Below are 144,179 nucleotides of genomic sequence, written 5' to 3' on the forward strand. Positions count from 1 at the left end.
AGGGGCAGGAATGTGGCCTTGAATCCCCTGGTCTCTTGGAACGTGGCTGAAAGGAACGGGAGGGCCTAGGATGTGCTGGAGAATCTGCTTCCGGGGTTTGTAGAACACACGGCACCACCTCTCCGGGCTCTTCTCCAGCACAGAGGCTTCCTAAGGCTGTATCTCCTGGCTCAGGAGGCTGCCAGAGAGGCCCCCCGTCTTCTCACGGAAGCCCTGTCCACAAAGGCCAGCCTACCCAGAACAAAGGAGGGTCTGCGCCTTGTGGAGAGGGGTGGCTTGTCTCCTTTCCCAGCCATCAGGTGAGGAGGAAGGGTCCACGCCCTAACTCTAAGCCTCAAGGGAATACCGGATGTCCCAACGCATTCTGCAGAATGACTTAGTAATTTTCCAGTTACTAATTTGCCTTGCCTGTTCTGTTCAAACAGGCCACTTGTTTCCTCAAAAAGAATCAGGTATAGTGGGATGAGGTCACTAGAGACGTGCCTAAACAACTACAAACACTGGCCATACGTAGTTCGTGCGCAAAGACACAACCAGCCACTCGGACTGTCATCTGATTTTTATCTTTTCTAGACAAATTCGGTGAGGGCGCGCCCCCTGCTGGCAACATGAGATTATACCAGGCAGAAACCTATGCTAGAATAATTAATTGGGCGTCAGTTCAGTTCAGTTCAGTCGCTCAGTCGTGTCCACTCTTTGAGACCCCATGGACTGCAGCACGCCAGACTTCCCTGTCCATCACCAACTCTAAGAGCTTACTCAAACTCATGTCCATCGAGTCGGTGATGCCATCCAACTATCTCATCCTCTGTTTTCCCCTTCTTCTCCCGCCTTCAATCTTTCCCAGCATCAAGGTCTTTTCAAATGAGTCAGTTCTTTGCATCAGGTGGCCAAAGTATTGGAGTTTCAGCTTCAGCATCAGTCCTTCCAATGAATATTCAGGACTGATTTCCTTTAAGATTGACTGGTTGGATTTCCTTGCAGTCCAAGGGACTGTCAAGAGTCTTCTCCAACACCACAGTTCAAAAGCATCATTTCTTCAGCGCTCAGCTTTCTTTATAGTCTAACTCTCACATCCATACATGACTACTGGAAAAACCAAAGCTTTGACTAGATGGACCTTTGCTGGCAAAGTAATGTCTCTGCTTTTTACTATGCTGTCTAGGTCGGTCATAGCTTTTCTTCCAAGGAGCATGCGTCTTTTAATTTCATGGCTGCAGTCACCATCTGTAGTGATTTTGAAGCCCCCCAAAATAAAGTCTTTCACTGTTTCCATTGTTTCCCCATCTATTTGCCCTGAAGTGATGGGATCGGATGCCATGATCTTAGATTTGCTGTGGTATACAGATGGGACAGGATGCCATGATCTTAGATTCTCTGTGCTATAAATTTTTATTGCTTATCTATTTTATGTATAGTAGTTTGTATCTGTTAATTCCATACCCGTGATTTCTCCCTCCACCTTTCCCTCTCCTTATTGGTAACCATAAATTTGTTTTCTATATCTGTTACTCTGCTTCTATTTTGTATGTGTATTCATTTGTATTAGTTTTTAGATTTCACATATGAGTGATATCGCTTATATTTGTCTTTCACTAACATATATCACTAAGCAGAATATTATTTAGGTCTATCCACATTACTGAAAAAGGTAGGATTTCATTCTGTTTTTATGGATGCGTTATAGTTTTATATATACTGACCTAAGAAAATATTGCCATGATTTATGTTAGACTGTTTCAGTTATGTTCTCTTCTAGGAGTTTCATGGTGTCATGTCTTACATTTAGATCTTTAAACCATTTTAATTTATTTTTATGTATGGTATGAGGGAATGTTCTAATTTCATTTTACATGTAGCTGTTCAGCTTTCTCAGCTCCAATTGTTAGAAACTTTTTAAAAGGCTAAGGCAAGAAAAGCTCTTATAATTAAGTACTATTCAAAATGCAAATGTAAGAATTTGCTCACCTGGCTTTAAGAAAACATGTCCCTAATATAGAAGAACATTGATGTATCAGTGGACTTGGATAGATTGTGAGCTAAAAGTAACACCATCCGTTGGATTTTCCAGGCAAGAATACTGGAGTGGGTTGCCATTTCCTTGTCCAGGAGCTCTTCCAGACCCAGGGATTAAACCCGGGTCTCCTGCATTGTAGGCATACGCTTTACTGTCTGAGCCACCAGGGAAGTCTCTTGCTTAATAATAGTAGCTACTAACATTGTAATGATAGTAGCTATTAATGTTTATGAAACATTTCCTATTGATTTAAGTTATCTAACAATGATAATCTATTAATTATGGAAAAATAAGAGTGCTAGTTATTCTGAGCATGGGCTTCAATAGTTGTAGCGTGCGGGACTTGTTGCTCTGTGGCATATAGGATCTTAGTTTCCTGAACCCACGTCCCCTGCATTGCAAGGCAGATTCTTAACTGCTGGACCACCAGGGAAGTCCCCAGGAGTCTTTTCTTGAGTGCTCACTGCATTAGGAAAATAAAGATGAATTAGACCCAGACTCTGTGAGACCTCAGCAGCCTAACAGTTGAGTTTTCCTTCAGTAGTTCCTGGGTCTTGCCTCACACAGATGTTTACAGTCTTTGTTGTGAAAAATAAAAAGAGCACCCCGAAGCTGTAGGGAACACTCCAAAGTTAGGTATCCTCTGTCCTATACACAGGTGGCAAATTGTAACCAACTGTGGAGTGGAGGGAGCCCCTATTTGTAGCATCTGCCTATTTCCACAGTGTAAATCCTCCATCATGGCCAGTTTCAAGCTACCAACATGATGTCACTGAATGCAGAGTTGCAAAGATAGGCATAGCACATCACTGTATAGTATTGTATAGATACAGTAAAAGTAAATACTTCCAAGAGCTTAGATAATAGTTACATATAGCAAATATAGTGAAATAAGAAAGTGATGAATTTAGAGTATTTATGTTTGTAATATAACTTATTTAACACTCATATAGTTTAATCTTCAGTGATGGCTGTGTTCAATAACTTATTTGCACAACTCCTGAAAATTTAACAAATGGCTCTCTCAAGCTAGTAGGAGCCTGCTTCCATGCACCACAGATTTACCTGTCACAATACTGCAGGGTAGCCATGGTCATACACAGCATGTGGCTGGGAACTGGAAACAAGGTGGGTGGGATGACTCTGACCCATGGATGATCAATGACCTTGGGTCACAGTAGAAGGAAGGAGCTGGGAGTAGCACTATGAGTTACCTCAATTATGCAGGTTATTTAGTTTCCTGTTAATGGTGTATTACATTTCTCCAAACTTGCTGCTGCTGCTGCTAAGTCGCTTCAGTAGTGTCCGACTCTGTGTGACCCCAGAGACGTCAGTACAGCAGGTTCCCCCGTCCCTGGGATTCTCCAGGCAAGAACACTGGAGTGGGTTGCCATTTCCTTCTCCAATGCATGAAAGTGAAAAGTGAAAGTGAAGTCGCTCAGTCGTGTCTGACTCCTAGCAACCCCATGGACTGCAGCCTACCAGGCTGCTCCGTCAATGGGATTTTCTAGGCAAGAGTACTGGAGTGGGGTGCCATTGCCTTCTCCGTCTCCAAACTTAGTGGTTGAAAATAACAGAAATTTGTCATCTCACAGTTTTGGAGGTTATTAGTCAGAAAGGGGTCTCACTGAGCTAAAATCAATCTCTTGGCAGGGCTGTGGTCCTTTTGGAGGCTGTGATCTCTAGGGGAGAATCCTTTTTCTTGCTTTCACCAGCTTCTAGAGACCACCTGCATTCCTTGGCTTTGTGGACTCCTTCTCCATCCTCAAAGCCAGCAACGTTGGGCTGATTCCTTTTCATGCTCCCATCTCTTTGGTTCTCTCTTTGGAAAGCTGATTAGCAAACTTAATTTCATGTGTAACCTTAATTTATGTAACTGAATTTATATAATTTATGTAATTGTCTGTATAATTTATGTATACATACAATATAAATGCCAAAGACTAGAACATGGATATCTTTGAGAGGCCATTTTTCTGTCTCACCTAGAATGTTATGTCTGCAACTAGTTCTGCATAGACAGGGCCCCCAAACCCTTCTGGAGAAGTTGCTTAGAGTCCTAAAAGGTGAGATACATGGAGGATTTCATGAAAGCTGCTAATTTGCCTCCGGTAATTTCAAATGGCAATAAGTTTTATGGTGACAATAAAACAGAGCAGAGAGAGATGGGAAAGGGAAATATCTAAGTAGGTGCTCAAGAAATGTCTCTCTTAATTGGCAGTGTGTGGGCTAGCACCTGAATGTTGAGAAGGATGCAACTGTACTCAGTTCTGGGAAAGGCCAGGCTAAATATAATGAGCAACAGCACTAAGGAAGGGCTGGCGGTATCTGGGGTTTAGCTCCCTTGAACCATCCTAAATAAGTACAGTGGGTTCACTATCCAAACTCATCTCTACGTGTCTCCTATTCCAACTAGATTTAGCCTTCTAAATTCTCCCTACAGAGAAATTCTGGAGTGCCACTGGAAAAAAAAACAGGTATAAAGTTTTTGAGGAACAGAAAGTATACGAGGTGAGGGGTGGTCAGTCAGTCAGTTTAGTCGCTCAGTTGTGTCTGACTCTTTGCAACCCCATGAATTGCAGCACACCAGGCCTCCCTGTCTATCACCAACTCCCGGAGTTCACTCAGACTCACATCCATCGAGTTGGTGATGCCATCCAGCCATCTCATCCTCTGTCGTTGCCTTCTCCTCCTCCCCCCAATCCCTCCCAGCATCAGAGTCTTTTCCGATGAGTCAACTCTTCGCATGAGGTGGCCAAAGTACTAGAGTTTCAGCTTTAGCACCATCCCTTCATAGATTGTTCTAATTATAAGGCCCTCAGTGAATCAGGCTTCTCTTTGTTCATACTCTTTACAATTGACCTTCCTCCTCCTTCTATCAAGAGGCAGTGTGTATTTCTCCAGTCCCTTCAATCTAGTCAACCAGACTGATGATCTGGCCATGTGATTTGCTTTGATCAATAGGATGTGGCAGCGGTGAGGTACAAATTCTAGAACCTAGACCTTAGGAAGGCTCAAGACTCGGCTATTTGCCCTTTTGGAACATGAAGTGGGGAGGTCACAGCAACTAGAGTATGTAAAGCCTTAGTAGCATGGTAAGGAATATGGACTTTGTTCCCAGTGCTCTGTGGGTTCTTGAAGGTTTTAATAAGAATGTTATGCTTCAGAATATCACACTGCATGCTCTGTGGAGGAAAGATTTCAGCAGGGCAAGGATGGAAGAAGGGTGACCAGTTGGAAGGTTTTTTAAGGCATCTAGACAAGAGATGGTAGCAATGGAGGTAAGAAACAGTGGACAATGAATTGGCTTGGGAAGAAAATAGTGAATAACAGTCTTCTTTCTACAAATGCAAGGCTACATAAATACATATAGAATAAAGTTATAAACTTTAGAAAACCTAACAGGTTAATGTATATAAATCTGGATGTTGTATGTGACCATTTCCTCCAGTAAGACTGGCGACAGAGAAAACCAGAGGGAAAAAAACAATTATGAAGCAAAAGCACAGAGTGGAACAGGGGTGTGAGACATGAGGTCTGAGCAGTAAAATGTTACTACTTCCCACCTGCACATCCCCTACCTCCTGGACCTTGCCCTTGGGTTAAGTGAGAGCCCTCTGGGTAGACCAGCCCCACCCCTTCCCTTTAGACAGCTCTAAAGGTTTTATGAAGGTACAAGTTTTATGAAGGTACAAGTCCAGATAAATACCAAGGAACACGACGTACCCTTTGGCATCCTGACACCTAATCTAGGACTCATTCACTTTATTTGAACTAAATATTAAGGGTTTCCTACATGTGGACACTTAACCTAAGGGACAAAAATACATTCTGCAGTGAAGGTTGAAGGACTTGGTTCCAGTTTTGCTCTGTCAGTGTGTTTCATGTGACTTGGGCAAGATGCGTCAGGGCTCTGCGCTAGTTTGGTTATTCTTCTTTCTTGCTGTGACGGAAATAGGCAAAGCGTAAGAGTTTGGTCAAATGAAAAAGTTACAAAATTTCAAGCCCAGAATTCTGATTTTTAGTAGAGCTCCTCAAAGTTACAAATCTTCAGATTTCACCTCACTGATTACTCTTTACAAAATACAAACTTTGGTGCTAACTGCTCAGGAAGACTCATGAGAAGGAAAGTTCTTTTCTTTCTCTTATTCCCTCCCCACTTTTTAAAATTTCCCTGTGTAGCATGACATACATTTTCTGACTGGATTAACATAATAAATATTAACAAAGACAATACGTCATCATAAAAGATTCATAAATTGCTTTCTTTAATCCTTTCCTTATGTCCACTCATATAAACACTCTTTGTTGTCCATTACCTCAATAATTATGTGTGGTGACTGGCCGCAGGAATGTGAAACCAGGCCAGAGAAAATCTTTACTTAGCTTTTGGAATGACTGTATGGGGAGGTGCTAGTGGGGGTAGCTGAGCTCCCAGTGTCACTCTAAGAGCTGCTGCGCATAGCAGGTTTTGAAGCAGAATGGGTGGAGCTTTGAAGCTTGAAGGAAGTTCTTGATTTTCAGATGTATGCAAGGACAGAGAACGCATGACTCTACTGTACCATGAAATGATGTTTACTCAGAGACTGACAATATCATCTAACTAACCCAGTGTCAAGTCTGGTCATTGTCCATATGACCAAAGGAAGTTCCACACTGCTCTCAATGTATACATAACTGATTCCCTTTATTTGCAGAGTAGTACTCTATAAAATCATCACATCCACTGAATTAGTGAAGAGCATGGCTCCTAGGGAAAACACAGGGATAGGATCATGACAGCCTCTGGTCACACTTTTGTCAACCAAACAACATATAACCTAGTTTTCGGTGTGTTTCTATTTAAAGGCACCTTACTTAATATATATTGTTGATTCACTAACACTGAACTCACGGCCAACAACTCTGAACTTGAGCTCTGCAGCTCCTGTTTTCTTCCTGCTGTTCTCTGAGCTACCCACACATACTTCTAGGAAAGTACTCCTTTGGAGCCAAGATAGTTTGAGTCAGTTCCTGACACCTGCAACTGAAAAAAATTTCTAAAACAGTATGCTGTTAAATGTTTTAACGATCATCACAGTGTTTGCATATTTGTAGTAATTCCAAGTGATCTTCATTTATGCCACTCCCTACAAGTATATCATGGTTAGAAGTTGAGAACCATCACTGGCAAACATATGAGTTAACAGAAAAATTCTAAAATTTTGTTATTGTGAAATGTAACACCCATACAAAAAAGGTGCACACACAAAAAATGTACCTCATGAGGAATTAACACAAAGTTAACACCTTTGTAACTATCACACATAAATAGAACATTGCCAATACTACCTGAAGCCCATCTCACGGCCTCTTCCAGTACTTATCATCCTCTTCCACCCGAAAACAGTAAAGCTCCCGACTTTTATGGCTATCACTTTCTTAATTTTTTTTCTAGTTTTAATACTTAGGCATGCATCCTGAATCTTATAGTTGAATTCTGCCATTTTTGAATGATATATAAATGAAGTTATATAGTATATTTTGGGGGAAATTTGGTTTCTCTTGTTCTGTATTATTTTTTGAGATTCATCCAGTAGTTAATTGTAGTTGTAGTTCAGCTTTTTTTCATTGCTATTTAGTATTCCATGATACCAATATACAATTATTTCTAGTAACTATCTATTCATTGATAAGCTTTTTTGGCTATTATGAATAATACTGCTATGAATATTCTTGGTGAATACATGCACACATGTTTTGAGTATATACATGAGAAGAATTGTTGGATCCTAAATATGTATCTTTTCAGGTGAGTGGATAATACCAAGCTCTTTCCTAAGTGTCTCTTCCAGGTTATATTCCTACCAACATTTAAATTTTTATTTTATTTTTGGGGGGTGTTGGGTCTTCACTGCTGCGCATGGGCTTTCCCTGGTTGTGGAGAGTGGGGGCTGCCCTCTAGTTGAGGTGGGTAATCTTGTCGTGGTGGTGGCTTCTCATAGTGTACAGCACAGGCTCAAGGCACGCAGGCTTCAGTAGCTGCAGCATGTGGGCTCAGTAGCTGCAGCTTACAGGCCCTAGACCATGGGCTTCAGTAGTTGGCACATGGGATTAGTTGCTTCATGGCATGTGGGATCTTCCCAGACAAGGGATCTAACCCATGTCCCCTGCACTGGCAGGTGGATTCCTACCCATTGCACCACTTGGGAAGGCTCTCATCAATATGTTATGACAGTTTCTCATTTTATATTCTCATTCACTCTTCTCAATCTTTTAAATATTAGCCGTTTGTGTGGGTGTGTATGGCATTTCACTGTGGTTTTAATTTCACTTCCTCCTGGTTGCTAATGAAACTTAACACCCCTTTGCACGTTTAATGGCCCATTTGTGTATTTTCCTTTGTGAATTGCCTGTTGGAAGTCCCTTGCTCATTTTTCTATCTGGTTGCTGGTCTTTTTTCTTATTGATTTGTAAGAGCTCTTTATATATCTGGATAAGGGACACCTTTGTTGGATATATATATTGCAAATGCCTTTTCAGTCACTTAATGGTGTCTTTTGAGGAAGAGATTCTGCAATGTGCTCGATTTAGCAGTCGGGATTTGAAAACAATTTTTTTGCAACTGACAGAACGGCTAGATTAAGCAGTGGAAATATAAATTTCTCAGGTCAGTACATAGGCTCTCTAACCAAAGTTGCATAGTCTTTCTTTGGAATGTTAGTTCTGAAATAGCATTTTATTTTTAAATAATTGCAAATTCCATTACAGTACAAACTACAGAAATACACTTAACAATATTTAATTCTGCCGCTTGGTGGTGCCATGGAAAACTAATAATAATAATTTAAAAAATTCTGCAAGTTTGCTGGATAGTAGGGCTTGGCTGTCAACTGAAAAGTATAAACAACATTTTTAAAAGTTTGTAATCCTTTCCTTACATTACAGTGGCTGAAAAGTGCGTATACCAGCTCATGCTTTCACTTTAAAATTCCAGGCATACTCAGAGTCGAATGTCAAACAGGAAAATACGAGGTGTTTTTTTAATCATGGAAAATATCAAACGTTCTAAAATAACAATATAACTAACATCCCTTTCCCTATTACCTGGATAATAAATGTTAACTTCCAGTCACATTCACTTGAAAAAATTAAATAAAAATAAAATTTATGCTTCTTTGTTCTTTTTCATTCCCCTTTCTTCGTTTTCTCACTAGAGGCAATCACAAGCCAGAATTAGATGTGTATCCTTCCAGTTCTTGTTTCTCTATTTTTAGTACATGTTCATGTGTCCATGAGCAGCACAAATGTTGCTTTATATTCTTCAAATGTATCTTTTCATGCTCTAGTATATTGCAATTTGCTTTTTACAAACAGTGTTTTGTCATGTTGATAGAGATTCATGCAGATATATACAGATCTAGGTTATTAGTTTTGTTAAACTGCAGTGCTGTAATTTATGGCAACCAAGTATCCTAAATTATTTATTCCTCTATGAACATTTCAATGTTGCAATAAATGCAATGCTTAGAATATCTAACATATAATACGTCCTCAAAACATATTTAATGAGCAAAGCGGCATAAAGTATTTCAGGCAGACTACTATTTGCTTCAATTGTCCAGTTACATGTCGTTAACGTCCACCCTATCTGCTTGCGTGGCAGGGATCATTCCCTGAAATTTCCTAAAAGCTTTTTACCCAATTCTCTGAGAAAACGCTCTGATGCAGTGCCAGTGTGGGGGCAGGGCTGGGCGGGTGGAATGGGTAGAGAATGCACACAAAGACATCTCAACGTCAAAATATAAGACAAAGGTTTGTCTGGAGCAGAACAGGGTGAAGTAGCGCGCGTTATAAAATTGGGGGAAAGTTTATAATGCAGGCCATGTCCGGTGCTACCATATCCGGATAGCAGGTAGCGGAATACAGAGGTCTTTCTCTCCGAGCACCTTCTGAAAGATGTAACCATCAAACGACAGACGGTTGCCATGGGAACCAGTGGGGGAGGACAGTGTGTTCGACCAGAATTCTTGATGCGCTTAGAATGTTTCTTCTTCCGGTCCTCGATTCTTCGCACCACCGCCCCTCTCCGCCGTCCCCCGCCCATTCTGTGGGCTCTTATCATTTTCTTCCCCTTTTAATGCTCTCCTTCCCTATTCTGGGTCGCCATCTTGGACCATGCGTCAAGATGGCGCCCCCTGCCCCCTCCAGAGGCAGAGCCCACGAGCGCCAGAGATTCTGCGCGCGTACGTGCTTGGGCGCGGGAGGGTGGGGTGGTGATGTCAGACGTCGCCCCGCCCACGGTGGTCGCTCCACCCCTGGCCTCACTCCTCCTTCCTCTCACCCGGAGAACCCGGAAGTGGAGGAGGAGGCGCGGCGGCGGTGGCAGAGCGGGCAGGAGCTGGTGGAGCCATACCCGGCAGCGTGTCTGGGGTTGGGGGCGGGGGGTGGGGCTGAGTGGCCTGGGCAGTCTGGCCTGGACAGGGCGGGGGAGGCCATGGCCTCGGCAGAGTTGCAGGGGAAGTACCAGAAGCTGGCTCAGGAGTACTCTAAGGTACCCGTCGTATGCGGGGAGTAGGGGGTCCCCGGTCCTGCGGCCTCGGGTTGCCTTGGCAGCGACTTGTCGGGACAGAGGGAGAAGGCGGAGGGGGCATGCGAGCGCGCCCCTCCTGTCTCCTCTGCCTTCTGTATCCACCATTACCGCGCTTCCACCTGCAGTTCCCAGGAGATGGGGCCGGGCGGTGTCTGGTCGGTGTGCGTTTCTGCGGGAAGGAGCAGGAGTTTGATTCTTCCTTCTCACTGAACTAGCGGGCATGGACAGGGATGTCAGAAATCCTGGCTTCCGCCTCTGGTGCTGGTCGGGAGGGGCAGGGAAAGGTGAGGACCATCGCTTTCCTGCTGCTTCCTCAATTTTCCCAGCCCGGTGATGGGAAGGATCAAGCTTTCTCCTTTCCCACAGGAATGATGTGAGGATAAAGAGATTTATCTGCCTCCCCCCCACCCCCCACAATTAAATCTGAAGTGTGAATAGAGTCACGCGTGTAAACTACTTCACCAGAGATAGGTGGTTACGAATGGATTCAGTGCTTTGGAAAGACGTTGTCTGAAAATGATTTTGAAAGCTGGAGTGCTAGGGCTGTGTCCTTTTCTCTCTTTTTCTTGGGTCACCTGGAGTGGGGCAGAGCACCCAGAAGATGCTCAGAACATGTTGAATTAAGCAAAATAGTGACCTTTCCCTTTGTCATATTTATGGCATCAGTCTTTTAACTGATGGGACCCTTTTCTTGGAAAAGGGCGGTGCTGCTTTTCTGTGTAGTGTGGTTCTGCCTCAAGAATATTCTAATGAAGTTCTAAAAGCAGAATCTTGCATCTTTGGAAATAGATTCAGTAGTCATTAAACTTGGTTTTCGGTGATCTTGGCATTCAAGGGAGCATGGGGAAGCTTAGACTCTTTTTTACTTTGGAGAAACTGAGACACGCTTTAAAAAATTTCATATAACGGATATGCACCAAGGTGAAATGCATTGTTTTGTGAAAAATAAAACCTGTGCCTAAACATACACACTTAAGTCCTCACAATCACATGGAAGCCTTTTGAGATACTGTTATTCCAGTGGTGCTACTATTGGCAAGAGCTTCCCCAGTAGCTCAGAAGGTAAAGAATCCACCTGCAAAGTGGGAGGCCTGGGTTGGGAAGATCCCCTGGAGGAGGGCATGGCAAACCACTCCAGTATTCTTCCCTGGAGAATCCCCATGGACAGAGGAGCCTGGTGAGCTACAGCCCAAGGGGTCACAAAGAGTAGGACAGACTGAGCATCTAAGCACGACCATTGGCAAAACTTCTGCATTTCCATTTGAATTTGTCTCTAAGAGCCTCTGGCAAGATGTTAGCGATGGCAAGTTTTTATTCTCTGAAGGTATTTTTTGTTTGTTTGAAAGGTCCAGAAATTATTTGGAACAAATCCATGTGATGAAGTGTGGTGGGTAGAGGATGGCAGTCCAGACACTTGGCTTTCCTATTTTGGGGTGAAAATGTTTCATGAGTATAAAGTAAGGGGATTGATTTTCTTTTCCAGATAGTAAACAAGCTCAGAAGGCAATTCCAAGTGGCAGAAGAGAGTTCCAGAAATATTTTGAGCAGTGACCACACTGCTGAAATAACAGCCTCCCAAAAATAGTGGAAACTTTGAAAAGATTTTATTCTTTTGGCTATGTAAGCTCTTTTGTTTAGCAAACAGTTATATGCCACCTGTGAACAGTCCCAGGCCCCATTGAGTGAGGCAGAGTTCCACCTTAAGGAGAACCCTTTAATAGAATATTCAAATGTTGTACATAAAATTAATACAAGACGACAAGTGTTAGATCAGTGGGCGCACAGAAGAAATGGCAGGTAAGAGTAGAAGTTACTCAGATTGGGGAGTAGCGGATAGGGAGGAAATGATGGATGGTAGTATTCCAGGCAAAGGAGACAGTCTCTGCTGACATGAAGACACGGTCAGATACATGACAGAGAGTGGTGAAGTATGGTTGGAGGGATAATTTGGACCCGATCATGAAGAGTTGTGGATGTCAAGTAAGAAATTTGAATTTTGAATAAATGGAATAGACACTAAAGGTTTTCAAATGGGAGAGTGACATTGCTTTTAGAAAGATAACTGGTAGCTATGAGGAAGATGGACTGAAATGGGGAAAGACTGGAGAAAAGGCGACCAGACTGCAGGCTTTTTGAATAGTATCAGGGAGAGTTACATAGGATTAAATAAAATTTGTGACTGTTTAGATGGAAAAGGCTTAAATTTAGGAATTATGGTTGACAAGTATGGTTTAGCTTATCTGTTTTTTGAGTGCCTGCTTTGCATGCAGCTGCAAACTTATGAAGAATATGGATGGAAGTGTCAGGGCACTCATCCTTGTGTCTCATTCATTCTGTGGGACGTGATGAATGAGGGAAGACTGAGAGTTGACCCTGAAATTAACGCATGGACTGCTCTGACAGAACACCGCTGCCAACTGGCAGAGGAGGGTGGGTCAGAAGGCGCGCCAGTTTGCAATGAAGGTTAGATGTAATCATAGTATTATGGTTGGAAGGCATGCTGAGGCCATCTGATTCACATAGTAGGTTGAAGTAATGTTGGGGTCATTGTCGAAAATTTCTAGTGGAGGCAGACTGGCTGAAAGTCAGGACAAAGGCCAGAACTTTTAAAATAATTCCCCTAAAGATGATAGTTGAACTTGGAGAGTTAATCACTTTAGGTAGATTCTTTGGGGAACACCTGTGGGAAGGCTGGGACAGTAGGAGATGCTAAGGGTACTGTAGGGGGTCTGCCAGCCTTGAAGTTGTCTCCCTGTTGGGCCAGACCATTTTTCATCCTTTAAACTGCATGTGATGGAAATTTCAGAATGTGAGAACAGGGATTGGTCAAAAGATTTCATGTGATTTTTGTTCCCTGTTGATTCTAGTGCCAAGCAATTTCTAGATAAGATTTGTGCTACCAGCTAAGCCTACTAACTTAGGGGTAAAGAATCCACCTGCAATGCAGGAGACGCAGTTTGATCCTTGCATCAGGAAGATTCCCCTGGAGAAGGGAATGGCTACCCACTCCAGTATTCTTTCCTGGAGAATCCCATGGACAGAGGAGCCTGGTGAGCTGCAGTCAATGGGGTTACAAGAGTCAGACTCAAGTGAGTGACCCAGCAAGCAGTATGCATGCTACCTTCAGCCCTGTGCCTATGGAAGGGGGTATTTTACCTTTTTGTTAGCTTTGTTTGTGGGCTGATGTTGAATTTCAGTTTTGTCTCCCTTTTTCCTTATTTAGGATACAAAGAAAAATGATGTCCTTTTAAGCTATAGAAGGAGGCCTAAATATCAAGAGAGCAGCAAGCATGATCCCTCAACCAATGACACTTGCAGAATCTTCTTGTTCTTATTTAATGCAGATCTCAGTCTGTGTGCCAGGAAGGGGCCCATTTCTCCCTTTATAACTTCTGTCATAATCTTTTTTGCCCCTGAGAAAGAGCAAAATCAGTCTGAGGAGCTTCCATTAAAAGAGACTGAGAGTTTCGTTAGATAAAAGATGAACCATGGAGGCTGAAGCAGATGACAATTTCTGAGGCAGACAGGTTGCTAAAACATAAAGTGTATGGAAAGGCCAGTTAAAGTGGAGGTTAAGACATTAGTGGTTTGGGCAATTAGGCAATCATTGTAGGCTTTTAAAATTTCTGGTTTAACAGTTTGGGGGCGGGGAAGGGGTTAGAAGCTGGTTTTCAGAGATTTATGAAGTTAATAGGTAATAGTTGGAGGCTGCCTTTTTGAGATGTGAGGGAGAGTTAATCGGGCCTCATTTTGACTACACTGTTGACTTAAGAACCAGAGACCATTTCTTACTTGGTGTGTATCTTTCTGGAAAAGAGGCTGAGGGCACACAGTCCTGACCCATTTGATTTCAGTCTGCTTTCTCTGCACAGGCTTCTGCATTCTTGCCTGGCACAATGTCCGTGTGGAAACAAGTGTCAAATCTAACCATCTTTCCATTGTTTGTGGTATCCTGGGTCAGTGGTTCAAAGCGTAGCCCTGGGATCAGCAGCATCAGTGTTGGGAATGGGTTGCATCTACCCTGGATTTACTGAATCTGAAACTGGTGGTCAGACCTGGGAATCTGTGTTGTAACAAACCTCTCCAGTGATTTGCGTGCACACCAGAGTTTGAGAACCACCAAGAAATGGTGTCAGTTTAGTAGCTTTTGCTCAGATAAAGGTAATCTTTTTAAAGCTCTTTTCAAAGCTGTAAAAACCAGTGGGAAAGCTGGATCCTATTTCTCTAACGGTTTACCTTGCAATTGATGCTTCTTGTAGTTATGAAGGAGATTGCCTTTGGAAACTTTTTAGATTGATACTCTTAGATGTGCTCATTTTAGGAAAGGATCAGTTTTGCTTACTGGAGAGCAGAGCTTGGCTGAACCTGATTGCTTCCTCTTGTAAAAGAAGTAAGACTCAGGAGCTGGACTAAAGTAAAATGGAGTATCAGTTTTTTTTCTACCCTAGTGTATTGGGTTCACTACTAAAGGTGCTGTGCACTGGAGCTTTCCAGGAGAATGAAAATGTTCTGCATGTTTGCTGTCTAGTAGGGCATCCACTAGCACGTGGGGCTGTTGAATACTTGAGACGTGGCTAGCTCAGCTGAGGAACTGAATTTTGGATTTTATTTAAGTCATTTAAGTTTACTTTTTATTTTATTTTTGATTGCATCAGATCTTAGTTGCAGCACGCAGGCTCCTCTTTGCACCTCATAGGCTTTTCTCTAATTGTGGCATGGGGGATCCCAGTTCCCCAACCAGGGATTGAACCCATGTCCCTTGCACTGGAAGGTGGATTTCCATCCACTGGATCACCAGGGAAGTCCCAGTAATTTAAGTTTTAATAGGAACATGTGGCTATGGACCACCTTGCTGAACTGTGCTAGGTTAGCCCCTAGATCAGGGCATCACAAACGTAAATATCCGTGTGACTCACCTGAGAGGTGAAAGGGGTAGTCACTCAGTCATGTCTGATTCTTTGCCATCCCATGGACTGTAGCTCGCTAGGCTCTTCTGTCCATGAAATCCTCCAGGTAAGAATACTGCTGTGGGTTGCCATGCCCTTCTCCAGGGGATCTTTCTGACCCAGGGATTGAACCTGGGTCTCTTGCATTGCAGGCAGATTCTTTACCATCTGAGCCATCAGGGAAGCACCATGTTAAACTGCAGATTCTGGTTCAGTAGGTCTGGGGTGGGGCCTAGATTCTGCTCCCAGGTGATCCTGCTACAGCTGTCCCTAGACCACACTTTGAATAGCAAGGCCTTAGAGAGTCAAGGGGTATCCTACTCTTAATTCAGCTGAATTGCCAAGCAGTCACTGATGAGGCAGACTGCAGAGTTGGGGTGGGGGTTTTGTCCTACTGAATTTCCCTACACGCAGGGAAATTCAGTAGGGACAAGAGAAAGAGTTTTGTTTGAAGGCAGGTCTGAAAGGAGGTTTTCTTCCCAACTCAGTGACAAAAGGATCTCAACCTTTAGTACACAGTATGTAGCCCACAGTTACTTTATGCTTTTCCAGGGCGAGGAGCAAGTTAGTAGGTGGAGAGAAAGACTGAGTGCTATTCCCACAGCTGTAGAATACCTAAAATGTTACAACTGGGAGTTTTTTAAAGGCTCATCCAGGCTAGAGACACTGAAACTGGTCTGCTGGTGACTTAAGTATTCTGAAATCAGGGTTTTTGGTGAGGCTTAGGAATGGGCTTCAGGTTGTCTGCTGCATACATTATTTTGTAATAGAGAAAAGCTAGATGTCTAAAGATGTGTTTTATAGGGTTGTAAAACATGTATAAGGGCTTCCCAGATGGCACTGTGATAAAGAACCTGCCTGCCAATGCAGGAAATGCAGGTTTGATGCCTAGGTCAGGGAGATCCCCCGGAGGAGGAAATGGCACCCACTCCGGTATTCTTGCCTGAAAAATTCCATGGACAGAGAGGCCTGGCAGGCTATAGTCCATGGGGTCACAAAGAGCTGGACTGAGCACGCACGAAAACATGTATAAACGTCAGAAGGCCCATCGTATGGAAGCAGTTATGTAAGAGTGAACACAGTCTTGTTGAGGATTAGATGAGAAATAGCATATAAGCTATTCACCTCTTTCCCCACAAACTCTTCTAGTAGTTTGTGATAGAACATAGTAAATCTCTAATCTTGGGCCAGTTATTCTACCACACATTGGCAGAGCGGCATGAGAGAGATCGTAGGTGACTCACCCCACTCTCTGTGTCCCTGGAGAAACAGCTTTGTGGTAAGTCTGACTGAAGCCGGGCTGATCCAGAAGCAGAGTCACACAGAGTAGTCCGTGCACTGGTTGTCAGAGAGGTAGGCTCAGGACTTTTGAAGGTGCTGGGTGTCCAATAGGACCATGAGGTTCAAATCATTTGGAGAAGGGCTTTAAAGAGGGACTGTTGAAGTAATGATGGTCTCTTGTAGAATGCATTGCATTTGTTGTTTATTTTTGGCTGTGTCGGGTCTCAGTTGCAGCATGCAGGCTCTTCTTGCAGCATGGGGGCTTCTCTCTAATTGCAGCACCCATGGCTTACTTGCCCCCACGGCATGCGGGATCTTAGTTCCTTGACCAGGGTTTGAACCTGTGTCTCCTGCACTAGTGGGTAGGTTCTTGACCACTGAGCCACCAGGAAAGTCCCTACGAAGGGTTACATTTAGACACCTTATAGTTACATTAGTGGTCCTCAACCTTTTTGGTACCAGGGATCGATTTTGTGGAAGACAGGTTTTCCACAGACTGGCAGAGGGGAGGGGTGGTCTCAGGATGATTCAAGCATATTACATCTATTGTGCACTTTGTTTCTATTATTATTACATTGTGATATATAATGAAGTAATTATATAGCTCACCGTAATGCAGAATCAGTGGGAGCCCAGAACTTGTTTTCCTACAACTAGATGGTCCCATCTGGGGGTGTTGGGAGGGCAATGGGCAACAGCTGTAAATACACCCACAACTTCACTCCCTCGCATGCAGCTCACTCCCTGCTGTGTGGCCTGGTTCCTGCTGCTGCTGCTGCTGCTAAATCGCTTCAGTCGTGTCCGACTCTGTGCGACCCCAGAGACGGCAGCCCATCAGGCTCCCCTGTCCCTGGGATTCTCCAGGCAAGAACACTGGAGTGGGTTGCCATTTCCTTCTCCAATGCGTGAAAGTGAAAAGTGAAAGTAAAGTCGCTCAGTTGTGTCCGACTCTTAGCGACCCCATGGACTGCAGCCTACCAGGCTCCTGCGTCCATGGGATTTTCCAGGCAAGAGTACTGGAGTGGGGAGCCATTGCCTTCTTCAGGCCTGGTTCCTAACAGGCCAGTTATCAGTTGTGGAAGGTGGCCTGGGGGTTGGGAACCCCTGCTTTATAGCATTTAATGTGATAATTAAACATTTATCAAATGCTTTCTCTGTCCATATTATTGATCTTTCATTGTAGGCAGGAGATATAAGGGATTATACTGTAGTCTCTACTGTGAAGGATAGTTTAATTGGCAGATGGGACATGAGTGTAGAAATCGTACATAAATTAGTGAATGTAAAATGTACTATAAAGACTGAATACTTTTATAAGTGATGTCCTGTTACTAGTAAGTGCCCAGGAAACTGAGGGCATTGTCTCTGAGGGCCTTGTCTCTGTCTCTATAGGGGCACTATAGAGAATGATTGGGAAAAATTTTTGGAAGTAGGATCAGAGTAGGAAGTAGGTTCTAGTAGAACAGTTGGGGTTTGGTTGGTCAACATGAGAAAATGCTGTGTTTTTGAGTCAAGGTAAAGCTAGTCAGAAGATCACAAGACCATGAAAAATGAGTTTGAAAAGACCAGGAGGGTTTCTGAGTTGGGATTCAGAGGACTGTTTCTCTACTGAATGGAACAGTAGTGCATGGCACAGCTGCTGGAAATAGGCTGTATCATCTCCTGGAGAATTTCCTTGTCCTAATGGAGACTTCAGGGCAGTTGTTTCTCAGTTACGTCCACGTCCACTGGAGTCTCCACACTCGTCTCCTAGAGGCATTAGTGACCACCTGTAACTGTTTCTAAGACAAACACTGCATTTGCCTTCCCACTGTGGTGAATGCTGGTGAGGAGAAAGATAAGATTCTGAAAGACCAGACTGGTTATAGCAGTATCTGCATTTGACAAGATGCTGGTCAGTAATGCAGAGATGTGACAGTGGCTGAAATGCAGGAAGATGCTAAATGCCAAGTGTAATTAACAAGGCAGTGGAGAGCTCGGCCAAACTCATCCTTTTCTACCTACCAAATAGTAGAAGGGGATTTTAGATAAATATTTCTAAAAGCTGCATTTTTCTGTTGAGTGGTACCATGGGAACACTGTGTTTGAATTGTTATCAATTCAGCCAACAGTATTTTCCAAAGGAAAATCAAAATCATTTTTCTTTATGATCAGATTAACTTCCAAACAGTAGTGATTTGAAAAATTTAATTTTGCTTTTTTTGACAAAGTAGGCTGTTCAGTTTGCTTTAAATAGCTTCTAAGTGTGCCTTAGGAATTACAGGTGAGGTTTTCCTGTTTGCTTGTTTTAAAAATGTTTGCAGTTCTGGTCCTACAGAAAATTTTCAGTTCAGCAAATTTCAGACTTCATCCCTAGTCTTTGAGGCAGTCAATCAGAGGTTCTAAAGACCGCACAAAGAAGATGATCATAGATCAAAGTTAGAATGGGGGTACGAAATGAAACCTAAACCCTCAAGTAATACTGCTGTCCTTTGGCTATATGAGTTTGAAAATATTTATTGAATTCTGTTACCTAGGTAACACGTTATCCAAAAAATATATTGAGATTGCTTAAAGGGTAGTATACCATGTGTTGGAAGTCAGTACTAAAGTAGTGGTTTAATCTCTCTTTTGTACTTCTAGAGCAGAGTGTAAAGAACCTAATATTAATGGTAAATATTTTAGGCTTGAGGCCATATGGTTTCCATTGTATCTACTCATTTCTGTCACTATAACTCAAAAGCAGTCATAGACAATTCATCAGTAATGAGTTTGGCTGTGTTCCTGCAAAACTTTAAAATAGGTAGCTGTCCAGTTTGGCCCAGGTACTTTAGTTTGATTGGAGAAGGAAATGGCAACCCACTCCAGTACTCTTGCCTAGAAAATTCCTTGGATGGAGGAGCCTGGTGGGCTACAGTCCATGGGGTCACGAAGAGTCGGACATGACTGAGTGACTTCACGACGACCTTAGTTTGATAACTCCTGTTCTAGAAAATTTAATGTCCACATTTTTTTAAGCAGGAAATGCTTGTATGATTATCTTTTCTCTTCCCTTTAAATTGTAAACTTTTTGAAATAGGGACCATTTCTTTTACTTCTTTCTCCCCTATATCATTAGCATAGTCCCTTTGTTTTGTTGGTCACTCAGTCATGTCTAGTTCTTTGTGACTCCACGGACTGCAGCACGCCAGACTTCCCTTTCCTTCACTATCTCCCAGAGTTTGCTCAAACCTTTGTCCATTGAGTTGATGATGTCAACCAACCGTCTCATTCTCTGTCACCCTCTTCTCCTGCCTTCAGTCTTTCCCAGCATCAGAGTCTTTTCCAGTGAGTTGGCTCTTCACATCAGGTGGCCAAAGTATTAGAGCTTCAGCTTCAGTATCAGTCCTTCCAATGAATATGCAGGGTTGATTTCCTTTAGGATGGACTGGTTTGATCTCTTTATTGTCCAAGGGACCGTCAAAAGTCTTCTCCAACACCACAGTTTGAAAGCATCAATTCTTCAGCACTCAGCCTTCTTTATGGTCCAACTGTCACATCCATATGTGACTACTGGAAAAACCATAGCTATGACTATATGGACTTTTGTAGGCAAAGTGATTTCTCTGCTTTTTAGTCCACTGTCTAGGTTTGTCATAGCTTCTCTTCTAAAGAGCATGTGTCTTTTAATTTCATGGCTGGAGTTACTGTCCACAGTGATTTTGGAGCCCAAGAAAATGAAGTCTGTTACTGTTTCCACTTTTTCCCCATCAATTTGCCTTGAAGTGATGGAACTGGATGTCATGATCTTAGTTTTTGGAATGTTGAGTTTTAAGCCAGCATTTTCACTCTCCTCTTTCACCTTTATCAAGAGGCTCTTTAGTTTCTTTTTGCTTTCTGCCATTAGGGCGGTATCATCTTCATATCTGAGGTTATTGATATTTCTGGCAATCTTGATTGCAGCTTGGGCTTCATCCAGCCTGGCATTTTGCATGATGTGGAGGTTTAATCACTAAATCTTGTACAACTCTTGCAACCCCATGGACTGTAGCCTGCCATGCTCCTCTGTCCAAGGGGATTCTCCAGGCAAGAATGCTGGAGTAGGTTGCCAGTTCCTTCTCCAGAGGAATCTTCCTGACCCAGGAATCAAACCTTGGTCTCCTGCATTGCAGGCAGATTCTTTACAGACTGATCTACAAGGGAAGGCCTATGATGATGTACTCTGCATATAAGTTAAATATATATAGCCTTGACGTACTCCTGTCCCAGTTTTGAACCAGTCTGTTGTTCCATGTCTGGTTCTAGCTGTTGCTTCTTGACCTGCAATACAGGTTTCTCAGGAGGCAGGTAACATGGTCTGTTAATTTCATCTCTAAGAATTTTCCACAGTTCATTGTAATCCACACAGTCAAAGGTTTTAGCATAGTCAATGAAACAGAAGTAGATTTTTTTTTTAAATTCTCTTGCTTTTTCTATGGTGCAACAGTTGTTGGCAATTTGATCTCTGGTTCCTTTGCATTGTCTAAATCCATGTTGTACATCTAGAAGTTATTGGTTCATGTACTATTGAAGCCTAGCTTGAAAGATTTTGAGCATTACCTGGCTAGCATGTGAAATGAGTACAATTGTGCAGTAGTTTGAACATTTTTTGGCATTGCCTTTCTTTGAGATTGGAATGAAAACAGACCTTTTCCAGTCCTGTGGCCACTGCTGAGTTTTCCAAATTTGCTGGCATATTGAGTGCAGCACTTTAACAATATCTTCTTTCAGGATCTGATGATCTGAACCACAGTTAGCTCCTGGTCATATGGCAAACTAGAAGTGTATCTGTTGTCCCTTTGATTCTACTCTCTTAATAAGAGCTCTGTTACTATTTGTGGAGCATGTTATCATTTAGAAAGTGCTTTGACATATCTTTTCTTATCTGATTCTCACAACAACCTCAGAAGAATGAAGATAGGGTAGGTGTATTGCCCCACTTTGTAATCCATATAACAAAAGATTAAGTGAATATCTCTAGTTTATATTGTCTAGGACGAGACAGAGCAAAATTTGGATCTTCTTTTGTGGTAGTGAACCCTGATCTCTAACTTTCTAAAAACAGAAGCAGCTCATCTTTTTAGTCTGTCTTGCTCAAACTGTATATCCTGCAGTGTTCCTGTTTTTCTTAGAATCTTAGCTCAGTTTTCCCTTGAGTGTCAAATGCTCAGTTTAAAGTTTAGCATTCAAATATTCCTATTCTTTTGGCACAGAAAAGGGTCGTTTCTGTTTTCAAGACACAGATGTGAGCTGCACAGAATTAGAAATAGATATATTTTTTTTAAGCTCATGGATAAAATCACCCCATTCATTTAGTTTCTCAGAGAAGAACCTGGTCTTTCATGGTCTTTATACTGAGTCCTGAGACTGTGTGTGTGTAACCCTTTGGTGTCAGCTACGCTGCGCTGGTGTATTTGTACGCACGTGCTCTGTGTTGTGCTTGTTGATAATTGCAGAAGGGGATTGCTGCAGAAGATTTATCTTTCAAATCCCTGCTGGTGATGGTGATACAGATGTAACCATGAATAAAAATTCATCAAGCTGTATAATTTTGCTTTGTATATTTTAAGATAAAGATCGACCCCAACTTAAAAAAGTTAACTACAAAAGAAACCCAAGTCCTGCCTCCCCCAAAACTTCTTCCATCTCACCAGCCTACTACTGTTCTCATTTATATTTAGCTTTATAAAACAATAGCCAGTATTGTCTAAACGGCATTACGCCTGGAGTCAGAACTACTGGAGTCTGATTCTCAGCATTGCCACTTACCTTCTCTGTACCTTAGTTTGCTCACGTGTGAAGTGGTGGTAATTATAGCACCTGTTTCATTGGGTTGTGAGGATTGATGAGGTAGAACATGTAAAAGTATTTAGGAATGAGCATTCAAATGCTAGCTGCTATTGTTATTAATTTCTGAATTAAACTTGCTTCTCAGTTGCTTTTGTACACTGCTTCTGCTGATGCCTGATTGTAAGTCCTCCCTTCCTGAGGCTGAAGTGAGTGATAGTTGCATGGCTAATATTAGGCACAGTATCCTGCTGGGTGTGTTGATGCCCTATAGTTTGGTTCTCTGTAGAATTCTTATTCCATACTTAGTCCAGTTGTATGTATTTTACAGGTGAATGGTATGTCAGAGTTATAAGGAAAATGGCATACTTAATACCCTATTGTATATTGTATATGTATATTTTTTTTATTGTATTGTTTTTATTTAGGGAGGTGATTGGTTTCATGGAAAGAACCATGTACATGGGAAGTCAAGAGACCTGGATTTTAGTCTTAATTTTGCATTGTTTAGTTTTATGTCATTGGGCAGCTCAGCCTCTATGTCTTTATTTGTAGAATGGCACGCTGGTTGTCTCTGCTTTCCTCTTGAGGGCTCATTTGTATGTGAGCTGATAGTTACACAGTGTACAGATTCCTATAAAGTGATGGTAAGTGATTTCCTTGCTGTAAGTGGTTGCTTTATATTAAAAATTAATTATTACTTCCTCTGTTTTCAGCTTCGGGCTCAGAATCAGGTCTTGAAGAAAGGTGTCGTGGATGAACAAGCGAATTCTGCTGCTTTGAAGGTAGGCTACTGTCTGTGTTGTGAGAGTTAGATTAGTGTTTGGTGAAGCTTACAGCAGGGGATTCAGCCCATTTTGTGGGTTAAATTCCCAACTCTGACACTGATTCACTAGGGATAGGGGAGGGTAATCGAATTTTTTGTGTGTGTTTAACTTTCTTACTCATTTAGGTATGAATGTGATGTGCTTTGACTTCTTAGCTGGAGATTACAAAAATGTCTTATGGGACTGCATCTAATGCATTTCTCTCATACCCAGCTTCTTTCATAGCTAAACTCATCAGGACAAATGGGGCTTCTTATCTGGCTTGATCTGACAGCACTCTGCAGGGACTGGTCATATTCATGTTTATATCCCTAGCATTCAGCAGATTGTCCCCTGATAAATGGGTCTGAAAGTGTGAATCATTTAGTGCATTAATCTTGCTTTGGGTTGAGCTGTTTAATAGTAATAACCTGTGTTAATGATGACTGAGTGCTCCATCAGCACCTTTAACTGAGAGGAGAAATATGATGGGAGAAGAAGAATTTGTTTCTACCTCATTTTAGCAGACATGTAATAAATACTGCTTGAAAGTGTTAGTTGTTCAGTCATGGCCAACTCTTTGTGACCCCAGGGACTATATAGCCTGCCACACTCCTCTGTCCATGGGATTCTCCAGGCAAGAATACTGGAGTGGGTTACAGTTCCCTTCTCCAGGGGAATCTTTCTGACCCAGGGATCAAACCTAGATCTCCCACATTACAGAGAAATTCTTTACCATCTGAGCCACCAGGGAGGCACAGATACTGCTTAGTGATATTCTTAATTGGATAAATTGATTCTAGGATATGGATTCCTTCTTGGCCAAGTTTCAGTAAAATACACTGCCTGCCTCATTCTTTCACTGCCTCCCTTGCTCCCTCTTCAGAGAAAAGGGCTTAGGAGTCCCTTTACTTTTCTGTCTTTCCGGAGTAGCCCGCGACCAGTGACACACGAACAGTCACCAGGATCGTGAGATGCGTCCTTTCACTTGGCTAGTGTTGGACCCTTCTCTAGTCCCCTCTGTCTCTTGAGGGGAGCTCCCTCCTTGGGTGCTGTTGCACAGACTCGGGGCTGAGATGGGTCAGAGTACCTTACCCTACGCTCTCTGCACTTAAGCTGAGATGATAAATAGTCAGAATTTGTTAGCTAAGTTACTGTTTTGTTTAAATCACTGAAGAAATTGATCATTATCTATTTCCTTATGATGTCTAAAACCTACCCCTGGGGAAAGTATTTCCGAACTCATCTTAGTCGCCTGCACTGGTGTTTCACACCCTCCTGTGGCTGATTGTGTCTGATTAATGCTGGTAGCAGCTGTGGTGGTGATGGTGACAGCAGGCCCTCTCACTGAGTGCTCGCCGTGTGTCAGGCAGGCATTGCACTCAGCACCTTGCACCCGTGTTCTCAGTTTTCACAACGACCCTGTGCGGGCACATGCCACTGTCATCACTGTCATTGCAGGAACTAGGATTTATAGAGAGATTGGGATGGATGTCTTCCGAAATCAATGATTGGTTAATGGGGAATATTAGTCACCTAGTGATTAATTAATTATAAGGATGTAAAGAGATTACTTTTAATTGAACTGTGCATTGCAGTCAGCATTTTGATTATATTAGATTTGTATCTTCAGTGAGTTATTAGATGCAATGAGCATTTATTGATTTGAGTTTCCTTAAATTGAAATATAAAATAATTTGGACATGGGCTGGGCCTATGTTTACCATTGAACTTCAAGCAAACATTAAGGACTTAGTAAACAAAAAATAAAAAAGGAAATTTTTTTTCTCTTTAATGGAAACATATTCTACCCCTCTAGCTATGCCCTCAACATGCAAATAATGTCAGCAGATTGCAGAACTAGGCTCTCGTTTTTAGGTTGCTGTTTCAAAATCCACTATTCAAAACTGGGAAAGTAGCATTGACGTATATATACACTATCACGTGTAGAATAGGTAACTAGCAGGAAGCTGCTCTAAAACACAGGGAGCCCAGCCTGGTGCTCTACTGACAACCGGGAGGGGGGAATGGAGTGGGAGAGGGAGGCTTAAGGGGGACGGGATATATATGCACTTATGACTGATTCAGTTGATGTACGGCAGAGACCACCACAACATTGTAAAGCAATTATCCTCCAATTAAAAAAATCCCCTGTTCATTAAAACTTGACCTCTCTTAGCTTTATAGTGGTTTCTCAATGAAGGTAAAGTAAACGTACAGATCTTTCAGTTTATGGTAGTGTATAGCCGTTTGTGTTTGATTACCAGTGAACACAAAGTTACCAGAATGTCATAAGGAAAATATAGTTAGAATAATATTATTTTTAAAAATAGAGTGAAATTTAAATATTTCTCGTTTCCCATTTTCTTACCTTGTTGTGATATACACAGTACAGCGTGGTCAGTAGAAGACGTGTTGTTTACATTTTAGATTTTGTTCCTATTTTCACTTTAAAGTGAACTGAGAATATTCTTTGTTAGGATAATAACAAAGATTTTTTGTTTGATTTGATTTTTATCTTTGCCAGATCAGAATAATTTAAAGTTAAAGAGTATTGAAAAGACTTCATTTTGACTGACTTAAATTCAAGGAGGATTTATAGGAAAAAGTGAATACAAATATATTTCTTCCATTCTTGCTTACCTGAAGGGCATCATCAGTGAGTCTGAGGTTCTCATTAAAATTTCAAATTTATAAAATTGTAGCCTCAGACTTTGTGACTCCTCACCACCAAACACATGAATAACAACATTATATAAAAGTGTGTTGTTGTGGATATTTAAGTTGATCAATGTTACTTCAGTAGTATACTCTTTAGCTTTATTTTTAAATTTGCTTGATTGGACCAGAAAATGAATTTGTCACCAAACAGAGCTAAAAAAACATAGGAACTAGAATGATAAACATATAACTTTAATTCCTTAAAGAAAGAGGTTTTGATTATATTTTGGTGAAACAAAAAAATTTTTTTTCATTATTTTTAAATGTTAAGACTAAATTACAAGGAATGGTCTGTTTTCACATTGATGTAGGAACAGCTGAAAATGAAGGATCAATCACTGAGGAAACTGCAGCAGGAAATGGACAGTTTGACATTCCGAAATCTGCAGCTTGCCAAAAGGGTCGAGCTCCTTCAAGATGAACTGGCTCTAAGTGAACCCCGAGGCAAGAAAAACAAGGTAGGTCAAGTCAAAACAAGGTAGGGGGACCTTGCCATTAGGTGCCGACATCTCCAGGCCACCCTGGTTTTAGCAGAAGACCTCGCCTCCAAATACTCTAAAGGTCTGTTTATTACACCTGGTTATTGGGTCCAGAAAGCAAACATTTATTATTAATGTATACTAAGTATTTATTGGGCTTCCCTAGTGGTTCAGATGGTAAAGCGTCTGTCTGCAATGCAGGAGACCCGGGTTCGATCCCTGGGTTGGGAAGATCCCCTGGAGAAGGAAATGGCAGCCCACTCCAGTGTTCTTGCCTGGAAAATCCCATGGACCGCGGAGCATTAGAGCCATTTTCACATGGAAATGAGTTTTCAAGAGTTTATGAGAAACCAGCATGCACATAGTTGATTTAGTGGCTAAGAAAAATGAATAGTATATCTCACATTGGTCAAAATTACTGTTTTTTTTTTAGTTATACTAAGCTGCCATTTAACTCAAGGTAGGGCAGATAGAATGAGAAGTGCTGTCCATATGAAGCACTGTCTATGGAAGTGGCAGTTGAAGTACTCATACATGAGGCTTATAAGTTTGCTGCAGATGTATTTTCTTTGTTTTTATTGTTAGGAGTTCAGTTTGTGTGTGTTTTGTTTGTTTGTTTGTTATTTTAGAGAAACATTGTGTTTAATGGTAAAGCTTAGCACATTCCACCACCAGGCATGGCCTGGAGCAGCAGGGATGGGTAGGTGACCTCCGTGGAGGTTCACATGGCAAAGATGATGAGAAAGGCAACCATTAAACAGAGGAGCTCCACAGCCTCAGACAAGGCAAAGCCCAAAAGAGCCTAGGAGAAGAGCTGCTGCTTCAGAGATGGGTTCCTGGCATAGCCAATGATCAAGCTGCCAAACAGTGCTCCAGTGCCAGCCCTGAGCCAGCCACACCAACCGTGGCAGCCCCAAAGCCAATAAACTTGGCTGCTGTGTCAATATCCCAGGAGAAAACACTGGGCTGGTACTCCTGCCTGGCCACCTGGAGTGGGACACTGCTGTGGGAAGGCTGTTCAGTTGATATCTCTGGCCTACTCAGGAAGGAGGCAAAGGCCTGATGGGACCCTGGTCGAAGAGTGGATCAGAGCAGGAGGAATGAGTAGTGCCCTGGTGGTCTGTGTTTTTTCAGTCTCTTGGCTTTTACTCTTCTGTCTGATGCTCATCTTACTCATTCTCTTCACTACATGAAGCTCCATGGAGGTCACCTACCCACCCCTCCTGCTTCGACTTCAGGTCATGCCCGATACTGGAGTGTGCTAAGCTTTACCTTTAAACACAGTGTTTCTCTTTAAGTCCCCAGGTGTAAATATAAATTTCTTTCCCTTCTGGTTTTATATAGTGAGGTGAGATTCTGATTGATCTAAGATGGATGATCTGATACTTTTGATCATACTGTGGTTAAGAAGTTGCTTCTTTTTTCAAGGGCAGAAGCTAGGGACTGAGTCTTTAAAAGTCTTGGACAGCACCCCAAAAATGTGTGGACTGAGGCAATGATGACAAATGGTTGGAGGGAAGAAGGTTCACAGTAACTCTGAAGCAGTGTGTGGGGAGGAAAGAGTGCAGGCTTTGGAGCTGAGCCCAGATTTGAATTCTTTGTCTTCCATTTGTAGGTCTATGACCTTAGGCAAGTTTTTTAGCCTTGCAGCCTCAGTTGTGGGAAAGACTTTCAGGTTTGTTGTCAGGATTAAATGAATCATGTAAAGTACCCAGGACTGTATGTGGATATGATGGACATGGTGACATAATTATGTCTCATTTCCCCTCCATGGAAGAATTCTCCAGAGTGGTAATTTTTCAGGTAAGTGGGGAACAGTTCAGTTTAGTCACTCAGTTGTGTCTGACTCTTTGTGACCCCATGAACTACTGCACGCCAGGCTTCCCTGTCCATCACCAACTCCTGAAGCTAACTCAAACTCATGTCCATTGAGTTGGTGATGCCATCCAACCATCGCATTCTCTGTCATACCCTTCTCTGCCTGCCTTCAATCTTTCCCAGCATCAGGGTCTTTTCAAGTGAGTCAGTTTTTCATATCAGGAAGCCAAAGTATTGCAGTTTCAGCTTCAGCATCAGTCCTTCCAATGAATATTCTGGACGGATTTCCTTCAGGATGGACTGGTTGGATCGCCTTGCAGTGCAATAGACGCTTGAGAATCTTCTCCAACACGACAGTTGAAAAGCATCAATTCTTCAGCATTCAGCTTTCTTTATAGTCCAACTCTCACATCCATACATGACTACTAGAAAAACCATAGCTGTGACTAGACAGACCTTTGCTGGCAAAGTAATGTCTCTGCTTTTTAATATGCTATCTAGGTTGGTCATAGCTTTTCTTCCAAGAAGTAAGCATCTTTTAATTTCATGGCTGCAGTTACCATCTGCAGTGATTTTGGAGCCCAAGAAAATAAAGTCTCTCACTGTTTCTATTGTTTCCCCATCTATCTGCCATGAAGTGATGAGACCAGATGCCATGATCTTAGTTTTCTGAATGTTGAGTTTTAAGCCAACTTCACTCTCCTCTTTCACTTTCCTCAAGAGGCTCTTTAGTTCTTTGCTTTCTGCCACAAGGGTGGTGTCATCTGCATATCTGAATTTATTGATATTTCTCCCGGCAATCTTGATTCCAGCTTGTGCTTTATCCAATCCGGCATTTCTCACAATGTACTCTGCATAGAAGTTAAATAAGCAGGGTGACAGTATGCAGCCTTGACATACTCCTTTCCTGATTTGGAACTAGTCTGTTGTTCCATGTCCAGTTCTAATTATTGATTCCTGACCTGCATACAGATTTCTCAAGAGACAGGTCACGTGTTCTGGTATTCCCATCTCCTTCAGAATTTTCCACAGTTTATTATGATCCACACAGTCAAAGGCTTTGGCATAGTTAATAAAGCAGAAATAGATGTTTTTCTGGAACTCTCTTGCTTTTTCAATGATCCAGCAGATGTTGGCACTTTAATCTGTGGTTCCTCTGCCTTTTCTAAAACCAGCTTGAACATCAGGAAGTTCACAGTTCACGTATTGCTGAAGCCTGGATTGGAGAATTCTGAGCATTACTTTACTAGTGTGTGAGATGAGTGCAGTTGTGCAGTAGTTTGAGCATTCTTTGGCATTGCCTTTCTTTGGGATTGGAATGAAAACTGACCTTTTCTAGTCCTGTGGCCACTGACATGTTGCTAATTTTGTCACATGTTTTCTAAATTTGCTGACATGTTGAGGGCAGCACTTTAACAGCATCATCTTTTAGGATTTGAAATTGCTCGACTAGAATTCCATCACCTCCACTAGCTTTGTTTGTGGTGATGCTTTCTAAGGCCCACTTTGTTCACATTCCAGGATGTCTGGCTCTAGATAAGTGGTCACACCATCATTGTTATCTGGGTTGTGAAGATCTTTTTTGTATAGTTCTTCTGTGTATTCCTGCCACCTCTTCTTAATATCTTCTGCTTCTGTTAGGTCCATACCATTTCTGTCCTTTACTGTGCCCATCTTTGCATGAAATGTGCCCTTGGTGTCTCTAATTTACTTGAAAAGGTCTCTAGTCTTTCCCATTCTATTGTTTTCCTCTATTTCTTTGCATTGATCAGTGAGGAAGGCTTTCTTATCTCTCCTTGCTGTTCTTTGGAACTGTGCATTCAAATGGGTATATCTTTCCTTTTTTCTTTGCCTTTAGCTTCTCTTCTCAGCTATTTGTAAGGCCTCCTCAGACAACTATTTTGCCTTTTTGCATTTCTTTTTCTTGGGGATGATCTTGATCATTGCCTCCTATACAGTGTCACGAACATCTGTCCATAGTTTTTCAGGCACTCTGTCTATCAGATCTAATTCCTTGTATCTATTTGTCACTTCCACTCTATAATCGTAAGGGATTTGATTTAGGTTATAAAGCTCAACATTCAGAAAACTAAGATCATGGCATCTGGTCCCATCACTTCATGGGAAGTAGATGCGGAAACAATGGAAACAGTGTCAGACTTTATTTTTTTGGGCTCCAAAATCACTGCAGATGGTGATTGCAGCCATGAAATTAAAGGACGCATACTCCTTGGAAGGAAAGTTATGACCAACCTAGATAGCATATTAAAAAGCGGAGACATTACTTTGCCAACAAAGGTCCGTCTGGTCAAAGCTATGGTTTTTCCAGTGGTCATGTATGGATGTGAGAATTGGACTGTGATAAAAGCTGAGCGCCGAAGAATTGATGCTTTTGAACTGTGGTGTTGGAGAAGACTCTTGAGAGTCCCTTGGACTGCAAGGAGATCCAACCAGTCCATTCTAAAGGAGATTAGTCCTGGGTGTTCTTTGGAAGGCCTGATGTTAAAGCTGAAACTTCAATACTTAGGCTACCTCATGCGAAGAGTTGACTCATTGGAAAAGACTCTGATGCTGGGAAGGATTGGGGTCAAGGGATTGAGGAGAAGGGGACAACAGAAGATGTGATGGCTGGATGGCATCACTGACTCGATGGACATGAGTTTGAGTGAACTCCGGGAGTTGGTGATGGACAGGGAGGCCTGGTGTGCTGCAATTCATGGGGATTGCAAAGAGTCGGATACGACTGAACGACTGAACTGAACTGAACTGAATGGTCTAGTGGTTTTCCCTACTTTATTCAATTTAAGTCTGATATTGGCAATAAGGAGTTCATCATCTGAGCCACAGTCATCTCCCAGTCTTGTTTTTGCTGACTATATAGAGTTTCTCCATCTTTGACTGCAAAGAATATAATCAGTCTGATTTCAGTATTGACCATCTGGCAATGTCCATGTGTAGAATGGGAGTGTCATTGGCAGAGGCTGTTTGCTATGACCAGCGTGTTCTCTTGGCAAAACTCTGTTAGCCTTTACCCTGCTTCATTCTGTACTCCAAGACCAAATTTGCCTCTTACTCTAGGTATCTCTTGACTTCCTACTTTTGCATTCCAGTCCCCTCTAATGAAAAGGACATCTTTTTTGGGTGTTAGTTCTAGAAGGTCTTGAAGGTTTTCATAGAACCGTTCAACTTTCAGCTTCTTCAGCATTAGTGGTTGGAGCCTAGACTTGGATTACCCTGATACTGAATGGTTTGCCTTGGAAACGAACAGAGATCATTCTGTCGTTTTTGATTCGTACTCTTGTTAACTATGGCTACTCCATTTCTTTTAAGGGATTCTTGCCCACAGTAGTAGATATAATGGTCGTCTGAGTTAAATTCACCCATTCCAGTCCATTTTAGTTCACTGACTACTAAAATGTCAATGTTCACTCTTGCCATCTCCTGTTTGACTACTTCCTTTTTATCTTGAAATTGGAACAGAGAGTACAAAACAGATATGTATCAGAATCACTTGGAAAACTTTGTCAAAATACACATGCTGTGGAAATTCTGGAAGACGCTTGGGGAGGGGAAATAGCCATCTGTATTTCATCCCCAGGTTAATGAGATCCTCTCTCAGGGGTGTTTCAGTAGATTTAGGTGTAATTACTTCTGAATTAGTTTTAATAAAAACTTTCCAAATTTGGAATTACTGAACAACCAGAATATGTCATTCAGCAGTGTTCCTTGTGTGAATGTATGTCTTGTGTTCACATTTGGTGTTTATGTATTTGTTTATTACATAGCTGCTCCATTTTCAGAGGGCCTTCTAATCGTGGGTTCACGTTGGATCAGTAAGTGACTTCATTTTAAGTGAGGGGTGAAGTACAAGAAAGGCAGAGGAGGGTGGTGACTGATGTCTGAACAGTTTCATTGTTAGGCTGTCCCTTGAATAGTGTCATTTCTGTGTGTATTCCATGAAAACAAATGTTCATTATTGGCTCTTAAATAGTGCTATTCTTCTATGTAGAAAAAGTTAATATTGATATAAGGGCAAAAGGAATGTATTTTTGGTAGTTTTGTGCTTTTTTCCTTCTATTTATTTGTAATAGCTTTATCTTGTATTTTTATTTTATTTTATTTTTAAACTTTACAAATGTATTAGTTTTGCCAAATATCAAAATGAATCTGCCACAGGTATACATGTGTTCCCCATCCTGAACCCTCCTCCCTCCTCCCTCCCCATACCATCCCTCTGGGTCGTCCCAGTGCACTAGCCCCAAGCATCCAGTATCATGTATCGAACCTGGACTGGGAACTCATTTCATACATGATATTGTACATGTTTCAATGCCATTCTCCCAAATCTTCCCACCCTCTCCCTCTGCAGCAGAGTCCATAAGACTGTTCTATACATCAGTGTTTCTTTTGCTGTCTCGTACACAGGCTTATTGTTAGCATCTTTCTAAATTCCATATATATGCGTTAGTATACTGTATTGGTGTTTTTCTTTCTGGCTTACTTCACTCTGTAATAATAGGCTGTATTTTTTAAAATTGGAAATGTATGTGAACTTTTGTATAAATGTAGTTTTGTGAATGCTGTTAATTCCTTAAAGGAGTTTAACAACTCAGACTCATGGAATTGCTAAAACTGTCATTTTTTAAACCGGGAGATCAATTGTTAAAATGATATTTATTAACATATTTATGTTGCTGACTTTCTGGATCTACTCTGTCTTCTAGCACAACTACTCCCAAATTCATCTGCAAAGAATAGTGAGCCTTATCTGTTCTTTTTTTCCTCTCTCTTTTAAGCTTTTCTGCTCATTGCAGTATTTGCATTTCCAACTTATATCACATAGGAAAAGTTAAATGATGGACTGTACACCTTTTGCAGGATTGTTTGACAGCCGTGAACACATAGAAGAGACAAGCTACTAAGGTGATAGAAAATCTGTGTACCTTAGAATGTTTCTCTAAAGGGTGACAGTTATGTGGACATAACTTATTCTTTCCATCAGAAAAGTGGAGAATCTTCTTCTCAGTTGAGTCAAGAGCAGAAGAGTGTCTTTGATGAAGACCTGCAAAAGAAGATAGAAGAGAATGAACGGTTGCATATACAAGTGAGAAAATCTTCTATTTTTCCGTATGAGTTAAAAAATGGGTTGTATGATCTGGAATGTGGAAAAAACAACCCAGGATAGAGTATTTTATATATGGGTAGGTGTTTTAACGTTTCTTGTGGTTGGTGGGTATGTACGTCACTGTCGTTCATTCGTTTCTAAGATCTCACATTTTAATACGGATGTGTGCTTTGAATATGCACTTGTTCAGAGAACAGCTGAATAGCTTTATATGTTAGTGATACAGAAGTATAATGGGGACTCTTCCTTTTATATAGGACATGTTTAGATGGATTATTTAGATGGGGCTTATCATTTTAATTTGTGACAGTTGGTTTTTGTCTGTTTCCCTTTTAGTCTGTAAGGTCTCACTAGGGTACAGACCATGTCACTTTTTCTGCCCAGCCTCAGAACGGCCTCACTCATGGCACGCCTTCAGATATTTATGGAATGTTGAGTAATCAATGTCTACTCCAAAACAGTCAGCATATTTTAAGAGTCATAGTATAGTGTATTCAACTCTGCCTCCTGTTTTTTCTTGTGTGAAATGGTGAGCATAATCAAACAGTGGAAAATAAATTTTCATTCTTAGTGTTTGAAAATGTTTACAAAATGAACTTTTGACCTCATGAATTTTGTGTGAAGTAGTCATAATTCTTAATTACTGTTGAATTCTCATTGGGCTTCCCTGATAGCTCGGTTGGTAAAGAATCCACCTGCAATGCAGGAGATCCTGGTTCATTTCCTGAGTCAGGAAGATCTGTTGGAGAAGGGATAGGCTAGGATTCTCATTAAGGAAAGGAGCTTTACATTACACAGGAGTATGTTATACAGGAGTAACATCTGTTTGAATTTTGATTATTTAATTGTAGAAGTTCGCATAACAGTATAGCAAGAGTTGTGCTCAACTGGTCAGTTGAGTTAGTTCTCCGTGTGCCAGAGGTAGGTTGAAATAGAAGTCCATGAGATAGGTTGGGGAAGAAATGTAGGCTTTGAAGTCTGTTTGTGCCTGTGAAACAGTTGATAGTTAGGTAGCCCCTTGAAGCTTCAGGTTCCCCATCTGTAAAGGAGGGTCTGCAAGTAACACCGCCTCTGACCTACTGTGAGGATCCAGTGAGCTCTTGCCTGTGCAGTTTCGCACACTGAGCATATGGAACCTTATGGAAGTCACTCAATGATCAGTCACTGCCATTGTTTGCTCTTCATTTGTGTGTATGAGGAGGTTCTGAGAAGAAGACGTGATCTTTTCTTTTCAGTTTTTTGAAGCTGATGAGCAGCACAAGCACGTGGAAGCGGAGCTGAGAAGTCGGCTGTCCACTCTGGAAATGGAGGCGGCTCAGCACCAGGCCGTGGTCGATGGCCTGACGCGGAAGTACATGGAGACCATCGAGAAACTGCAGAACGACAAGGCTAAACTAGAGGTAAGCCCCACTGTTGGTGAGAGCTTGTTCAGAAATAGTCTGGGCTTTTGTAAATCGTCTACCTGCTTTGGAGAACAGAAGTTAGGCACTCAAGGCAGGACTGCAGCCTACAGTGTCTACTCAGCGTGTTGTCATCTGTGGCCTGATTCATCTGCTTTTCTTTTTTTCTCACGGACAGATATGCATATAATTTTGGCTAATAGTGGTTGTCATACCACATTTCTAGCAAACAGAACACAGTTTCAAATGAATAGCTATATAAAATTTATAGGGGAAAACCAAAAAGAAAAAAGAGTAGAAAAAATTTTTCACCACTTCCAGGATTTCAAAATGGAAAGCCAAGGAATATAGTTTGGCATAGTTTATTTTTTATTTTTAAAAATTTTATTGGAATATAGTTGATATACAATGTTGTCTTAGTTTCAAGTGTTCAGCAAAGTGATTCAGTTATACATATACATATAGTCATTCTTTTTCAGATTTTTTTCCCCATATAAGTTATTACAGACCATTGAGTAGAGTTCCCTGTGCTATGCTTTTCTTTTCCTTCTAAAATTTAGGTAAAATCTCAGACTCTAGAAAAGGAGGCCAAGGAATGTCGACTTCGGACAGAAGAATGGTATGTGGAAATGTGAATTCCAAGGGGCCCTGAAGTGAGAATCAGAAGACCTGAATTTTGGTTTAGCAGCTTCTCTGTCTCAATTTTCTCACATTTGCAGTGAGACAGAAGTAGGTCATTTCTAGGGGCCTTTTCAGTTCTTTTATCTCTGGGACCTTAAAAATTCTTGGCAGAGTGGCTTGTGCAGCAGTCCTCAGCCTGCAGATGTTCTGGCGTGGCAGATACCATTCTGGGGCGCCTGCACTGAGGACTGGGTGCTTTCTGGGGCAGACTACTCTAAAGAGACGGTCTTCTCATAGTCCAAGGCAGGAAAACTGACTGTTGATCGTGGTGTTAGCCTTTTAATGTTTAGTTGCTAAGTCGTGTCTGACTCTTTGAGACCCCAGGGACTGTAGCCCGCCAGGCTCCTCCACCCATGGGATTTCCCAGGCGAGAATACTGGAGTGGTTTGCCATTTCCTTCTCCAGGGGATCTTCCTGACTCAGGGATTGAACTCACATGTCCTATGTCTCCTGCATGTAGGCAGATTCTTTACTGCTGAGCCACTAGGGAAGCCCAACATTTTAATAAAATGGTACCTTTTAAATAAAATGAGGTTGTGTAATCTAATGTGGAGATATTTACCTGTTAAAATATTACTTATCTCTGGATGATAAGAGCATGTGCCAACATTTATTTGATAAATGACATATTTTAGGTTTTGATAGGATCAATCAAGTGAAGTTCTTCAATTTAGTTGTACTGAAAATGCATGATGTACCTATACTCTTAATTGAATCAAAACCAAAAATGATCAGATTTTGAGCTCAAGGTAAAAATCTGCTATAATACTTTAAAAAATTTTACTGTTATACTTGAACAAATACTTGTGTTATAAAGAGAAAAATCTATGAGTTTGAAATGGCTCTAAGATGATTTTGAGCTTGGGGAAATAAACTTAAAATTGTATAAGATAGTGGGACTGTGATAAATTCTTTGCAACTTCCAGTTATTCAGCAGGAGTCTCAAGGGCTTTAAAATCAAGACTTAGTATTTTTCTTATCTTCTTTTTTTTTTTAAACAACTCTCTACTACCAAGGGTATACAGATGTCAGATAAGCCTGTCAGTCTGAAAGCCTGATACCAGCTATTGAGGTAACATGCAAATGTTGATCATATGACTTTGTATTTTTTCTTTCAGTCAGTTACAGTTAAAGAATCTTCATGAAGATTTGTCAAGTAGATTAGAAGAATCTTTATCAATCATCAGTGAGAAAGTACCTTTTAATGATACAAGTAGGTATTATGTATAGTTTTCCATTATTTGCAACTCTGAACTTCTTTAGGATAGCCATCTTATTAAAATAGTTTCTAATGTACTTGGCTGAAAACCTCTCTCGCCCAACAGAGGGTTGCTTTCTTTTTGTCCTTTTGATCAGCTTTCACCCTCATGTCTCATAGGGAGATTTTTAAGTTGTCACATAACTATTCTGAAGCTAGTCTTCTTGGAAAAAGCCCAAAGCTACATTTTTCAATTGCATGTATTTAACATATCCCAACGTGAAAACCAGCCTGTGCACATAAAGTACCTGAATACTTGTACAAGAAATGCTGATCACAATGGACGGCAAGGTGGAAGAGGAGTAAGGGGATGGGTGGGAGGTGAATCTTCTCTGTCAGATATCTCCTGCCCTTTGGACAATGCGCAGCGCTAGTTCCAGAGCTGACTTGGGTATGCCTGCTTCCCCCTCATCCTGGGAAGGCTCTGGTAATTTACATAACCAAGAGCACCAAAGAGAACTTTAAAAAAAAATTGACTTCTGTGTATGTGTTTGAAAGTGTTAGTCACTTTGTCGTGTTCGACTCTTTTCAACCCCATGGACTGTAGCCCACCAGGCTCCTCTGTCCATTGAACTCACCAGGCAAGAATACTGGAGTGGGTAGCCATTCCCTTCTCCAGGGTAATCTTCCTGACCCAGGGATCAAACCCAGGTCTCCTGCACTACAAGCAGATTCTTACTTTCTGAACTACCAGGGAAGCCCAAGTATTAAGTCAAAATCTTAAAGACAAAGAAAACGGTTTGAAACTTAAATTCAATGTGGTATACATTTTCTTTTTTACAATTATATGATTGAAATTAATTTTTGACTTCTCAATTTTTCTTAGGAAAGACCTAAAAAAAGAGGGAAGAAAAGACAAAAATAGCAGTTTGTTCTAAAACTGAAATCAGCATATGTCATTATCATATCAAAAACCTAAATTCCTCTGAAAACAACACCTGTTACTGCTTTCTACATTAATGTAAATAGTATCAGCATACTTTGATCCACTAGACTTGAATCCTTGACGTTTCATTTGCTCCTTAATCCTTAGTCATCACATTCTAATCATTTCCGTCTGAATCTCTTTGGGTTTATCCTTTCTTTTCCAGTACTAGTTGTCACCCTATTTTAGGTCTTTATCATTTCACAAGTAGAGTTACTACTTTTAGTTCTGAAATATTTAGAGATTATTTGCTGAAGATCTAAATTTTGCATAGGATATGCAAAAATGTATCAGACAAAAATCTCTACCCTCAAGGAATTTATAGTCCAGTAGGGGGAGAATAAGATAGAGAAATATATGAAATATAAGCTAAGTTATTCCATGAAGAACTTCTTGGGGTTTCAGAGGAAGGGTGATTATTGCTGGTGGGATTGTTTGGGGAAACCTTCTGGAAGAAGTGTGCTTTGGGCTGGGCCAGGATGTGAAAGTAGGTTTTATTGGTCAGAGAGGTGAGGGAGAACCAGCCAGGGAATTGCATTGAGTGTGGTATGTAGGATAAAGGTGCTGTCAGGGCCTGGCGGTAGTAATTAGTTAAGTATGACTGGAGGCTAGAGTGGATGGGATGTGGAAGCCAATGATAGGTAAGTTCTGAAAGGGTGGGTGGGACTGGACCCTCAAGTTCAGGGCAGAGGACTTGGGATTTCATTCACAAGGCAGTAGGTTGTTGGAGAAGATTTTAGAAATGTCCCTTTTTAAAGAAAATTATTTATTTATATTTGGCTGTGCTCGGTCTTTACTGCTGCGTGTGCTTTTCTCTAGTTGTGGCGAGTGGGGGCTACTCTCTAGTTGCGCTATGAGGGCTTCTCATTGCAGGGGCTTCTCTTGTTGCAGAGCACAGGCTCTAGGGTGCACAGGCTGCAGTAGCTGCGGCACACGGGCTTAGTTGCTTCTCCCAGGCTCTAGAGCACAGGCTCAGTAGCTCCGAGGCACGTGGGATTCTTCCGGATTAGGGATCGAACCTGTGTCTCCTGCATTGGCAGGCGGATTCTTTACCACTGAGCCACCAGGGAAGCCCTGGAAATGTCTTGATGAGATTTGTGCACTCACTTGGTTAATCTGGCAACAGAGTATAGACTACACTGGAATGGGAGAAGGAGACTGATGCTGTTGTGGTGATAGTCCTGGTGTGCTGGGATGGGGGCTGGAGCCTGAGATGTCAGGAGACGCAAGGAGGCAAGGCAGAGAGAGCAGGCAGTGTGGGGAAAAGACGTGGTGCGGTTGACAGAGATCAGAGAGGCAGATGGGGAGCAGGTTTATGGGAGAGATGAGGAGGTTAACTTGGATGTGGCTTAATAGTCTAACCGATTGGTGTGCATCTCTTTACCTGCTGGTGTGCACATTTGTAAATAAAAGTCTAGAGCTGGGGAGAGAAGCTGATGTTGACCCAGTTGGGATGGATGAGCCCCTCTGTTGGGAATGAGGGTTATAGAGTACAAAGAGGCCTGTGCAGAGTGCACCCCAGTGGTCAGGAAGGGAAGGGGCTGAGTGGAGACGAGCTGGCAAATGGGTGAGCATTTATTATTTCTTAGTTAAGCTCTTTTTCTGTAAATGTAAAAGTGACTTAATGTACATCCATTTTTGTTTTGTAGAATATAGCCAGTATAATGCTCTGAATGTTCCAGTCCACAATAGGAGACATCAGGTAAAGATGAAGTTTTTATTTTCAGTAATGTATATGTCAAACTTTTCAGAAACACCAGTTAGTTGTTTGGGTCTCTGTTTAGTGCACCAAATCATTGCATTTAACTTTTACTTTCTTTTCTCATACATTTAAAAAAATTGTGGAACACGCTATTTTTTGAATTTGTAAATAATACAGATTTTTGCTGTCTCTTGTCTTATAACATTAAAACTGAATTGTGGGATGCACTGATTTTTGTCATACGTTTCTTTTAGGTTGGTGGGCTTTGCACTTTAGGTTAAGTAGAAGAGGTATATTAGCCAATATGGATGGCTTTCTACTTTACTTAGATGGTAGTATTAAAATATAAGTGGGAACAAATGAATTTAAGGCATAATTATTTTAGAGTTCAAATGTTTTCTCCAAAAGCAGACTTAATAAAGTTGTTTGGGCGTAATAACCTGATAGTTGACTTTAACTGTATCTTTCTCATTTTAAAGCTGAAGATGCGGGATATCGCTGGGCAGGCCCTGGCTTTTGTTCAAGATCTTGTCAAGGCTCTTCTGAACTTTCACACCTATACAGAACAGAGGATTCAGATTTTTCCTATTGATTCTGCCATTGACACAATATCTCCATTGAATCAGAAGGTACGTTTAACTCAGGATACCTTTTGTCTGCCCTGAACAAATCTGGAGACTTGCTACTTATTAGACTAGTTCTGTGTTTCAGCCAAGTACTATAGAGGACGTGGGGAGAAACTCTAAGTCATAGTCTTTATCGCCAAGAAACAGGGTAAACATGGAGATTCTTATGAAATGGAATAGTGAGGGATATGTTAGAAGACCTAAGTGTGAATAAGTGGTCAGGGCAGTAAGTGAATATGACGTCATCAAGGAGGGGAGACTGCTGTTGGTGGTAGTGTCTGGAAGACTCTGGTGATTTGACTGGGCTTTGAAAAATGAGCATGGTTTGCATCGGAGGAGAGAAGTGGGGTAGGTGTTTTTTCCCTATAAAACTTTTCACCACAAACCTTTTGAAGTTCATAAAAATTAAAGTTTGAAATGCTCTTTAATATCACCATGGGAAAAAGCTTTCAGATGACTTGGGTAAGGAAGATGGACCTGTAGCATTTTAAGGCAGTTATATTTTCTTTTACGCTTCCTATAATATAAAAGCATTTTCCCCGCCCTGGTTCTTTGTCCATTATTTTATTTTTATTTTTTTGTTTTTGGGGCCTTTTTTGGCCATACCATGCAGCATGTGGGATCTTAGTTTCCCAGCTAGGAATTGAACCTGGGCCCCAGCAGTGAAAGCATTGCGTTTTAACCACTGGACTGCCAGGGAATTCCCACCATTATTTTACTTAGCTTGTTACCATGTTATGCTCACATGGTGAGAATCAAATATGTTAATCATAATGGAAATATTTCATTACTCTGAAGAATTCATATTTTTCTCAGTATTTTACCTTTGGTACTTTTATCTCTGACAGACCCTCTGTGACTTTTCCGTTAAGCCTCTATTATTGAAGATTCAGTAACCATTTGTTAAAAGATGACCAAAGCATTTAGACTTGTTCATAAAATCATAAAGTAGACTTTTATACCTGAGCTTAGAGTTCAACTTATTTTATAGCCCAGAGAGACTGAGTTTCCCAGGGCCATATGTCTGTGTAGCTTGCAGTTGGACTAGTTGAATCACATTTCTGCAAAATGAGACTTTACATTTGTATACACAGAACTCAAAATTTGAGCCATTATACAATATTTAAAAAGCTGAGATATTTCACATGTGAAAAATTAACTTCTTGTTTCTCAATTGTCTCAAAGCTTGGGGGATCTTTTTCTGAATCTGTTCTTCATACTGAATTAGTTCTTCATGAGTATTACAGTATCCATGACAGTTATAAAAGTTTTTATAGTCTCATTTTGATGATAGCTACATTCCTAGAATGTGTTAACCTTGAACATTTTATGCAATGAATATAAGCTGTACTCAAAAGTCTTGTTTTTAAAAAATGAGGTCAGTTCAGTTCAGTTGCTCAGTCGTGTCCAACTCTTTGCAACCCCATGAATTGCAGCACGCCAGGCCTCCCTGTCCATCACCAACTCCCGGAGTTCACTCAAACTCACGCCCATCGAGTTGGTGATGCCATCAAGCCATCTCATCCTCTGTCGTCCCCTTCTCCTCCTGCCCCCAATCCCTCCCAGCATCAGAGTCTTTTCCAATGAGTCAACTCTTCTCATGAGGTGGCCAAAGTACTGGAGTTTCAGCTTTAACATCAGTCCTTCCAAAGAATACCCAGGACTGATCTGCTTTAGAATGGACTGGTTGGATCTCCTTGTAGTCCAAGAGACTCTCAAGAGTCTTCTCCAACACCACAGTTCAAAAGCATCAATTCTTCAGCGCTCAGCCTTCTTCACAGTCCAACTCTCGCATCCATACATGACCACTGGAAAAACCATAGCCTTGACTAGACGGACCTTTGTTGGTAAAGTAATGTCTCTGCTTTTAAATATGCTATCTAGGCTGGTCATAACTTTCCTTCCAAGGAGTAAGCGTCTTTTAATTTCACGGCTGCAATCACCATCTACAGCGATTTATGTAAACACAAAAATCTGTCCTACAGTTTTGACTCAAATATCAAATCTTTTTTTTTTTTTAATATTAACTTGCATCCCTAATGAAGAAGTGGTTGTTTCGGAAAGAAGGCCTATTGGTGGTGTGTTGTTAATAGTATCCCCTCCCCACTTGCCTCATGCCCAGTTGTTAATTATATCATCCGTCTGCTGGTTTGTCACTTTGCCATGGAATGGGCACTTGGGTTTAGTATCTGATATTGTTAGAGGGAACTTTGTGTAAAATTTAGTCAAATTTCCCAAAAAAAAGTTTGCAAAAGTATTAAGGTTTATAACTCAGTGGGTCCATTTACAGATGTTTTGATATCCTTTATTTTCCAGTGACTTAACTCAGAATTCTTCTCCTATTTAGTTCTCACAGTATCTTCATGAAAATGCATCTTACGTCCGCCCTCTTGAGGAAGGAATGCTTCATTTATTTGAAAGTATTACTGAGGATACTGTAACCGTCCTGGTAATTTACTTCTGCTTTACTTCTGGAAGTGGGAGTGCTTCTTTATCAAACAAAATTATTAATCTTGAAATTGTTTTTCTTTTCCAGGAGACAACTGTGAAATTGAAAACTTTTTCAGAGCATTTAACCTCTTACATATGTTTTCTTAGGAAGATTCTTCCTTATCAATTAAAAAGGTACTTACTGTTCTGGGCCAGGGAGCTTGGGGAATTGTGAGGTGTCATCTGAGCTGTGCTGGAGTTAATAAAGTAACAACTTGTGCCTCTTGAGCTCTGCCTGACCTTTTTGCACTACAACCAATTTGGATGTTTGTGAAAAAGGAAAATCATGGCTTGAGCAGCACAAACTTATATTTAAGAAAACTGAATTGTAGTTTCTCAGCTAGAGTTTCTTCAATAGTTTTGAACTGTGATCAGTGCAATAACCATGTAATGCAACATGAACCAGTATTTTTAGTGATTGTGAATGACACATTTATTAAAGGAAATAGTTTTGGGTATTGTTACCCTTTTATTGAAAACGTCTAGATGGGGGTAATACAATAGTTAACCTCTATATTTGAATCTGTAATCCTTAGGTTTCTTTTAAATAGTATGCTGTTTTTACTATTGGTGATTTAAGTTATAAAATAAAAACTGTACATCCTCCAGCCCTCATAGGATGAGTCATTTAGTAACCTTAAATATTGCATCTTAAACATTCCTGAAAAGGCAAGAGAAAATAATTTATATAACTGAAAATTTGAGACTACTGATTGTATATTTTGATACTTTTGATGTAAAACTACAAAGACTCCTAATTCATCTAAATCTTTTAATCCTGAGATCTAGTCTTTAAAAAAGGCGAAGAATAATGCAACTGGAAATAAGAGAAATAAGAACATATATGTACTATTATTGATATGTATTATTATTGTTGTTGTTTATTCCCTAAATCATGGCTGACTTTTTGCAACCCTGTGGACTGTAGCCTGACAGGCTCCTGTGTCCTTGGGGATTCTCTAGGCAAGAATGCTGGAGTATGTTGCCATTCCTTCTCTAGGGCATCTTCCCGACCCAGGGATTGAACCTGTCTCCTGCATTGCCAGGCAGATTCTTTACTGCTGAGCTACCTGGGAAGCCCATAGGTATTATAGTAGATTGCAAAACAAGGTTTAGGAAAAACATAGATGAAAAGCTTATAGATACTGAAAATATACAAGTAATTGTAGTTTTTTAGTCCTTATAAACTAAAGTAGTAGGTTTAGCTTTTCAAAAATATGAAATTTTGTTATTAAAAAATTTATGTATGTTAAGAACCATCTTATTTCCTAATTCTAACCTAACAAGGTATTTTAGTAACTGAATTCTATGATTTGTGCACATGACAGAATTTTAGGGCTCAGGGAATTATGAGCTCATAATTGTGAATTATAGTTTCCTTCAGATCCTTAAATGTTTTAGTTCAGTATAATTGAAGTTTTTCTGAAAATTGACTCTGAAAGTTTAACACTGAATTGAATATACCTTATTGATTCGGCTTATGTTTAAAAGATTGTAAGAACCATTGTAAAAGTGGTGTTTACTACTTGAAAGAGTTAATGCATTTTTATTTTATCTTAATTTATTTTTTCACTATTACATTTTTAGAAACGCTGGGTAAGTCCTTTCTTGATCTAAGATTCCTATTCTTGGGAATGTTCTGTCGCATATGCTTTCAGCCCTACCTTATCAGATTTTCATGTATTTTAGGCAATTTTTTTGCCATTGGTTTAAATACCACTCTAGTTGGCAAGATAACATGTTCATTAGTAATAAATGGGTTTAGTATTGAATGAAGCTGTCTGCTATAAATAAATAGAGCAGAAGTGTCAAGGTCAAGGGAATGGATGTGATTCTTGATATCACATCACAAGCATATCATTCTTGTGCTAATAACTTTTCTAGCTTTGTGTAAAAAGCATTTTACTTGATTATTGCACATTTTAATAAGTACTCTTAAGAGTCTACATAGTTTTTAACCTTATAATTAAGTTTTCCCAAGCACCATTTAAAATGGAAAATGGTTATATTTTTATGAATGTTAAGGAATTACTTTTATATTGCGCTTATAGATTGGTTTTTCCAATCTGTCTGACTTTTGAAATTACATACACTTCCCTGGTGGCTCAGTGATAAAGAATCCGCCTGCTAATACAGGAGACAGGTTCAATCCGTGGGTCAGGAAGATCCCCTGGAGAAGGAAATGACAACCCACAACAGTATTCTTGCCTGGGAAATCCCACTACAGAGGAACCTAGCGAGCTACAGTTTATGGGGTCACAAAGAGTCGGACATGAGTTAGTGACTAAACAACTCACTGAAAAAGGTTTCTTACTGATTCTCTCTCCCAGTTCCTATTTAATTCTCTTTAGAAATTCAGCCTATGAAGTATTTTTCTCCTGAAAATATTTTGAAGGAAGCATTTTTGTGCTGCTCTCAGGATGGAAGACAGTGAGCACCTTTTCTTCCATTTAGTCGTCTTTTGCTTCATTGGCATTGGAGGAAGCCAGTGTGTACATGATGATATAACAAAATGGAACCTTGTCAGTGAGCTCAAGTTTCTTTTTTTGGTTCATTCTCTCTTTGGATATAGATGTTTGACAATTTAGGTAGTTTCTTATAGCTGATTGAAAATCATTCGGGATGCTCACTTTTATAAACTCTGCCCATTCCTAGCCTAGAAGAAGAATGTGAAGCTTCCCTTTGCACGTCTGCATTACGAGCCAGGAATCTAGAGCTGTCCCAGGACATGAAAAAGATGACAGCTGTGTTTGAGAAGCTGCAGACTTACATTGCCCTTCTTGCCTTGCCAAGTAAGTGTCTTTGTTACTCATGGTTCAATGTGAAGAACTTAGAGTACAAGAAGTTGGAGAAAGGAGGCTGTTTGGCATGTTTGAGTGAGAAGAGCCTGGGATCTGGGACCAGAAAAACTTGGATTCATATCCTGCAGCCCTTTATACATTTATGGCCTTGGGCAAATCGCTTTACTTTTCTGCTTCTGTTTTCCCACTTATAAAATGAAGGTAAATGAGTTAAATTAAGAATGTACAGGGACTTCCCTGGTGGTCTAGTGACTAAGACTTGTTGTTCAGTCACTCAGTCGTATTGTGACCCCATGGACTGCAGCACTCCAGGCTTCCCTATCCTATCTCCCAGAGGTTGCTCAAACTCATGTCCATTGAGTCGATGATGCCATCCAACTGTCTTATCCTCGGTCTCCCCCTTCTCCTCTTGCCCTCAATCTTGCCCAGCATCAGTGTCTTTTCCAGGGGGTTAGCTCTTCACATCAGGTGGCCAAAGTATTGGAGGTTCAGATTGGAGGTTCAGCTTCAGCATCAGTCCTTCCAGTGAATATTCAGTGTTGATTTCCTTTATTATTGACTGGTTTGATCTCCTGGCTGTCCAGAGAACTCTCAAGAGTCTTCTCCAGCACTATGGTTCGAAAGCATCAATGCTTTGGTGCTGAACCTTCTGTATGATTCAGCTCTCACATCCGTACATGACTACTGGAAAAACCATAGCTTTGACTATACAGACCTTTGTTGGCAAAGTAATAGCTGTGGTTTTTAATACGATGTATACGTTCGCCATTGCTTAGAAGGCTCTTCTATCTCTCCTTGCTATGCTTTGGAACTCTGCACTCAGTTGGTTATATCTTTCCCTTTCTACTTTGCTTTTTGTTCCTCTTCTTTTCTCAACTATTTGTAAGGCCTCCTCAGACAACCATTTTTCCTGCTTGTGTTCTTTTTCTTGGGGATCCTTTTGGTCACCACCTCATGCACAATGTTGCAAACTTCCTTCCATAGTTCTTCAGGCACTCTGTTGACCAGATCTAATCCCTTGAATCTGTTCATCATCTCTACTGTGTATTGATTTAGGTCATACCTGAATGGCCTGGTGGTTTTTCCTGCTTTCTTCAATTTGAGCCTGAATTTTACTACAAGAAGCTGATGATCTGAGCCATAGTCAGCTCTAGGTCTTGCTTTTGCTGACTGTATAGATCTTCTCCATGTTTGGCTGCAAAGAATATAATCAATCTGATTTTGGTATTGACCATCTGATGATGTCCATGTTTAGAGTCCTCTCTTGCATTGTTGGAAGAGGGTGTTTGCTATGACCAGTGCATTCTCTTGGCAAAATTCTGTTAAGCCTTTGCCCTGCTTCATTCCGTATTCCAAGGCCAAGTTTGCCTCTTACTTCAGGTATCATTTTGTACTCCAAGGCCAAACTTGGCTTGTTACTCCAGATGTCTCTTGACTTCTTACTTTTGCATTCCAGTCCTCTATGAAGAAAAGAACATCTTTTTTTGGTGTTAGTTCTAGAAGGTCTTGTAGGTCTTCATAGAACCGTTCAGCTTCTTTGGCATTAGTGGTTTGGGCATAGACATGGGTTTACTGGGATGCTGAATGGTTTGTCTTGAAAATGAACTGAGATCATTCTGTCATTTTTGAGATTGCATGCAAGTACTGCATTTTGGACTCTTTTGTTGACCATGAGGGCTACTCCATTTCTTCTAAGGGATTCTTGCCCACCCTTAGGTTTTCTTTTGTTTTATACTTTTAGTTCTTACATTAGGTCTTTGGTCCATTTTGAGTTAATTTTTGTATATAGTGTGAGGTAAAGGTCCAGCTTCATCTTTTGCATATGACTGTCCAGTTGTCTCAGTACCATTTATTGAAAAGACTGTTTCTTCCATATTGAATGGTCTCGGCACCCTTGTTAAGAATTGATTGATCATCCTTGTCTGTTTACCCTATATCTCTAATGAACCTACCAATTTCCTCCTAATTACCTTCAGCACAGGTGCCATTATTTTTGAGGGTACCCCTGGGCTTGAACTTCTCCGTAGTCTGTTGTGAATAAAGTCAATTCCTTTGGGAAGAGATTCAGAGTTTTCTGTTTAAATAACTCTTTTCTCCCTTGGGTTAAAGCTCTGAGCCATAGTTCTGTGCTGGGGGTGAGGACAATGATATACTTCTCTTAGAGTGACATCCCTGTAGGTATAGCGGAGTACTCCATGGAGAGGGAGGCAGCCCCCAGTCGCTTCTACTTGCCTCTTTCAGCGAGGAACTCCTTTTACTGAGCTGGAGCCAGGGTGTTCATGGCCACAGATTCTCAGCATCCCACAAGTCAGGGCTGGGTGAAAGAAGAGAACCCCCACCCCTGAGTCATACTTAACTAGAATTTAGCCTCAGCAACAGGGAGCTGAGAGCAGGATTAGGAATGAGGCTCTCTACTGAATTAGGGGCGAGGGAGTCTGGTGTTCTTTGCTGCACTCTCTGTACTGGGATTGCTAGCTCACTGACTGGCCAGGGGTAGGGAGTGGGTTCTGGTTCAGATACCACAGATGGTTGTTGTTGTCACTGAATTGATACAGATTTTCTTGAGTAACTGTTTCTTCATTAGCTGGATGCCCTTAAGATAATTTCCAGAGTTTTAAGTGGTTGTTTTTAAATAATTTTCATCAGTTGGGCTGGAGAGTGGATATGAGGAGCTTGCTTATTCTGTCATGCTGGAATTAGAATTATGATGTTTGAATAACAGTGTTTTTAGTGATGTTCAGCAAACAGTAATATGTAGGGAAAAGAACAAAATGAGAAATGTGTTCTGTAGTAACAGGTGAAATTCACAAAGACTTTTCATTTCATAGAGATCATGAAAGACATAATCCTGCAGTTTAATTTTGATTCTTAACCATTACTAACTGTGGACATGGGGGATCCGAATCCATTTCAGTTCAGTTTAGTTCAGTCGCTCAGTTGTGTCAGATGCTTTGCGACCCCGTAGACTACAGCACACCAGGCCTTCCTGTCCATCACCAATTCCTGGAGCTTACTCAAACTTTCTGTCCATTGAGTCGGTGATGCCATGCAACCATCTCGCCCTCTGTTGTCTCCTTCTCCTCCCACCTTCAATCTTTCCCAGCATCAGGGTCTTCTCAAATGAGTCAGTTCTTCACATCAGGTGGCCAGAGTATTGGAGTTTCAGCTTCAGCATCAGTCCTTCCAGTGAATATTCAGGATGGATTTCCTTTAGGATGGACTGGTTGGATCCCCTTGCTGTCCAGGGGACTCTCAAGAGTCTTCTCCAAAACTACAGTTCAGAAGCATCAGTTCTTTGATATTCAGGTTTCTTTATAGTCCAACTCTCACATCCATACATGACTACTGGAAAAACCAAAGCTTTGACGAGACAGACCTTTGTTGGCAAAATAATGTCTCTGCTTTCTAATATGCTATCTAGGTTGGTCATAACTTTTCTTCCAAGGAGCAAGCGTCTTTTAATTTCATGGCTGCAATCAGGATATTCAGTGCTTTTTGAGCCCCAAAAATAAAGTTTGTCACTGTTTCCATTGTTTCCCCATCTATCTGCCATGAAGTGATGGGATCAGATGCCATGATCTTAGTTTTCTGAATGTTGAGTTTTAAGCCAACTTTACTCTCCTCTTTGACTTTCATCAAGAGGCTCTTAGTTCTTCTTTGCTTTCTGCCATAAGGGTGGTGTCATCTGCATATCTGAGATTATTGATATTTCTCTCAGCAATATTGATTCCAGCTCATGCTTTATTCAGTCCAGTATTTCTCATGCTGTACTCTGCATGGCAGTTAAATAAGTAGGATGACAATATGCAGCCTGGACATAACTCCTTTCCTGATTTGGAACTAGTCTGTTGTTCCATGTCCAGTTCTAACCATTGCTTCTTGGGCTGCATACAGATTTCTCAAGAGGCACGTCAGGTGGTGCCTGATTCCCATCTCTTTAAGAATTTTCCACAGTTTGTTGTGATCCACACAGTCAAAGGCTTTGGTGTAGTCAATAAAGCAGATGTGTTTCTGGAACTCTCTTGCTTTTTCAGTGATCCAACAGATGTGGGCAATTTGATCTCTGGTTCCTCTGCGTTTTCTAAATCCCTGGAAGTTCACAGTTCATGTACTGTTGAAGCCTGGCTTGGAGGATTTTGAGCATTACTTTGCTAGAATGTAAGATGAGTGCAGTTGTGCAGTACTTTGAGCATTCTTTGGCATTGCCTTTCTTTGGGACTGGAATGAAAACTGACCTTTTCCAGTCCTGTGGCCACTACTGAGTTTTCCAATTTGCTGACATATTGACTGCAGCACTTTTACAGCATCATCTTTTAGGATTTGAAATAGCTCAATTAGAATTCCATCACCCCCACTAGCTTTGTGCACTTGACTTGGATTCCAGGGTGTCTGGCTCTAGGTGAGTGGTCACACCATCGTGATTATCTGGGTCATGAAGATCTTTTTTGTACGAGGAGTTCTGTGTATTCTTGCCACCTCTTAATATCTTCTGCTTCTGTTAGGTCCATACCATTTCTGTCCTTTATTGTGCACACCTTTGCATGAAATGTTCTCTTGGTATCTCTAATTTTCTTGAAGAGATTTCTAGTCTTTCCCATTCTATTGTTTTCCTCTATTTCTTTGCATTGATCAGTGAGGAAGGCTTTCTTATCTCTCCTTGCTGTTATTTGGAACTGCATTCAAATGGGTATATCTTTCCTTTTCTCCTTTGCCTTTGGCTTCTCTTTTCACAGCTATTTGGTTGTCCTCAGATGACCATTTTGCCATTTTGCATTTCTTTTTCTTGGTAATGGTCTTGATCACTGCCTCTTGCACAATGTCATGAACCTCCATCCATAGTTCTTCAGGCACTCTGCCTATCAGATCTAATCCCTTGAATCTATTTGTCACTTCCACTGTATAATCGTAAGGGATTTGATTTAGGTTATACCTGAATGGTCTAGTGGTTTTCCCTACTTTCTTCAATCTAAGTCTGAATTTGGCAATAAGGAGTTCATGATCTGAGCCACAGTCATCTCTTGGTCTTGTTTTTGTTGACTGTATAGAGCTTCTCCATCTTTGGCTGCAAAGAATATAATCAGTCTGATTTCGGTATTGACCATCTGGTGATGTCCATGTGTAGAGTCTTCTCTTGCGTTGTTGGAAAAGAGTGTTTACTATGACCAGTGCATTCTCTTGACAAAGCTCTGTTAGCCTTTGCCCTGCTTCATTCTGTACTCCAAGGCCAAATTGGCCTGTTACTCCAGGTATTTCTTCACTCTTACTTTTGAATTCCAGTCCCTTATAATGAAAAGGACATCTTTTTTGGATGTTAGTTCTAGAAGGTTTTTTTGGTCTTTATAGAACTGTTCAACTTCAACTTCTTCAGCATTACTGGTTGGGGCGTAAACTTGGATTACTGTGATATTGAATGGTTTGCCTTAGAAACGAACAGAGATCATTCTGTCATTTTTTAGATTGCATCCAAGAACTGCGTTTCAGACTCTTTTGTTGACTATGATGGCTACTCCATTTCCTCTGAGGGATTCTTGCCCACAGTAGTAGATATAATGGTCATCTGAATTAAATTCATCCATTCCAGTCCATTTTAGTTTGCTGTTTCCTAAAATGTTAATGTTCACTCTTGCCATCTCCTCTTTGACCACTTCCAATTTGCCTTGATTCATGGACCTAACAGATCTTCCCTGTAGCTCAAAGGGTTAAGAGTTCTCCTGCAATGCAGGAGACCATGGTTTGATTCCTGGGTCAGGAAGATCTTCTGGAGAAGGGGATGGCAATCCACTCCAGTATTCTTGCCTGGAAAATCCCATGGACAGAGGAGACTGGTAGGCTATAGTCTGTGGGGTCACAATGAGTCGGACACCACTGAGCAACTAACACTAACTCTATGGACCTAACATTCTATATTCCTATGCAATATTGCTCTTTACAGCATTGGACTTTGCTTCTACCACCAGTCACATCCACAACTGGGTGTCGTTTTTGCTTTGGCTCCGTCTCTTTCTTCTTTCTGGAGTTATTTCTCCACTGATCTCCAGTAGCATATTGGGCATCAAGCAACCTGGGGAGTTCATCTTTCAGTGTCCTATCTTTTTGCCTTTTCATACTGTTTATGGGGTTCTCTAGGCAAGAATACTGAAGTGTTTTGCCATTCCCTTCTCCAGTGACCCACATTTTGTCAGAACTCTCCACTATGACCCGTCCATCTTGGGTGGCCCTAGACACCATGGCTCATAGTTTCATTGATTTAGACAAGACTGCAGTCCATGTTATCAGATTGGTTAGTTTTCTGTGATTGTGGTTTTCAGTCTGTCTGCCCTCTGATAGAGAAGGATATGAGGCTTATGGAATCTTCCTGATGGGAGAGACTGAGGAAGAAACTGGGTCTTGTTCTGATGGGCAGGGCCACGCTCAGTAAATCTTTAATCCAATTTTCTGTTTATGAGTGGGGCTGTGTTCCCTCACTGTTGTTTAACCTGATGCCAAACTCTGGTGGAGGTAATGAAGATAATGGTGACCTCCTTCAAAAGGTCCCATGCAGGCACTGCTGCACTCAGTGCCCCTAACCCTGCAGCAGGCCACCACTGATCCACACCTCCGCTGGAGACCCCTGGACATCCCCGGGGAAGTCTGGGTCAGTCTCTTGTGGGGTCACTGCTCCTTTCTCCTTGGTCCTGGTGCACACAAGGTTTTGTTTGTGCCCTCCAAGAGTCTATTTCCCAGTCCTGTGTAAGTTCTGGCAGCTCTATGGTTAATGGCGACCTCCTCCAAGAGGGCTTATGCCATACCCAAGTCTGCTGCACCCAGAACCTCTGCCCCTGTAGCAGTCCAGTGCTGACCCCGTACCTCCTCGGGGGACATTCAAACACAGTTCTGTCTCAGTCTCTGTGTGGTCTCTGGGTCCTGGTATGCACAGGGCTTATTTGAACCCTCTGAGCATCTCTGGCAGGTATGGGGTTTGATTCTAAACACGATTTTGCCCTTCCTACCATCTTGCTGGGGCTTCTCTGCCCTTTAGTTCAGTCACTCAGTTGTGTCCGACTCCTTGCGACCCCATGGACCACAGTATGCCAGGCCTTCCTGTCTATCAACAACTCCCGGAGTTTACTTAAACTCACGTCCATTGAGTTGGTGATGCCATTCATCCATCTCTTCCTCTGTCGTCCCCTTCTCCTCCCGCCTTCAATCTTTCCCAGCATCAGGGTCTTTTCCAGTGAGTCAATTCTTCACATCAGGTGGCCAGAGTATTGGAGTTTCAGCTTCAGCATCAGTCCTTCCAATGAATATTCAGGACTGATTTCCTTTAGGATTGACTGGTTGAATCTCCTTGCAGTCCAAGGGATTCTCAAGAGTCTTCTCCAACACCACAGTTCAAAAGCATCAATTCTTTGGAGCTCAGTTGGAGCTCAGCTTTCTTTATAGTCCAACTCTTGCATCCATACATGATTATTGGAAAAACCATAGCTTTGACTAGATGGACTTCTGTTGGCAAAGTAATGTCCCTGCTTTTTAATATGCTGTCTAGTTTGGTCATAACTTTTCTTCCAAGGAGTAAGTGTCTTTTAATTTCATGACTTCAGTCACCATTTGCATTAATTTGGGAGCCCAAAAAATAAAGTCTGTCACCGTTTGCATTGTTTCCCCATCCACTGGCCATGAAGTGATGGGACCAGATGTCATGATCTTAGTTTTCTGAATGTTGAGCTTTAAGCCAACTTTTTCACTCTCACTCATGAGATACTCCACGTCCAAGGTCAGAGAAGCCTCAGCAAGACAGTAGGTGCTGGAGCTGCGGCTGTGCAGCATTGGAGCAGCTGTGAGAAGATACCCCACATACAAGAGCAAAGGGGAAGCCCCGGCAAGACGGTAGGAGGGGTGAGTTCACATTTACAATCAAACCCCATTCCCGCCAGAGATGCTCAGAGGGCTCAAACAAGCCTTGTGTGCACCAGGACCCAGAAACCACACAGAGACTGAGGCAGAACTGTGTTTGTGCGTCTCCTGTGGAGGTACAGATCAGCAGTGGACTGCCACAGGGGCAGGAGCTCTGGGTGCAGCAGACTTGGGTATGGCATAAGCCCTCTTGGAGGAGGTTGCCATTAACCCCACCATAGAGCTGCCAGAACTTACACAGGACTGGGAAATAGACTCTTGGAGGGCACAAACAAAACCTTGTGTGCACCAGGACCAAGGAGAAAGGAGCAGTGACCCCACAAGAGACTGACCCAGACTTGCCCAGGAGAATCCAAGTCTCTGGTGAAGGCATGGGTCGGCAGTGGTTGGCGGTGCCTGCTGCAGGGTTAGGGGCACTGAGTGTAGCAGTTCCTGCAAAGGACCTTTTGAAAGAGGTCACCATTATCTTCATTACCTCTAACATAGTTTGCACCCAGGTAAATAACAGGGAGGGAACACAGCCCCACCCATCAACAGAAGATTGGATTAAAGATTTACTGAGCATGGCCCTGCCCATCAGAACAGGACCCAGTTTCCCCCTCAGTCAGTCTCTCCTATCAGGAAGCTTCCATAAGCCTCTTATCCTTCTCTATCAGAGGGCAGACAGACTGAAAACCACAATCATAGAAAACTAACCAATCTGATCACATGGACCACAGTCTTGTCTGAATCAATGAAACTATGAAACTATGCCATGTACGGGTCGTGGTGGAGAATTCTGACAAAATGTGGGTCACTGGAGAAGGGAATGGCAAACCACTCCAGTATTCTTGCCTGCTGCTGCTAAGTCGCTTCAGTCATGTCCAACTCTGTGCGACCCCACAGACTGCAGCCCACCAGGCTCCCCGTCCCTGGGATTCTCCAGGCAAGAACACTGGAGTGGGTTGCCATTTCCTTCTCCAATGCATGAAAGTGAAAAGTGAAAGTGAAGCCCCTCAGTCATGTCCAACTCTTAGCAACCTCATGGACTGCAGCCCACCAGGCTCCTCCGTCCATGGGATTTTCCAGGCAAGAGTACTGGAGTGGAGTGCCATCGCCTTCTCCAGTATTCTTGCCTAGAGAACCCCATAAACAGTATGAAAAGGCAAAAAGATAGGACACTGATAGATGAACTCCCCACGTCAGTAGGTGCCCAATATGCTACTGGAGATTAGTGGAGAAATAACTCCAGAAAGAATGAAGAGACGGAACCACAGCAACACCCAGTTGTGGATGTGACTGGCGGTAGAAGCAAAGTCCAATGCTGTAAAGAGCAATATTGCATAGGGATCTTCTTTGTGAGGTCCATGAATCAAGGCAAATTGGAAGTGGTCAAGTAGGAGATGGCAAGAGTGAACGTCGACATTTTAGGAATCAGCGAACTAAAATGGACTGGGATGGATGGATTTACCTCCGATGGCCATTATATCTCTGCCCCTGGACGTGAAGTATCTCCTCACAGTCGCTCCAGTGCTGCACCGCTGTCGCTCCAGATCAGTTTAGGTGTCTGTAATCATCACCATTCTGTCTGCATGTGTCTGCAGGAATTTTGAGAGCCATTATGTTCAACATGTCACAAGTGATACTGATTCTCTTCCCAAGGGTGGAGAGAAGATGGTGGGCTCAGTGTTTTGGGTGAAGTCCTCTGGGACAGTGCTTAGGTCTGTGATCTTGGTTTCCTAGGTACAGAGCCAGATGGACTCCTTCGGACAAACTACAGTTGTGTGTTAACAAATGTTGGTGCTGCTCTGCATGGATTCCATGATGTCATGAAAGGTGAGACTTGAAAAAGAACATAAATAAGCTTCGTCCCTTTTCTGAGATCTGCCTGAATGAGATTTAAACAAATACTGCCAAGGCTAATAGACCCTAGATAAAGGCTTAGTAGCATTTGGCTTATGTTAAAGTACACAGCTTACTGCCTTCTGCTTTTTCCATCTGCTTCTTTCCTGAAGGTAAACAAAGTACTGATGAGAAACCCTTGTGTGCAGAACTTTAGCCAAAAATACATTATACTGATTTAAGGGAGGTGTATGAATTTTATCAAGTCAGACATGCTATTCAGAGGCATTTAGCAAAATACCGCACTTGTTAGAGCCCAAGCATGAAGGGACTGAGGAAACAAAGGTGTAAAGTTCCTGGAAATAATGTACTGGTTTTCCACCCTCCTGTGCATTTTTTTGTTGAGAGTACCCATTATAAATCCTGTTTTGTTCAGGAGAAACTTACAGACTGAAGGTCTGTTTTTAAACTTTCGTCAGTTTTCGCTTGCCGTGTGCTCCTAAGAATACGCTTGTCGAAAGGCATTTCTTTTGCTTCTTAGCATATGATTCTGAGTCCTGACTTTTTAATTTATATCTCTGCATGGCTTTTGGTTTCTTTCCCCTCTCTCTTTTCCTTTTGGTGGCTATTGGAGTAGGAGCAGAAAGAGAGGGCAGAGCAGTTATTAAGGACTATTGGAAGTAGGGCTTCCCTTGTAGCTCAGTAGGTAAAGAATCCACTTGCAATGCAAGAGACCTGGGTTCGATTCCTGTTTTGGGGAGATCCCCTGGAGAAGGAAATGGCAACCCACTCCAGTATTCTTGCCTGGAGAATCCCATGGACAGAGGAGCCTGGCAGGGTACAGTCCATGGGGTCGCAAGAGACAGACATGACTTAGTGACTAAACCACCACCTTTGGAAGTAGCCCAGGTACCTAGATTTTTCACTGTGGTGTTTAATGTATGGTTAGTGACCAATTAATGGTTTCACAGAAAATATATTTTAAAAACTTAAGATTTTGTCGGATTGCATGTATAAAATGTGTATATTGGGGGCCCTTCTATAAACTGACACATAACCTGTGTTGCTGGGAATCTATCTTAGTCCCAGTAGTATTACCTAATACCGCCTTAGTCTTGAGAATGGTCCTTTTTGAGGCTTGTCTTCAATTATAAGGAACTGTAGAAGTCGCTGTACTTCTGGAGCTAGCTCTGGTTGCAGAAATCACAGCTTGCATAGACAGATTTGGTGGCAGGTAACGATAATGAGTCCCAACGCTGCAGAACCTAGTCTGGTCCATAGAAAGCCCAAGGGACTAGAACTTTTTTCCTGTGCAGCTTTTGATTTGGGGAGCTCAGACTTAACCACAGTCTTCTATTCCAGAACTAGGCCATTGAAACCACAAACTGCTCTGTGACTACAGATTCTTTGGTTTTGTTTCCTAAGTTTTCCTGTGCTAATATTATGATTTGTTCCTACTAGTATTTTCTCTAGAATTTTGATAAAGGAGGGGCTAGAGCCATGGAGGGGGGCTATCCATTGAGAAGGATCTTAAAGCTTTATTTACATTGAAAAATCTTGATTTTATTTATATTTCTATAAATAATAATAATGTGTTTCTAAGTTTTCTGAAGGTGCTTTTGTTCATATGTGGTATTAGATGCTGAGTGGTCCAAATCAAAGGATGCTGCTGTTACCATTTGTCAAGAGCTGGTGGAGATTATGGGAGGATCAGAGGCCCCCTAAGCCCTCTTTGTGCCTCTGCTTGTTTCTGTTCTTGAAAGTGTACATAATATAAATTTAAAATATTGGGAAACATGAAGAATGGTTGGCAAGCAGATTATGGGCTCTTGCTGATAGGTTTACAGTTCAAATCTGTCTTCTTACCTAGTTGGAAGAGTGTTGTGTATCTCTCATATCTCTCAGAGTCAGCATTAACTGGCATTAACAGAATAAACTTTGTTTTTAAGAGAGCTCTTATTTCAAATCTTTTCCCTTGATCCTTTGCCTTGCATAATTGCTTGGTCCAGGTTGGGAAAAAGGAAGGCAGGCAGGCAAGCAAGCAGGCAGGCTGGTCTTAATATAAAAAGTGAGAGAGAGAGATTTATAAAAATGTGTGTCCTACAAGGAATTAAAAGGGGAGTGAATTAATCTTTTAACAAGTGAGAATTGTTTGATCTTTAGTCTCAAGTCTAAAGCAGGTAGACTGATAGGAAACATTAAACAAAAATAAATCTCTAGGTCACATGATTTCCTTGTTCTTTTTGAAGTTAAAATTTAACGTCAAGGAACATCCTAAATAATTAAAATATTTAGATTCAATAAATAAAGAGTAAACAGTTGAATGGGGAGAATTATTATAGTCAAACTACAGTAGCTTTGATCCACTAGAAGCCATGGGAGGGTTCTTAGTATTATACATCTTTTATAAGTATTTTAATTACCTATACAGTCAGCCAAGATTGCCTGCCAGCCCAGTTGTATTATAGCATTGTATACAGACAGTAAAATATTGAGTAAAACTTTCTGTGGTGTGTAGAAAGATGATGTCTGCTTTGGGAGCTAGCAAGTTCAGTATACCAAAAATGTCCAGCATTCCAACTGAATTTTTATTCACTTGGCTGTCTTATGAATTTATAGAAGATAATCATTTATTTTTTAAAATATATTAGACATAATAGTAATGTACCAATTAGTTGGTTTCTTCACTGTGACAGCTGTACCATATTAACATAGGATGTTAACCATAGTGAAAACTGGCTAAGGGTATCTGGAAACTCTGTAAATTTTTTATAAATCTAAGCCTATCCTAAAAGCTTTTGTATGTAACAGTTTACATATATTTGTATATATACATACAATGTATATAAATAACACAATTTCTTAGCTTTAAATTTTAGAAAAAGAAATTTCATAAAACAGTGATTTTATGCTAAAAATATTATGATCATACCACGTTAAATCTTTCTAGTCTTTAATAAATAAATTTAAATTGTGCTGAAATATCATGGTTATACCACGTTAAATCTCTTATTTCTAAATAGTCTTATTTCCTCTTATTTATCTATAGTCTAAAATCAACTAAATTTCTTGATTCTGAATAAATGAAGGTCTTCGTATACATGCCTGCTATAACAATTAATTTCCATGTCTTGTGATCTATTTTTCGCTTTGTTGGTAGTGATAATGCTGTTGTAACTGAAGTAGTCTAAAAATTCAAAAAAAATAAAGAAATAAAAATTCAGAGGAGGCTGTATTGTAAGCTCTTTATTATTTACAAATATAGTTGTCCTTCCTCACAAATCAATGTTGTCTTGCTAATTCTGTTCCCCCTTATTTTCAGGATGAAATTATTTTATTTCTCAGAGACCCAGAAAACCCCAAGTTTAGCTGTTTGGCGAGTTTTACCTACTGCTGTTTCTCTCTACATGTTTCTGTCTAAGCCTCTCTTCTATGCTTTTAGAACCACAGGCCTTTGTTGTAATTTTCTTGGACTGGAGGCAGTAGAATGTGAAGCCAGACATTGCAGTGTTCAATCCTTATTTGGCTGTGCAGACCTTTCTTATTGTTAAAGTATGTTCTGGCAAACTGGTTAAGATCCAATAAGGACTGTGGATCACCATGCCTATGTTGGCTGTTCTTTTCCAGCCTCATGGTTTGTTTATATAAGCACAATAAAAATTCTCATTTGTGCCTACTAGACTGTCAAAACAAAGTTTTTAACTGGTAAATACTGGTTAGGGTCATTTACGCAGCACAAGAATAAGGACTGACTCTCAAATGAAAGAGACTGAGACCAACATGCTCTAGGCTATAATAGTGACCCCAGGATGGTGTTAAGAGACCCTCACTACTCTCTATTCTTTGCATGTGGACTTGAAACCTAATTGAGATTCAGCCCAATTATGATATTTGGGACCGTCTTTTGTCAGACTTGTTTTGTAAATTTGTAAGCATAGAAATGAGAGGTCAACGGGTTGGTTGACTGTATCCAACTTGTATATAGATACTGATGAGTTTTCATTTAATTGGATTCATAGATATTTCCAAACATTATAGTCAAAAGGCTACAATAGAGCTTGAACTTCCAACAACAACCCAGAAGCTCATAACAACTAATGACTGCATCCTGTCATCAGTAGTGGCATTGACAAATGGAGCAGGAAAGGTAATTTTTCTCTGGTTTATATTGACGTTAAATTAAATTCTTTTTTTTTTTTTAATTCTAGATTTTATTTTATTTTTAATTTTATTTTTAAACTTTACATAATTGTATTAGTTTTGCCAAATATCAAAATGAATCCGCCACAGGTATACATGTGTTCCCCATCCTGAACCCTCCTCCCTCCTCCCTCCCCATACCATCCCTCTGGGTCGTCCCAGTGCTCTAGCCCCAAGCATCCAGTATCGTGCATCGATCCTGGACTGGAATCTCTTTTTTTTTTTTTCTTGATTGACATAGTAGAAAAATTAATCTGTAAAACGATTTTAGATTATCAGCCTTTTTTGTAAAATAAAGTTGTCTCCCTTTTCCTCCTTCCTACCTAATATGTGACACAATACGGAATGCTGTTAAATGTTTGTGATGAGTAAGTGGGTCACTCACTGTTGATGTTTTAGATACCAGGTGGTCTCACTATAGATCCTGATGTATATTCAAGGTCTGCTGTACAGAAATTGGGGTATAGAAAAAGATTTATAAGACTTTTATTATATTTTGTTTTTTCTCCACCAAGATTTTTGTTTGTACCTTTGTGGTTTTGTACCTTAATTCGTACTTTTAAGGTGACTTCAACACATGTCTTCTCATTGAATTCTTTTTTTTTTTTTTTTCCAATTTTATTTTATTTTTAAACTTTACATAATTGTATTAGTTTTGCCAAATCATTTGGATCATTAAGTACTTAATTATTGTCATAAACTGACCGGAGTGCAGTTTCGTTAAAAATTGTTCTATGTGGGCTAACTGCTTTCAGTAGATGTCATATTCTAATTGCACGTTAATGTAAGTCAAAGTTGCTTAGTTGTTTCTGACTCTTTGTGACCCCATGAACTATATATAGTCCATGGAATTCTCCAGGCCAGAATTCTAGAGTGGGGTAGCCTTTCCCTTCTCCAGGGGATCTTCCCAACCCAGGGATTGAACCCGGGTCTCCCACATTGCAGGTGGATTCTTTTTTTTTTTTTTGGTGTTGATTCTTTTTTTTTTTTTTTAATTAATTTATTTTTTTACTTTAAATATTGCCATACATTGACATGAATCTGCCATGGGTGTACATGTGTTTCCCCTCCTGAACCCCCCTCCCACCTCCCTCCCCATCCCATTCCTCTGGGTCATCCCAGTGCACCAGCCCCGAGCACCCTGTATCATGCATCAAACCCGGACTGGCGATTCATTTCACATGTGATAATTTACATGTTTCAATGCCATTCTCCCATATCATCCCACCCTCGCCCTCTCCCACAGAGTCTAAAAGACTGTTCTATACATCTGTGTCTCTTTTGCTGTCTCGCATATAGGGTTATCATTACCATCTTTCTAAATTCCATATATATGCATTAGTATTACTGTATTGGTGTTTTTCTTTCTGGCTTACTTCACTCTGTATAATAGGCTCCAGTTTCATCCACCTCCTTAGAACTGATTCAAATGTATTCTTTTTAATGGCTGAGTAATACTCCATTGTGTATATGTACCACAGCTTTCTTATCCATTCATCTGCTGATGGACATCTAGGTTGCTTCCATGTCCTGGCTATTATAAACAGTGCTGCGATGAACACTGGGGTAACAAGTGTCTCTTTCAATTCTGGTTTCCTCGGTGTGTGTGCCCAGCAGTGGGATTGCTGGGTCATATGGCAGTTCTATTTCCAGTTTTTTAAGGAATCTCCATACTGTTCTCCATAGTGGCTCTACTAGTTTGCATTCCCACCAACTGTGTAAGAGGGTTGCAGGCGGATTCTTTACCAGCTGAGCCATAAGAGAAGCCCAAGAATACTGGAGTGGGTAGCCTATCCATTCTCCAGTGGATCTTCCCAACCCTGGAATCATACTGGGGCCTCCTGCATTGCAGGCAGATTCTTTACCAACTGAGTTCTCAGGGAAGACATGTTCATGTGCCTGTCATCAAAGCCTTTAGTGACTAAGATTTCTCTGAGAACTACCCATACATATAAAACTGAAAGGGCTGTATTCAGGACTATCTTAGCCCATTTATTTCAACAGATCCAACATAATTTCTCAAGAAAATGCTAATCTTTATCTGTGTTATATACCATTATTTTTCTGACAGGTTGACCTTAGTAGGAGGGAGCATACTTTTTTCAAGTGGTTTAAGTTAATCAGAAATGATCATAGATTATATTAGATATTCAGTGTTATCTTTCCCAAAGTCAGACTGGTCTTCGTGACAGTTTGCTCTTGTTTAGGGCTGTAGTTAAAGGGTGTTATGAGATTCTGTCAACTCATATCAGTGCCTACAGGACTCCTTAGCCAGATTATCCTTACTGCCTCCTCTGTAACACTTTCATCTACATGCATTCTGGAAACTTTCTGATGATGATTTTAACTTTGATTCAATTAAGGAAAATTCTGAAAAAGAATATTGACATTTTACAGGAGTCTTTGTATTTGTCACTTTTTAATGAGAACTCTGGAATGTTAAATTCCTGAATACTTCATAGTTTATTTTAGATTTACTTTGCCTGAAACCTTAACAGTTGTCTCAAGGAAAGGTTTTGATCTTCACTCAGAAATTTTTATTAAAATGGTTTTTAACTAAAATAATTATCTGAATTAAGTATTAGTTGGTGGCAGCTGAATACTTAGCTAATGTGATTTGATTAAACTAAATTTTATCATTTGTAATTTTTAAAAAACCCGCTAGGAAGGTATAACATATGCATATTAAAGAACACCTGGGGAATACAGAAATACTAGAGAGGAAAGAAAGTAAACTTTACTATATACTGCCACGACCTAAATGCAGCTTCTAGGTATGTCTCGTCTATGTCATGTAAATGGAATATACAACTCAAGATTTTTAGAGTTTTGATTTTTCTTAATACTACCTAACATAGAATTTCATTTGATATGGTAAAATATTGATGAAAAAGATAACCTTTTAGACCATTAGTGTGTGCTTACTTTTTGAGCAGTGTTTGCCAAGGTAAAATACTCTTGTTTCACAAGTCACTTGTTCTTATTTATTGAAATTGAATACTCTTGAATGTATCCAAGACTTTAATTTTTCTGGCTAATAACTTTCTTAGACATTTTAATTTATAACACCATTTTGTATAGACTGTAGATTCAAAATCATGGCTCAGAAAAAATACAGTCATGGATCTTTGTTGTTGTAAGCAAGTGTTAAATCTGTAAATGACAAGGGTGTACTGAATTTTCAGTCAATTTCTTTCCTATTTTATTTGTAATGCACAGATTGAGATTTACAGAGTGAAATTTAAGTAGAAATTATATATTCAAGATGCTTGTGTCATTTCTTGTGTTGGAGTATGAAACAGTCAAAGTTAAGATGCAAATGGAATGTATAAACCCAAACATACATGTTTGGAGCACAGGCGCAGATTTGGTGAGGTAAACAGCTCATAAACATTGTCTACAGAATAAATCAGAATCAGCCTTGGTTTTCAGAAACAGTAGAATACACACGTCACCAGTCTGGACTGAAAATTTAAACTGATGTTGTGTTTATTATAAATCATTGCCTAAGTATTCTCTTCAAATAAGTAAATGTGGGCTTTTGAGCATGTGTTGAACTTTCATTTGCATTCTCAGTATCCTTAACTTTGCTCTGAAAACTGTTAGATATATATTTTAAATATATTATTGGAAAACAAAATCGATCTTGTCACGCTTGGTTTAGATTGCATCTTTCTTCAGCAACAACGTGGACTACTTCATTGCTTCCCTGAACTATGGGCCCAAGACAGGGAGTGGATTCATCAGTCCTCTTTCAGCCGAATGCATGCTGCAGTATAAGAAAAAAGCTGCTGCCTATATGAAGGCTTTGAGAAAGGTTTGTGAACTCCTGTTAACATTTAAATCAGAGGGAAAATCTGAAATAATTCCAGAGAATGGAAGTAGTTTCCCCACATTTGATATTTATGCTTTATTCAATTTTGAGGAGCAGGTGCTTGGTGGGTGTTACAAGGGTGGAAGGACTTTGGAAAGTAGGATATGACGGAGACCCAAACCTCACCTCTTAGGCTGTGTTAGATTTCCGTTTCCAGCGCCTGACAGAGTTTAGGGTGAGACAGCCAGGCAGCCAATAAGCGTCAGACTTCAGGAAATCTTAAGTTTGTAGAAAAAACAAAAAAATTGAAGTACATTTATAATTTTTTCTCAATATAATGCAAATACATGATCACTACAAAAAGAAATCAGAAGAAATATTTCTGTACAAGAAGAAAATTATGGTACATCAAATTTCACCATCCAAAGGTAGCTACTGTTAACTTTGTTACAGTATATCTCTAGCTCCCTAAAATTTTAAAGTATATACATTCATGCATGTGCACACACACTATAAAAGCAGTAATTCTGGATACATACACTGTTTTAGAATTGTTTTTTTTCCTTTTAATGCATTGTGGATATTTTTATGTATCAAAAATATGTATCTATACTTATAAATTGCTATCATTTTAATGCACCTAGTATTTTATATATAGTATTTCACTCTGTAAATGTGTAATAATTTAATTAAGCCAAGCCATCATTGCTCATGGAGTTTTAGGTTGCTTCCTATTTTTCACTGTTATATGCAACACTACATGGCATATTCTTGCACATGGAACTTTGTGTATTTGTTTTTACCTTCTCATTTCTTTTTAACTTTTAGTTACACATAATGCATAAAATTACATGAGAACATTATAGGTAAATTACAATTCCTAATTCCAGTTCCTTTTCAGTGGTAGTTGTAGTTATCAGTTTGATGTGTAACTTTCCAGACTCTTGGAATATTTATACTCATCTGTATAAATTTTGAACTATACATAATATAAAGACTTTTCTAAATTTGCTTTTTTAGAAAAAACTTGTATGCATGTTTCATTGTGTAGCTTTCTTCATTTAAAGTAAGTTTTAGAGATCTATATCAATACATATGATGGCTACTATATTCATTTTAAACACAGCATGGAATTCTATAATGTAAACGTTCCATGGTTCATTTAGGTATTCTCCTTTTGGAGGACATTTAGATTGATTCCAGTTTTTCACTGTTAGAATTATACTTCAATGGATAACTTACAGCCTCCTTGGGCGTATGTGTGGAATACTGAGAGGTGGAACATTCTGATGATGTGATTTGCCTATTTTAAATTTTAATATTTACTGCCAGATTACCTTTAAGGGCAGTTGTATACTCCTAGTAACGTATAAGGTGACCTAAATGTTTTAATTATTAATTCCTAAAGATGGAATTGTTTGTTCAGAGTGTGTAAATGTTTCACATTTTGATGTTTTTTTCCTGTCTACACTTCGAGAAGGTTACCTGTTTATAATTTACCAGCAATAGAGGTATAAATCTAACCCGTAAATTTCATTTGTCAATCTCAGAGATAAGAGCTTTCTTGTTATTGTTTTAACTTGCATTTCTCTGCTTATTATTGAAATGGAACGTCCTTTCATAAATTACTGTTTATATTATTCTATCAATTCCTGCTTAAATTGTTCACCTATTTTTAAATAAATGTTCCTAATTAGGTTTGAAAAGAGCTCTCTTTGTGTTAAGGATTCTAGTCCTTTGTTTATGTTGGAAATATTTTCCCCTCAGTTTGCTGCAGTAATTTTTCAAAGTTTAGAAGTTTCAATTTTTTTTATCATCAAGCCATTCTTTTTCCTTTATGGTGATGATTCTCAGGGCAATCTTGGAAAGTCAGGGTACTTTTCAACATTATAGATGTGTTCACCTGTATTTTTTTTTTCTTTAATATTTAGATTTTTTATTTTATAATTACCAAAAGAGTTTTCTTTAGACATAAACATAAATTATATTAATCATTTTGATCACTCTTGAATATTTTATATGCACACGTGTGTGTGCGCTCAGTGATTCAGTCGTGTCCAGCTCTTTATGACGCTGTGCCCTGTGCCCGCCAGGCTTCTCTGTCCATGGAATTTTCCAGGCTAGAATACTGGGGTGGGTTGTCATTTCCTACTCCAGGGCACCTGTTTTTTTCTTCCAGTATTTCTGTGGTCTAAACTTTTTAGATTGAAATCTTCAACCCATCTTGAATTTATTTTGATGTACAGTATGAAATCAGGGTCTAAATTTTCTGAATTATTAGCTGGTTGTCCTTGCATGATTTATCCAGTTTATCTTTTCTCAATTGATGTAAAAATGCAACATTTGTCACATAATACATTTTTGTATGTGCTTTTATCTGTTTCTAGATTTTCTGTGTCATTCTTTTATCTGTCTATTTTGGTGCAAGTCCTATGATTTTAGACAGTGTTGCTTATAACTGGTATGACATGTTCCCCTTCATTCTTTGTTTTTTTAAGTTTCTTTTTCACATGTATTAAAGGAACTAGTCTGTATAGACACACACCTGAATTTTATTATTAAACTTCATTTAGCACTTTTATTTGTAAGGTCAGGGAAATCATGCAGCTTTTTTCTTTAATTCTTATGATGCTTTCTCCATAGCCCCTCTTGGAATCTGTGCCTTATGAAGAAGCTCTGGCAAACCGCCGGGTCCTTCTCAGCTCTACTGAAAGTCGAGAAGGCCTTGCGCAACAGGTATGGCGTTGGGAAAATCATGATGCTTGCTAAAGCTGATGAACGTTAAATCCCCTGTAGAAGGTTTTTAACATACATTGAGAGATTTAAAAGGCTATGTAAGTAAACATCTAAAATTAAAACATGTACCATAAGCGTAATTCATTGAAAAACACTTGTTGATACTCTAAGTCATCCTGATTCAGTTGGTGTTAAAATTGCCAATAAAGAAATATCAGCATACTTTTGCCATGCTGATTAATAATTTAGGCTAGATTTAAATGTCTGAAGTAATAAGGCAAAAAGGGGAGAAGGCTAGAGAGTCAGTGAGTTATTTTTATTTCTTAAAGGAGCAGGAATGAAAAATTTCCAGTACTCTATTGGTCAGTTGAATTTGGAGGTAGGTGGAGGTAGGCAGTACTGGTTTTTTCAGAAGTTGGTACAATCTGACACCAGTTTAGCATTTGCCAGCAGTTTATTTACTTTAAATTTATTTACTTTACCTGGCTTGCTTTTAGTTTTAGAAATATTTCTTTTAAAGAGGGCACAGATTTATGTGAGAGTGTTTTGCCTAAGCTGACCTTGTTTTCATTTTTGGATATGTATCACTTATCTTTTCAACATTAATCCGAGAGGATGTTGAAACTGAAAATTTAATCCACATAATAATTCCTAAAAAACAAAATTCCTGAGACAGTGAAATGTGGAGTATCTTAATTTATTTTGAATTTTTGTCTTATTTTATGTGAGGAAGGTTAAGGCTTGAAGCAATTAAGAAGTTTTTATCCAAAGGATTAATAACTAATAAGTGGCAGAATGGTCTGACATCAGAGCTATTGCTTTTCCCACTCTGGCACAGACCAGCTGCAGGCTAATCTGATAAGAACTCCAGTCTCACACCTGCCTGTCTAAATTGAGAACAAAAGGGTCCTAAATGCAGTACTTGGATGCAATCTCAAAAACGACAGAATGATCTCTGTTCGTTTCCAAGGCAAACCATTCAATATCACAGTAATCCAAGTCTATGCCCCAACCAGTAATGCTGAAGAAGCTGAAGTTGAACGGTTCTATGAAGACCTACAAGACCTTTTAGAACTAACACCCAAAAAAGATGTCCTTTTCATTATAGGGGACTGGAATGCAAAAGTAGGAAGTCAAGAAACACCTGGGGTAACAGGCAAATTTGGCCTTGAAATACAGAATGAAGCAGGGCAAAGACTAATAGAGTTTTGCCAAGAAAATGCACTCGTCATAATAAACACCCTCTTCGAACAACACAAGAGAAGACTCTATACATGGACATCACCAGATGGTCAACACCGAAATCAGACTGATTATATTCTTTGCAGCCAAAGATGGAGAAGCTCTATACAGTCAGCAAAAACAAGACCAGGAGCTGACTGTGGCTCAGACCATGAACTCCTTATTGCCAAATTCAGACTTAAATTGAAGAAAGTAGGGAAAACCACTAGACCATTCAGGTATGACCTAAATCAAATCCCTTATGATTATACAGTGGAAGTGAGAAATAGATTTAAGGGCCTAGATCTGATAGATAGAGTGCCTGATGAACTATGGAATGAGGTTTGTGACATTGTACAGGAGACAGGGATCAAGACCATCCCCGAGGAAAAGAAGTGCAAAAAAGCCAAATGGCTGTCTGGGGAGGCCTTACAAATAGCTGTGAAAAGAAGAGAAGTGAAAAGCAGAGGAGAAAAGGAAAGATACAAGCATCTGAATGCAGAGTTCTGAATGCAGAGTTCCAAAGAATAGCAAGAAGAGATAAGAAAGCCTTCTTCAGCAATCAATGCAAAGAAATAGAGGAAAGCAACAGAATGGGAAAGACTAGGGAATCTCTTCAAGAAAACCAGAGATACCAAAGGAACATTTCATACAAAGATGGGCTCGATAAAGGACAGAAATGGTATGGACCTAACAGAAGCAGAAGATATTAAGAAGAGGTGGCAAGAATACACAGAAGAACTGTACAAAAAAGATTTTCATGACCCAGATAATCACGATGGTGTGATCACTGACGTAGAGCCAGACATCCTGGAACGTGAAGTCAAGTGGGCCTTAGGAAGCATCACTACGAACAAAGCTAGTGGAGGTGGTGGAATTCCAGTGGAGCTGTTCCAGGTCCTGAAAGATGATGCTGTGAAAGTGCTGCACTCAATATGCCAGCAAATTTGGAAAACTCAGCAGTGGCCACAGGACTGGAAAAGATCAGTTTTCATTCCAATCCCAAAGAAAGGCAATGCCAAAGAATGCTCAAACTACCACACAATTGCACTCATCTCACACGCTAGTAAGGTAATGCTTAAAATTCTCCAAGCCAGGCTTCAGCAATATGTGAACCGTGAACTTCCTGATGTTCAAGCTGGTTTTAGAAAAGGCAGAGGAACCAGAGATCAAATTGCCAACATCTGCTGGATCATGGAAAAAGCAAGAGAGTTCCAGAAAAACATCTATTTCTGCTTTATTGACTATGCCAAAGCCTTTGACTGTGTGGATCACAATAAACTGTGGAAAATTCTGAAAGAGATGGGAATACCAGACCACCTGATCTGCCTCTTGAGAAATTTGTATGCAGGTCAGGAAGCAAAAGTTAGAACTGGACATGGAACAACAGGCTGGTTCCAGATAGGAAAGGGAGTACGTCAAGGCTGTATATTGTCACCCTGTTTATTTAACTTCTATGCAGAGTACATCATGAGAAATGCTGGACTGGAAGAAACACAAACTGGAATCAAGATTGCTGGGAGAAATATCAATAATCTCAGATATGCAGATGACACCACCCTCATGGCAGAAAGTGAAGAGGAACTCAAAAGCCTCTTGATGAAAGTGAAAGTGGAGAGTGAAAAAGTTGGCTTCAAGCTCAACATTCAGAAAATGAAGATCATGGCATCCGGTCCCATCACTTCATGGGAAATAGATGGGGAAACAGTGGAAACAGTGTCAGACTTTATTTTTCTGGGCTCCAAAATCACTGCGGATGGTGACTGCAGCCATGAAATTAAAAGACGCTTACTCCTTGGAAGGAAAGTTATGACCAACCTAGATAGCATATTCAAAAGCAGAGACATTCCTTTGCCAACAAAGGTTCGTCTAGTCAAGGCTATGGTTTTTCCTGTTGTTATATATGGATGTGAGAGTTGGATTGTGAAGAAGGCTGAGCGCCGAAGAATTGATGCTTTTGAAGTGTGGTATTGGAGAAGACTCTTGAGAGTCCCTTGGACTGCAAGGAGATCCAACCAGTCCATTCTGAAGGAGATCAGCCCTGGGATTTCTTTGGAAGGAATGATGCTAAAGCTGAAACTCCAGTACTTTGGCCACCTCATGCGAAGAGTTGACTCATTGGAAAAGACTCTGATGCTGGGAGGGATTGGGGGCAAGAGGAGAAGGGGACGACAGAGGATGAGATGGCTGGATGGCATCACTGACTCAATGGACGTGAGTCTGAGTGAACTCCAGGAGTTGGTGATGGACGGGGAGGCCTGGCGTGCTGCGATTCATGGGGTTGATTCATGGGGTCGCAAATAGTCGGACACGACTGAGCGACTGATCTGATCTGATCTGATCTACCTTGTAGGGTCTCATAAGGATTAATTGAATTGAGCCAGTAGGAGGCAGTGTAACATGGTGAAAAGAATCAGACTAATGAACCAGACATGTGAGGTCCCCAATCCTGGCTCAGCCTTTAGCTTAGCAAGGATTCAGCTCCTGGAACTTCAGGTCTCCTCTTTGAAAAGTGAGAATTGTAGGACTGTTAGGAGGCTTCCGTGGGATACTGGCAGGAAAATATATGAACAGTGTCTGCTACGTGGTAATTGCTCAATCATTTGGTAAAACATTTGGAATTCACTGAAAGATCGCTTTTATTTTTATTTAATTCTCAAGCTTTCATTTGCCTTGAGAATTAGCTTTTTAAAAACTCCTTATTTAAGTACAACATAAAGAAAAGTATATAAATTATTAATATATTCCAGTGAATTTTCACAAGTAAACACTTTAACCAGTAGCTAGATGAAAGTTTTGGAAAAGATATAATCTTACATGAAGAAATGTATTTAAAAAAATATTGCTGGGACCCCAGAAACCTCCCTCATGCCCCTCTCCAGTTGCTGCTCTCCTCTTTTCCAAAGATAACTATAATCCTGCATTCTTTGTTTTGTTACATGATACTGAACTTTATATTAAAAGAGAACTATGCTGCATCTCTTTCAGATCTGGCTTCTTTTGTTCAACATTATGTATGTGATATGCCATCCATGTTACATGTTGTTGTGTTTGGTCCATTTTCATTCATGTTGAGTATTCTACTGTGTGAATTACATAATTTATCCATTCTTATAGCTTATGGAAAAGGTCTGTTTTTATTCCAGTCCCAAAGAAAGACAATGCCAGAGAATGTTCAAACTACCATACAATTGCACTCATTTCACACGCTAGCAAAGTAATGGTCAAAATTCTCCAAGCCAGGCTTCAATGGTACGTGAACCGAGAACTTCCACATGTTCAAGCTGGTTCTAGAAAAGGCAGAGGAACCAGATATCAAACTGCCAACATACATTAGGTCATAGAAAAAGCAAGAGAATTCCAGAAAAGCATCTACTTCTGCTTCATTGACTATGCCAAAGCCTTTGAATGTGGATCACAGCAAACTGTGGAAAATATTTAAAGAGATAGGAATATGAAGCCACCTTACCTGCCTCCTGAGAAACCTGTATGCAGGACAGGAAGCAGCAGTTAGAACATGGAACAACAGACTAGTACCAAATTGGGAAAGGACTGTGTCAAGATTGTATATTGTCACCCTGCTTATTTAACTTCTATGCAGAGTACATCATGAAAAATGCTGGGCTGAATGTAGCACAAGCTGGAATCAAGATTGCCGGGAGAAGTATCAATAACCTTAGATATGCAGATGACAACACTCTTACGGCAGAAAGCGAAGAACTAAAGAGCCTCTTGATGAAAGTGAAAGAGGAGAGTGAAAAAGTTGGTTTAAAACTCATCATTCAGAAAACTAAGATCATGGCATCTGGTCCCATCACTTCGTGGCAAATAGATGGGGAAACAGTGTCAGACTTTATTTTTGGGGGCTCCAAAATCACTGTAGATGGTGACTGCAGCCATGAAATTAAAAGACGCTTACTCCTTGGAAAGAGAGGTATGACCAACCTAGACAGCATATTAAAAAGCAGAGACATTTCTTTGTCAACAAAGGTCTGTCTCATCAAAGCTTTGGTTTTCCCAGTAGTCATGTATGGATGTAAAAGTTGGACCATAAAGAAAGCTGAGTGCCGAAGAATTGATGCTTTTGAACTGTGGTGTTAGGGGAGACTCTTGAGAGTCCCTTGGACTGTAAGGAGATCCAGCCAGTCCATCCTAAAGGAAATCAGTCCTGAATATTCATTGGAGGGACTGATTGAAACTGAAGCTCCAATACTTTGGCTACCTGATGCAAAGAGCAGACTAAGTCCCTAATGCTGGGAAAGATAGAAGGCAGGAGGAAAAGGGGACAACAGAGGATGAGATGGTTGGATGGCATCACTGACTCAATGGACATGAGTTTGAGCAAGCTCTGGGAGATGGTGATGGATGAGGAAGCCTGGCATGCTGCAGTCCATGGGGTCGCAGCATGACTGAGTGACTGAACAACAATAGCTTATGAGTATTTTCAAGTGTTTAGTTATCATAGGGCTGCTATGGGCATCATATACCTGTCTTTTGATAAACATGCATATTTTTCTGTTGGGCATATATTTAGAAGTGGAATTGCTGAGTCCACATGGTGCTACTGGTAAAGAACCCACCTGCCATTGCAGGAGACAGAAGAGACTCAGATTCGATGCCTGGGTCAGGAAGATCCTCTAGAGGAGGGCATGTCAACCCACTCCAGTATTCTTGCCTGGAGAATCCCATGGATGGAGGAGCCTGGTGGTCTACAGTCCATAGGGTTGAAAAGAGTCGGACACAGCTCAGGCAACTTAGCATGATGCACAGGATATAAGTTCAATTTTCAAAAATCCTGCCAAACTGTTTTCAAAGTGTTCATCCCGAATTCCACCTCTCCCGGCACTGTGTGATAGTTCCAATTGCTCCATAAATATGTCCGTCTTTGTATTTCCTGTCTTTCATTTTAGTCATTTGGGTGGTCTTAAATTGCTTTTTTTTGATAAATAGTGACATTGAATACCTTCTTTTTTATGTTTATGGTATTATTCAAGTGCATATTCAAGTCTTTTTTTCTGCTGTTTCTCTGTTGGGTTGTCTGTCTTTTTGTCATTGATTTACAGAAGTTCTTTATATTTTCTGGATATTAGTCCTCCTTTGGATACATGCTTCTTTTTACTCTTTATTTATACCTTGTGATGAATAAAATTTTTAAAAAATTTTATTCTTGTTGAATTTCTCAATTTATGGTTGTGCCTTTTGCATCTTCTAAAACTGAAAAATAAAAATTTTCCTGTATCAAGTGGTTTTGTTCTCACACCTGTGAAGTAGTTTTGGTTTGCATTTCATAAAGTGTTTTTTTGGCCACTAAGTTTTTGTCCACATCATCCTCTAAGGTTCAGAATTCTCTGTTGCTTTCAAGGTTCAGCAGAGTTTGGAGAAGATTTCTAAACTGGAGCAGGAAAAGGAACATTGGATGTTGGAAGCACAGTTAGCTAAAATCAAGCTGGAGAAAGAAAACCAGCGAATTGCAGATAAACTGAAGAGTACAAGTAGTGGGCAGGTGGTAGGGGTGGCCCAGGAAAAGGCTGCTGTGGCGATTGCTACGGGCCAGGAAGAAGCGTCTGCTAAGGCTGTGCCAGAACCCGTCCACAGCGCCAGTGAGGTAAGTGTCTTTTTTTTTTATAATGGTAACTAGTGGGGATCCACCTGAGTGTTCGGAGTTTACCATGTAAATTACAGGAATTTATAACAGGAATCCATGTGCTCTGGAAAACTCAGGTTGGTGAGCAGGATGCTCCCTTCAAAACACAACTTTATTCAATTCTCTTTGATTTTACCTGCTACAGTTCCCCATGGTAAGGGCTGTGTTTCTGGTGAAGATACACTAAGTCAAGTTACGATGATTCTGTTTTTCCATTGAAATGTTTGTGATATGGGGCTTATGTTTCTGACAAAGGAGTAAATGCCTAACTTTTTATAGAAATGACCATAAATACGTTTTAAAACCAATAATATGGTATATTCCTAGGTAATATAAAGCTTTATGATTTACATATTAATACAGTTAGAATTCCTAAGGCAATATAGTGACAAGTTATTTTGCAGTTTTGTATTTCTTATATTTAATTGCAGTGATTTAGAAGGTAAGGAAACATCTCTACTGGAATTACAGAATTCAGAGTTATATGGAGAAAAAATTTCTGATTATAGTATTTTGCCCACCGTAAACAAATAACTAAAAATCTAGAAAAATGAGAAATCAGGAAAGGAAGGGAAAAAAGACCCTCAAATTAGAAGGAACTCATTAAATGTATTTTTGTAAGCATTTTTTCTTGAGAAACTTGAGGGGAGCCGTGGTACTTGCTGATGGCCCTGTCCTAAGGCTTGCGATTCCCCTTATAGCTTCTGATGCTATTGAAGAGCAAGTCATGGTCCCTTTCACATCTACCTTCTGATTCAGAGCATACTTAATAGTAACATATACAAGTTAACTTTTATTTTCAAGATGTATACAGACCTCACTGCACCTTAACAGTATCAGAAACCTGGAATTATTGTTAGTTTTCTTAGATGTGATAATGATATTTTGATTATTTAGGAGAATATCTTTATTTTTTGGAGGTAAATGCCAAAGTACTTAGAGTAAGATATCATCATATTTGCAGCTTACTTTCAGATACTTCAGAAAATGTACACACACAGGTAAATAAAGTAAATGTAACATCGTTCATTATCAAATGTATCAATGTATTGATAATTGTATTGATAATACATCGATAAATGTATAAATGTATTAATACATTGTGGGTGCACAGGTGTTTATTATCCTTTTTTGCCCAAATTTACTATGTATTTACCTATTTTCATAATAAAATATAGGAGAGGAAAAAAGAATTAAAATTCTTAGAAAAGTGGAAAGCACACCAAACTTCCCAGAGCAGTGAGCTGAACGGCCAGTATGCTCACTGGAGGATCCTAGAAGCCCGATGACGAGGTTGAATCCTAGCCGCAGGTGTTGCCCTCTGCCCCTGACAGGGAGGGTGGCTGCCTAGCAGGACATTTCACCAACAGAACAGAATTCTGGCATCAGTTTAGGTACCGTTTGGGGAAGTGCAACATTGCCAGTACTTATCTGTGGACTTCCCTTCAGAGTCCGTCTCATTGATCAGATCAGACTGAATGTTTTCATGATCTTTATTGCTAAATTATTTTCTAAAGGGCTGTATTAGTTTATACTCTTTATCAGCAGCATATGAGAAAATGCCCACAGCAGTGAGAAAATGTTTAGTTATTAGGGTCACCATGAAACCATGAAACTATCTTTAGGTCTTCTTGCCTGCTTTGGAAATAAGCGTAGAAATGACTCAGAGTTAAAATCTGTTCTCCCTGTCTTTCTTCTCAGACCATTTGTTGGGTTTCAGTAAAAATGGCTAACAGCGTTTGGATAGAGGAGATAGTGATGGTCATATCCATTATTGCCGTATGACAGAAATCATGAATGTGGTTATATATCTGAAGGGCCAGCTTGTGTTGAAAGATGATTTGTATCAAAAAATGATTGATTTGAGGGTGATCTTCCAGAATTCCACTGCTAGTGTGCTTTTGTTTTATTTATTTCAATGTTGCTTGTTTCATTTTATTTTTTGGCAACACCACAGGGCTTATGAGATGTTAGTTCCTCAACCAGGGATTGAAACTGGGCCCACAGCAGTGAAAACACCAAGTCCTAACCACTGGCCCACCAAGGAATTCTCCTTAGTGTGCTTTCAAACAATGTGAACAATGTGAACAATGAGGAGAGAAAAAAATATTACAAGGGTTTAAGCTGTTGTGTTTAAAGTATTAACAGTCTGTTCTAAAGCTTTTTCTCCCTTGTGTTCTAGATTGGAATTTTAACCAGGACATCTGACAGTGAGGTAATATGTGCTTAACATTAAGTTGTTTGTTAGTAAATATCTGGCCACATGTTTGTTGACAAAGTCCAGCAAAAGTCAGCTTCATCTAATACATTTCTGACAATTCTAGTCAATGTGGATCCATGTTGCTTTTCTCTTGGGTCAGTGTTAACTGTCACCAACAAATCACAGCCTGTTTCTGTAATTGTCTTCTTGAATGACTTGACTTGGCAGTTTGACAGGGTGTGGCATGAGCTTGGCCATCAGCTTGCTGGTATGTGGCTGGAGGCTGCGAGCCATTACCTTCCAGTGGGCCAGCTGGCAGAGCAGGGCTTTTCAGGGGCTTGACCATCAATGGGCTTGTAGTTCTTTCCAGCCCTCAAGTGACTGACTCCAGGTCAGATTTGGCCTGTCAAATAGGTTTGCACCTTTTCGTTTTGAAATACTGCAAGTGTAAACTTATAAATAATCATTAAAAGAACACTGAAGTCATTCAGCCTAACAGTCAGAATGGTGAACTGGCAAACATAGTTCAAGTAGGTTGGTAGATTCTTTGGTTTCCTTATTGGCCTTATACTTCAGGTAATCTTGAACTTATGCATATATTTCTAAACTCAACTGAGTAGGTGCCAATGCTAGTGTAATTAGAAAACTAGTCTGGGACAAGGGCCATAAATTGTTCATTATAGAAATAGTTTAATTCGTTAGTATGTTTAGAAGCATTAGAGCTATCTTAAGATAATGTGGGGGAAAAGAATGTTCATATTTTTAGGAATGCCAATAAATGCTCCCCTTCTCCCTGTTCTCTAGTTAGTGGAAGACATAGGAGACAGGCAGATAGAGATTTTGAAAGTTAGATATGTGGCACCTAACTGAGAGACATGGCCTCATGGCTGGGGGGCCTCCCAAGACTTCACTTCTGCTTTCTTCTCTTGAAGCCACACCTTCACTGTGAGATGGGCAGGGAGCTGAATAAAAGCTTCTGTCTTGTTTAAAGTTTTCCCAAAAGGTGGGAAAACTATGATTTCCCATCAAATTTCAAATGAAAATGTAGGAAATGTCGTCTTCTTTTTATTTGGCTAAAGTGATAGTAATCTTTTTTTTTTTCCCTCTCAGAACGGCTTCATCCCACTGGCATTTATTCACTCAGTTACGTGTGCTCTCTTTAGGCTCCAGATGTGGAGTCTCGGGAAGACTTAATCAGAAATCACTACATGACAAGGATAGTGGAACTGACGTCTCAGCTGCAGCTAGCTGACAGCAAGTCAGTGCACTTTTATGCTGAGGTGAGTGGAGAGTCAATCGGATCAGGTGGATTTTCCTAACCTCTTCAGCAATCAGGTCACTGTCTTGGCCTCCTGCTGCTGCTGCTGCTAAGTCGCTTCAGTCGTGTCCGACTCTGTGCGACCCCAGAGACGGCAGCCCACCAGGCTCCCCCATCCCTGGGATTCTCCAGGCAAGAACACTGGAGTGGGTTGCCATTTCCTCCTGCTGTTCACCACAAAAGAGAGATCAGAGTCAGTGTGTCTGCAGTGTGGATTTGGTTAGAGTTCATGTAGGTTGGTCCACACACCAACCAAAAATCTTTATCGGTAGACTTTCTTAGGGTTATATAACATGTTTTGAACATTATTATTATAGATTCCTTGTTTTAGAGAGTTATAAGCTGGTAACATTCATAGGTGAAGGAATTTTCCTTTAGGGGAATTCAAAGCAAAGTATGTCTTTGTTTCTCTTTAGTATACTCTTTAGTTACTAAATGACAACTTGTGGTAATGAGTTTTTATAAATGATAAAATGCAAAATGTAACCTTTTTCAACTTTTAAAAAATATAAAATGTTGCTTTTTGTTACATTTTATTCTTCCATCACCATATAATTCATTTTCTTAAGAGGATTAGAAAAAGGTTATGCAAGATAATAAAATTATACAAATTCCTTGATGAAGAGGAGAAAATGAAAGAAGAAATTACAGATACCAAGAAGTGAGAAACAAATTATAAGATAGAATGGAAATTGCTCAACATATAAGGATACATGTAAGGTCTCTGATTAGAAACTTTTTCTTAAAATGTTAGTTGTAGATGTCAGACAGAGATGTATAATCCTTTAAACTGTTAAGGAAATTGACAAAGGAGAGATCAAACCCTTTACTAGAATGTGACTTTGTGATTTTCTCCTGTTCTGCAGAGACAGGGAGGTTGATAGGAAGCCAGGTGCTAGAAGTTAAGAGAGGCTTTGCTTCTCTCTTCTTGCTGAAATAAATGATATGCATAGCTTAGTGTTGCATACCTGTTTGAGAAGATGATCAGTAGTGATAACTGTTGGATTGTAGAAAAATGAGGACAGCAAGTTGGATGCTGTAGTACCCTACTGTTTGAACCATGTGGCACAGAACATCATCTTGTCCTGCTTTGGATCCCTAACTACCTTCTGAGTTACTCTCCCAGAGTTGATTGTCCTCCTTACAAGGGCCTGTGTTTTGCAGAGCTCTCTCCCTCTTTCTCTGGTTCAATGGCTGAGCACATAAATGTGTAATTAATAGAGAGTGGTTGATTTGGTTGGCTGAACTTGCCTGAAATTCTCTTATGAGGAATGAAATAAGTAACTGGGGAATTTCTGAGGATTTCCAAGAGATTTGCTTATCTTAGTAAATTCTTGTAGCACAATTGTGATACAGGAATTTAAAAATTGTTCTAGTTTTTCCTTGTCTGTAAACAGGAAGTGGTGACCCTCAATATGACTTTACTGGAATGGTCAGTCTGAGCATTTGATGTTGACACAGCATTCAAATGTGTCTCAACAGATTCTCCGTGTCAACCTCGTGGTTTATCAGAAAATTTAGTGATCCTTTTAATGGCACGCCTTCTTTTAACAATAGCATGAAATAGAATTTTTCTTTTTTCTTCTTCATGTACTGTCTCCAGATAGCCTCAGTTTAGTAGACTGCACCCCCCCACCCCCGCGCCCCCCAAAAAATAAAAGCCAACTGGGGTCTTTAAACTGCTCTCACTTTTTTTTCCCCTCATCGACAGAGTGAGGCTGTAAAGATCTTTTTGTTCCTATGATATGGTCTCCAATAAAGGGCTTAAAACACAAGAAGAAAAGTATCTTAGAATTCATACTGCTTGATGCCATTGATCACTTTTGAAATAACCACTTCCTTTCTCATCCAGTGAACATGAATCTTGGGTAAATGTAGAAAACTTCTTATACTTTTTGTAACCTGTGGTCATCAGGCTAGAGTTTGGAAAGAAATACTGATGAACTTGGGTTAGTAGATGTTTTTCCCTCATTAAACTGACGTGAGTGAGGCCCACTCACATTTCTTATGTGTGCTCCAGGGTGTGGCACAGGGCCTATGGATGGAGATTCAGCAGATGTTTGTGGGATGAAGGGAGGAAGTGTGGTCCTGGGGATTGTTTTCTAGTTACCTTCCCTGAAGTAAATTCGGTCTGGGGAAATGCTTCCTGAGATTATGGTGTGTTTTCTGATTTCGCAGTGCCGAGCACTCTCTAAAAGGCTGGCCTTGGCTGAAAAGTCTAAAGAGGCACTGACAGAAGAGATGAAAGTAGCCAGTCAGAGCATTAGCCGACTTCAGGTGAGTTTCACGTTACCTACACAGTGTGTTTTTTCATTGAAAGTTCTTAGGCTGAAAAATCAGCATTTCCCTTCTAAAATGGTGACATTTGACCTCTAGATATAATACTTTTCTTACCATTTTATTTCTAGCTCATTTTCAAGTTACAGCTCATTTATGGCAGGCAAGAAGTGGTTGTATTATTTGTTTCTCTAGTTTGATTTTAATTATAAATAGTTTTGTAGTCAGCATTTCTTTAAATAATACTTACTTATCCATAGTCCTTCCTTTTTCTCTTCCTCCCAGTTGATAATCCCTGTCATGGCTGGCCGGAAGTTTATTTTCTTCATATGACTCAATTCCTTCTCTTTATTGATTCATAAAACTGACATAAACTGAAAGATAGGGCTTCATAATATTCCTTCTTACTCACTGCTTTGTTTTAAAGCCTTGTTTCCAGAAGCCTTTAGTAAATATAAACATGCTACAGGCAAAGAAATAACTCATTAACAGCAATACACACTTCCTTCTGTTTTCAGATTCATATATAGATTTTCTAGAATCACAAGATTAGATGTTAAAAGGCCAAAGAGAGCCTGAGAGATGAGAGGAGAGAGGAAGGTGCTTTTTCTAGGGAGAGTCATGCCCAGAGGGCTGTGGGATCCCCATCGAGTGTGGGATGGTGGGAATGTGCTAGAGACCACCTTCTCCACCTCACCAGAGGCTCAGGAAAACCTGAGGGAAAGAGCATGAAGCCCTCTTGTTTTTTTTTTTTGTGTGTGTGTGACACTTTTATACCTGGCATAGAAGGAAACTCATTTCTGCAAAGAAATTCAGAACCCATTTTGAAGGTTGAGAAAAACTTCTTCCCCATTTGTACTTGTTCTCTTGTTAGACCTGTGGCTTAACCTGCTTCTTAATTGATCAGATAGGTCATCTTGATAGGTTGCTTTTCCAACATTTTTTTTTTTTCTTAAATTAAAAGAACTTTCAAGTGGTATAACTGGTGGAGTTTTGCTTTCTCTTTTCTTTTTCCCCTGGCCATTCAGGATGAGCTGACAACTACCAAGAGGAGTTATGAGGATCAGTTAAGTATGATGAGCGACCACCTGTGCAGCATGAACGAGACGCTATCTAAACAAAGAGAGGAGATTGACACACTAAAGATGTCCAGTAAGGTAGGGGAGGGACGGGCCTCTCTGAGGAGTAATAGTTAATATTTAATGTGTTTCATGTAAGGTACTTCATTGTTGAGTGTTTCAGGAGCAAAGGATTAAGAGATTTGAAGTGTTTATAAATCATTTCACTTGTCCTCTTATCCGAAAGTAAAATGAAGATTGTTTGATTGAGTTACAAGTTGAGAGAAGGTCTGACCTCCAGGTCCTAACTCTGTGTTGCTTGCTTTTTGGTATTTGGGGCAATTCTGCTACTGTTGTGTTAGTTAGGAGCACTCTTAAGAGGGTTTATGATGGGGATTACTCTTTTATTTATATGAATCTAAAATGGTCTCATTGAAAAGTAACCTTCTTAGCAAATTTATTCTCATAACATATCCATATAACCAAGGGCTATTTTGTCCTTTTAATTCCAAAGACTTCTTAAATTTCATTTCCAATAAAGCCTCTGCTTGTCCAGGCTGGGGTCAGTAGATATGGGTAGTGTTTTTGTGTTGAAGGGCATATCCATGTATCATGTATCTTTGTTGTATCATTATACACACACACACACACACACACACTCTTACCATGAGAGGTAGGCTTCAAGAGGCCAGAGAGCTGGTTTCATGCATGATCTCAGATGCTTGGCATATTTTGATAACTCAGACAACACCCTGCCACCAGCAGCTTGGATCTGCTGTGTCCAGCCTGTGCTCTTTACAGTCCACGCTGCCCCTCACTGATCTTGCAGGCATGTGCTGAGTTCCTGTTGTGTGCTGGCCCTGGGAAGGACATAGAGATGAACAGACCATAGCTTCATTTTCGCATCTGCCAGTGGTGGTGCAGAGCTGCATCCCGCTCAGTTGATGTCTCCTTGGAAGTGTATCATGTTAATGCACTAGAATTTGCCTTACAGAATTTTGTTTCTCAGTGTAGTTTGGTGGTATTGATTGGCCTCTGGCTGCTTCGGAGAATGTTTGTGATGCTTTTCTGGGACATTTTGTGATGGTTGTGACTGGCCTATGTGGTGCTGATTAGGGTTCTCTGGTTACTGGTGCTTGGGGAAACTTGGGCTTGTAGGTAAAGGGTAGGGTATTGGTCCTTTTGAAGAATGCCTCCTTAACCCTTTTGGCCTCTTGGTATTCCATCAGGGCAATAGCTGACTCATGTAGAAAGCACATGCGTTAGTGGGAGTAGCAGGAGAAAGCCTGCTTCTAGCACCTAACATTTGAAGAAAAGTAGCAGTCATTATAGGGAAAGTTTTCAGACCTCAGAGCTGCAGAGGGCATTTGGTTCTGAATTGAGGAGGGTTAATGTTGGGGATAGGCGCTTCCCTGGTGGCAATCAGGAGACCTGGGTTCGATCCCTGGGTCTGGAAGATCCCCTGGAGAAGTGAATGGCAACCCACTCCAGTATTCTTGTCTGGAGAATTCCAATGACAGAGGAGCTTGGTGAGCTAGCAAAGCTCATTGTCCCAAAGGTAATTAATTGTATTGCAGTCACTTTGGAAGTGAGGAAATTTTTAAGCCCTCTTGGAAATTTTTAATCTAGTCCTTAGAATATCTGTGATTAATAAAGCATAGAGTTAGCGATCCTTCTTTACTTTCTAGTTTCTGTTGTTAACCTTTCTTTGATCTTTCTGTGGTCCCTATATTTTGTCCCCCCCACACCACCCCCCATTTATTAGTCATTTAAATTGCTATAGCATCAGACAGCTGAGTTGACGTGGTCTCCATTGGATACCAAGTAAACATCCTGAAGCCATTTGTTTGCTGTTATCTTGCTCTGAATGTCTGTGTTTTGTAACCATTTCCCACATTTATATGCAATAGTTAAATGTAGGAATTAAATTAGAATGCTTTCCCTAAAAGTGAACTTCTCCAGAAAAAAGAAAAGTTACATAAAACTGGAAAGTCCAAATCTCTGTATATGAGGGAATCGGGAATTAAGACATTTTCCAAGTTGCTCTCAGCTGGTATCTGAGCTTCCTTTTATCCTGAGATTATCTTTGCCACTGAGATGTTAGTTGGCACATATTAAAAATAAGTTCTTATTAAGACCTTTTAAAAGGTGTTCATTTTAACAGCAAAGGAACAAGTTTAGGCTAAAATATTTTATTCAGCTTTATGAAATCATAAAGTACCTTGTCTTTGAAACAAAATGAATATATGAGGTTTGATAAATCCAAGATATGCTTTCTTTTCTTTATTACCTGTGCTCAGACACCAGGGAAATAAGGTAGATGGAGAAAAGTGGGGAGAGTGAAAAGTAACAAACTGCTCTGTGATTCCTAAATAAAAGTTAGCGATGGAAGGTTATCAGCTCTTCTCCTTCTTGGAAGCTAAAGTTTTCCACAGTGAACTATGGCTTCCAGACAGCTTGGTCTCTAAACTGTGTGGATGATTTTTCTAGAAGTTGGCATTCTTATTGTTGATATTTTTCTTTGCACAGGGAAATTCTAAAAAGAACAAGAGTCGATAGTTTACGGATAGCGGGTTGGCGACTTCTTTCCAGAGCTGCTACTGCTGAGCGGAGCTGCGGGGCCGACCCTCCACGTCCAGTGCTGGCCGCCTTCAGGAAGCTGGAGTGTTGTTGGGCCTAGTGAAGTAGTCAGTGTTGTAAATGGCCTTGAAATATTTAAAATATATTTGTAATCAGTAAGGCAAATACAGAATTTGATGTTGACAGTAAAATGGAAAACAATACACATACCGTGGATATTGTAGGTTTCCTTATGCTGTTTTTACTGTGCACTTTTTAAAATTAGGTTTTAATTTCAGTATGTAAGAACAACAAATATTTTGTATATTTTCAAACTCTATGATATGGTAATCAATTTGGTATCTATGGAATAGATATATGTTTCTGGATAAAATGCTTACATTGTCAAACTGTCATTACTTCTCGCTATAATTGAAAACAGTCTCCAATTCCTTTTGAAGACTTATTCATTCTCTCTGTCTCTCTTTCTCTGTTCTGGAGGGACTGGGCCTTGAAAACTCCAGATCTTGTGGTTTATTATCATTGTCTTCGGCTCTTCAGTACCTTCTCTGTGTTGGAATAATAGCTTAAGGAAATTGATGTCAATAAATTCATACATATATCAAACTTTCAGTCTTCTGAGAATCTGATGAAGGAAACTGAAACGTACTAAAGTAGGCTTCACAGAATTACCAAATCCCAGTTGATTTAGATATAATCTTTCTAATCCTTCAAATTGGAATAATTGTACAGTTAATCCTTTATTAAGGCTTTGAGTACCTCTCAAGGTACTTGTAACTATACTTCAGGCAAGGTTGCTAAGCCCTTTCAGGCTCCTATTGGTTTATTTCATAAATATTGTGTCATTTCAGTGTACATTTCAGAGGTGTCTCTCCCAGCACCTCCCTCCCCAAGTCTTTAGTTTCTCTTTTCCTCCGAGTCTCCTACACATGCCCATTTCACTCCATGTCTACATCCCCAGACTGAAGCCCCTCCTTTCCCACCTCCCTGCCTGCAGCTTCATCTCCTTTGAGCCTCTTCACTGGGCCGTTGCTAGTCACCCTCCAGAATGCACTCTGTTTCACCTCAGTGCTCAGCACCGCTTCCCTCTGTGCTCAGCACAAAGGCCAACTCCTTGGCCCCCTGTTCTTGGCTGCCTGCTGTAGAGACAGACTGGCCGTTGTGCCCAGTCTTCACAGTAATGGAAGTATTTGAATCCTGCCTCAGGGATCTCTGGGTGAGTCCAGCTCGGTCCCATTTCCCCTAGCCCCTTGGCCCTTTCTGTTTTGTGTGATCTGTTCATTTTCATTCTCTGTCACCTGAACCAGCAGTGTTCACTGTAGCTGCGCCTAAGTCCCCAAGCACCATGTTGCTTAGCTCCACCGTAAACCTAGAGTTTCCAACCCCTGCTAGACCCTCAGTGTTCTGTGACCCTGTGTTCTGAATTTCTCGTCCATTTCTCTTCCTCCTTTGGAGGGTTTGGAACTAAGGAGTGATGTCATCTGGCTTATGCTTTAATGGAATCATGGGTTGCTTGGCTGAAAATCGATTGTAGGGGAGCAAGGATGGAAGTAAACAGAAGAGTTAGGAGGCTATTCAGTAGCAGGAGGCTGTTGAGAGATGATGGTGGCCTGGACCATGCTGATGGCAGTGGAAGTTGTATGAAGGCTATTTCTGGATTTGTTTTGAAGAGAGTAGATAGGAATTGCTGAAATCCCAACTCTTTCCTCTCTATACTTCTATTACTCTTTATAGTTCTGTTACTCTTCTCTGCTTTTACTCCTAATACTTACCATAATCTAACGTACAATATGTTTTGCTTATTAATCTTGTTTATTGCCTGTTTCTCCCCTTTAGAGGATACAGTTTCATAAGGGCAGGTTTTTGGTCTGGTTTGCTCACTGTTGTCTTCCCTGTACCTAAAACACTGCCTGGCATTCAGTGAATGTTTGTCAAAGGAATGCTGCCTGGGCAGGAACGTAGAGTGTGAGAGAAAGAAGAGTCAGTCAAAGGGGAAGCCAGGGATTCTGACCTGAATGCATCTGAGTGCAAGGGAAGATCGAGGGAGTAGCATCTTGCTTCTACCTGGCTATGAGTTAAGCTGAACATCTGGGAGTCACCTTGACTTCCTCCTCAGCTCACGTATCTCGTTTTTTACCTTGTCTTGCTGAACCTTCCTGCCTTTTCACATATCTCGGCTCTAACTTCTTATCTGATGCCTTAAATTGAGCCCTGGCTCCCTGCTGTCTGGATGACTCACTCGTCTTCCTGTTCTCCAAACATCTCTCTCTCCACTTAGCACATTTCTGCAGAGCCCATCTCCTGGATGGAAAGAAAGCCTTCACAGTGGCCCCTCTTTGCGCTCTGGCTGTAGTGTGTACATGTGAGACATGTATACTAACTGTCACTCACTTTTTCCTTATTCTCTTCCAAGCGCTCCCCCCTCCACCTGCCCCTGCCCCTGCCCCCTTGCTATAGTCTCTGTAGAAGGAAATGGCAACCCCTCCAGTGTTCTTGCCTGGAGAATCCCAGGGACAGGGGAGCCTGGTGGGCTGCCGTCTGTGGGGTCGCACAGAGTCGGACATGACTAAAGTGACTTAGCAGCAGCAGCAGCAGTGAAAGTAAAGTCGCTGAGTTGTGTTGGACTCTTTGAGACCCCATGGACTGTAGCCTACCAGTCTCCTCTGTCCATGGGATTTTCCAGGCAAGAGTACTGGAGTGGGTTGCCAATCCCTTCTCCAAGTCTCTATCTACCTTTATGAAAATCCTCAGACCTCTGGGTCAGGAAGAGTGTCACTTCTCCTGAGAGATGGGCCTGCTTTTCTCATAGAGAAAATGTGAATCTTGGGTTGTCCTTCTTTGCTTTGGTGGCCGGGACTTGTATCTCTCCCCAACTGAGAGCTGCCAGAGCTCCCAGACCAGCGGTCCCTATCGCCCAGCATGGTGCCTGGTCCCACAGACCTGCTGGCAGTCCCTGTGGAAGGCTTGACCTTTGTGTAGGGGTCAGTGCCTCTGGGAGGTTTCCTAGGTCTGAGCAACAGGGCAGGACTGTAGAGGGTGCAGTTGGTTTCCTGGTAAAATTGTCCCTTTTTAACTTAATTGCTAAGATCTTTGTTCTTTAGGCAGAGTCTCTTGGCAAAGTATATAATGACCACCACTGGGTAACCATTTATTTAAGTCAGGCATGGTAAAGACTTATTTCTTTTAAACTTCCCATAACTGTATCTCATTGGTGCTAATACTATCCCTGTTTTACAGTTAGAAAACTAAGGCTTAGAGAGGGTAAGCAGTTTGTCCATATCACACAGCTAGTCCATGTGGGGCTGGGATTCAGATCCAGGCTTGTCTGATTCCAGAGCCTGGCTTATTCACTACTGTAGTATGAGCCTTTTGAATTGAGGACATTCAGTTCTCTTCCTACAAGTACTATATATTTGGAGGATAAAATACTAAATTTCTCAGTAACTCCTGTACTTAATGCAACTTTCCCTTTCCATGTCTTCAGTAAGTATTCCTACCCCTTCTTTCAGCATTTATTTAGCTTCTTGAGCTAATGGGCTGGGTACAAGGTTTGCCTTTGATACCATTTTTTTTTCTTCTCTGACCCCTATTTTTATTTACATATTCCTCGTTACATAAACCTTCCCAGCTACCAAATTCTGAATTTAATAAATTTATGCCATGAGTCTGCCCCTTATAATCCACTTTCTGTACAAACTTTGTTGTTATTTTTTTTTAAAGGAATTTAGTAACCACAAAACTAGAGATTAGTATGAACCCTTGTGTCTCCATCACTTCTTACAAACATTTTGTTAATCTTGTTTCATCTTTTTTTCCACATGGCTTCTTTTCTGGGAGTATTTTAAGGCAAGTCCCAGACATTGGACCCTTTCCCCTGTGAACACTTGAGTCATGCGTATCTTTTATAAAGATGAGAGTGCTAACTTCTTAATCTGCCTCACCCAGTGCCTGCTGAGTGCTTGGTGCAGATGAGACTGTGATAAGCAAGGCAGTCTGCTGGGTGCCCTTAAGAGCTTACAGTCTGCTAGTGAAGCAACAGTGATCCTGTAAACGCACAATTACAAACTGCCATATGTCCTGTCTTGCCCTGGGCTTGTCTCAGACAAGGCGGCAAGTGAGAGAGAAAACATAGAGGCTGCTGCTTCCTTGATTAAATGTCTGTATTTTTACCAAAATTATAAACTCGATTTGCGTCAAGCTGTACTTATTACAGGAATGTCTCTGGTGGTCCAGGACTCTTTGCTCCCAATGCAGGGACCCCAGTTTGATCCCCGGTCAGGAACTAGATCCCACATGTTGCAGCCAAGAGTCTGAGTGCCACAGCTAAAGATCCTGCATGCTGAAACTAAGACCTGGCACAGCCAAATAAATATTTAAAAATAGTACTTATTACAAAGAGAAAACAAGGCAAAAGAGACAGTCTCCTGATTTTCACCCTCATTTCATGCTCCCCAGAGAAAAGCACTTTCACTCACTGTCTAGATCCAGCTCCCTATTTCCAAATGACATGCTACTTTCACTTTTCCTGTTAGGCATTGTCAGTTGATTTCCCAGTTAGAAGATGAGGATTTGTCTCTGTTTCATCTGCCTCCCTTTCCCTACTGTTCACATACATATACACGCTTTCTGTTTTCGTGTTGTCTCTTTCAGACTAGTTATATCAACATTTTGATTAGATCGATGCTCCATGTATATTTTAATATGATCATTTAAATGCTGTTGGTAACTGAGTCATGTAATGTACTGTGATGCCTTTTCCTTTCTTGTACAACTTTTTTTGTTTTCCCTGGAGTTAATAACTATATCTGTCTTCCATGGTGCTTATCACTAATTTATTCCTAAATTCTCTCCCAGGTGCCCAGGTGCATAATTCTCATCTCAGTGTGATCAGATTCAACTGGGTGTTTAGCTAAATTTATCTTCTTCAAGAAGTCTCTCCTAGGGAATTCCCTGGCTGTCCAAGGGTTAGAACTCAGTGCTCTCAATGCTGGGGTTCTGGGTTTGATCCCTGTTCTGAGAACTAAGATCCCACAAGCCATGTGGTGCAGCCAGAAAAAGGAAGGAAAGGAAGAAATCGCTCCGAGAGTCCTTTGATCTGTGCCAGGCTATCCTGGTTGATCTCTAGGCCAGCGGTACTGCTGCTCTCTTGGGATCTTCCTCCCTTATCATCCTGGGCATTGTGTCTCCTCTTAAAATAACTCTCTCCACAAGCCTTTCCAGTGAGCGTCTTTTGTCTCTACTTGCCATTGCTGTGCCCTCTCAAAGAATCATCTGTTCTGTCTAGGCCTCTTAAAACATGGAAAGTGAAAGATGAGAGAGAATTCTCAGTCCAGGCACAGATAGGGACTCAGTTGACTGAAGTTCACATAGGAGCAAATAAAAAGGACTTTAATCATTCATTGCTTCCTGGAGATGATGGAATTTTCAGAACTTACTGAAACAATATTTCTGACTTTTTCTTCATTAGATACTATATGCTTATTGTGGAAAATTTGGAAAATGAGGAAAAGTGTTGAATACACATCTTTTTGGAGATTCAGCTATTAATATTTTTGTTTATTCCTGTTCTTTTTTCATGCATATATATGATACATGTTTTCAGTAAAAATTGGGATTATAAGAAATTCCAAATGAGAAAAAGAGGCTCTTTAATATAAAGTAGCAGGGAGGGGGGTATAGGTTTGCTGGCTGCACAACTCCAGGGGGCACTGTTCACATTCTGTTCTATAGCAGGCCTGGGTGAAGGGAGAAGACGCTCCAGGTTCAGCTTGAGCAACTGTGATAAATAGCATGTATTTTGTTAGGTCATTTAACATACCACCCCCTACTATGCTTGTTATAAGCAATACTGTTCACTTTTCAAAGCTGATAAATAAAACTGGATTCTCCACTGCTTTTGGGAAGACTTAACTCCATCACTTATGCTAACAGATACTTTTTAGCAACACAACCATTTTCCAAGTTCATTAGCCACTAAAACAAAACAAAAATTCATCTGCACTATTTCCAAACAAAAATGTGAGAGAAAAAAACAAAATGAGGAACCAATTAGCTGAGAAAGCCACCAACAATGTTGGAGCAAAAGGCTGTCTCCAAATGATCATGAATTAAAGCTTTCTTCATCATAAAAACCCTCAGACAGAAGAATGAGCAGTTTATAGTTTTGTTCTATGCAGCATTGACCCTGGAAGTTGTTCCCAGCTCTTAAAAGGCTGGAGATAGCAACTTGGTTGATGAAGGCTAAGAAACCATCTGGCAGGGCCACACTGACAAGGAATAGGCTGTCTTGGGACAGAAGAGAAGCTTCTGTTCTCAGCTAAGGGCCACTTTCTCAGACACTGTGGTGATAAATGGAAAGCTTGTCAGTAACTTTTGCCTGTGCTATACATTTTTAAGCAGTTTGGTAATTAGCTCCAAAATAGGAAACTAACTGGCAATCAGCGCATTAGAGCAGGAAAACCCATTACATTTCTTCCAAATCTTTGAAAGAAAAGGTCATAGAGCAGGATTAGAATAACTGTTTTTGTAAAGAGAGGATCAGAAGAATTGACTCCTGGGTGGAAACATGCTGAAGGCTATTATTGTCTGGCTTGTAGGTTTAGGCCCCTCAATAGGCACCTCCCCCACTTAAATCCTTTGTATTGTTTTAAATGATCTCTGTTCCTTCAGTGGCCCGCTGCTCCCCAAACGCCAGTGGGATAGCTGGGTGGTGACACCTCATAGGTCCAAGAATAGAAAAAACATGGTTCAGTTAACTAACAACAACAAAAAAAACAACGTTGCTTACTATCTCACTTAGAGGCTGAAGAATATTTTCCCTTAAAACATGGACAGTGAAAAATGAGAGAGTCCAGGCAGAGTAGGGACTCAGTTGGCTGAAGTTCACATAGGAGCAAAAAAAAGAAAAAGGACTTTAATCATTCATTGCTTCCTGGAAGAGATGGAATTTTCAGAACGTATTGAAAAAACATTTCTGAATTTTTCAGCTTTCCTATATTTCCTCTTCTGCTGTGTTGTCGACACATCTCATGTTGTCATTTTCACGTATGCCATCTCCCTCCACAACTACAGGTGCCATGAAGCAGGGACCGTGCCTTATACTGACTCCCTGACAGTGCTTAGCAGAATGCCTTGTACACAGTAGGTGTTCAGTTAATGCTAATTGGATACATGTTAGGAAGCAGGCCAAGGTACTATACACAACTGTAGCTCAAGCCATACCTAGGGGTGTCCTATCTCCAAAACAAAGGATAGCCAGTATCAGGCCATTCTGAGTTGATTAAGTGATTGTTTCTCTATGTATTACTGATTTCATTTGGCATTCTCAGTGAGGATGTACGCTTTTTATTTATCTCTGGAAATTGCTTTTGAAAGAGTATTTTAGTTTCCTCATGGATAAAGTTGTTTAAAAACATCAGTTCAGAATGTATCATGTACCTAAAATGGTGTGTGTTTTTATTTTTTTCCTGTTTCTTTTTCACTGCTGTTGAAGCCATCACTGGTTAATTTTTTGTTTAATACAGTCTTCCACAAGGCTTTATCTTGAATGAATGTTGTAATATAAACAGACTGTTGTAAAGTTTTTAGAGAGGGATGTTCTTATCAAGCATTTTGGGCTAAGATTGTCCTAGATCTGAAGTCCTCACTTTCCAATAAAGTCCCTTTTCACATTGGGCATTTCCAAAAGCTGGTTTGAATTTATATTGATCCTGACAGCTTCAGCTAATTCGAGATTTGAGGAATTCCAAGTTAATCTTCTAGATCATATTTATAGACAACTTGCTGCTGCTGCTAAGTCGCTTCAGTTGTGTCCAACTCTGTGCAACCCCATAGAGGGCAGCCCACCAGGCTCCCCTGTCCCTGGAATTCTCCAGGCAGGAACACTGGAGTGGGTTGCCATTTCCTTCTCCAATGCATGAAAGTGAAAAGTGAAAGTGAAGTCGCTCAGTCATGTCTGACTCCTTGAGACCCCAAGGACTGCAGCCTACCAGGCTCCTCCGTCCATGGGATTTTCCAGGCAAGAGTACTGGAGTGGGGTGCCATCGCCTTCTCTAATAGACAATTTGGGGACTGTTAAACAGTGTGGAAATTCTAAATGGGTTCTATAAAAGGCTGCCAGGAAAGGGAAACCTGCTAATGAAAAGAATGATATAGCCTGAGGGTCTCTTTACTGAAGAGCAAAGAAAAGGACAGGAACTGGAGGAAAATGAGGTCACAGCTGGCCATGAACAGCTGTGGTCGCCTGGCTAGTTAGGCCAGACTGAGCTGTTTACCACCAGATTTTGATACAAACGGACACTGCCAGAAAGAGTCCTTTGAAAATAGGTGAAAGTATTATAAGAAATAAATCTGCATTCGTGAAAATGGCAACCTTTGGGGCTATGCTGAGTCATACAGAATAGGAGGGCTTGTCCCTTGCAAAAGATAAATGGTTTTCAGTCAGCTGCATTTGGCCTTTAGAAGATTATGGGCCTGTTTGCTTTGCAAAAGTGTCAAAGTTTCCAAAAAAGATTTCTTTCACTGGGTGGGCTACCTACTAATCAAGATCATAATGCTTGGAATTAAAAAGAAGATGGAATTTAAAAGGTGAACTCAGGGCTCTGTTTAAGCCAGTGGTAATTACTGGTTTGTCCAATGTGTCCTTTCCTTTCTGTAGTTACCTGTGGCATTTTCTGTGATGGGCTGGCCTTTTGGATGGCCCAGTGGCTAGACACAGTTATTTCAGTTTGGGATTTCAGCCAGAATGCCTGGAGTCAAGACATCTCTTGTTTATACTTAAGATTATCTTTTCTCTGATCATGAAATAATCATCACTTCAGTTCAGTTCAGTCGCTCAGTCGTGTCCGACTCTTTGCGACCCCATGAATAGCAGCACGCCAAGCCTCCCTGTCCATCATCAACTCCCGGATTTTACTCAAACTCACGTCCATCGAGTTGGTGATGCCATCCAGCCATCTCATCCTCTGTCGTCCCCTTCTCCTCCTGCCCCCAATCCCTCCCAGCATCAGAGTCTTTTCCAGTGAGTCAACTCTTCGCATGAGGTGGCCAAAGTACTGGAGTTTCAGCTTTAGCATCATTCCTTCCAAAGAACACCCAGGGCTGATCTCCTTCAGAATGGATTGGTTGGATCTCCTTGCAGTCCAAGGGACTCTCAAGAGTCTTCCCCAACACCACGGTTCGAAAGCATCAATTCTTCGCTTAGCTTCATTATTTAATCTTGTTTCATATCCCCACTCTTCCCCTCAGAAGTTTTCTTGCATTCAAAAGGGATGATGATATTTTATCATGTTCTTTTATGCTTTGTATTGCCATCACGTAACTTTTCCCAGGTCTGTTAACATCTCTTTTCTTTTCTTCTGCCTCCCTCTTCCTTTGTCCTTGTTCTGCACTTTGCTCAGCTCCTTACCAGAAGGCTTGGGCCCAGTACCTGTCTCGGTACTGTAGCTGGCTTGGGCCCAGTACCTGTCTAATTCCATAGAAGAGTCTCTGAAAAGTTACCAATCATTTGACTTCCTATGTTTTAGACTCCTTTTTCTCCCTCAACCCTTGATCATCACAGGGATGGTAGCTGGAGGACAGGGACTATAAGGAGGACCTGATGTCTTTTTCTGTTTGCCTAGGGCGTCTTAAGCTTAAGCACAGTTAGAAATTTGATCTGAAACTAAATGTTTCCTAAACAGATCCCAGCTGTGTGACTTGAGGTACTCCTGTGCCCTCTCTGAATATTTCCTTCCTTCCTCAAAGCCCTCACACAGGTTCTAACCACTGGCTACTGGTTGAATAGGATACTGATTATCTTTTCCATTTCACCAAGGAATTCCAAGGTCAAACACAAGACTACACTTTAAACAGCATTAAAAAGAAAACCACACTGCTGTGCAAACACAAGGAAGTGTTCAATCAGAATTCCCTCATTTCCTCTCTATCATCCAGGCACTGCACTTCAAGTCAAGATACTCACTAGGGCCTCCTAACTTCTCTCCTTGGACCCAAGCCCTCTCTTCCCAGAGGGGAAAGATTTACTGAGTGCCTACTGGGTGCCAGGCTCTAGGGATACAAAAGTGAATTGTATTTTTATATATATGTATATGTATATATACACTTATATAAAAATATTCCTTTGCTTAAGAACTTTCACAAATTTCCCATTTCCTTCTTTATATATAGTTCCACCTTCTCATCCAAACATATCCCACCTTTCCTAAGATTTCCAGTCTTGCCAGCCTCCAAAGGTCCGTATCCCAGGGCCTGGAATGCCCTCTTTTCTCGCCTTCTGAGCCTGTTCAAAGTCCACCCAAGTCTCCCATCCTGGATTTGGGTGTCTCTTCAGTGAACCTTCTTTTTCCAGTGAGGTAGCTACACTTGTGGAAGAGATTCAGATGTCAAGTGACTTGCCCAGAGTCATCTGCTTGCAACTGATGGATCAGGGACTAAATGTCAGCCTCTAACCTTTCCTCGGAGGACAGCTCTCCTCTTCTACATTCTGCAGGGGGCCTCCTGCTGCATCCATACAGCCTGGCCCTTCACTAGGCATCTCTGTCCTCCTCTTTCTCTTAATGGGCCTATTGATGCGCCCTGGAAGGTGGGGTTCCATCTTAGCCTCTGAATAGGGTTAGTCTCACCTTAGGGGAAAAGAAGGAGGCATTGAACAGAGGCTTAAAAAATAATTCTTAGTCAAGATATGGATGCAACCCAGTATCCATCAACAGACGAATGGATAAAAAAGATATGGTGAGATATAAATATATAGACTACACTAAAGCCTTTGACTGTGAAGATCACAACAAACTGAAAAATTGTTAGATGGGAATACCAGACCACCTTTACGTGCCTCCTGAGAAACCTTTATGCAGGACAAGAAGCAACAGTTAGACCTGGACATGGAACAATGGACTGGTTCCAAATTGAGAAAGGAGTACATCAAGGTTGTATCTTGTCACCCTGCTTATTTAACTTCTATGCGGAGTACATCATGTGAAATGCTGGGCTGGATGCATCTCAAGCTGAAATCAAGATTGCAGGGAGAAATATCAACAACCTCAGATATGCAGATGATACCACTCTTAATGGCGGAAAGTGAAGAGGAACTAAGGAGTCTCTTGATGAGGGTGAAAGGAGAATGAAAAAGCTGGCTTCAAACTTAACATTCAAAAACTAAGATGATGGCATCATCCCCTCACTTCATGCCAGATAGATGGGGAAAAAATGGAAACAGTGGCATATTTTATTTTCTTAGGTTCCAAAATCACTGTGGACAGTGACTGCATCCACAAAATTAAAAGATGCTTGCTCCTTGAAAGAAGACTATGACAAACCTAGACAGTGTACTGAAAAGCGGAGACATCACTTTGCCGACAAAGGTCCGTATAGTCAAAGTTATGGTTTTTCCAGTAGTCATGTACAGATGTGAGAGTTGGCTCATAAAGAAGGCTGAATGCCGAAGAATTGATGCTTTTGAATTGTAGTGCTGGAGAAAACTCTTGAGAATCCCTTGGACTGCAGGGAGAACAAACCAGTCAATCCTAAAGGAAATCAACACTGAATATTCATCAGAAGGCCTATACTTTGGCCACCTGATGCAAAGAACTGACTCATTGGAAAAGCCCCTGATGCTGGGAAAGATTGAAGTCAGGAGAAGGGAGCAATAGGGGATGAGATGGTTGTATGGCATCACCGAATCACTGGACATGAATCTGAGCAAACTCTGGCAGATAGTGAAGGTCAGGGAAGCCTGGCATGCTGCAGTTCATGGGGCTGCAGTGTCAGACACAACTTAGTGACTGAAAAGCAACAACATATGTGTGAGTATATACACATAAGAATGAAAATCTGCCATTTGCAGCAATATGGATGGACCTAGGGAATATTTTACGCAGTGAAATGTCAGAAAATGACAAATACTATATGATATCACTTACATGTTGAATCTATAGAATAATGCAAAGGAATGTAGATAACAAATCAGAAACAGACTCATGAAAACAAATTAGTGATTACCAGAGAGGAAGGGGGAAGGGAGGGGTAAATTAAAGGTGTGAGATTAAGAGACAAACTACTATGTAAAAAATAGATAAGCAACAAGGTTATACTGTATTCCACAGGAAATTACAGAAATTATTTTCTAATAACTTTTAATGGGGTATAATCTGTAAAAATACTGAATCACTATGCCATATACCTGAAACTAAAATAACATCATAAATCAGTTATACTTAAAATTTTTAAGACGGCAAAAAAATCTTCAGTTCTAATCACAAGAGAGAACAAAAGCCCAAAGCGCAATGAAGCAACGTGGAAAGCATGACCCCCAAGTCACCTCACCTGTCTCCCACCGCCGCCCTCCCCACCCCCTCATGTCCAGCCCCAATCATCCCACGACCCCAAAGGTCAAGATCCTAGATCCTAGATGTAGGACAAGATCCTAGAGGGCGAGGGATAGTTTCAGACAGCCAAGGGCTCCATGCTTCTGCTTCCAGGGACTTCTAAAGGTAACTCACACACCTTCTCGCACCCCGCCCCACGTTTGATGGAGGGAGCATCTTCTCCCCGACTTGTGGGGAGCTGGAGACTTGGAAGAAAGATACGGGGACGGGTTGGGGGAAGAGAATGGAGAAAAACTTAGGGGGATCCAGGGCGGGAAAGGAGTGAGGAGAGAAGCGGGGCGGAGCAGAGGGCGGGGCGGAGCAGGGGGCGGGGCGGGAGAGCGTCGGCGGAGTGGCCACGCCCCCGCCCCTCCGCTCCGGCCGCTCGGGGGCCTCCCTCCCCGCCCCCGCCGCCCCCTTCGCCCTTCTCCTCTGTCTACTCCCTCCTCCTCCTGCTCCTCCCTCCGAGGTGGATGGCCGCTGCCAGAGTCGGAACCCCAGCCGCGCTGCGGGTGAGTGACCTCCCCCAGGGGACCGACAGGGAGGCACGGGGAGCCCCCTCTCCCTGGCGGGTTAGCCCCGGTTTACCCGGAAAGTTTGAGGACGGGGAGCTGGGAGTGGGGGCGCAGTCGGCGCCGCGGGACGCGGGCATCTCCCGCGCTGGTCCGGCGCCCCGCTGGGTGCCTCTCCTCTCTGCCGCGGCTCTCGCTGTCCCCAGAGCGCAGGGCCGGCACTGACTGGGCCCCACCCGGCTTCCCCTCCGCACCTCAGCTCTGAGGCGGCTGCCGACACCTAGGTTCGGCTCTCAAGAGAAAGAAAACTTAAGCAGCAAAGAAAAGAATCTCGACTCCTTTCTGGGGGCGTGGGGGGTGGGAGGGGGAGGAGGGAGGGACGGTGTTCATCCAAACAAACCCGTGCGGTCGCAGCCTCTCAGCGCACGGTCACCAGCCCCCGTCCTCCACCCCTCCAGGGGCTCAGCGTCCCCCCAACCCCAGAACTCTCACTTTTCTTTTTCCTGGCTCCTGTTACTGGTGCAGCTACTCTCTCCCCCGCCGCCCCCCGCCCCCTAACCTTTCCCTGGGAGGCTCCTGGCCCACAGGCTGGTAGCGCCAGCCTAGTGGCCCCTCCAGCCCCAGAAGGCGATTACCCAGGCCAGGGAGTCACAGCCACAGGGGTCTTCACTCTTGCTTAAAGAATTTCTGCAGTAAAAACTAACTGGAGTTTGATTTTGGGTCCCCTGGCCCCGCACACTATGCGTTGCATGTCCAAAGGGAAATTAAAATATATTCCTTCTTGGAATTTTCCTGTTTCTGTTGGGCACCTTTGTTTTTTTTAACCTCTCTGTTCTTTTCTCCCAATAATAACTTCATTTAATTAACCTTTCTACTTCTGAAAGAAACGGGAGAAATAATAAAACAAGAAAATAGAGAAAAAGAGTACTTGCTAAAAATATTGTGCAGAACCTGGTCTTTGGAAAGTAAAGGCTTTATTCTGTACTTAGACTGTTTTAGTGGGAGATGAGAGTTCACTGGCGCTTATTTTCGGACTACCCCAAACAAACTCTTACAGCGTCCCGGGCTAGAAGTTTTAATTTGCCTGACAAAAACCACACTGTCTGTTGGCATTCCCCAGCCTGGCTACTCACCCTGCATTTTTCTTCCCTCCCCTGCGTCCCTCTCCCAACTTCTCATAAACAGGAGTTGTGGAAACAAGGCAATGGAAGAGGTGAAAATGAGCAGGACCTCAAAGAGGAAAAACAACCTCGCCTCTTTTAATCCTCAGGCTGTTGGCTTCAACTTGACTCTGATCGGGTAGAGGAATGTTTAGTTCATTTGTGTGGTTTTTATGTCTGTTCTCATTAGGGTTGAATCAGTGTTTCCATGACAGGCTCAGTTCTCTGGGTGCTTAGAAGGGAACTTGTTAATTCTAAGATGGGTCTGGTCAAGCCTGGAATTCGGAGGTTTTCAGATTTTGTTTAAGGGATTGATCTGGGTTGATATTACTAACTTCTGCCCACTTGGAACTGGAGCCGTGGGGCTGAGAGGGAAACAGCCTGAGCTGGGGTTTGCTACCACAAGACCAAGAAGAAAAAGCTTTCCTAAGGAATGAACTGTACAAACAGGACTGTAGGGACTGTTGAACTTTTATTGTTTTTAGAGAGAAGGCACTTCTCAAGAACTTCAGCCATTCCTGTTTCTGTACAGATAATAAATGTGATTGTAACAAATGTATTAGATCAGATTCAGAACAACCTATCAAAACAGGTTAGTATTGAGCTATTCAGAAAGATTTAAAAAATGAATTTCATTAGGAAGAAACTGGTTTTGAAAAGGGTGTAATTCATTTTTCTGTGCTGATTGAGTGCGGTAGTTCCCCATTAGTATGAATTAGTAAGGTTTTACTGTGATCTCAAAATGTCATTGGTAAGGAAGCATTGTGACTTCCATTCAAAAAGAAAACCCTTGAAAGTTTTGAACTTGTTTGACCCTGGTACTTAAAAACAATGCACTTAGATAATAATCTTCAGTTTCTTCCTCTTCCTGAGAATTCTTAATAGTGTATTTAATGCCCCAGAAGTCAACCTGATACTGTTTGGAGAGAAATCACCTTTCTGCCTTCTTCAACTTTTGTACCAACTCACGAAATCTTGTTGAACTGAGTGGTTTGCCATTGTTTACGACTGTTTGTTGTGCAGCCCCAGATAGGCTGCTCTGAATGATGGGGATATAATGAAGGCTGGCAACATGTCCCAGACTGAAGGAGCAGGTGGTCTGGATGGCAAGATGAAGGCTACATCCCCAGTTAGCCTATAGAAAGCAGCCACTTGTCATCTGACTGACCAGATGAGTTGGAGATAGATGGAGTGTGGAAATTGCAGAGGAGGAAGAAGGGAAGGGGTTATTTTTACTTCTTATTTAAGAAAAATAACCTAAAGGAATATGATGTGACATTTTAAAATCATGTGTACAAGGATACCAAATTATATTAACATGCTCAGGGTATTTTGTTAAATTTTGAAAGAAATTTTATTTCAAGTTATGAAAGCTTTGTATCTCACTCTGAAAATACACCCCCAAATACTGGAATGGTATGCATGGAAATGGATGGTGGGATTACAGGTACTTTTGATTTTCTTTGTGCTTGCCTGTATTTCTCCACTGTTTTGCAATAGTAATAGCTAACATTTATTGAGTATGAAGCGCATGCATATGGTATTTCATATTAATGCTTTGAGGTAAGTACTGTTATTCTCATGATATAAGACTCAGAAACTAGAATCTGGGGGGAAACTTGCCAAGGTTGCATAGCCACTATGTGCTAGAATCAAATCTTGAAATCAGGTCAGTGACCAAAGTCTTAATCTCTGTCACTGTTGTATTATTATTGTTATCTTAATTATAAGAAAAAAATAGAAAAGGAAGGCAAAATAATTTGTGGTTTAGTAAGAACTGATATTTTGATTAATTGGAAAATACCCCTGTCTCCTATCCACTTCCCACTATAGCTTGTCTTGGAAGTCTTGGGGAGTTGCTCCTGACTTAGCCTGGGGTTGCTCATTTTCCTTTGGAAGCCAGATGTATCTATGATAAATAATCCAGAATTCCTCTGAGGCTTTCTGAACAGCCTGGGAATCCAGGAACCCCATGGAATTCTAGAGCAGTCCTGATAGAAGGCAGGATTTTTAAAAATCAGCAAATTATGTCTATGCTGCCTGGTAGAAGGCAGGATTTTTAAAAATTGACAAATTAATGATTGGCATTCATTTTTCTTGGCATTGTCAGGGGAGCAAGATGGGTAGGAAGGCCCAGAGACAGATGCCAGATTTCCATTTATCTTTGTGTTATATGGAATGTTGGGATTGCTTCTTGATGTTTATTACTGTGAAAACACAATAAAGAACTATTTTTTGGAAGCCTGGTAATGCTCCCTTGCACTGGCAGATGAACCGGTTTAGTGGAGATGGAAATATTCTGGGGGATAGCTCTGGGAAAGAAGCCCACATCCTGAATCATCATGGTCCCTCACAGGCAGCCAGGCTCCCAGAGGTCACCTTACTATCCTCTTCCTGGAATGTACCTGAAGATGGTCTTTTCTAAAATACCTAGTTGTTCAAATAGCACACCTTATGTAGGAGGCTTTCACTCCTTTATTTTTCCAGGAAGAGATTTCTGACAGGCTGATGGCTTCTATATCATTTTCTTGTTGAAAAAATATTGTAAGAGTCAAGGAACTCTTTCCCAAATTATCATACTTAGACCAAGATGGACAAGTCCCAGATCTTGTATCCATCTGAGCACTGGAGAAATGTCCTTGTGGTCTCAGTGCTAGGAATAGTTCTTGTGAACAACTTGTCTGTTTTGTCTTGTGGATGCTGTGAACCCTTTCATTGATGTTTTCAATTTCTGATTTGGCCAGAAAGAAGCACAGAGCCCACTTAGTGGCCTTCGTTGTAGCATAGGCATCAGACTTCATGGCCTGCACTTTGAATAACTAATAACATTATTGTATACCTTCTGTTACCTATGGATACTTAGTTCCACTTTTCTCATCTACTTTATATTGTTTTGTTCTGTATTTCTGGTAACCCACTCCTTCCTTCTGAGTTCATGTCAATGGAAATTAAGATGTTCTTTCATGGAAAGTCTTTAATAAACTTAAAAATATTTATATTCCTTAAAGTATCTTTATTTTGCTCTTACAAATGAAAGTTTGACTGAGTGTGGAATTCTTGACTCACAATTATTTTCTTTCAGAATTTGGAATATATGACACCATTGTCTTGTCTATTGCTACTCCTAAGAATACCAAGTAACCTTGGGCACGTTTCCTAATTTCTCTCAGTCTCCCTTGTCTATAAAATAGATAATAGTATTCACTTTAAGGATAATGTATGCAGAATGTTAGAATCGTGCCTGCCATATATGGAAGCACACAATAATTGTTAGCTATTAATAGAGGAAAACAACAGAATGGGAAAGACTAGAGATCTCTTCAAGAAAATTAGAGATACCAAGGTAACATTTCATGCAAAGACGGGCTCGATAAAGGACAGAAATGGTATGGACCTAACAGAAGCAGAAGATATTAAGAAGAGGTGGCAAGAATACACAGAAGAACTGTACAAAAAGATCTTCATGACCAAGATAATCATGATGGTGTGATCACTCACCTAGAGCCAGACATCCTGGAATGTGAAGTCAAGTGGGCCTTAGAAAGCATCACTATGAACAAAGCTAGTGGAGGTGATGGAATTCCAGTGGAGCGCTTTCAAATCCTGAAAGATGATGCTGTGAAAGTGCTGCAGTCAATATGCCAGCAAATTTGGAAAACTCAGCAGTGGCCACAGGACTAGAAAAGGTCAGTTTTCATTCCAATCCCAAAGAAAGGCAATGCCAAAGAATGCTCACACTACTGCACAATTGAACTCATCTCACACACTAGTAAAGTAATGCTCAAAATTCTCCAAGTCAGGCTTCAGCAATATGTGAACCGTGAACTTCCAGATGTTCAAGCTGGTTTTAGAAAAGGCAGAGGAACCAGAGATCAAATTGCCAACATCTGCTGGATCATGGAAAAAGCAAGAGAGTTCCAGAAAAACATCTATTTCTGCTTTATTGACTATGCCAAAGCCTTTGACTGTGTAGATCACAATCAACTGTGGAAAATTCTGAAAGAGATGGGAATACCAGACCAGCTAACCTGCCTCTTGAGAAACCTATATGCAGGTCAGGAAGCAACAGTTAAAACTGGACATGGAACAGCAGACTGGTTCCAAATAGGAAAAGGAGTACGTCAAGGCTGTATATTGTCACCCTGCTTATTTAACTTCTATGCAGAGTACATCATGAGAAACACTGGGCTGGAAGAAACACAAGCTGAAATCAAGATTGCCAGGAGAAACATCAATAACCTCAGATATGCAGATGACACCACCCTTATGGCAGAAAGTGAAGAGGAACTCAAAAGCCTCTTGATGAAAGTGAAAGTGGAGAGTGCAAAAGTTGGCTTAAAGCTCAACATTCAGAAAACAAAGATCAGGGCATCTGGTCCCATCACTTCATGGGAAATAGATGGGGAAACAGTGGAAACAGTGTCAGACTTTATTTTTTGGGCTCCAAAATCACTGCAGATGGTGACTGCAGCCATGAATTAAAAGACGCTTACTGCTTGGAAGGAAAGTTATGACCAACCTAGATAACATATTCAAAAGCAGAGACAATACTTTGCCAACAAAGATCTGTCTAGTCAAGGCTATGGTTTTTCCAGTAGTCATGTATGGATGTGAGAGTTGGACTGTGAAGAAAGCTGAGTGCCAAAGAATTGATGCTTTTGAACTGTGTGGTGTTGGAGAAGACTCTTGAGAGTCCCTTGGACTGCAAGGAGATCCAACCAGTCCATTCTGAAGGAGATCAGCCCTGGGATTTCTTTGGAGGGAATGATGCTGAAGCTGAAACCCCAGTACTTTGGCCGCCTCATGCGAAGAGTTGACTCATTGGAAAAGACTGATGCTGGGAGGGATTGGGGGCAGGAGGAGAAGGGGACGACAGAGGATGAGATGACTGGATGGCATCACTGACTCAATGGACCTGAGTCTGAGTGAACTCCGGGAGTTGGTGATGGACAGGGAGGCCTGGCATGCTGCGATTCATGGGGTCATAAAGAGTCGGACACGACTGAGCTACTTACTGAACTGAACTGAACAGTTACTTTTGTATTTTTTCAGTATTTCTTGGCTTTCTTGGACTATAATAGTTCATATAAATATTAGTTTGTCTCATTGAACACAGAAAATCATGTTGGGATTTTTATTGATTTCATTTAATTTTTATTCAAGAGAACTGATACCTTTATAATATTCATCTTCTTCTTTTATTCAGGTGACTTCCTCTGTAAATGTGTAAATGTTTTTACACAGATTTTGTTTTATCTATTTCCTATTTCTGATCGGTTTAGTGTGTATTATAAATGATATCTTTTTTGAATTATACTTTAAAATTGGTTATTTCCTGTCCCATAGAAACATTCCTGATTTTTAAATTTTGATCTTGTATTGATCATCCCAGTTGAAGTCTCTGATTGTTTCTTATGCTGGTATTCTTGAATTTTCTAGGTAGACAATCACAGAATAATAATGATTTGTTTTTTTTCTTTTGACCATATCTTTTTATTGTCTTGCTGGATTGGGTAGACCCTCCAGGACAGCATTTAATAGTAACAGTGACAGTGAGCACCCTTGTCTTCTTACTGTCCTTAATGAGTGCTCTTAATGTTTCTCCATTAATCATGAAGTTTGCTTAAGGTTTCAATAGATACTTTTTTAACAACTTACACACTTTATCATGACTGAGTGTTGATTTTATGTAATGCCTTAATGTTTTGTGTAAATTATATGAGGTAATATAATTTTCTTTCTTCATATTATAATGTAATAGTATGAATATATTTAATTACTTTGAGATTTTTTGTTCAGTCTCTCAGTTATATATGACTCTCTGTGACCCCATGAACTGCATGCAGCACACCAGGTTTCTCTGTCTTTTTCTAGCTCCTGGAGTCTGCTCAAATTCATGTCCATTGAGTCGATGATGCCATGACTTTGAGAGAGAGAGAGAGAGAGAGATACACACACACACACACACATACAGATATATTCTTTTATTCTATGGAATATCATTTGCTAGTATCCTATTTAGATTTTTGCAATTGTTTATTAAGTGAAACAATTGTCTATAATTTTCTTTTTTAAAAAACATTGTTCTTACATTGTTTGGTATCAAGTTTATATTAGCTCCATGAAATAAGTTGGGAAACTTTTTCATATATATTTTTCTTAAGCAGTTTGTGAGAGGTAAAGATGGCTTGTTTCTTAAAAGTTTGGTAAAATTCATTGTAAAATAACTGCTTAGCCAGGGTATGTGTGTCAAGTTTTTGACAATTCAGTTTCATAAATGATTTTGATAAGTTTGATCTATTTCTTTCTGATTCAGTTTTGATAATTTCTTTAGATGATCCATTTCATGTGTTCTCAAATTTACTAGCATAAATTTATTTGTAATTTTCTTTTATTGTTTTCTAAATGTTGACTGTTTTAAGATATATTTCCTTCTTAGTTCTTAATACTGTTTATTTGTGCCATCTCAAAAGCTAATATAGATGTTTAATTAATCTTTTGATATAACCAGCTTCTTCCTTATCTATACTTTTCATTTTTCATGTCTTTTTATTTCCTCTTATTTATATTATTTCTTCTTTCCATTTCTAGCTACTTAAGTTGACTCCTAGCTCTTTTATTTTTTGTTTTCAATGCATCCATTTTATGGAATTCCCTGGTAGGCTAGTGGCGCTTTCAAGTGGTTAGGACTTGAACTTGGACTGACTGCCAAGTTCAATCCCTGGGCAGAGAACTGAGATCCCGCAAGCCACTGGCATGGCAAAACAAACAAACAAACATGTATTTTAAAGCTATAAAGTTAGCTCTACATATTGCTTTAGCCACATCATGCAGGTTTTGGTATGTGTACATTCAATATCACTTGGCTCTAAATTTTTTGTACATTTTAAATTTTCTTTTGAACGTATGGGTTTAATTTTCCATTTTCAACTTAAAAAAAACCTTTTTTTTAACTTTGTTTAAATTATTGTTGACTTCTAATCTAGTTGCATCATGAAAAGACAGCATGGTTTGTATAGTAGCCATCCTTTGTGTCCAGTTACATGAACAGTTTTTCCAAATATATCATGTATGGTTTAAAAGAAAAATATATTCCCTGCTTGGTGGATGCAGCATTCTGCATCAAGTGTATTTATTAAGTGTATTTTTCAAATTTCGCATGTTCTTCCTGGTTTTTTTTTGCCTGTTTTCTGAGTTCTCTTCAGTCTCAGAGAAAGGAATGTTAAAATCTTCCACTCTGTGGATTTGTCAGTTTTTCCTTGTAATCCATTAATGTTTATGCAAATTGATGATTGTTATTTCTTCAGGGTGAATTTATTATGTTATGTACAGTTCTTTGTTATGTTTATTGATGCTTTTGGCAGAAATTCTATTTTGTCTGATATTAATGTTGGTGTACCTACTTTCTCTTGGTTATTATTTTTTTATGTCTTATATGTCCTTTTATATTAACTTCTGTCTATAATTTTGCCTTAACTGTTAATCTTAGAAATAGTTTTTATGTGTTGCTTCATTTTTTTTTTTATGATAGCCTGGAAATCTTTTTAATAATAGAATGTAAACTTTTACATTCTTTTTAATCAATATACATTTGGCCTCGTTCTGCCATCTTAAGTTTTTGTTTTTCCCATTTAGCATTTTTTGGTTGCTTCTTTTATACTTCTTTTCATAGTTTTCTTTGGATTGGTCAAGTTTTGTATATTTCTACTTCTGTCAACTGTTTTGAAAGACAAAATTCTACTTGTATTTCTTAAATTTTTAACATTGTGTCCATTTAACAAAGTCTAAAGTTGATTTCTGTATTTCCTCTCATCAGTACAGTGGCCTTAGATGCCTTTAAATCTGACCAGCCTCTCTTCCCATCTTCTGGTTATTGTGGTCTACTGGTTTAATCCCACATCATTTATGGTCCTCTCCCCATTCCTGAAATTGGTCATCATTGTTATTCCTACTTGTTTTCCTTTTTTATAGTGAAAGTTTATTTAACTTTACCCATTTCTTTTTTTCATTGGTGTGATTTTACTTTATTGTTTTAAATTGGAGGATAATGCTTTACAATGTTGTGTTGGCTTCTACTGTACAACAAGGTGAACTAACCATAATTATACACATATACCCTCCCTCTTGAGTCTCCCTCCCCCTCCCTCCTGACTTTACCAGTTTCTTTTCTCAACATTGCCTCTTACATACCATTCCTTTCTCCTGTATTCATTTTCTTCATACTGATAATTTTTTCACTGAAGGTCTGCTGCTGCTGCTGAAGTCTAGAGTTGTAATATGCCAATCTTGTGGGTAGCTTTGGTATTGTTTTGAAAATGTCTTTATTCATGTCCCTCTTGAAATAATTTGTCAAGGTATAGAATTCTAAGTAGATATTTTGCCCTGCGCATTTTGTAACATTACTCCACTGTCTTTTTGTCTCAATTGTTCCTTATGAAAAGTCTCTTTTTGGCCATCCTTTTGCAGGTAATCTGTTTTTTCTCTTGGAGCCTTTCAGTCTTATCTTTTTTGTCTCTCATGTTGTGCCCTTTCATTATGTGTCCAGATATAATCTGTTTCTATTTATTCTACCTGGAATTCTGTATGCTCATTAATCTGAAGTCACGCCTCTGTTTTTATATCTAAAGGTTTCTCACTTATTTCCTCTACAAATTTATTTTAAAATAATTAGTGAGCACTTATCATGTATCAGGAATGCTTTCAAGTTCTAGAGATATAGAAATGAACATAAGAGACAAAAGTCCGTACTCTGATTTTGAGTCCCTTATACCTCCAGTCTTCCCTGAAATACCCATTAGGTGAGTGTTGAACCTTCTAATTTTACCTTCTATGTTTTCTTCATCTGAAGTTTTCCTTTCTTAACTATAGTTGACCCTTGAACAATTTGCATTAGAAGTACTGACCCTCTGCGAAATTGAAAATCTGTGTTTAACTTACAGTTGGCCCTTCATAGACGCAGTTCTTTTATATCCGCAGTTCCTCTAAATCCATGATTTCACATCCCTTGGATTCAACCAACTGAGGACAATGTAGTGTTTACTATTGAAAACAAATCTGCGTATAAGTGGACTTCACAGTTCAAACCCATATTGCCTAAGGATTAACTGTATCTCTTTATCTTAACTATATTCTGAGTGATTTTTTCAGTTCCATTTTCTAGTTTATTAATTTTTTTAACTGCGTTTGGTCTATTGTTCAATCCACCCATTGTTTCTTTCTTGAAATTTAATGTCTATATGTTTTTATTTCTAGAATTTCTATTTGGTACTTAGTATCTACTGGTTTTTAAAAATATTATCTCTTTGCCTTTTAATTTTTTAATTTTTAGCCCTTTTTCTATGTTTCAATATTTTAAGGAAATTTTTAGATTATTTGTTATTTCTGCTTTTGAATTTTTAAAAATGATTTATTTTCTCTTGTGTGTTACATCTTCATCAAGAGTTGTTTTTCACAGAAATCCTACCTACCTCAGGATTGCTAGCATATCCTTATAAAGCAATTTGACATTTGCTTCTGCTGGTCTAATCTGGGATTTGCCCATTCCCAAATTTACCTTTTTGTTAATGTTGGCCTAGAGACCTTGTACAGCCTGAAAGTATGCATTTAAACTTGTCCTTGCATTGTGGTGCAAGTGTGGATTTCAGATTTTTTTAAGGTCATTCATTTTCTACTCTTTGCTCAAGCACATGACAAGCTTTCTTGTGGTTTCCTCAGATTGACAAGTAATGTTCTTCTAGAACTGTTTCACTTATGAAGCAGGCGTTTTTGACTTCAGCTTTATGTAAGTGTGTCAGCGACAGCTCCTGACATCAGGTGGCCATTACAGGACTCCCCTCACTGCACGCATGCCATTAAACTCTCAGCCCCTAGCCATTCAGGCTTCTAACTGGTCTGGATTGTTCCATAAGCCCCTTGGCTTCAGCTCCGACTATTTGGTCCACTTTGACTTCCCTCTTTATTTCTGTTATCTGGAGATTTCTGTTTCATCTCTTTTTTAAACTTTTTATTTCTTACTAGAGTATAGCAAATTGACAATGTTGTGATAGCTTCAGGTGCGTGGCAGAGCTGCTCATCCATATGAATGCATTTTCTCCAGCCTCCCCTCCCATCCAGGCTGCCACATAACGTTGACCAGAATTCCCTGAATTACCCCTTCAATCCAAACACTTCAAAACAGTGAACAAAACTGTAATGACAAATATTACTACATTAAAAAAATAGATTAAATACTGCTATATTTAAAATGGATAACCAATAAGGATGGGAGGGGAGGTGGGGGAAAACGGATAGATATATATGTATGGCTGAGTAGCTCTGCTGTGCACCTGAAACTCTCAATATTGTTAATTTGCAGACAGCCAACGTCTGTCTGTGTGATCACATGGTGGAAAGGGTGAGCTTGCTCTCTAGGACTTTTTTTATAAGAATGCTCATCATGAGGACTCCACTTTGGTAACCTAAACACCTCCCAAAGGCCCCACCTCCTAATACCATCATCTTGGAGGTTAGGGTTTTGACATGAATGTTCAGTTCAGTTCAGTTCAGTCGCTCAGTCGTGTCCGACTGTTTGCGACCTCATGAATTGCAGTATGCCAGGCCTCCCTGTCCATCACCAACTCCGAGACACCCAAACATTCAGACCATAGATGTTAAGTAACTTATCTAAAGTAACTTGCTTTGGGCGAGTACTTAGCTTCTCTGAGGCTAAGTTTCCTTTTCCTTAAAACGGTGATAATAAACCCTACCTCAAAAAGTGGTTCTGAAGATTAAGTGAGATAAACAAGAAATAATATGGGCCAAGCGCTTGGGATGTGTTAATGCTCACACACGTTAGTCTCCTCACATCATCTCCCTTCTGAACTGGTTCTACTGAACCAGGATTGTGCTTCAGGAGTTCTGATCAGAGACCTCTGGGCAGAGGCCATGGCTACATCTCTTAATATATTGGGTTTTCTTGGTAATCAGTTTAGATTTCTCTTGGATGAATTTCCACCATTTTTATTCTACATCTATACCACCTCTTCATAGCCCAACCTATTAAAAAATATATATACATTTATGTAGTAGGGTAGCAGGGAATGGGGTTAGGTTTTTTAAAAAATTATGTTTATTTATTCATGTATTTGCCTACATTGGATCTTAGTTGTGGCATGTAGGATCTTCCATCTTCATTGTGGCATGCAGGATCTTTAGTTGTGCTGCACATGGGATCTGCTTCCCTAACCAAGCATCAAACCCTGCTTGAGAACACAGAGTCTAAGCCGCTGGACCACCAGGGAAGTCCTAGATCAACCACTTTATAGAATAACTATGTTACTACCTAAGACTTATGCCCCTCTTAACCAGAAATATCTCTTTCCTTTACTTGTTGGTGTTCCTGTTCTTTAAAGAGATAAAAACCCTTCATCTCATTTTTGAATATAACATTTTAAATGCAAAGACTTCAGAGAGCATACATAAGGAATAAATATCAGAACTACTTCTGGGACTAGGTTTTCCCAAGAGAGATCATGAAGGCCCTGAGTGATTGAGGAGTAGGGACAAAGAAGAAGGCCATCACAGTGTATAGATGGACCGAAATTATTTCTTAAGGATTTTATAAGATATAAAATCTTATAAATGATTGTTGCCTGTTTGCAATCATTTATCTGGGTCCTGTGGAATCTGTACTTGGCCCAGAGCTTTTTTATATGTCTTATCAGAAATAATAATCATGATAGCTATGATTGTTTTTAAGTAGAAGAAAAGAGCATCATGAAAACAACATAATTGGAATTATGAATATGCTTCCATATAAATATTTGTGGCTCAGAGCACAAAAATAACTTTTCCATTGCAGAGCTAAGCCAAGACTCTGGTGAAAGCGGCACTGAGAATCTAATTTAAAACAGCCGTGGCCCAGAAATTCAGAGTTGGGGCTGACATATTGGCCTCTCTTCACCCCTCTGAAGGCTTTTTCCCACTAGTTCATGGTAACTTATATTCAGGGCCAACTTGGAGGCTGTGGAAGATGGTAATTGATGCGACAAATGTTGCTTTTGTTGGCCTCAGTTTAGCATTAATGCAAACATAGAGAAATGTTTTAATCTGTGCAGCTCCAGGCCTGTTGCTAGTCTGTGGCTTAAAGCAGAACCCCATCAATTTTGTGAAAATCCCTGGTGCTGCTGCTCGTCGTGGCTTCACTGGAAGGTGACTAGTTGGGCTCTTTCTAAGTAGCATAGGAATGGTCTGATGTTCTGATTTTCAGAAGAATTTTCCGGGGTCATGGGGAATAGCAATTGGACTTTCCTAGGACTTGCCAGGTGGCACTAGTGGTAACTGCCTGCCAATGCAGGAGATATAAGAGACGCAAGTTCTATCCCAGGGTTAGGAAGATCCTCTGGAGAAGGAAATGGCAACCCACTCTAGTATTTTTGCCTGGAGAATTCCATGGACAGAGGAGCCTGGTAGGCTACATGTAGTCCATGGGGTCACACAAAGTCAGACACAACTGAAGTGACTTAGCACAGAAACTTGGTGATCATCTCAGAATCTTCCAACTCCAAGAAGGCTCAGACTTGCCTAGATGAGCATTTTTTCCCTCATAAGGAAGGAAATCATTTAGGTTTTTCACCTTCTTCTCATTCATCTTTGACTCTAAACTCCCAGTGAGGATGGCTCTGTACTGCACCTGATGGGGTTTAGCTACTCAAACAGCTCCCGGCTTGTCGAGATCTGCCTCATCCCCCCGCACGATCCCTTCTCCACCCAGATGTTCCTGCTTATCTGTTCAGCGTGCCCATCTGTGCACATGCAGGCTCTCACCAGCTGAGGGTGGGAACAGGGCTGCAGGCGCTGCTGCTTGTGGCCTTCTTGTTGGTCTAAAAAGGGGACACCTTTCCCAGATTCCCACAAGGGGGCTGAGTGGGCTCCCTGAACTGCATCCTGCCTGTGGAGACCGGATGAGACAGGTGCTGGCTCTTGTATTGATTTCCTCCTCTCTGTTCTTCATTCCCTGTTCCCATGGAGAGGTTCCTTTAACCCCTTCCCTCTTGGAACTTTTGTTTGTCTTGTTTCTGATTTGTTGCATTCCTCTAACCTGACCTACTCCTCCTTCTAGGACCCTCATTTGACTTTGTTTAGGGCTGGTCCATCCCCACCCCCTTTTGGTAGATGTGGCTGATGCATGCAGCCATAAGTTACTTCTCTTGGAGGCTCCTACACACCAGGATTGGTGGTGATGCTGTGGCCGACATCACTCTTCTGGGGTCACCACATCATTATGGAGAATGATGAAGGTGCTGTGGTTCTGCAAAGTTTTGGTGGCCAAGAGAGATGTACATGAAAACAGTCTCTTCTATCTTCTAATGTTTCAGCCTTTAAAATTATGTGTGTGTAGGCAGGAACCCTCAGGTTCGACCTGGATTCCTGCCAATAGCTTCCTGTCTGGTTTCCCTGTCTCTGGCCCCAACACCTTCCAGTCCATCCTCTACTGTCAGAACTTTCTTTCTAAAATTCTTACCTGATCCTGTTTATTCTCTCTCAATTCTTTCACTGAATCCTGTTGCCTTTAGGATAGAATCAAGCTCCTTAGTATGATACAGTGGGGCTTTTGTACCTTACTCACCTACCTGCCTGTTTTGCGCTATCACCCACATTAACTCCTGACCCCAGCCATGCCCACCTACCTATGGGATGAGGTCCTCTCTTGCCTCTCCATCTTTGCACACACCCTCACCTCTCTCTGTTCTGTTCTGCCTGATAAATTCATAGCCTCCTTCAAGACCCAGTTCAGAAGCCCCACTCTTCCTAAGGCCTTTTCAAACCACCAGTACCGGCAGCTTTATTCCTCCTACCACAGTTATGGACACTGCCACCATCTCTGGCACCAATCTTAATGAAGCATCTGGCTTAATTGAATACCGCAACACCCTGTACTGGGCTTTATCACATCGACAAGACATTTGAGAATTGTCCCTGCTGGACAGAGACTGCCCTGGGGCAATGTACTGTGACTGTTTCACTTGTACCAGCACGCAGCATAGTGTTAAGGGTGCTTAGTTATCATATTGTTCAGTGAATATGTGCATGCATGAAAGAATGAACTCATTCACATACACCATTGTGTACACACACACTGAGATGTAAAGCCCTTGGAAGCTTACTTCAGATCTTACTGGGATATTTACAGAGTACATCATAGGTGCTCAGTAAATGTCTGTTGAATCAAAGAAAGAATGAATGCAGATACACATTATGGAAAATTTGCTCCAAAATGTACTCTGAGCTGCACTGTGGCCTCACTTCCTCTCAATTGCAGTAGAAAGAACATAGGCCTGGAAAACCAAAGATTAGAATTCATGTTCATCTTTTTGACTATGAGTGCATCACTTTGCCTTGTTGGGCCTATATTTCCTCATCTGTCAAATGAGTTGTCAGAAAAGATACTTAATGCCGATTGCACAGTCTAGATTCAGTCTTTATTGGAAGGCCTAAATCAAATGACCAGTTGCTTTCCATTAAGTGGCATGAATTTGGGACTCACATTTTTTGCCCTTATCGTGGAACATGTTCATGACAAGCCCTGGGTACTGGGTAGGGAGCTGAGACCACGAGGTGGCCAGTGGCAGAAGGAAAAAAACCTAGTTGTAAAGCCAACACAGAGCTAGCGTTCCTGGCTGGGATGAGATGCCCTAAGCAAAGCAGGGGCAGCCGTCAGTGTCCGATGGCAGTCTGAGATCACAGCTGGCTGGAGATAACCAGGAAAGAAGTACTGACAGGCTGAATGACATGCTTTCAGGGGTGTGCTAAAAATGTGCCCCTGGCTGGAGAGGCTGTGGGACAACCTAGTAGAGGTCATCAAGACCAGCTGTCCTCAGTTGTTTGAAGAATGAGTAGGTGAAGAAGTATTTAAACTTAGTCTGTGTCCCTCTCAGAGCATCAGTGGAAGCCAGGAGGAGGTTAATTTAGAGTTAATAGGAGAGAGAAGAGTTTAATTCTGTCCAAATGATAATGTGATGAACTCACTTATAAAGTAATAAGGTCTCCATTACTGCAAGTTTCCACAGCAGCTGCATAATTCCTCAGCAGAGATGTGGTACTAGAGATTTCTCTTTTCTGAAGATCGGACTAGAAGATGTTTAAAGTTGTTGTTTTTTTTTTTCTTCTGATTCTAAGAGCTCTTTGCTTTTTGTGTCTTCTCCAGGTCTTATTTAGGGAGACACTTTCAGATTTTGTAGCCCTTCTTTTTGTGACCTGGTCTCAGCACACCCTATCCCTATTAGTGGGTGACCAGCTTTTGGCCTGATCGTTTTTGAACGTCCTCCTTAAAATGAGCACCCTGGATGGGACCTCCTGTGCCAGGATGTGGCCTGGCCAGGACCTCTCTGGTGACATTCCTCAATTATAAAAGGTAGGAGGCCTCTTAAGTTCTCATCTACCTTTTCGCTCTGTGTTGAGCTGTAAGAGTGAGCAGCAGCGAGCCTTGGCTTCTGGTGTATCCTGTACCACCTCAAACAATGCACAGACTTCATTTCCTTCCACCCAGAGATGCATTTCAGATGTCTCTGTGGTTAACCTTCTCATCTCAGGCTTGGGGGAAACTTTCTTTACTGGGCTCTTCCACGGGACTCCATCCTTGCCATCTCAAGAGCCTCACATTTCGCCCTAGATGCTTTATCTTTCTGGTGTTTGTCTTCCCCTTTCTTTTTCATCTCTTCTTTCTCAGTTCTCCATGCCTGCTGTATACTATGGCATTTCTATTTGTGCAGTGTTTTCCTTTTCAAATTCTTTGGCCTCCTGGTATCCTAGAGAATAGGAATGTGGATGGCTTGTCAGCTCCATTGTGCATATGAGGAAAAATGCCCAGAGAGGTTAAGTGATGCGCTTAATTTACTGGAACCGGGCTTCCTGACTTCTGTCCCAGCCCCAGCCACTGTCCAGAGATCACAGTGCATTTGCTAATAGCACTGGAGTCACAAAGAGCTTCAGATTTTTCTCTGTGTGTGGTCACTGTACCAAAAGAAATTTACCCGGGAACTAATCTCAGGCCTCTAGAGACTCATAGTCTGCAAACACACTGAAATAAACTAAGCATGACCAGAGCCAAAGAACTTGTGGAGTGCTTCATGTTTTTTTCAAAGAAATTTTCAGGTATGTGATGCTTCTCAAAGTCCCTTGAGGTGGGAGACCACCTGTGAGTCTTACTTTGCAGGTAAAGGTCACAGGTGGAGTCCAGGCCTGAGATGTGGGGAGGAGGCTCTGAGCAGACACCCTCGTTCCTGGTCCACGAATTTTCTTCGTGTTTATGCTCCTGGAAAATCAGAGAAAGGGTGTGATTTGTTTTATCTAGTACCAAAGGCAGTAGAGACCGTAATGGCAACCTAGGGATCTGGGTTTTTCAATTGGCATAAGAAATAGCTCATGCTATGTTTGGAGGTAAGATCTGGGCCCGGGGGTCTGAGGAAGGGGCTGGGGGCAGGCTCTGGCCCTGGAGATCAGGCCACGTCCATCCAAGTGGATTGGGAGGTCATAAGGCCTGCTGGGAGGAAGCATACAGGCTAGGGTGTCAGTTGTTGAGACATAGGGAAAGAGGTGGCTTTCTAGGATCTGGTCAATGTGCTGACATTTCCAAAGTGTGAAGGACTATCTGCTTACACCATATGTGAGTCTTGTTGCAACCTTGCTTTATTCTGCCATTTATTCAGCAGGTATCAGCAAGCACCTACTAAACATGAGTAAATCTCTTACATAGTTATGGCTTTTCTTATGAAGACCCCATATATGTGTGTGTTTGTGTCTATATTTTTCTGTATATCTCACATATGTTTATTCTTATTAATGCACATAAACAAACTATGGGGATACATAGTCTTTTCCTCTGTTCATGAATTAGGAAACTGAGGTCCAAAGAGGGTCACTGGTTTGCTCAAATTCCTACAGTGACTTGGAGCTTCTCAGGTGGTGCTAGTGGTAAAGAACCCACCTGCCAATGCAAGAGACATGGGTTTGACCCCTGGGGTGGGGAGATCCCCTGGAAGAGAGCAGGGCAACTTACTTCAGTATTCTTGCCTGGAGAATCCGCATGGACAGAGGAGCCTGGTGGGCTATAGTCCATTGGGTTGTACAGAGTTGGACACGACTGAAGTAACTTAGCACTACAGTTGCTTAGAAACTGAGCCAAGTCCCAAATCCACGTATTCTGAGTTCTGTTACTGGTACAGTACTTACAACTGCTTTGCACGTGGTAAGCAGTTCCTAACGTTCAAAGTTCTAGTATGCTTGAAGAGAAATAGAGAAAAACACCTTTGTGGTTATTAACCAAGGTTTCATTTTATCTTGAGAGGCTGGAAAACCTAAATGCAAAGTTGAAATGCAATTTGAGCCCTTTAAATTCTTTATGTGGGCATTTATAGGGATGGCACTCCCTGTTCAAGTCAGGTACAAGTCATCTTCTTAGATTTGGAATTAGCATTCATGTTCTAGTTCATCCTGCCCTAGTGTCAGACGCCCTAGTTGAGTGGCCAAATGCTACAGGAAGAATAGGCTGCTTTCCTTGGTAAAGTGGTTGTGGGTGAGTGGGCTGGGGTCACTGTGCCAGCAATCTGGGTCCTCCTACAGTAAAGGAAGGTCCCTACTCCCAAGCTCCCAGGGCCAGAATATGCAACTCAGCTCACAGCTTACGTCCCCTTCCCTACCCCTGTGGCCTATACTTTGACCATGAGCTGAGCCTTTCTAAGTCCTGTGCCTGCCCCTGTAAAGGTGCCTTGAGCCCTGGAAATTGGGCACAACAAACTGAGCAAGGCTGATTCCAGATGGTGAAGCCCCTGCTAAGGCTACCTAGATCAGGGTGGATGCTTCGATGGAGACTCAGCTTCCTGGGAAGCCTGGGGCCTGGCTATGAATTTTCCCCCTGTCAGAAGGTCCTTCTGTCCTATCTTCCCACCTGCCCATCTCCTCACCCTCTTTCCTTTCCACCTATAAGCAGCTGTTCTACTGTGCTTTCCTTGGCACAGTTCTTGCCCTACAGGAACCTATAAGAAACTGGGATGAGTCAGAACCTGGCTTCAGCGTCAGGTACATTCTTCACTCATTCACCAAACATTTGTTTGGCCTATCAGCCTGTGTCAGGGCAAGGAACCCAGCCCCAGATAAGATCCTGCCAAGTCCTTAGCCTGTGATTGCTCCCACCTAAAATCGAGACTCCATGAGGTGCCCGGCCCATGCTGACAAGTGCTATTGGAAATGCCAGTCTGGATTCCTGGCTAATCACCTACTCTAGGGGGTTAGTGCCCTGGTGCTCTTTGTTTCTGCCACATTCTTCAGGCCTCAGCATCTTCCTTGGGAGCCTTGCTCTGCTGTCCTAGGGCTGCATTGTCCTTGCTCCAATTATCTGTAGTTGCAGAAAACCACTCTAAAGCATAGAGGTTTTCATCGATGGATGAATGGATAAACAGAATGTGGTATACATGTACAATGGAATGTTTTTCAGCCTTTGAAAGGAAGTTCTGGCACATGCTTCAACATGAGTTAACCTTGAAGGCATAAGGCTAAGTGAAATAAACCTTTCGTGACACAAGGACAAATAGTATATGATTCCACTATGTGAGGTACATAGATTTATCAGAATCATAGAAGCAGAAAGTATAGTGGTTGCCAGGGGCAACCATGTGGGGGGATGGGGAGTTAGTGTTTAATGGGTACAGAGTTTCAGTTTGTGAAGATGAAAACATTCTGCAGATGGATGGTGGTTGCTCAGCAATGTGGATATAGTTAATGTCATAGAACTGTACACTTAAAAATGATTAAAAGGGCTAATTTTGTCTATATGTATCTTACCACATAAAAAATGTAAAGGCTTAAAACCACGATTTAGTGTTCTCCTGGTTTGTGGGTTGACTGGGCTCAGCTGGGTAGATTTTTCTGTCATGTTGTTGTGGCCAGATGGTGACTGGGACTAGAATCACTGAAAACTCGAGTGGCTGATGTCTAAGATGGTGTCTCAGTGTGGCTTCTCCGTAGCCTGGGATTCTTATGTGGTGCCTCAGGGCCCCAGCAAGCAGGAAATGGCAGCCTCTGGGTCAGCTCAGGCCCAGCATTGTCACTTCTGCCACATGGAATTGGTTAGAGGAGTGAAAGACCCACCCAGGTTCAGGGAGAGGGGAAAGAACCCTCCTTCCATTGGGGGAGGGACAGAGTGACCTTTCAGAAGGACATTAGACGGGAGACATTATTGTGGCCATTTTTGGAAAACTTCCAGCCTGAAGTGTAGTTGCAGGAGTCCTAAGACATTTTGGTAGGAAGACACATTCTTGGTAGAGAGGCACATACTTCTCTGTGGACCTCTTTTTAGGAGAATTCATCTTTGTAGATTGTTAAGAGTTTAAAGGGCCCTTGGAAACCACTTGCTAGCAGTGACTTGTTTTAACTTACAGAGCAGAGAGGAGCAGAGCCTCCCAAACACTGGCCTCCTGGCTCCCCGGCTGGGCAAGCAGCTGTGGGGACTGTGAGCAGTAGTACAAGGGTCTGGTGGAGAGGTGGGTATAGCAGGAGAACAGAGGTGGTGATGTCCATTGGAGAACCAGCATCATAGAGGCTGGGTGAGCCCCTTGCTGGCTGGTTCTGATTGGAGCATGTGGACTTCATTGGGCAGGTCTCTGCAGGGACACCCGGGGCACTTTGTGAGGAGGCTGGAAGTTCAGTTCAGTTCAGTTCAGTCACTTAGTTGTGTCCGACTCTTTGCAACCCCATGGACTGCAGCATGTCAGGCCTCCCTGTCCATCACCAACTTCCGGAGTTTATGCAAACTCATGTCCATTGAGTTGGCGATGCCATCCAACCATCTCATCCTCTGTTGTCTCCTTCTCCTCCCACCTTTAATCTTTGCCAGCATCAGGGTCTTTTCTAATGAGTCAGTTCTTCACATCAGGTGGCCAAAGTATTGGAGTTTCAGCTTCAGCATCAGTGCTTCCAATGAATATTCAAGACTGATCTCCTTTAGGATGGACTGGTTGGATCTCCTTGCAGTCCAAGGGACTCTCAAGGGTCTTCTTCAACACCACAGTTCAAAAGCATTAGTTCTTCAGCCCTCAGCTTTCTTTATTGTCCAACTCTCACATCTGTACGTAACTACTGGAAAAACCGTAGCTTTGACTAGATGGACCTTTGTTGGCAAAGTAATGTCTCTGCTTTCTAATATGCTGTCTAGGTTGGTCATAACTTTTCTTCCAAAGAGCAAGCGTCTTTTAATTTCATGGCTGCAGTCACCATCTGCAGTGATTTTGGAGGCCCCCCCCCAAATAAAAGTCTGTCACTGTTTTCATTGTTTTCCCATCTATTTGCCGTAAAGTGATGGGACCAGATGCCATGATCTTAGTTTTCTGAATGTTGAGTTTTAAGCCAACTTTTTCACTCTCCTGTTTCACTTTCATCAAGAGGCTCTTTAGTTCTTCTCCACTTTCTGCCATAAGGGTGGTGTCATCTGCATATATGAAGTGATTGATATCTCTCCTGGCAATCTTCATTCCAGTTTGTGCTTCATCCATTCTAGCATTTCGCATGATGTACTCTGCATATAAGTTAAATAAGTTACTTATTTAAATGAAGACTCAAAGTTAGGATGAAGGCAGTCACTCTGCTAGAAGCTCAACTGCCTTAGGTTAGAGATCCTTAAGTTTAAATATAAGCAACTCCCATTGCTCAAAGTGTCAGTTGGTAAATCCATTCGTTCACAGCCACTTATACATTTCTGATCATACTTCGCTCAAAGTGCAAAATTCTTCATTAAGCCTTTAATGGCCTTTATAATGTGCTAAGATTCATGAATATTTTGCATGTACTCCCTGTGGACTTAGAGACACAAATACTATTTTTGTGTGTGATATCTGCATTTGAGACTAAGAGCCAGGGTAATTGGTGATGATCTATGCTTGGTTTGTAAATAGGACCTTAGTAAATGATTTTTAAAAATCTTCCCCTATTCTTAGAATTGCTTAAGTTTTGTATATTTATACACATGTACATTTAAGGAATTCCCGGCAGTTGCGAGACTTGAAGCAAACATACTTTGCCCTCTGTCAGTCAGTTCTTCCTGCCTCGTATTCCCACTGATGTGGGCGTTGCCAGGTGAGCTTCGTGGTCAGTAACGGCCTCAGACTAGCCATGGATAAACCAAAATACATTTGATTGGAGAACAAACAGCCCTGTTCACCTCTGAGGTCATCTCCATGGCTTGTGCCCCAGTTTGGGTGGCCAGAGAGGAGACCTGCCATAGTAATGATCAGGGTGTGTATAACTGGATTTTCTGTCTGCGTAGTGGAGTGAATGCAGTCAGGCAGGAGAAATTCTCTTATGCTGGTGTCAGCTGGCGTGGGACCCAAATACACAGACACGTGGGCAGATGGGTATGATCACCGCTGTCTGATCTGCCACCCCACATCTCTGCCTAAGCAGATGCCCCCTCCGAGGGAAGCCTCTTGCCCCTGAGCTAAGACTTTCTTCTCTGAACCTCCCGGTCTGCGTTAGTGCAGGAGGATGAACAGATGCTGCCTGTTACTTGAAGTGGCTTTCTCTGGTCTTTCCTTCCAGGTTATAAGCACCTTAGTGTTGTTGAACCCAAGTTTATGTGCCCAATGCACAGTGAAGCCAAATAAACCGAAACATTAGAATTTGGAATGGAGAAAGGTTTATTGAAAGGGCCATACAACGAGAACAGGGTGGCTCATGCTCTAAAGGCCTGAACGCCCTGATGGGTTTCAGGGAAGCATTTTTAAGTTGCAAGCTGAGGGGAGGAAGTCATAAGACATGTGATCAGCTCTTACACAATTCTCTCTTTGGTGGATGGGGTGAAGTATTAGGACAGTTCACAGGGGTTCCCATTATCAATCCTCAGGCTCTATAGGGGCTCTCTGGGGACCATGTACTCATGGTCATCAAGTAATTACTTCTTCCATTTGGTAGGGGTTTTAGCATCTGTAAAACAACTCAGGAAGTGTGCATCAGGTACTTCAGGGAGGAACTAGAGATTCTGTGACTGCCATATGAATGATTTACTGTTTAAAATGTTACTGGTTCTCCTGGCCCAACTGCTACATTCATCAGTACATATTCATGTTTTCTCAGTCATTAATTCTTGAACCAGTCTTTTGTGACTCTGGGGAGGTCTGGGAGAGTACAGCCTTTGTATAGACAAGAGACAGAGAACATGGTGGGGTGGTCCGTTGTGAGGAGTCACCACAGGTTACATTAGGAGCAGCAGTCTGTAGTCATAACAGCCTCTACTTATGTTTTTCCCCCATGCACCTACTGTTTTAGAGATGTTACTTTATTTAGTATGTGCAAGAACCCTGTCTTGGTTTGTCCCACCTGCCATAACAGAATACTATACAACTGGGTGGCACCAACAACAGAAAGGTATTTCCCAGAGTTCCAGAGGTTGGAAGTCAAAGGTCATGGGGTCTGCAGGTTGGGTTTCGTCTGAGGCTCCTCTCCTTGGCTTGTGGATGGTTACTGTCTGTGTCCTCACATGACTTTTTCTTTGTGTGTTTGAATCTCTGGTGTCATGTATCCTAATCTTTCCTTTGAAAAAATCTTTAAAAAATGTTGTTTGTTTACTTTTAGCTGTGCTGGATCTTCCTTCCTGTGCATGGGCTTTCTCTAGTTTCAGTGATCAGGGGTTACTCTGCAGTTGTGGTACGTGGGCTTCTTGTTGCAGTGGCCTCTTTCATTTCAGAACAGGGGCACTAGGTCACGTGGGCTCAGTAGTTGTGGCTCACAGGGTAAATTGCCCCAGGGCGTGCGGAATCTTCCTGGGCCAGTGATGGGACTGTGTCCCCTGCATTGGCAGGCAGTTTCCCAACCGCTGGATCACCTATCTGGGTAGTCCACGTCCTAATCTTTTCTTTAAAGGACACCATTCAGATTGCCCCAGGGTTTAACCCTAACTTTAACTTAGTCACCTTTGTAAAGGCCCTGTCTCCAAATACAGTCACATTTGGAGGTCCTGGGGTTTAGGAATGAATTTGGGGTGGATGCAGTTTAGCCCCTGCTGCTGCCAAGTCGCTTCAGTTGTGTCCGACTCTGTGCGACCCCAGAGACGGCAGCCCACCAGGCTCCTCTGTCCCTGGGATTCTCCAGGCAAGAACACTGGGGTGGGTTGCCATTTCCTTCTCCAATGCATGAAAGTGAAAAGTGAAAGTGAAGTCGCACAGTCGTGTCCAACTCGTAGCGACCCCATGGACTGCAGCCTACCAGGCTCGTCCGTCCATGGGATTCTCCAGGCGAGAGTACTGGAGTGGGGTGCCATTGCCTTCTCCGACCTAAAGGTTAACTGTTATTATCCCTGTTTTAGACCTAGGGGAGCTGATGATCAATGTCACTGAGGCTCGAGGTCACACAGAAGTCAGTGGCAGGACTGGGATTTACAATCTCTCTTAACTACTAAACCTTTCTTTCCCAACCAGATGACCAGGGACTCAGGTCTTAACCTGTGGTATGCAGGGTGCTTCTCCCAGGATCCAGCACTCAGAAGGCCCATTAACCTCTTAGCTGAATGAATGATCAGGGGATGTGTGGGACGAGAATTTGTACCAGAACATTTGGCAGATGCTCCCCAAAGCCCAGCATCCAAGGATCAAGATCCTGCATCAGTTTTGGTAGATGATGGTTCTTTACTTCTCATAAAGATGATTCCAGTCTGAATGCAGTGAGATGAATGTGGGGGGAGGAATCACATTTAAAAGCATTAAACAGCCTTTCTGGGCGATATAGGTCCTGCCTCCTTTCAAAACACTAAAAAAGCAATTACATGGTAATTAAGATAAATTACTTGACCAAGTTTCATAGTAAAGTGGTTGACTTTGGGTTTTCCACCACTAAATACTGAATTCCAGAGAGAGATCCTCTTTGTAGCTCTTTAAACTTCCAGGACTTTCTGCTTATCTTCAGGAGGTCCACTGAGCCTGCAGGGAAGAGGGGAAGGAGGAGATTTGCATGTTTAAGATGTGTGATCTGAGCCAGGCCCCTTGCAGCTAACTTTAGCCCACATCTTTTTCAGAACTCAGAATCCAAATCCAGGAGGGGCCATCTAATAACCATGGGGTCCCACACCCAGCCCTGCCCTGGTGGCCCTATGAAGATAATACCCTTGCTCATAAGCCTGGCTCTTCCCACTGGGGGACCCACAGCCATATAAATACCAGAAGGCAGCCCTGAAAGCAGGCCTTGTTTACAGGCCCTCAGAGGCTCCAGGGCTCACTTGTCTGCCGCCTCCCCATGGCCAGGGGTGGGCTGGATTTTTCCGAGAGTGGGAGGCCTTGGGCCTTTTTGTGCTCCTGAGCCCAGAAGGTAGGTAGGGTATGAAGAGGCAGGCTGCCAGGAATCAGTCCACGAGGGAAACAACACAGCCCGCAGAAACCCAGGAACTGAGATGGGGAAGGTGGTCAAGATAGAGCCCAGCCTCTGCCCATGGGCCCCCAGCACTCATGCTCCCTTTGCTTCCTAACTGGCAGCCTGGCCTCAGCCCTACCCGGTCACCCTGGACCTAATCACAGAGATTGTCTGTCTCTATTATACTGCCTCCTGCAGCCCTTCAAGGGTCCCATGAAGACACACTTTCTGCCTTCGGGGTCCCTGCACCTCCTGCTTTTTTGCCTTTTGGGTGCATCTTCCTTTTTCCTTTTATTTTCTTCTTCCAATAAGGTGACCCAGTACTCAGCCTCGGGCACCCCGGGGCCTCTCTCTTTCTCTCCTGCGTTCAGCTCTCGTCTATCCAAGAAAGACCCTTAGATCTACATGTCTGGTCCCCTGTTTTCTCTCCAGGAACTGTCCGGGTTTCTAGCTCCTTGCTAGGTGTTTCCTTTTGGATCTGCCTCAGGCCTCACCAATGTGTGCAACTCAGCTCCTCTTCTGGCCTCTCCTGTGTCTCTACTTCTTGATGTCAGACTTCCCCATTCCCCTGTTTTCTAGGTCACATTTGGTGTCCAAGTCCTGTCAAGTATTCTTTTAAAATATCCCTTTATTGCCCTCCTGTTTTTTTTTTTTTTTTTAAGTTAGATCTATATTTATTGAACTAGAGGAATGTCTGTTTTTGTTTTTGTTTTTTACTGTACTGCACATCTTGTGGGATCTTGGTTTCCAAACCAGGGATCGAACCTGGGCCTTGGACAGTAAAAGCAGAGTCTTAACCGACTGCCAGGGAATTTCCCACAATATTGCTACTAAGCAGATATTTTAAAAAGCGAGCATGTATAGTATGGTTCTAAAATGAAACTTCCATATGTGTATATATATGTGTGTTTATATGTGTATGAACATGGAAACAGTGTGGAAAGATACGTATTGTGCTTTTCACCGAATTACAATAGTGGAGTGAAAATAAATGGAAAAGAATTAACTTTTCTTTATGCATTTTTGTATTGTTTTATTTTTTGAACTGAGTGTATATCACTGTTATTTATTTTTCTTTGCTGTTATAGTTTATTGAAAGATATTGAATATAGTTCCCTATGCTATAAAGTAGAACCTTGTTGTTTATTTTATATATAGTAGTATGTATCTACTGCTCTCAAACTCCTAATTTGTCCCTTTCCCCCCCATTCTCCCTTTGATAACTCTAAGTTTGTTTTCTATGTCTAAGTTTATTTCTGTTTTGTAAATAAATCCGTGTCATTTTTTAGCTTATACATATAAGTGACGTCATATGATATCTGTCTTTGACTTTGCTTGGTATGATAGTGTCTGGGTCCCTCCATGTTGCTGCAAGTGGCATATCATTTCTTTTTTTGGGCTGAGTAGTATTGGATTGTGTGTATGTACCATATCTTTATCTATTTATCTGCCAGTAGATACTTAGGTTGCTTCGATGTCTTGGCTGTTGTAAATCTCTCTCTCTTATCCCGATTCCTGCTCTGGTAGACAGTGTGATGTAGTAGAAAGAGCAGGAGATTTAGAGCCCAACACAGGGTTCAGTTCTGACAGCACTGTTTTCCAGATGTGCCACCTCAGGCAGACCCCGAACTGAAGCCCCTGATTCACTGTCCATAAGGTAGACATATGTGGGAGAGTAGATACCCTGCTCACCACACTCAGCTCACTGGCCTCAGTACAGGGCAGGATTTCTCATCCTTGGTGCTATTGATACGTTGGGCTGGATAATTCTTTGCTTTGGGGCTGTCCTGTGCATTAGAGGATCTGTTGAACAGCGTCTTCTCACTAAATGACAGCAGCCCCTGCCCATTCCCTAGTTATAAAGACCGAAGATGTCTTCAGAAAATGCCACATGTGCCTTGGAAAACTAAATCCCTGCAGTTGAGAACCACTTGTACAGAGTGACTGAGTCTTGGGTTGTGGGTCCCAGGTTTTTAGGTTTTAACCTTACAACCACCATCCACATGTAGAAAGGGAGCCAGCATGGATAATATTGAAAGACACAGATACATATTGCTGCAGTTTAATATTTTACAAATGGTATTTCCTGTCACACAGCTGAACTAAATGCCGCATGTGTTTGTGATTAAGTATTATGGGCTGCAGAACATACGTACTAGTAATATATTCAATACATGCAGTGGACACCTTTCCTGTGACTTAAGCTGAGAGTGTAAACACTTTCATAGAAAATTCTTTTAAGAACAGAATTTAATTCTGTTAAATTCTTTCTTAAACACTTTTAAAGAGATTCTTCACAGATGCATTTTGCACCCTGGGCTGTCCCTGATTTTGGCTTTGTTTCTGGGATGTAAATCCCCAATGCAAAGAGAGTAACTAGATTGCAGACCTCCAGCCACACAAAACAAGAGGGAGACTGTTTTATTTCAAACACAGCTCCAGCCTGGTTCCATTATTGCAGTTGGGGAGTCAGACATTGTGGAGAATGAAAGAATTCCTTATTTGGGAGGCAGCCAATGAAACCACACAGAAATTGACATGAAGACATTCTTTCTCTTGATTATGCAGCATTGCTGTAGAGCAGAGAAGTCACTGGCATAAAGGACTAGATTCAATCTCCTGCAGAGGCGAGGGCATTGCTTAGGGTCCTGATGTGTTCATGGGGCTTGAGTAGGAGTCAGCCGGACTAGGACAGCTTGGGCGGGGCTGAGTGCAGGAGGCTACTGCTAGGTGCTGGCATCGCTTCCCTGAGCTCTGCTGGGTACCTCTTCAGCACCTGGCAGAGACAGAGAAGCCAGACCCTAGAGATAGTCCTGGAGGGTGGTGGCCTTCACAGGTGACCCACTGACATTCGACAGAGGGTACAGCTGCATACCCCCTGGAGTGCTGATTCAATAACCAAGTGCCGCTAATCTGGTTTTGTTTGACCATCTGCAGTGAAAGGTAGAAGTTTGTATTTACACTTGACTTCAATAGTTTCTGAAGAAAAGCAAAGGAAAACAGGCAAGAACACAGAAGTAGACCCTTGAGACTAGAGGGGTTGGGGCTGGCATGAGAGGAGGGATGAATGCGGGGACTTAGTGAACCAAGATGGTCACCAGAGGAGAGGGTGGACCTCAGTGTACGTGTTGGGCAGCAAGTCTGAACAGTTTGCATCACCAAGAGTGGGATGTCCAGTTGAGGCAGTCAGAAAGGGACCAGAAGTAGAGCAGAGTGAGTTGTGAAAGCTGCTCTCAGATTTGACCCAAATTGCTCCTCAGCTGTTTTTGTTTAGAACAGCTGTTTCAGAGTTTGTCTTTCCCACAGCCTGATGTCCCGGGGCAGTCACTTGGGATGCACTTTGTGGAGAAACAGGCTCTTCTCAGGTGGGAACAGCATCCTTCAGGTCAGAGAGTTCCAGGCTCCAGGAAGTGGTAGCTCCTGACCTAGAACTTTCTCCTTAGTGAAGGGGGACAGGGTGACACTGGCAAGTCCTTGGATCTCTGGGCTGGTGGATGCTATCAGGCATGGACTTTGGAATCAGACAGCCCAGGTCACAGTTCAGGTCTGCCTCTTCCTGGCTGGGTGACTTTAGGCAAGTAGCTTAACCTCTCTGAGCCTTGTTTTCCTTTTCTAAAAAAACGGTAATATTATATATATACATGTATAATTTTGTGGTGGTTTAGTCGCTAAGTCCGGAGAAGGCAATGGCACCCCACCCCAGTACTCTTGCCTGGAAAATCCCATGGACAGAGGAGCCTGGTAGGCTGCAGTCCATGGGGTCGCTAAGAGTCGGGCACGACTGAGCGACTTCACTTCACTTTTCACTTTCATGCATTGGAGAAGGAAATGGCAACCCACTCCAGTGTTCTTGCCTGGAGAATCCCAGGGACGGAGGAGCTTGGTGGGTTGCCGTCTATGGGATCGCATAGAGTTGGACACGACTGAAGTGACTTAGCAGCAGCAGCCCCAGCAGTCGCTAAGTCATGTGTGACTCTTCGCAACCCCTTGGACTCTAGCCCACCAGGCTCCTCTATCCATGGAATTCTCCAGGCAAGAATACTATAGTGGGTTACCATTTTCTTCTCCAGGGGATCTTCCTGACTCAGAGATTGAACCTGTGTCTCCTTCATTGCAAGCAGATTCTGCACTGCTGAGCCACCAGGGAAGCCCATATACATTTGTATTATATTATTATATCAACTCCTCATGGTGTTCAAGGATTAAATAAGATTATTTACATACAGTCCTTAGGAGATCATGAGACCAAGGAGACTTACTAGGTACTTGATAAATGTTTTTGGTGCAGTTAATTGAACAGAATACCTCCCATTTCTGCCTAACTCTAAATTCAGTGTTTCTTTGAACTGGGGAGGGCAGTGTAGAGATTTACTTTATGGATCTCCGTAATACTTTTATAAGAATTCCAGTATGACTTCTTAATTTTTATTTTTTTTAGCTGAAGTATTGTTGATTTACAATATTGTGTTAGCTTCAGGAATATAGCAAAGTAATGCAATTACACATATATGTGTATATATCTCTATATATTTTCGATTCTTTTCTATTATAGTTTTTTACAAGATACTGAATATAGTTCCCTGTGCTATACAGTAAATTCTTTTCTACTATTTGTTCTATTTTAATATGTTGGTGTGCATCTGTTAGTCCCATACTCCCAGTTTCTCCCTCCCTCACCCTTTCGTAACTCTAAGTTTGTTTTCTGTATCTGTGAGTCTGTTTCTGTTTTGTAAATAAGTTCATTTGTATTACTTTTTAAGAGATGTGATAGCATATAACATTTGTCTTTCTCCTGGTATAATTTCTTCGGTGGAAGAAGTGGTTGGGTACGAGAATTATATGTAAATACAGCTTTTTTCATTTTTGTTGTGGCCTGAGGCCCTCCTTTGCTGACCTAACACTTATCATGGTGCTGATAATTAATAATTTTAGGGCTTCCCTAGACATTTTGAGAGCTTGTTAAATGCCTGGTACAGCCAAGGGAGTGTGCTAGGTTTCTGAGTCCAGCTGCCCTATGTGTTGAGGTAAGAGGTTGAAAACCACTGTCCTACCTACAACCTTGCTGTTCCCAGCGTGAGTAAGCATGTGCATTGGCTTTTAATTTGTTCTTAAGTTCACTGGACTCTGATGCTGCTTTGAAAATAAGCAGCTGAAAAGAATAGTCTTAATAGTTCCCTAATAAAGAGGAAGCAAACATGCTCCCCTGGAAACCTTTAAACCTCAGAGACTGACTGCTAGAAATTTTCACCATGATGCATTTTCCTTTTCTATCTGTGCCTCGTTTGGAGTCTTGGTGTCTTACCCTGTTTGCTGAAGTTTGGTTGGAATTGTCTTCTAGGAATTTCAGGATAATCCAGATTGACTGAAAAACAGATCTCTGAAAGGATCAGGGCGTGTGGGGTGGGATGGAATGCTGAGGAGAAAGCCAGGCAGTCAAACCAGGGGAATCTTTGCTTCAGAGGAAGGCAGCTGGGACTTGGTGCACAGAGTCCTGGATTCCCAGCTCTCCACTAACCAGATCTTGACTTTGGAGAAGGCTCTCCAATGCTTTGGTTATCTTGGGATTGTTGTAAAGTTTAAATGAGATGTTGTACCATTTTTATACTAGAAGGACAGGAATAGAGACTCAGAGTAGATATGTGGGCATGGTGGGAAGGGGAGAGTGGGATGAATCGGGAGAGTAGGGTTGACATATATACACTACCATGTATGAAATAGATAGCTAGTGGGAAGCTATAGTGCAGGGAGCTCAGCTTGGTGCTCTATGATGACCTAGAGGGTAGAGGGGCAGGATAGGAGGGGGATTCAGGAGGGAGGGAATATATGTATAGCTGATTCACATATTTACGTGTAGCTGTATACTTTGTTGTACAGCAGAACTAACACAACTTTGTAAAGCAGTTACTTTTTGTTGTTCAGTTGCTCAGTCATGTCCGACTCTTTGCAACCGCACGGACTGCAGCATACCAGGCTTCCCTCTCCTTCCCTGAGATGCTGAGATGTTGCCCTTAAAAGGGCTCTGGAGTGGTAGAACTTGGACCCTCTGGGAGACATAGATTTAGATCCTATTCCATTTGCAAGTCAGGAAGAAAAATACTGAGGTTAAATAGGTGTTATTGCTTGAATACTTTTGGATTCCAATGCCTTGAATCCAAGGCATTGGATGGGGAGAAGTTGCAGATGATTAAAAGAAGATACAATTTGGATTCCTTTTATTTCTTTTTCTGCTCTGATTGCTGTGGCCAAAACTTCCAAAACTATGTTGAATAGTAATGGTGAAAGTGGGCACCCTTGTCTTGTTCCTGACTTTAGAGGAAATGCTTTCAATTTTTCACCATTGAGGATAATGTTTGCAGTGGGTTTGTCATATATAGCTTTTATTATGTTGAGGTATGTTCCTTCTATTCCTGCTTTCTGGAGAGTTTTTATCATAAATGGATGTTGAATTTTGTCAAAGGCTTTCTCTGCATCTATTGAGATAATCATATGGTTTTTATTTTTCAATTTGTTAATGTGTTGTATTACATTGATTGATTTGCGGATATTGAAGAATCCTTGCATCCCTGGGATAAAGCCCACTTGATCATGGTGTATGATCTTTTTAATGTGTTGTTGGATTCTGATTGCTAGAATTTTGTTAAGGATTTTTGCATCTATGTTCATCAGTGATATTGGCCTGTAGTTTTCTTTTTTTGTGGGATCTTTGTCAGGTTTTGGTATTAGGGTGATGGTGGCCTCATAGAATGAGTTTGGAAGTTTACCTTCCTCTGCAATTTTCTGGAAGAGTTTGAGCAGGATAGGTGTTAGCTCTTCTCTAAATTTTTGGTAGAATTCAGCTGTGAAGCCGTCTGGACCGGGGCTTTTGTTTGCTGGAAGATTTTTGATTACAGTTTCAATTTCCATGCTTGTGATGGGTCTGTTAAGATTTTCTATTTCTTCCTGGTCCAGTTTTGGAAAGTTGTACTTTTCTAAGAATTTGTCCATTTCTTCCACGTTGTCCATTTTATTGGCATATAATTGTTGATAGTAGTCTCTTATGATCCTTTGTATTTCTGTGTTGTCTGTTGTGATCTCTCCATTTTCGTTTCTAATTTTGTTGATTTGATTTTTCTCCCTTTGTTTCTTGATGAGTCTGGCTAATGGTTTGTCAATTTTATTTATCCTTTCAAAGAACCAGCTTTTGGTTTTGTTGATTTTTGCTAAATCAAAACCACTATGAGGTACCATTTCACACCAGTCAGAATGGCTGCGATCCAAAAGTCTACAAATAATAAATGCTGGAGAGGGTGTGGAGAAAAGGGAACCCTCTTACACTGTTGGTGGGAATGCAAACTAGTACAGCCACTATGGAGAACAGTGTGGAGATTCCTTAAAAAACTGGAAATAGAACTGCCTTATGATCCAGCAACCCCACTGCTGGGCATACACACTGAGGAAACCAGAAGGGAAAGAGACACGTGTACCCCAATGTTCATCGCAGCACTGTTTATAATAGCCAAGATGTGGAAGCAACCTAGATGTCCATCAGCAGATGAATGGATAAGAAAGCTGTGGTACATATACACAATGGAGTATTACTCAGCCATTAAAAAGAATACATTTGAATCAGTTCTAATGAGGTGGATGAAACTGGAGCCTATTATACAGAGTGAAGTAAGCCAGAAGGAAAAACATAAATACAGTATACTAACGCATATATATGGAATTTAGAAAGATGGTAACAATAACCCGGTGTACGAGACAGCAAAAGAGACACTGATGTATAGAACAGTCTTATGGACTCTGTGGGAGAGGGAGAGCGTGGGAAGATGTGGGAGAATGGCAATGAAACATGTAAAATATCATGTAGGAAACGAGTTGCCAGTCCAGGTTCGATGCATGATGCTGGATGCTTGGGGCTGGTGCACTGGGACGGCCCAGAGGGATGGTATGGGGAGGGAGGAGGGAGGAGGGTTCGGGATGGGGAACACATGTATACCTGTGGCGGATTCATTTTGATATTTGGCAAAACTAATACAATTATGTAAAGTTTAAAAATAAAATAAAATTGGAAGAATTAAAAAAAAAAAAAAAAGAAAAAAAAAAAATAAATAAAAGAAGATACATTCTAGATCTCTCCACTCTGAGCTTTCTCATCCCTCCCTGGGCCTTGGACAGCACTGTGGACAAGATGTGGCCCCCTTTCCCTGCTGGTAGTGGGGATGGGTCAGGAGAGAAGATAAGTGCTGGATGGAATTCAGGTTAGTTGTTGACTTTAGCAAAACTGCCTGGGGTGGAGAACTAGAACTTTGTGACTAAAATAGAAAGATGAGGTCATATAGAGAGGAAAAGGGCAAAAGGTAGAAAGGACTGATAAGGAAGGGTGTGGAGGGATACAGAAGAGGAGAAAGAGGAGCAGGTGGGAAGCAAACCTGTCCTGGACCACAGGGAGCCAGAACCTCAGAGCCCATCTGAGTGCTCTTTTCAACAGGGATGAAAGGTTGGGTTCCTGTTGGGCACAATTCTGTTTGGTTGAATTAAACTTAAATTATATTCGCTGTGTTCCTCCTTGTGGAATAGTCCTACAGAGGGCTAAGAGAGCACTTTGCAAAGATTTTGCCTTCAAGGTAGATTTTTTGGCAAGGTGTGCTTTTAAGAAGTTCAAGGGTCACTTAAAAAGTAATGAGACTGATTTCTTTATTTAGCTTATGGAAGTCACTCCCCCCCGCCACCCCCCGCCATAATAAGCAAAAACTCTGATGAAACCAGTATCACCTTCAATTTGTGGAAGCTCCCAATGGAAAATGGATGAAGTAAAATGTTTGGTGTAGGTTAGAAATAGAGTTCAGTCTGAAGCTGAGCTATTTTTTCCCTTGGTGCTCTCTTTTTATTTATTTCTAATAAACCCAACTAAAGCAAATATTTACCCAAACTCTCACCCTATATGAAGAATTATTTTGGCTGGATTCCTTGTGAAGAACATTGGATGGGATGGATCAAGAGATATTGTTGCCGATATCCTCCGTCTGAGCCTCCTGGCTGCATCCCATGGAAACACTGCTGTTCGTGCTTCGGAGGGAAAGTGCTTTATGGCAACTTTAGCCCAAGGCCAGTGACAATGAATGCTCTCCAGAGAGAGCCAGCTGGCCTGGCTGCTGCTGCTCCGGGTGTTTCTGTGCCCTTGAGAATGTGTAGATTTAGCAAATGACAACACTGAGCGGGCCTGTCCCCAGTGGAGCCCCTGGCCCTTCCTCTCTTTGTGTTGGCTCTTTTCCAAGCTTGAATGATTGCATTGGTTGAGCCTTCATTATCCACAAGGAGAGATGAGGAAGCAGACTGCACAAGGAGAAAAATGTGCCTTTCTCATGGGCTTTGCTCCAACAGATTTTGATATTTTTCATATCAGAGTTTTATTTTCTGTCAGTTTGGAAGTTTGGTCAAAAATCCCAGTGGTAACACACCTTCTGCTTAAAAAAAATTTAGTTGGATGTCAACCACCATAGAATTATTGTAGAGTTGGAAATGACCTCATAGATTATTCTTCTCTAATCACTGAATGTCTGGAGTGGCTTAACACACAAGTTTGTGAGTGGCAGAGCAGTGACCAGCATTTGGGTACTCAGCCCCTAGTTCCATGCTGGGGCCTATATGCCTCTCTCCTCTGATACCATTAGAATACTTTGAATAATTTTTGCTGTACTAGATCAGGATGAGGTGACCCGTGTTCAAATTCTGATTCTTTCTAAGCTTAGGCATATAGAAATGATCACACTAAAGCTTCTACACGAATGTTCATAGCAGGATTATTTATAATAGCCAAAAAATAGAAGCAAACCAAATGTCCCTCAACCGATAAGTGGATAAACAAAATGTGGGATATTCTCATGATGAACTATTACTCATCTACAAAAAGGAATGAAATTCTGAAACATGCCATGACATGGATGAACTTTGAATGAAAACATTATGCAGAGTGAAAGAAGCCAGACACAAAAGGCCACATGCTGTAGATTCTATTGAGACGAAATGTCCAGACTGGGCAAATTCATAGGAAAAGAAAGCAGATTGCCAGGGCCTGGGGGAGGAGGGGAATGGGGAGTGATTGCTCATAGTTTATTTTTAAATTGATAAGAATGCTCTGGAATTAGAGCATTCATTCAACTCTGGATATCGCTGAATGAAACATCAGTAAATTGTCATTTTGTGTATGTGAATTATATGTCAATAAGTCTATTATTAAAAAAAAAAGGATCCTAGTTCTGTCTCTTACCAGTTGGGTGACTTCAGGCAATGAGTCTAAATCCAAGCAATCTCAACTATGAAATGGGAATAATGATGTATACCTCCCAAGGTTATTTTGATAAATGAGACTGTGAAGTTGAAAGTGCTGTAAACTATAAACCTTTGGAGCTGTCAGTGGGTTATAGTTCATTATAAATTGGGTTTTTATATTCTCCTGTATTTTCTACAGCACTGACAAGGTCTAACTACATAGTAGTCATTCAGATAAAGACTTTTTGAATTCAAAGGTGTTGCAGTTTTTAAAATCATAGTTAAAAACTTAACAAATTAACACTTAAAATCTTTTATCAAAAATCTAAGTGTACAGTGCAGTATTGTTAACTATTGCACGTTGTTGGACAACAGATCTCTATAACGTGTTCATCTTGAATGACTAAAATTCTGTACCCATTGAGCAGAAACACCTCTTTTTCCTCTCCCTGGTGCCCCAGGTAACCGCCATTCTCCTTCCTATTACTAACTGAGATGCCTCACATAAGTGGAATCATACAATGTTTGTATTTTCGTGATTGGCCTATTTCACTCAACACTATATCCTTAAGGCTCATCCATGTCAGCATGTGTCTGAATTTCCTTCTTCTTAAGGCTGAATAATATTCCACTGTAAGTATATACCACACTTTTAAAATCCATTCATCAGATGATGGACATTTAGGTTGTTATCACCTCTATTGTGAATATGCTGTAATGAATGTGGGAGTGCATGAACCTGAGGGCCCATTTCCAATTCTTTTGAATAAATACACAGAAGTAAGATTGCTGGATCATATGGTAGTTTTGTTTTTTTTTTTTTTTTTTTTTAATTTTGAGAACTTCTGTTTTGCATTTTACAATCCACCAGAAATGCACAGGGGTTCTAACTTCTCCACATCCTTGCCAACATTTGTTGTTTTTTGTGTGTTTAGTGTGTGGGTTTTTGTCATCTGTTATTTTTCTTTGTTTTGGTAATGGCCATCCTAACAAGTGTAAGGTGATCTTATTGTGGCTTTGATTTGCCTCTCCCTGGCTATTTAGTGATGTTGGGTACCTTTTATATACCTGTTGTCCATTTACATATCTTGTTTGAAGAAGTATCTATTGAAGTATGTTGCCCGTTTTTAAATTGGATTACTAGTTTGTTTTTTGCTATCAAGTTGGAGGAGTTCCTTACATGTTTTGGATATTAAACTCCTCATCACATGTAAGATTGCAAATATTTTCTCCCATTCCATATATTAACCTTTTCGCTCTGTTGATTATTTGTTTTGTTGTACAGAAGCTTTTTAGTTTGATGTGGTCTTACTTGTCTGTTTTCACTTTTATTTTCTTTTTGGTGTCATACGCAAGAAATCATTACCGAGACCAATGTCATGAGGCTTTTTCCCTATATTTTCTTCCAGGAGTTTTATAGCTTCAGGGACTTGTGTTTAGGTCTTTAATTCGTTTTTAGTTGATTTCCTATATGGTGTAGAATAAGGGTCCAACAAGGAGCTTTATTTTTGCTTGGACGAGGATCAATTCCTTTCCTATGGATATCCAGTTTTCCCCACACAATTTGTTGAAGAGACAGTTCTTTTCCCATTGTATTATCTTGGCACCCTTAAAGAGGATCATTTGACCATATATGTATCAGTTTACTTGGGAGCTTTAGATTCTGTTCTGTTGGTCTGTTGGTTTTTATACCAGTACCATATTGCTTTGATTACCGAAGCTTTGTATATGTTTTGATGTCAGGAGGTGTGGAGCCTTCAACTTTGTTTATCTTTCTCAAGATTGTTTTGGCTATTCAAAGGCCTTTGAGATTCCATAAAAACTTTATGATTGCTTTTTTTTTTTTTTAATTTCTGCAAAAAAGGTCATTGGGATTTTGCATTAAATCCGTAGGTCACTTGGGTGGTATGGACATCTTAACAATATTAATTAAATCTTCCAATCTGTGAACATAGGGTGTCTTTCTATTTATTTGAGTCTCTTTAGTTTCTTTCTGCAATAATGCTTTGTGGATTTCAGTGTACAAGTCTTTTGCCTCTTTAGTTAAGTTTATTCCTAAAGTTTTTTTATGCTGTTGTAAATGAAATTATTTTTATCAGTTTTATTTTTGGGTTGTTAATTGTTTGTGTATGGAAATGCAGCTGATTTTGTATGTTGCTTTCGTATCCTGCAACTTTGCTGAATTCATTTATTCTAAGTTTGTGTGTGTATGTGTGTGAATGTAATCTTTAGAGTTTTCTACATGTAAGATCATAACATCTACAAACAGACACAGTGTATCTCTTTGCTTTCTGATTTGGATGCCTTTTATTTCTTTTTCTTGCCTGATTGCTCTGGTTAGGAGTTCTAGTACTGTGTTGAATAGAAGTGGTAAGAGTGGACATTCTTGCTTTGTTTCTAACATTAGAGGAAAAACTTTTAGTTTTTTCCCATTGAATATATTAGTCGTGGGCTTTTCATTTGTGGCCTTTATTGTGTTGAGGTAATTTCCTTCAACTCCTAGTTTATTATGTGATTTCTTATTATGAAAAGATATTGAGTTTTGTAAAATGTTTTTTCTGCATCTACTGAGATGATCATATGATATTCATTCTTTGTTCTGTTAATATGGTATATCATATTGATTGATTTTCATTTGTTGAACTATTCTTGCATCCCAGGGATAAATCCCACTTGATAATGGTGTATGATCCTTTTAACCTGCTATTTAATTTGATTTGCTAGTATTTTGTTGAGGATTTTTTTGGCTTCTAGTTTTCTTATAGTATCTTTGGCTTTGGTTTAAGAATAATGCTGGCCTCATAAAGTGATTTTGAAGTCTTCCCTCATCTTCAGTTTTTGGAAGAGTTTGAGAAGGGTTGCTGCTAATTCTTTAAATGGTAGAATTCTTAAGAGAAGCCATGTGTGTCTGAGCTTTACTTTTGGGAGAAGGTTTTGACTACTGTTTCAATTCCATACTAATTATAGGCTGTTCATATTTTCTATTTCTTTATGATTCAGTCTTAGTAGATGAATGTTTCTAGGAATTTACCCATTTCTTCTAGGTTATCCACTTTGTTGGCATGAGATGGCTGGATGGCATCACCGACTCGATGGACGTGAGTCTGAGTGAACTCTGGTAGTTGGTGATGGACAGGGAGGCCTGGCGTGCTGCGATTCATGGGGTCGAAAAGAGTCGGACACGACTGAGCGACTGAACTGAACTGAACTGAACTGAATTGCTCATAGTAGTAGTCCCTTACAGGGACTTCCCAGGTGGCACAGCGGTAAAGACTGCCTACCAGTGCAGGAGATGCAAGAGACCCAGATTCAGTCCCTGGGTCCGTGAGATCTCCTGGAGTAGGAAATGGCAACCCATTCCAGTATTCTTGCCTGGAAAATTACGTGGACAGGGGAGCCTGGTGGGCTACAGTCCATGGGATTGCAGAGTGGGACACGACTGAGCACACACACACAGTCCCTTATAATAAGTTTTTATTTCTGTGATGTCTCCTCTTGGATTGATTAACTATTAAAAAAAATTATTTTTGGAGTATAGTTGATTAACATTGTTGTGTTAGTTTCAGATGTACAGCAAAGTAATTCAGTTATACGTGTATTTATTCTTTTTCCTCTTTGATTTCTGATTTGATTATTTTCTCTTTTTTTCTCAGTCTAGTTAAAAGTTTGTCAACGTTGATCTTTTCAAAAATATCAGCACTTGGTTCATTGATTTTTAAAAATTTTTTGTTCCCTGTTTCATTTATTTCTGCTCTAACATTTATTCTTTCCTTTCTTCTGCTAACTTTGGGCTTAGTTTGTTTTCTCATCCAGTTTCTTGAGATATAACATGTTATTTATTTGAGATTTTTCTTCTTTTTAATCCCTGGAGAAGAGAATGGCTACCCACTCCAGTATTCTTGCCTGGAGAATTCCATGAACAGAGGAGCCTGGTAGAGTACAGTTCATGGGGTCACAAAGAGTCAGATAAAACTGAGCAGCTATTACTTTCACTTTTCTTTTTTAATGTAAGTGTTTATCATTGTAAACTCCCCTCTTAGTACTGCTTTTGCTGCATCCCATAAGTTTTGGTATGTTGTATTTTCATTTTCGTTTGTCTTATTTTCTAATTTCCTTTTCAGTTTCTTCTTTGACTCCTTGATTGTTCAAAGTGTATCGCTTAATTTCTGCTTGCTTGTGAATTTTCCAGTTTTTTTTTTCCAGTTTCATTCTGTTGTGATTGGAAAAGATAATTGATATGGTTTCAATCTTTTTAAATTTGTTGAGGCTTTTTTTGTAAACTAACTGATCTATCCTGAAGAATGTTATGTGTGTGTCTGAGAAGAATGTGTATTCTGATGCTATTATGTGGAATATTTTGTATATATATCTGTCAGGTTCATTTGGTCTACAGTGTTGTTCAAGTCCTCTATGTCTTTACTGAAGCGACTTAGCAGCAGCAGCAGCAGCAGCAGCATGTCTTTATTGATCTTCTATCTGGTTGTTCTATCCATTATTGAAATGGAAGTATTGAAATCTGTTACTATTATTGTGTTGCTGTCTTTTTCTCCCTTCAGTTTTTTAATGTTTGCTTCATATATTTGGGTGCGTTGTTGTTGGGTTTATATGTTCTTGTAATATCTTCCTGGTGAGCTGACCTTTTTTTCATTATATAATGCCCTTTTTTGGCTTTTGTGACAGGTTTTGACCTGAAGTCTATTTTGCCCTATTAGTATGGCCACCCCTGCTCTCTTTTGGTTTCTGTTTCCATAGAATATCTTTTTCCATCTTTTCACTTTCAGCCTGTGTATTTTTTAAATCTAAAGTGGGTCTCTTATAAACCATGTACATTTAGATCTTGTTTTTTTTTTAATCCATTCAGCCATCAAACTGTACTGTTTCAAGCATTTCTTTAAACTCAGTTAATCTATAAATCTGGATATTTTAAAATCCAAGTATTTCTCAGAATGAAGACCTCTAGTAACTTGAATTTTTCCCCCTCATTTTATATTATTTTCTCTTTCTCCTTTAACAGAGACAACATATCTGATTCATTGGCAAGACCACAGTCTGATCCCAAAGATGTGTTCCACGAACCCAGGCAACTGGGTCACATTTGATGATGACCCCACTTTTCAGTCTTCTCAAAGGTCAAAGAATTTCCCTCTGGAGAATCAAGGCATTTGTCGGCCAAATGGACTTAAACTGAACCTTTCTGGCGCTAAGGAATTTCCCAGTGGATCTTCCTCTACCAGCAGCACCCCTCTCTCCTCTCCCATCATAGACTTTTACTTCAGTCCAGGACCTCCAAGTAACTCTCCTCTTTCTACACCTACCAAAGACTTCCCAGGTTTTCCTGGCATCCCCAAAGCAGGGACTCATGTGCTTTATCCTATTCCAGAATCATCTTCAAACAGTCCACTTACAACAGCAACAGGTTCTTCCTCATTGGCTACTAAGCCAACCTGTTTCTCCCAAGCTTCCTTACCCAGCGACCACTCATGTATACATCCAGCCTCCAAAGTGGGTCTTGCAGATGAAATGAGCCCTCACCAGGCTGAAGGGTTCCAAAGTGATACTCCCCAATTTCAGTATTTTCGGGAGGATTGTGCCTTTTCAAGTCCGTTTTGGAAAGATGAAGGCAGTGCTTCCCAGCTCACCTTTGACCCTCCAGGAAGCAGAAAGATCTTCCCATCAAGAGACAAAGAGGTGCCTGTGGATCAAAAAGGCTTAAATCAATGTTCACTCAACTACATCTGTGAGAAGCTTGAATATCTCCAATCAGCTGAGAACCAAGACTCATTTGGAAATTTGTCTATGCAGTGTCTGTATGCTGAAGACCCTGCCTCTTCCTTTGTCCCCCACATGCTCTTCAGGAGTCAGCCAAAAGCTGGATGGTCTTTCATGATGAGAATTCCAGAGAAGAAGAACATGATGTCTTCCCGTCAGTGGGGGCCAATTTTTCTAAAAGTCTTACCTGGAGGAATTTTACAAATGTATTATGAGAAGGGGTTAGAAAAACCATTTAAAGAGTTACAGCTCGATCCATACTGCAGGCTTTCTGAACCCAAAGTTGAGAACTTTAGTATGGCAGGAAAAATCCATACTGTGAAGATTGAACATGTGTCTTACACAGAAAAAAGGAAATATCATTCTAAGACAGAAGTAGTTCATGAACCAGACATAGAACAAATGCTGAAGTTGGGGTCCACAGAGTACCATGACTTCCTCGACTTTCTGACCACTGTGGAGGAGGAGCTGATAAGGCTGCCAGCTGTTTCAAAACCAAAGAAAAACTATGAGGAGCAAGAAATTTTCCTGGAAATTGTGGACAATTTTTGGGGTAAAATCACTAAAGAAGAAGGAAAATTGGTTGAAAGCGCTGTGATAACTCAAATCTCTTGCCTCTGCTTTGTGAATGGCAACACTGAATGCTTTTTAACCTTGAATGACCATGAGCTACAGAAGCGAAATGAACGCTATTTTGAGAAAGATCCAGAAAAGAAGGGGATTGATATTCTTGACTATCATTTTCATAAGTGTGTGAAAGCACAAGAATTTGAGCAATCAAGAATCATTAAGTTTGTACCTCTGGATGCCTGCAGGTTTGAGCTGATGCGTTTCAAAACTTCGCACAGCGGGGAAGATCTTCCCTTTTCCCTGAAGTCGGTAGTGGTTGTCCAGGGGGCGTATGTGGAGCTTCAGGCCTTTGTCAACATGGCCCCGTTGGTCCAGAGACCATCCCATGCCGGTTCCTTGAGGTCCTGTGACAACATAATGATACACTTTCCTGTCCCGTCTCAGTGGATCAAGGCCCTCTGGACCATGAACCTCCAGAGGCAGAAGTCCCTGAAAGCCAAAATGAACCGCCGGGCGTGTCTGGGGAGTTTACACGAACTTGAATCTGAACCTGTCATACAGGTCACGGTGGGGTCTGCAAAATATGAGAGTGCCTACCGGGCTGTGGTATGGAAGATAGACCGGCTTCCTGATAAAAATTCAAGTAAATATTCAACACACTAAGCTGATTTTCATATGAAATCTCTTAAATGTTTTCACCCTTCTCCTTGGGTTGAAACCAGACTGAGGCAGATGATGTCAGTTAGCTAAGGCCATGCTTATTACATCAGTGCATCAGTGGGTGGGAGATGGAACATTTAGTCAAACAACTGACTTATTTTGTCCCTTTATACCTATTTCTACCAGATAAGTTTAACTGAATTTTTTTTTTTTTTTAATAGCGTAAGAACTACCATCTGAAGCTAGGATTTTATTATGGATAGTGATACTGAGGGAAAATTTCTAGTTGGATCTCTTCACATCAACCTCAGATATTAAAATTATTGTTCATATAGCTTAGATTCCTAATTAACCTTTTAAGATCTGTCATCCTTGAATATACCTGAACCTTTTATATTCTCAGCCAGTACCAAGACTTCCTCCTTGTTTCAAGTGATAGCTCAGTTGGTAAAGAATCCGCCTGCAAAGCAGGAGACCCCGGTTTGATTCCTGGGTCAGGAAGATCCGCTGGAGAAGGGATAGGCTAACCCACTCCAGTATTCTTTGGCTTCCCTTGTGGCTTAGATGGTAAAGAATCCACCTGCAATGTGGGAGACCTGGGTTCGATCCCTGGGTTGGGAAGATCCCTTGGAGAAGGAAAGGCTCCCACTCTAGTATTCTGGCTTGGAGAATTCCATGGACTGTATAGTCAATCCATGGGGTCACAAAGAGTCAACACGACTTAGGACTTACAGTTTCACTTTTACTTTGAAATAAGACTGCCTTTTATCTTTACCCAAGTTAATTTCTTTTGCTGAATTGACCAATTTGACCATCTTGACAAGTTGTTTTAATTTTAATTAAGCATTGAAACAGTTACTTTTTTTATTTTGCAAAGAAAACAGTGAATCTAGAAGTTTAGAAATTTGAACAGACAGTTCTAGCATTGCATTTATTTTAAAGTAGTGAGTTAGTGATTGGAGAAGGAAATGGCAACCCACTCCAGTGTTCTTGCCTGGAGAATCCCAGGGACAGGGGAGTCTGGTGGGCTGCTGTCTATGGGGTCGCGCAGAGTCGGACACGACTAAAGCTACTTAGCAGCAGCAGCAGCAGCAGCAGCAGTGAGTTAGTGGGGGCTTCCCAGGTGGCACTAGTGGTAAAGAACCCACCTGCCAATGCAGGAGACATAAGAGATCTGGGTTTGATCTCTAGGTTGGGAAGATCCCCTGGAGGAGCGCATGGCAACTCACTCCAGTATTCTTGCCTGGAGAATCTCTTGAACAGAGGAACATGGCCGGCTACAGTCCATAGGGTCGCATGGAGTCGGATATGACTGAAGCGACTTAGCATGCAGGCACAGTATGTTAGTGTGGGTGTAGCATCATAAAGTAAAAAAGCAAAATTTGAAATTAGGGCTGCTCCCTGTTTTAGTTCAGTTATTTCTAGCAGAACACTGGGCTTTGGAACGAAGTTGGGGGCAGGTTTGGAGCATTTGAGTTGATGCATTCATCATTTAAGCCAACCTTTATTGAGTACTTTTTGTATTCCAAGTGCCACATCAGGTGCTGGGGCTCAAGAGAAGTAAGATTGTTTCCTACTTTCAACTAGCTCTCAGCTGGACTAGTCCTTCAGGGAAATTTAATTTCATCGTAGGACCTCCATGCTGTAGACTTCAGAGGAAGCGTTTTTATTTGGGGTAGACCTCCAGCAAAAAAGCCCGTTTTTCAAAACGGGCTATCTGTTAGAATAGCCTGCTGTGCTATGCTCAGTCATGTGTGACTCTTTGCAACCCCATGGACTGTAGCCTGCCAGGCTCCTCTGTCGATGTGATTTCCCAGGCAGGCATTCTGGAATGGGTTGCCATTTCCTCCTCCAGGGAATTTTTCCCACCCAGAAATCAAACCCGTGTCTCCTGCATTGGCAGGAGGATTCTTTACCACTGAGTCACAAGAGAAGCCCATTCAGGTTCTACTGTATGCCAGTTAAATCAGAATGTCTTGGGTAGGGGCCCAGGTGAACGTAATGTGTAGCATCTCTCAACTAATTGCAGCTTGAATTATGGAGAGGGCCCGGCAGGTGAGAGACACAGCTCGTGGCTGACAAGTCCCAGGCCCCTGTGCTGAAGGGAAGCCCCTGCTCAGTAGCCCTTTCTGACAGAACTTGCTTTTCTCCTTTTATGCCCAGTTCCCCTCCACAGTGTTCTCTGGACTCGCAGTAGCTCGTAGTTACCTCCTAGTTCCAAGGAATAGCCAGGAGAGCCCAGGCAGGTGGGGAGAGGCAGTGATGGGGTAGTATGCTCACAGGTGTGGCCTCTAAGGGCACCTCCTGGGCAACTCTTAACGTGATGGGATTGTCTTCCATGATAGAATCCATTTAGGGCCTGTTTCCTGCCATCTTGATAATGAGGAACAAGTTAAAATTATTCTCAGATTATCTTCCTCCCAGGGAAACAAATTGTCAGGTTTTGAGTATGTGATTCCAAGGGATCTGCTCTCAAAGTTATTTGTGACTTTTATTTTGCTAAATACAAAGGGAAAGATGGAGAGGCAGGCTGGAACGCTGGCTGTAATCTCCTCAGTCCCCAGAGATGTCCCCTGAGGTCTGGGTGATAACCCGACTCCTGTTGTTCTCCTTTAGTCCTAGAGATGGTCACTGGACCCAGAACAGAAGGTCAAGTGTAGCTTTTGCACAGATGTGAAGAATGATTATGCCTCTGAGAGAGGAGCACTGAGGGTTCAGCCTGCTGGCTTGTCTGGCTGGGCTCAGGGCGGGCAAGGTGTGCAGGGAGCCCACTCCAGCTGCTCTGTCTTGGTGCAGCCTAGACCCGCCGGGGCAACCACACTTCTTTTTCAACCTGAGGACCCATGCAAATCATCCTTTTCTGATTTTAGAAGGGGAACAACATATATAAAGCTTCTTGTAAAAATGATCCTGTTCAGAATACTGCATTTTTTCAGAATTAATGGTATAGGTAATCAATCCATTCAACAAGAATTTAATGGGATGGCTCTCTCATTCACGCATCTGTTGCACCAACACCCACGAAATTCCCTGTAGGTACAGGCTCTGTGCTGGGTGCTCGGGGGACACAGATAGAAACATGTTCCCTGCTTTCTGGAAACAGATGTCTGATGGGTGAGGCAGACGCAGAAGCAGCTATCCAAAGGCACGATGGCACTGTACTTCTTCTATTGCAGGCATGTACTACATACCTGATGGGGACCCCAGAGGAAGGGGTGATCAGCTGCGGGGGGACAGGGACGGGTAGGGAAGGCTCTGCTGGAGAGGGGATGCTTCAGCTTGGCCTGTAAGAATCAGTGGGATTCCATCAAGACAGAAACAGCAGAAACACAGGCGCGTCGATGGGGGGATCTTACCTGAGTTTCAGGACTGAGGGGAGAGTTGGAGAGGAAACCAGGATGCGAAGAGTGTTGTGAGCCACGCTGTGGGGTGTGGGGATTGTCAACAGGGCCTCTGGAATGTTTTCAGGCACATTTGTGCACACCTTGTTTTAGAAAGTCAGGCGTACATTGTGGAGGAGAGATTCAGAAGTAGATTAAAGTAACGGGAGGCTGGTAGAAGGGAGAGGGACTGAATAAGACAAGAGGGGGCAGTGGGAGAACTGAGACAAAGGTGAAGGGTGACCCCGAGACAGTGATGGGCGGTCTGTGGGCTCGGGGGGAAGGGAGGGGCTGGGAGGAGTTCAGGGCCTATGGCTTTTACGAAAAGATGGGCAGTGGTGCCATTAGCTAAGATAGCCTCTCCTCACTCCTTTTAAAATCTGCTTCCAGCCCTGGCTGCATGTTAGAGTCCTTAGAATCATTAGAGTTATAATATTTAAAATAGCACATATAGGCCTCATCCCCACCAAGCAGACTCCAGGCCTGAAGCCCAGGTATTGGTGCTTGTGAGAGGCTCTTCCACGCTGCTGGCCTGGTAGCTCTCCTGGGAGAACTGTCCTGGCCTCCTAGGCATCAGTCCTCCCTGCTCTCTGCATCCTGTGTCTTTTAGAGCTCCCTTACTACCCTCCCATCTGCATTTACCAGCAGTTGTGCTCTCTGAGGACAATTAGAAGAATGCATTCCCAGAGAGGCTCTCTGGACTTGGTCCTGGCCTTTGGGAATTCTTGTAGAGGACTGTCCTAGCACGAGGCTCATGCAGAAAGATGTTTTACCAGCATTCCAGCCAACTACATAGTGAGAACTCACTGACCAAATAAATCCCTTGGGATGAAAGCTGCTTCATTCAGATCAAGCCTGTGCTCCAAGAGGAGGCCCATTGAGAAGGCAGTGAAGCTGTGACCAGTGGAGTCTGGGGAAAGGGGGGGCTCTGAGCCAGGCTGGGTCTGGACACTTCTGGGGTCACGTGGACTTGTCACGGAGGCTTCTCCACCACAGGGGTGATAGGGGTGGTAATGCAAAGATTAAGAGGCTTCCTGCCACTTTTTTCTTGAGAAGCGTAGAAAGAGTAAGGCTAGAGTAGAGAGGAAGGCTTTATCCTGAGGCAGTGCTTCTCAAGTGTTGGCGTGCACATGAATCGCCTTGTTAGAACGTGGACTCTGATTTGGCAGGTGGGGCTCCCCATACTGTGTCTCCCACACATGCTCCAGCGATGCCAAGTCCGCTGGCCATGGGCCTCATGCAGAGGAGCAAGGACTTAAAATGCATCTTGATGTTTCTATACGACTTTAAAAATCACTTGGGTATTTAGAGAAGAGAGGATTTTAAAAGAAGTTCTTTAAAACGTTACCCTTTCAAGCTAGCTTCTGAAAAACCTACACTGTTAGGGAAAAAAAAATTTAGAAAAATGGAAACTAAAAAGACTATATGAATTACTTCTACTCATTAAAAACAAATTTTTAAAAAATGCCCCTTTCTTGGGGATTTGTGAGATCAGTATTGACTTTTCCTGTTGGTGAAATCACTCGTGATTTTAGGGGAGGTGGGATGTTGGCTCCTTAAATGTCTTTTCTGCCATCATGCCAGTGCTTAATGTACCTTTAACAGTGAGTGAGCCTTTCATTTTAAACAAAGGTTGGCCCCAGATAGTTCATTCAGGCTAAGGTGTAAATGACAACAGAGGACTTTTCTTGAGCACAGATTTTGCTGGGGGTGGGAAAGACAAAGAGGAGGAGGAGAAGGCGGTGGATAAAGAGGGGGAGGGAGAGAGAGGAAAACGGAGAAAGGATGGGGAGAGAATGAAGACAGGAAAACCTTGTTAGCCATAGAGGGTGCATATGGCAGCATAGCATTAGAGAGAGAGGTGAGAATGACGGAGGGTCACTTAACATACATCTATCTCCACTCTCCTGGTTTTACCAATTTTAAAATATATCCTGCTATTACTTTTTTCTTTGCTGTCTCTTCAGTGCATTGGTTTTTCTCTCCTCCTCCACTGGTGTCACCCTCCTACCATTCATTCCCTCCAACTCTCACCAATTCCATTTCAGATGTAAAATATTTTGGTTCAAGAAGGACTGGATATCTACTAGACCTGAACAGATTTTGTGATTTGTATGCATAGTCCTTAGAAAGCGGAGACTGATTACCAAAGCCTGAGAGTGCCCCTTGGTGGTCAGTACTGAGATAAAGAACATGATTTTCCTCTATTAGTTATTCTTTTGTGAATTCCACAAATAGCCTTTCAGCTCCAAATGTGCCAGACTTGCGCTAAGGATAGACATGATACTTTTCTTTATCGATATCAAAGTTCAAAGGGAGTGTGAGTTACTAAACATTGTAGAGTATTTAGAGTTTTAAAAGCCAAGAAAAAATATGTCAGAAAAATGTTATCTTTAAACCTTCTTCTTCTTCTTCTTTTTTTTTTTTTTTAGAAAAGTGGATAGAAAGGTTTTTTTCCTAAACCTATTTTTGGACTACTAGGTCTTAAAGTTGGGTTATTTTCATTGCAAAATTCCGAAAGAATTTTTCTTTAAAATGTATCAAATTAGATAATCTTTAGTATTATTTTCAGCTCTAAAAGTGTAGAATTCACAGTCCTTTCATTAGCAGAATTACAGTCATTAAATGATAATATTGAATTTATAATCAAAGAGCACTTTGCACTTCTATCAGTACAATTCTCAAGAGGGTAAAGAATCCTGCAGTGCAGAGACCTGGTTTCGATCCCTGGGTTGGGAAGATCCCCTGGAGGAGGGCATGGCAGCCCACTCCAGTATTCTTGCCTGGTGAATCCCTATGGACAGAGGAGCCTGGCAGGCTAAAGTCCGTGGGGTCTCAAAGAGTTGGACATGACTGAGTAACTAAGCACATGGTACGGCTCTACAGCTGTGTGTGCCAGCTGGCTTCTTTAGTCCTCACAGCAATCCCATATGGTTCATACTGTTACCATCATCACAC

At 41.2% G+C, this 144,179-nt stretch overlaps 2 protein-coding genes across 4 annotated transcripts in view; both read left to right on the forward strand.

The window, feature by feature from the left end:
• The first annotated feature begins 9,585 nt into the window (after window positions 1–9,585).
• Window positions 9,586–88,089, forward strand: PPP1R21 (protein phosphatase 1 regulatory subunit 21). Of its 3 annotated transcripts, XM_061432304.1 has the most exons (23): window positions 10,492–10,550; window positions 10,715–10,873; window positions 23,317–23,385; window positions 26,439–26,585; window positions 33,427–33,528; window positions 34,785–34,949; window positions 35,510–35,568; window positions 36,749–36,843; window positions 39,463–39,515; window positions 39,995–40,144; window positions 42,489–42,590; window positions 42,678–42,766; window positions 45,287–45,423; window positions 55,048–55,140; window positions 59,166–59,293; window positions 63,011–63,163; window positions 65,804–65,896; window positions 72,480–72,722; window positions 74,944–74,976; window positions 76,125–76,241; window positions 78,458–78,556; window positions 79,585–79,713; window positions 82,144–88,089. In XM_061432304.1, the coding sequence occupies exons 2-23, from the start codon at window positions 10,820–10,822 to the stop codon at window positions 82,171–82,173; spliced, it is 2,340 nt and encodes a 779-aa protein (XP_061288288.1). In that variant the 5' UTR covers window positions 10,492–10,550; window positions 10,715–10,819; the 3' UTR covers window positions 82,174–88,089. The 3 variants fall into 3 exon arrangements, with proteins under 3 accessions (XP_061288287.1, XP_061288286.1, XP_061288288.1); XM_061432302.1 differs by lacking the exon at window positions 10,715–10,873 and having other exon boundaries at window positions 9,590–10,550; XM_061432303.1 differs by lacking the exons at window positions 10,715–10,873; window positions 74,944–74,976 and having other exon boundaries at window positions 9,586–10,550.
• Window positions 88,090–94,909: 6,820 nt separating this feature from the next.
• Window positions 94,910–144,179, forward strand: part of STON1 (stonin 1) — a 58,143-nt gene continuing 8,873 nt past the window's right edge. The window contains exons 1-2 of the mRNA XM_061432306.1: window positions 94,910–95,068; window positions 135,857–137,824. Coding sequence (XP_061288290.1) covers window positions 135,904–137,824 — 1,921 coding nt within the window. The 5' untranslated portion in view covers window positions 94,910–95,068; window positions 135,857–135,903. The remainder of the gene's footprint in view (window positions 95,069–135,856; window positions 137,825–144,179) is intronic.

This window comes from Bos javanicus, chromosome 11, assembly GCF_032452875.1.
Source record: "Bos javanicus breed banteng chromosome 11, ARS-OSU_banteng_1.0, whole genome shotgun sequence".
Taxonomy (NCBI): domain Eukaryota; kingdom Metazoa; phylum Chordata; class Mammalia; order Artiodactyla; family Bovidae; genus Bos; species Bos javanicus.

Excerpts from the sequence above, each read along its gene's own strand:
- PPP1R21 (XM_061432302.1), top strand. The coding sequence starts at position 10,041 with ATGTTTCTTCTTCCGGTCCTCGATTCTTCGCACCACCGCCCCTCTCCG. Across the intron at positions 26,586-33,426 it reads CCCGAGGCAAGAAAAACAAG|AAAAGTGGAGAATCTTCTTC; the intron begins GTAGGTCAAGTC and ends TCTTTCCATCAG. Across the intron at positions 39,516-39,994 it reads TCCACAATAGGAGACATCAG|CTGAAGATGCGGGATATCGC; the intron begins GTAAAGATGAAG and ends CTCATTTTAAAG.